The sequence below is a fragment of the Acartia tonsa genome, chromosome 12, assembly GCF_053477335.1.
Source record: "Acartia tonsa isolate MP-2025a chromosome 12, ASM5347733v1, whole genome shotgun sequence".
NCBI lineage: Eukaryota > Metazoa > Arthropoda > Copepoda > Calanoida > Acartiidae > Acartia > Acartia tonsa.
In genome coordinates, this window is record NC_137271.1 from 19,646,326 (window position 1) to 19,765,131 (window position 118,806).

Sequence of the window (118,806 nt, forward strand, 5' to 3'; positions counted from 1 at the left end):
TATATTTTGTATAATATATATATTTTATCTTCTAACCAATTATAATACACAAAAACAAAACAAAAAATTATAAAACATAAAATCTAAATCACAAATATAAGAACGCATTTACATATGCGTCCTTTTTTCAACTTTCAGTCTTTTATTCTCTCCATTTTGTAATTTAATTATATTAAATTTTAAGGATGGGGTGATGTGTTTGTAACGATTTGGTAAGTCAAGGTAAGATGATAAACAAAATTACCCCTTTTCTACATTAAAATTAATGATTGATATAAGTATAGACACTGCTAGTTGTTAATAAAATACCCAATGTTTTTAAGCCTATAGGGGATAAAACTTTGGGGACCTATTGGGCTGAATTTCATACCTTGACTTTAAAATCTTCTAAAAATCCCCCCAACCATACTTTAATAAATATTTCAATAATATGATTTAATTTAAACTATAATAATTTTCACTTTTATACATTTTTACTGTATAATTAAGAATTCATTATTAGTTGGGTAGCTTTAAAAAATATATTTTTCACATATAATAACAGAAAGTCTATTTTCAAAAATATTTTCTTTGTCATATTTAGCAAAGTCGGGTTTATACAATTTTTTGTGCTTTTTTTTTACATTTTTAAAACAAAAAAATTTTTAAGCAACAAAAATCTTAGATAAAATGCGACTAGAGCTAAAAAGACTTTTGAAAATATCTAGTGAGGTTCTTTGTGGTTGCAGTCTGGTCATTAATATTACCACTCGACACAAAAAAGGTTAACATCGATTTTTTTCCCCCAATGAAACAATTTTAAGATTAATTTTGCTTCCATTGTCCCTACCCTGAAAACAGGGATTCTAAGGGGTAAAACCCCAAATATGATAAACAAAACTACCTCTTCTGTGGACTAAAATTAGAAATGGAAAAATAGGATATTGCTTGATTGAAAAAACAACTAAGATTTACGAATTACGAATAAGAGATCGTGTCAATAAAAGTTTGGGTACCAATGCTTACAAGGAAATTAATTCTATGTTAACCTTTCCATGTCTGGGCAATATTAAGGGTTGTAGGCAGTTTTATTTTAACCAATAATCAACATATTCTAACATTTAAATTATAGAACAAAATGATATTGTATTTCTATTCAAGACAAGGACAATTATGGGCAAAGTAAATTCTGCACTGTAAATAAAATTTGATATCAGTCAATAACTAAGATTCCTCTAAAAGCCCTTGAGGAGGGGGTGGGGAGAGGAGCTAATCTATTTCTATGGGCAAAGATTATTGGGAGGGTGGTGGTACCCTCCCCAAATATAGCTATGAACTTCCAAATAATGAGAAGCTTCTTTATAAAGGAAAACCATATCGGTTCAGCGAGATCCTGTTACTATTATGTCAGTATTGTCCATCTCAAATAGAAATACTAAATCACAAGAAAAAATAAATCCACAAAACAAGAACGAAAAAGCACCAAAGAGGAGAAGTTTAAAGAAGGTATAATGTTGGTTATTGGTGAAAATAAACTGCTGAGGTATTTCTTTACGTCAATTGAGGCAACGAAAACAATCAGTAAAAATACACTAAAATCCAATAATGACAAAAGTACAACGAAAGCCCCTAAATTGTAAAATTAGCAGTTAAAACCTCACACCCTTCCTAATTATTAAGAGAGGGGAGGGGGAGGGTGACCTAATCTTACAAAATAAGGAATAAAAATGCAACTTAACCGTAAAAATTTACAAAATCAAGGCTATTAAAATGTATCTATTTGAAATATTCTATTTAAAGTATTAAAATTATTAAGTATCAGTCTTTACTTTTCATTAAATAGGTAACTATAATGGCAGCTATGAATAATAAGATCTATTTCATTTTTTGATTTTTGAGTAAAATAAGCAGAAATTAAATGAGGACCCTGTTTCTGTTAAAAATAATGCATTGCTTGAAAATTCAGTCTTTTAATTATATTATATATTAATTATTATATGACATTTTATATTAACTTAATGAGCTATATTAATTTGTAAAAACACACTGTAAACAGTTTTATCACATAAATACTACAAAAAAAACACAAAAAAAATATTTTCTCCAAAATGTTCTCTTTTTAAGAGGCATAAGACAACAATTTATAATTTTATAGTCATTTTTGCTTACACCTCTTAAATTTAATGTAAGAATATTTACAAAATCTAATATATAATATACCTTTATCTTAACTGTAAGAATATTTATATTTATAATTATAACATCAGAAACTAAGCTAAATTGAGATTATTGTATTGAATAAAAAAAATTAACTAGGTATTTTTAAATAAATTTTGAATTTCTGCAAGAGGACAAACAGCTAGGCACAGCTAAATTTTGCACATTATTTGCTATTAATCTATCAAAGATCAAAACAGACTTTCATTTACTAAAAAGCCTGAATTTTCAACAGATTTTATTAGATATTTTATGAATTAAGTTATGAAATGGCTTGCAATACAAGTTATATTTTTGCCCAAAATGATGTGCTGACAGCCGTTTTACCGTTTGCAATCTTTAAAAAAACCTTGCTTTAATATTTTAATGAATAATTTGTACTATTGATTAAAATCAGTCTTTAATTTGAGTTTTCAGTCTATTATTGTAATTGTAATTAAATAATAATAGGTATTCAATTGGCATGCATTTCTCAGTCTTATTGGATACATTCATAATACAATCAATCAATCAATCAACAAACAAGGACAATTATTTCAATAAGTAGCGCAGCAATAACAAGTTAACGACATTCTAGATGCTTTTTATAGGTATTTTTTAAAAACGGTAAGAATTTATATTGCTCTAAGCACTTTTCAATTTAAAAAATCCTTCCATTAACATTAAAAAATAGTCAATTTCAGACATTTACAAGGACATACGACGAACAGAACCTCCTAGTTCTAGAGAAGCATCGTTACTAAACGAACAGGCTAATTTCACAGGGTTTAAATGTGAGGTAGATATGTAACAAATCAATAATCAAATGTAAAAAAAATATTGCGCTTTTTTCAATTCTAAATTTTTTCAATTATTGGGAAATAATAAGTCATATTTTGGACGGGATTTTTTTAACTGTCGCCTCATATAAAAAGCTTAATGTTGGAATGTTTACCGAATAAACCTTTGAAGGTTTTATGAGGTCTGGTTTTAGGCTGCTTCCTGTCTTTGGGGCTCTACTAATAGTTTCTTTACTTCCGTCATATCCTGAAACAAATATTTTTTTAATAAAAAATCACGCAACCCAGAGAATTTGTTCTGAACCTAACTAACGTTAGATTCAAGTGGGACACCTGTCATACTTGGACCAGAGTAGAGTGAAGCAGGGATCTTAAGGGATAAGGCAATGGACGAAAAATTTATGTACATCCCCAATTCCTCTTCTGTAGATTACAATTGCTAGTGGAAACCATTCAATCAAGATGTAATAGAAATACCACAAACTGTTGAGACAACGAATAAGAAAACGTTAGGTATCATAAAACTTTGGGGACTAGTGTGATAAAGAGCCCAATGTCCACTGCCTCCCTGTAAAGACAAAGCAATCATAAATGCCATTTTATCTATAAAAAGAAATTTAACCTTTTGCGACTCCAAACTGCTTTCACTGGCGGACGACGACCGTTTTCGTTTGAGCGCCGAACCGGTTGACGTTATAACACTCGACATCCGCGTGGCGGAAACCGGCGAATTTGGTCCAGGCTTGTCGGCGGCAGCTGCAATATTACGCGGCATCAGCGTCACATTCGCCGCACCCGTGGTCGAGGTGCTGTTATTGAGCGCGGCCAGCGAGTTGAGGCTGACAAGATGGTTCAGGATTTGTTGGGCGGTGGAGGCGGCTGCAGTCGGCACCGGCTTGTCGGTCGGATCTTCGGCGATATCGTCATGGCTAAGTCCGCCGGTGTTGCCTTTCTCATCCTTGATAACGACTATGTCGCCGTTTTCTACTTCCTCTGAACTATGACCTACAATAGACAAATCTTTATATAAAACATAACAGGATGTCAGTAACGTATTTTTACCGAAGGATCTTTCTAACCGAGGGACTGGTGTAGTTCTTCTTTATAGTGAAGCTTCTCATAGAAACAGGGAAGATTTAAAAACTATTTTTGGATTGGTTACTTCCACCCTCCCAAGAGAAATCGCCCCAGGAAAATACCCTTAATTCTTTTTATTTTTTCTTCTAAAAATAAAATGAAAAGTGGTTTGTCGATTCCACACCCCTTCCATAAAATGACCCTAGAGGGCGCGCTTGATATCAAACAATAAAATAACAAGAATGCTGCGCTTCTTGAGGGCAAAGATATCTAGAAGATAGAAAAAGATAAATGTATACCTGAATCGCTGCCCTCGCTTCCAGCGCTGGATTTCTTCAACAGGCTTGACAAATTTTCTGGTAACACATTCTAAACAAAATATTTTTTATCAAAACTTGTATATTATAGGGGTGTTTTTCGGAGGGTTGGGGAGGGGGTCTTTAAAACCTTCTCTGGACCAGGTCTATGATAAGATTACCATATCGGTCTAGCGGTTCACGAGATCATGACCAACGCACAGTCAGAGAGATGACATCCTGCTACTTTTATATAAGGACATTCAGCTCGCCCTCTATAGATTTACTAAAAGGTTTCGTGATTTTTTTTATCATATTTTATTTAAAAGGTTGCGTGATTTTTAAAGTATTGAAATCTTATTTGAAGTATAAACAATGCATTTTCAACTACCGGATACACCCCTAGAGGCCTTTTGGGGGTGAAGGTGTTTTCTCCCTGAGGTCAGAATTATGGGGGAATATTGATTTATCTTCAAATGTCATATCCCCCCCCCCCCCAAAAAAAAAACTATACAACTCCTATCTTCACCGTAAAAGCCGGAATTTGGCGGAACTTTAATTTACCTTGTTAATAAGAGCGCCAGCCTTCAGCTTCTCCGACATCATGGACATGACAGACATCATGAGGGAGCTCGGGATGGCGGGGGTGGAGATACCGCTGATTGTGGCTGAATTGTTGGCGTCATGCCCGTTAACAACGGTAGGCAGGTTAGCTTGGGGTACTTGCAGGCCTAATTAAAGGGTAATTTTTTCAAAAAGGGTGTACAAAAATAACGCAACCATATGGAATTTTCCAACAATAAGTGTATAAGTTTTCTTTATAACATTGGATATACTTTAGTTAGAGTGGCTGTGCGCCAAAGAACAGAAGTATGACTATGCAAACTTTGGTAAATAATAGATAACTTTCCTTTATTTATTTTATATAGGTATAAAAGTTACTTTTTCAAAATATGTACCTAATGCATATAAAACAAGACTTTTTTATTTCATATTGTAAGAAATACTAACTTATTAAGTATATAATAGTTGTTGTTGTAGCTATGATTCTCTGAAGTTAAAACTCAGATGCACACGGAGACTGGAAGTCAGAATCCTTTGGCCAATCTTAGATTGGTAAGCTTCGCGCACAGCTGATTGTATTCTATGTTACATTACAAGCTGACCCGCAATTCTCGTGAAACATAATAGTCTATATATTATAAGTTTGTCCCATAACTTTCTATCTGAATCTCTGTGTCTATCTTAGAAGCAAACTACTCTGCATCTTTAAATGACCACCAGTAAAAAAAACATATTAAGCTGTTTTACTCACGTTGACCTATCCACAATTTTTTTTGTGCTTTGCTACTTATAGATGTTGTCATCCTTGTAATAATAATTTTTCATGACTTATCCTACCTAGAAAATTTATTTGTGGGGCGGGGGAGTTGTTAGCGCTGCTATTTGTGCCCCCATTGCTGTTACTATTTGTTGAGACAGGGGGGGTGGGTGCTCCCTTCTTCTGTTGGATTTGTTTCTGCATGTTGGCTGTCAGGATTCCCATCTTCTTCACCTTAAAACAGTAGTTTCATTAGGACTTTAAAGGAAAACTGGTTGCTTTGCTGCCCCTAGCATATAGGGAAGGGAGGGGGATGTCAATGTCGGGTGAAAAACAAACCATCCTTAGACATTTAAAAAGCTCCTCTAAAAAGTAAAACTCATTTAGACCAGCAATTTCAGAGATCTTGAGTTTCAGACAAAAAACTCACCAGGTACTTTATCTTATAGTACACAAAATTATCAAAATAAAAATGGTCTAAATATTTTTAATTAAAATGGACATAAAAACTTTTAGTAGCCACAATTTCAGTGTTCTTTCTTGCCTTAAAAATAATAATGGTAAAGGTTGATATAATGGAAACTTCTTTCCTCTAAACATCGATAAGAAGGATGAAAAATGGAAATTTACCTTATCATACAAAGTCCTGGAGGGGACGCCATACTTCCTGGATGCCTGGAGGGCGCTCATGCCCGCCTTCACCTCCTCGATGGCCGCCAGGATGTCGTCCTTGGTGTATTGTTTGTACCGTTTCCATTCCGCCTTTCCGTTGGCACCCATCACCCGGATCATTCCTGGTGCTGGAGGGGTGTCGTCTGAAATAAAAGAATTTCATTACACAAAATCCTTCCCTTAAATTAAAAAAAAAATTGAATTAAGGTTGGAGGGGGATTTTTTCCTTAGAGGTCTTTTCCTGCTATGCCCATACCCAATATAACCCAACCTAACCTGAATGACGTATAGTAAGTAATAGACAAACAAATAAAAATTTACCCAACCCACTTTTTAACAAAAAATAAGAGGTGAAATTGCCAAATATTAATTCCTTTTCCAACTTTTACTGATACTAGCTGAGGCTCAGAACCATTAAATTTTTATTTTCAATTAAGAATCTGAATAAGTATTCACATGGAGGGTGAATTGTTTCTTGAAACCCATTCATTCAACTTGACCTTCCTAGAAATGGAGAATTCAAACAGAAGAATTGACAGAGATAAGATTATTTCAACTTCCTCGTGCACAAAACTCACCTGAATTATAACCAGGATACTCGGGGCTGACCTCGATGGGGGTGACCGCTTGCCCGTTGCCGCTGGCCAGGGGACCCCCATTGCTGTGACCGTTGATCGAGGCATCAGACGAGTGCATGCTGTCATCTTCGTCAATAATAAGCTCATGTGCGTCATCATCCTTGTTTACAATTTGACTTTTTTACCAACACAAGGACAAGTATGTCAACAATTAGCGCAACAATAATTCTTGATAAAAAAGAACGGTAATGCATAAACAGAATACTTTGGCGTGATATAATAACTATAGGGAACATAAAGGATAAGACAATGGATGACAAATGGATAAACATCCCCAATGTTGATACAAAAAATTACCCTTCTATAGATTAAAATTATAAATTCATGCCTAAGTTTACCCATACTACATACCTATCAATTAAAATTCAATAAAAATACCAAAGTTTTTGAGCAAACGAATACGATAACTTAGTTCTAAATCTGTAGGTACTAGTTTAATATACAGTTCAATACCCACTCCCTCCCTGAATAAGCGTCAAGTATATTTTTAACTTATGGACAACGAACAAAATAGAGTAGACTTTGCGATATAAAAAATATAATTTGTATTCATAAAAAGTCATTTTGCCTTTGAAGGGGTCAATCCGAGTGGGTTGGGTTTGAGGCCATTTTCCAACAGGTTGTGATTGTTGATAACTATGTTCGGTGGGGATCTGAATTGATTGATTTTAGATATTAATACTATACAAATAAAGATATAGATAAAACAGATTCGATAGATAGTTGATGGATGGATAGATAGATTTTCTATGCATACGTTTTTTTTAATAGCTAATGTTATGTTTTAATAGCTACAAGATAGATGTAATGATAGATGATGTTTTTTGGAATTTTCGACGATCTTCTAGTAGATATTTAGATAGACAGACAGACAAACATTTAAATAGATGGATAATTACTTATAACCAGCAGCTGATGAAAGATCTTTCCTTACTCAATTTTGACAGTTAAGATGAAAGACAGACGGACAGACAAATAGGTACCTGTAACCAGCTGCCGAAAGATCTTTTCTAACTCCTAGTTTGTTAGGATTTTTTCTTAAGTTTGACAGATAAGTTAATAGACAGACAGACAGCCAGATAGTTACCTGTAACCAGCTGCTGAAAGATCTTCTCTAACTCCTAGTTTCTTGGATTATATTCTTCATTTTAACAGATAAAAACAGACAAATAGACAGCTAGACAGACAAATAGGTACCTGTAACCAGCTGCTGAAAGATCTTTTCTAACTCCTAGTTTCTCAGGATTTTTTCTTAAGTTTGACAGATAAGTTGATAGACAGACAGACAGACAGATAGTTACCTGTAACCAGCTGCTGAAAGATCTTTTCTAACTCCAAGTTTCTTAGGCTCTTTTTCTTTTGGTTTATCTTCCTCTATTTCGACCAAGCCTTTGATTTTTAAGGATTCGGCGATTTTTAATAATCCTAAATATGAAATAATTTAGTTTAAGTACCAAGCTAAGAAGAGATTGTTGCACGAAGTACATTTAAATATTTAAGGTTCTTGGAGTAGTGAACCCATTTAATTTTTTAGGTAAAGAATTTTATAATAAAGGGTTAGCAAAAACTAAGGCTGCAGCTCTAATAAAAATAAGTAAAAAAATTGGTTGGGTCATTTTTTTCTAAAGGCGATTTCTCTTGAGAGAGTGGTGGTACCCTTCCCCAAAATAATTATAACCCATTCCAGAAACTATGGGAAGATGCACTGTAAAGGAGAACATATCGGTTCAGCGGTTACAGAGATACACACACACACACACACACACACACACACAAAGATCATGTTACTTTATTTCAAGGCAGGGAATAACAATTGTATATACTCTGTCACTTAGTCAGTTTATTTAATTTCATCTACAACCCTTTATTTCACCAATATTCAAACATTTCAACTGGCAGAATTTCGCGCAATAAGCTGTGGTAGATAAACAAAGAGGAAGGTAGGTTATGCTTAAATTCCGTAAATGTGTGAATTTTAATATAAGAATGAAGTCGGAGGAAGGTTGTGCTAAAATTTCGTAAAGGTGTGAGTTTTAAGGCTTAAAAACAGTAGTTGAACGATAACATTCACTTAATATGTGTAAACCTTATTTAATAGAATCATAGACAAAAATTTTTATATAATATTTATATTTTGTGAATATTTGCGTTCTACTACTGTTTTTAAGTCTTAAAACTCACACCCATACGGAAATTTAGCACAACCTACCTCCGACTTTATTTTTATACATACCCCCCCCCCCCCCCCAATCCATGTTTTTAAGCTAAATAAAAAAGGGCGAATTTTACAAACTAGGAATTGGGCGTGAAGGGGGGGGGGGGTGATTAAATTACCTTGAAGTTCATCTTCAGGTACAGCAGCTTCTCCATAATAAATATATTCCACTAAGCTTCTTATATGGTTGTACTTCATATCCTTAAAAGAAAGGTAGGTAAGAATAATAATTAACCATTAACAGCCGGTTTTTTCCCTTGATAAAGGGCTATAACTTAGTGACTTTTTAAATAGGACTATCGTTTTAGATGTCCAAAGGGCCATACAAATGTCGAAAAAGATTTTTTTGCTTGTTATATTTTTTTATACATGTTCTTCACTACTTATGAAAATTGTCATCCTAGTTATTCTTTTGTTATAGCCACGCTCCTAATGAACATAATTACCCTTGTTATCTACAATAGTATACCTTTAAAAAGACTATGGGGTGTTTACAGGTGTTCTCCATGAAGATTCCCTGGAAATAAGGAGAGGAAGCAGCCAAAACCATCTAAATATAAAATTATTAACATGCATACTTTCCATGGATCTAAAAGGGATAAGACAATGGCCGAATTGATGTACATGCCCAATGATAATAGGTAAACAAAATTTCCCCGTTCTGAAGATCACAATTAGTAGTTAAAACGTTTGAACACTCTACTTTATGAAAACCTATCAAAATTCAATTAAAGTTCCAGTTGTTGAGCCAACGAATAAGTACCTAAACGATATTATAAATCTTTGGGGACTAGTGTAATAAACAGATATCCCCTCCTTCCCTACATACTTTATTTTTTAAACTAAAATATCTGTAGAGTTTCTAAGCGATTAGACTATGCTTCACCGGAAAGCCTTATAAACAGGGCAAGTTTCAGGCTATTTTACGAATTACGGTACAGGCTAAGATTTAAGTTACATAATTAAAGGGATATTATCAGAAAGGATATTTAACGAGTACACAGATAGTTTTTTAAATAAATTAAAAATTAGGGATGAGTAGTTTTTGGTTTGTTTGTTTGTTTATTACATAAGATCAGAATTATGATTAGCTTTCTTGGACTCAATCAGTTCAGTGGTTAGCGAGATATTAATGGACAATTTAAAGCAACATATCCTATTATATAAAGCTTTTTTGTTTGTAGCGAAGGATCTTGCTAACCGCCGGACCGATATGGTTCTCCTTTATAATGAAGTTTTTATAGGTCCAGGGAAGATATTTAACTAACAATAAAAAATTACCCCCCCCCCCCAAAAAAAAAACAATATTCAGTTTCTTACTTTTTCTTTTAAAAACTCTAATTAAAAGTGGGAGAAGGGGTCGGCTTTCCCCCCTACCACATTAATTGCCTCTAGAGGCTTCTAGGGGGCGTAGCCGCTAGTAGGATTATAACCTACAAAGGATACATAAAATACTGTTTTTCAAAACTACATGGTATAAATTGTTACTCGTACCTGGTGACATTTGACCGTTCTTCCATCAACAGCAAGAGTCACATCACAGAAAGCTTCATTCTATAATAATTTTTAAATAATTAATATTTAAAAAAACATTTGAATTCGGATTTTCACAAAACAAAACGTATTAACCCACGGATTGCGGATTCTTGTTCTTTTTTTGCGGATTTTGGAATTGTGGAATAGTTAACAATCCGCAATTTAAATTGCGGATTTGGATTTTGGATACAAAAATTGTCCAAAAATTAGGCGTATTACCAACCCTATCTGTGTGTACCGAAGTATCTCGCTGGCAACTTACAGGGTAGCTTCTCATAGGTCCTGAGCTGGATCTTTAAATCATTTTAGTGGTGAGCCAGATCGAGATGCGCCAAATTTCAGCCAATCACAGCGCGTCATTTCATACAATGCTTTGCTCTCATTGGTGGAAAATTGGATCGCCCCGATCTGGCGCACCACTAAAATGATTTAAAGATCTAGCTCTGGTAAGGTTTATAACTATTTTGGGGTAGGTTACCGCCAACCTCCCAAAAGAAATCGTCCCTAGAGTGTAGGGACCCTCACTTGTTATAGTTGAAAACCGTACCAAGCCCTATAGAAGATTCAATGTAGAGGGGATTCCTAACAGATCAGTAGTTAACGTATAGCTGTTACAAAAAGACAGACAGACAAAAGATTTTAAGTCAATTTAAAAAGATTTGTAAAGCGCATAAGGTACATAAAAATGTTTCTGTTTCTCATCCATCAATTTTTTTTGGCGCAATGCTGCAATTTTTGGAGTGGGCACTGCAGAAAAATGGTATACACAAAAATCTGCAATTTTCTCAGAAAAAAAGGAAATCTATTCATCTAGCTAACTTTCTAATTAACTGGGTAAAAATCTGTTTCTTAATAACTCTTTATCTTTCTAGCTAAATATTTAATTGTCTACAGGGAAGGAGGTAACATAGGGCAGTTAATTACGTAGGTACCCAAAGTTTTATAAACACGTTATCTTAATCGTAGACTTATATATTTTGGATACTATTCTAAATTATGATTGGTTGGTTCAAAACAATCCTGAACAAAGAAGGTGTATTTTTTTCATTGATTGGGTTTTATATTATTAATTTATCGTTCATTGTCTTATTCCTGGAATCTCCCGTGATTAATCATTACCTGTAGAAGTTGGTCAAATACAGAAACCAAATTAGATTGATGATTATTCCATCTGAATGAACAGGTCATGTTTTGTCTATGGCATATAGAATAGTCCTATTCAATTAAAACCTTTAACAAAAAAGGGGACCTTAAGTATATAAAGTAAGTTATAATATTATCAAAATTGAGATGTACAGTGATTTATTGGCATATATACTGAATGTTTATTTTCTTACTATATGGCCATTGTAACAAAAACATTCCTAAGGCAGAGTAGTTGTGGTTCGGTCATCTTGATGACCGGTCATATATAATGACCGCGGCCAAAATAGATCACAGTTAGTTAAACCTGCAAAAAAATACATCAGAATTTTTTTTTTGTTGGGTGGGTTGGATAGGGGCAGATTCGCGAGTATGGAAAATTACCCCCCTCCCCCCATGAGAAAATGAACAATTTTGCAAAATAAAATAATGAACAATATTTTACATAAATTTACTTGTAGAGGTTAGAAACATAAAAAACCTTAACAAACAACGCAAATATTCTAAAAAGTACCTACTAAAAAACCTCTCCCCTTCCCGAGAATTATTAAGTCTAAACTACCACTCCCCCCCCCCCCTTAATTTTCCCCTCTATAAAACACATTACACGCAAAACCTTTTAAAAAAATTTGCCTTTCACAAAAATCTAGCTGTATATCTCTCTCTCTTTCTCCCTTCATATACTCTCTCTCTCCCTCCCTCCCTCCTCCCTCACGCAATTCACGCAACTTTGGCCACCCTCACCACCCCTCTTTCTTTCCGCTCCTACCAAACTCTCACACACCACACAACTTCTGAAAAATTCACAAACACGCAGAAAATCTTCCAAATATTCACTACAATAAAAATCCACCAATTGAAACACCAGAAAAATGCGCAAAAATGTGCGCCAATTCACCGCGTAGAATGGAGTACTCGCCAAATTGACAGCTTTGCAAACCTGTTAGAGAATTGCACAGTTTAATGTTTCTGCAAATTTGTGTGTTCGCGTGTGTGTGTCTCTCTCCTCTGAACACTGCTGCTGCTTGCACACTACTAAACTGCACACACACACGCACCACACACACACACAGTAAAAAAATATTGCAGCCCTGTGTGTACTATCTATCTATCTATCGTTATCTTCTTGGCACGGCACAGTGAAACAGCAAAATTAAATAAACCTTCCATATTTCTCATTTACTTGATCCCGTCTCCCCTTTGTGCTAATAAAATACCCCATTCTCTTTAATTTTCTCCCCCTAATGTCTCCCTTTTTTGTTATTAGTCTAGATTGAGTATAGATTAATTCTATATTGTGTTGGATATGTTGAAACCGGTTTGTGGCCATTTCCCTCTCCCCCTTTATGGCCTGAAAATGGGGAACACTTTCGCTTTCATGAAAAATCTTAAAAATGGTTTCAATAAGTGGGCTCGTATTAACCCCTTAGCTGACGATAACGTGAACAGTCTTAAATAATTTATTTTAAAAATGTTTTTTTTATTTTCATTTGGGGTTTTTGGTTTTTAGTGTCGTTTTTTACGATTGTAATAAGTTTTTTTTGTATTCATGTGATATTAATGAAATTTCATACAGAGACTACCAACTACTTTAACTAGCTATGTTTAAAATTTCATCGATCTACATTGAAAGGCCAACGAGTTAACGACACTCAAAGACAATCAACATTTTTTATTTAAAAGACTTTTTTAAATGTAGTACCTACGGACAAAGATTGCAAAATTAAAGGGATTTAAACGTAAAAATCGATCATGAAGCATGAGAAAACTGCGATTGTCATTTGTCTAAAGAATCTACACAAAAAATTTCAGACTCCTATCTTTATTTTAAGTGTTTTTTTTTTGCATGAAAAGTTAACGTTAATTTTGTGAAAGGAAAAAAATAATTGATCCGAAATTTAAACGAAAAACCTACGGACAAAGATTACATAACTATAGGGGTTTAAACGTAAAAATCGGGCACAAAGCATAATAGAACTGCGATTCTTATTTGTCTAAGGAATCTACACAAAAAAATTCAGACTCCTTTCTTTAATTTTAGTGGTTTTTTTTTGCACGAAAAGTTAATGTAAATTTTGTTACAGGAAAAAAGTAATTGATCCGAAATTTAAACCTAGTAAATGAAAACTAGCATAAATCCTGCCATGTGGGTATACCCCTTACCCCTTACCAATAAATGAGGTCCATATTAGCAACCTAACTATACAACATGTTCTACCTTGTAAATATTTCCATAAATGAGGGATCTTTTATTTTTTCAGTACAGCTTTGCAACGGATAAATATCCGCTAGATTAAAATCAGTTCTCAATCATACTGAAAAGCATCATATTACAGGCAATTTTCTCTCTATTAATAAACCTATAATAAATAAGGCAAACAATATTAAATCAGGACTAATTGGTACCCAAACTTTTATAACCATTAGTAAAAATTGGTTTGTAAATTACATTTGGTACCCAAAGTTTTATAACCATTTGTAAACATTGGACTGTAAATTACACTCAGTACCCAAAGTTTCATAACCATTAGTAAACATTGGACTGTAAATTACATTTGGTACCCAAAGTTTTATAAACCTATATGGCTATATCCGCTAGATTATAATTGGTTCTCTGCCATACTGAAATGCATCATATTACAGACAATTTGGCACAAATATTGTAAGTAATTTAATGGCTTTAGAATCGTTTTACACGTTGTTTTTATGTTAAAAATCGTCCAATTTAACAATACTTTTCAACAAATATTATTAGTAATTTAATGGATATAGAATAATGTCTTTTTAATCCTTTTTTATATTGTCTTTACGTTAAAACCGTCCAATTTAACGATACTTTTTATAAAAATATTTTTAGTAATTTAATAACTATAGTATAACGGGTTTTTAAAATAGTTTTTTATATCATGTTTACGTTAAAACCGTCCAATTTAACAATACTTTTTAACAGATATTGTTAGCAATATAATGGCTTTAGAATAACCGTTATTTTAATGAATTTTTTACGTTGTTTTTACGTTACAAACCATCCAATTTAACGATACTTTTTAACAAATATTGTTAGTAATTTAATGGCTATAGAATAACGTTTTTCACTTTGTTTTTAAGTTTTTAACTCTTGTATTTCTATTTTAATATCTGCGGACAGCTGTCTATAATACGATGTGATAAATAACTATTCCAGTAAGGCTTCCAAACCGATTTATATCCGCTGGATAAGAACCTGTTCTAAGCCATATTGAAAAAGTCATGTATAGCATTGTATTACAGACATTTTCCCACAATTACTAAAATAAAAATCCTAAAGAATAATGTCAGTTTTTTTAGCACAGGCCTTCGGCCATTTGGAGCCCACAAAACTGGTTTTAATTGTATAATTTTCCATTTTAATATCCATGGACAGCTGTCTATAATACAATGCAATAAATAACTATTCCAGTATGACTTCCAAACCAATTTATTTCCGCTGGATAAGAACCGGTTCTAAGCCATACTGAAAAATCATGTATAGCTAAGTATTACAGTCAAATTTCCACATTTTCCCACAATTACTAAAATAAAAATCATAAATAATAATGTCAGTTTTTTTTATCACAGGCCTTTATTACAAAACTGGTTTTAATCTTATAATTTTCCATTTTAATATCCGCAGACAGCTGTCTATAATACAATGCAATAAATAACTATTCCAGTATGGCTTCAAACTGATTTATATCCAATGGATTAGAACTGGCTCTAAGCAATACTGAAAAATCATGTTTAGCTTCATATTACAGTCAAATTTCCACGATTATTAAAATAAAAATCATAAAATTAATGTTAATTTTTTTACCACGGGCCTTAGGCACATCAGGGCCCACAAAACTGGTTTTATTTGTATATTTTTTCATTATAAATAACTGTGAAAAGCTGTCTATAATACAATGCGATAAATATATATTCCAGTATAGCTTCAAACCGATTTATATCAGATGGATTAGAACTGGCTCTAAGCAATACTGAAAAATCATGTTTAGCTTCGTTTTACAGTCAAATTTCCAATTATTAAAATAGAAATCATAAAATAATGTTTAATTTTTTAGCATGGGTCTTAGGCACCTCAGGGCAAACAAAACTGGTTTTATTTGTATATTTTTTTATTCTAAATAACTGCGGAAAGCTGTCTATAATACCTATAAATACCTATTCCAGTATGGCTTCCAAATCGATTTATATCCGCTGGATTAGAACCGGCTCTATGCAATACTGAAAAATAATGTTTAGCTTGGTATTACAGTCAAATTTCCACAATTATTAAAATAAAAATCATAAAATTAATGTTAAATTTTTTAGCATGGGTCTTAGGCACCTCAGGGCCCACAAAACTGGTTTTATTTGTATATTTTTTCATTCTAAATTACCGCGGAAAGCTGTCTATAATACAATGCGATAAATACCTATTCCAGTATGGCTTCCAAACCAATTTATATCCGCTGGATTAGAACCAGCTCTATGCAATACTGAAAAATAATGTTTAGCTTGGTATAACAATCAAATTTCCACAATTATTAAAATAAAAATCATAAAATTAATGCTAATTTTTTTACCATGGGCCTTAGGCACCTCAGGGCTCACAAAACTGGTTTTATTTGTATATGTTTTCATTCTAAATAACCATGGAAAGCTGTCTATAATATGATGCGATAAATTGATTAATTTAAGCATGTTAGAATTGTCCTATAATTTTCAAACTATGGATTTCCAGCCAAAAAATTGTTGATCAACAGTGCAGTTACTCTTTAATTTATTTGCCTTGTGGCTTTTCTTGGATGTAATTAAATATATAGGTTTACAATTCAAATATTATGCTTATTTTATTCTAAAATCTTTTTATCATTTTTAGTTTTTTAAAATCGCTAGGATTTGTAGTTGCACTTAAAAAAAGAGCGAATAATGAGAATTTTCTTTTATTATTGTTATTATCATAAACCGGTTAGAAGATATATTTTTCATGTCAGATATACTTTATCTACAACCTTAGTCTACTATGCACCTGACTATCTCCTTCTCTTTCCAATTTTAAATTCAATCCCTTCCCCCCTCCATGTCCCATAAAACTTGCACTCTCTCCACACTAAAATCTTGCACTGTAAATTTTCAGGGGAAATCTAAACTAATGATAAATAAGAATAAAATTTATTTTAAAATCTTTGAAATCCAAAAACTTGAAAATGAAAATTAAAATTAAGTTCTAAGATATTTTACCCCTGTTTAAAACAGCTTAGCCGAAGGTTTGAAGATTGCAAGAGAGAGTGTATGTTACAAATGTCCCGGCCCGCCTTTTGTCCGTTCACTCTTTTAGTGTGTGTGTGTGTAGACTAGTTTTTGCGACCAGTCTGCTAGACAACGCAACATTATTACTCTGCCCGACCCCTCGGGCAAAAATGGCGTGCCGCGCCAAATAAACTCTCACCTCCGCACAATTTAAACACACACGCTTACTCAGACACACAAACACGACTCGCTAATTTTAAAATTGACCCGGCCCGACGTAGTTTGCAGTTATGTGGTGTGCGGTAGTGTTTTTTTGTGTGTGAAGGACTGAGTGGCAGGGAAAAATTGCATGCAAGTCGAGTTTGTGTGCCAACCATACAACTTTTCACTGTCCCCCCTCTCCTCATTTACTCTTAAATCTACTTCAAATTTTCCTCTCTCTTGCCCTCCTTGACACTTTAGAGTAGACTTTTAGAAAAGCAAAGACTCATTCCATATAGATTTTAAACTTGGTACGATTTCGCAAATTTAAAAATGTACAATAGATTTTTTTTATATTGCTGCGAAACTGTAGGATCATCTATAATACAAAGTAGCTTGATGTCTGTCCGTCTGACCGTCTGTCCGTCTGAAGCTTAAACTGTTTTTAAACTATTTTTGAATGGGGGGTCAAAAATATTCTAGGACACCTATAGAATCAGACTGCAGAGCCCAAATTTGAATTAAGTCCCTAATAAACTTTTTTTGGGGGATTTAAAAATTAATTTTTACTGTTGCTCTGGTCATTTTTACCAGATCAAAGGGTCTTTTTTTACTTCGTGTAATATTGTAACTTAGTGAACAATTTTATATAATTCACTTTATACTGATACAATAAAAAAAACATTACTCTGTTCAATGGAAATAATTTTTTTTCTAAAACAATTAATTTCATTGAAAAATCTGACATAATACAATAAAAAACATAATGCTGAATTTAAACCAATTAGAAATTAGAATTTCCGAAAGAGTGTTTTCACAAAGTGACTTATTTCAAACGTAGTTAAATAATTTTATTTAATAAAAATGAAAAGAATGAAAACCCTACTCATAAAAGATACATACTTTTTAAAAATATTTTTAAAAATATGTTTAAATAATCTTATTTCATATCATATTTGTATATGTGACAAAAATAAATTTGTTGTATTGCATAAACATTTGTTGTCATCTTAATTTATTTAACCCTTTACAGCCAATTTTTATGTGTTTTAATGTATAATAAACGTGAAACATTTTTATGTTAATTCATTGATATATTGTAAAGAATTAATTTTTAATTAGTATTGATAGATAAAATCAAAAGACCTAACTTTACTGTATACTAGCATACAATATTTACGAAGCAAGACACTCTAAAAGCTGAGTATTTTACCTACAAAGGGAAGAAACATCACGATTCAGTAAAAATTATTTAATCCATAGTAAAAAATAAACTTTAAAATCCTAATAAAAATTGATGTGCGCAATTGTTCTCATTTTTGGCTTTGCAGTATGATTCTACAGATGTCAAAGTATATTTTTAATATACCTTTTAAAAATAGTTTAAAAACAGTTTAAGATCTCAGTAACCGCTGAACCGATTGGGCTCTACTCTTCAGGGATTATACCTACTGATCCTGTGATGGTTTTAAGCTAATTTCCTGGGGGGTGGGACACCCCCAACCCCCCCAAAAACTAAAAAAAAAACCACACCCCTAATTTTTTTTTTTACATTTTTTGTAAAATCTCAGTAACTGCTAACCAAATTGGGCTCTACTCTTCTGGGAATATACCTACTGGTCCTCTGGTGGTTTTAGGCTATTTTCTAGGAGGGTGGGACACCCCAACCCCCCTAAAAATAAAAAAAATCCCTATTTCTAAATTTTTAATTTTTTTTTTATTTTTGTAAACAAAAACCAGTAATTGGGTTGTGGGAACCCCACTGCACCATGAGGCGAAGCCCCCATGAACCCCCCCCAAAAAAAAAAAAAAATTTCACCAAAAAAAATTTTTTGGGCTTTTTGTAACTTTTAAAAATTGACATTTTTAAAAAGTTGTTGCAATTATAGGTATTAAATAAAATTTACAGAGGAGAGTTTTTAATTTTTGTGTATATGTGGTCCAATCATTGGGACTATCAGAGCTTGTGCCGCATACAGGGTACTCGCTTATGCTCACCCCGTACGAGATATACGGTGAACTGAACAACCTGGGTTTAATTTTTACGATTTGAAATTTTTGTGCATACGGCGCACAACCTAGGTTTAATTTTACCAAAGAGTAATTCGGCAAAGAATAACTTTTTTGAAAATATAACTATAAAATTATTCTGGAGGGTTAACTTTCCATTACCTCATGGGGCAAAGCCCCTAGAGGCTAGGGGCGAAGCTTACTCTATTAGTAAAGCACTGTGTTTTTTTATAATGGAACAAAAGTAAATAGTAATTAGACCTGCATATACCTAACAATTTTGTAATAAACAAGTCGTCTTTTTTTCCTTCATGTAGGAAAGTCTTTTATTTAACATCAAAAACCATTATTTTTTAAATAATTTAACTGGTTATGTCTCTGCCACAAATTAGCTTTTGGGCATATTTTGTTAGGTCTAACCTCCCGCCATTTTCTAATTTCACCATTTTAAACCTTGTTATAGCTGAAGCACAGGATTTCCTAATCATGTCAGGGTGAATAGAATAGGAAAAATTTGCAACTAGGGACTTGAAAACCCCAAAGAAGGTTTTATTCACATCAGATATGCTGTGTTACATATACCCAAAAGTCAAGTGGATATAGGTCAGGAATGTTTAGAGACTTCTATGATTTCACACATCCATTATTTTTTTTAGAAGAAATTCAAGCTATTTGGAATTGATGTTGCAGGTTGCTCCATCTTGCTGGAACCACTACTGGTTTTTAGTTACCTTGCCACGTATAGTTGGTCAAATCTTATTTTTTAGTTTTTCTTTGTAGACTAAATTGTCCAACTTAATCTTCTGTTGGCTTCAAATTCAACATTAATATACAGGTTTACTGAAGCCTAGCCTTTTTATATTGACTTGCAAGGTCATTGCTTTTCAGACAAAATATTATAATCTGACCCTGTAACTTTGTTCTGGAAGAAATCAACATCATTGGTCAAAATCCACTCAGAATAATGGACTCTAACTTTCGTATTGTTTTCAGATAAACAAGTAGAAAGAAATGGCAGGTAAGCTTTCCATTTTAGTGAATGCCTTAATATTATTCACATCTTATACACAGAAAGCCTATATCCCAGCTTGTTTCTCTTAGGTGGGCTTCCTTGTTTGAGTTCTAATAATCTTTTAATAATAATCTTATAACATGATCTACAAGAATGCCAATTTCTGTTCTTTCTTATGTCTGAACATTAATTCCACTCTTCTTAAATCTGTCTAATCAGGTGATAAATTATTAAAGAGATAAAATATTTTCTATATTGACAATGTATTAAATTAATTTTTAAAAATCAGCAGAATCACTAATATTTGCAGCATATACTACTTGCAGCAGAGGAAAATTGTTGAAACCCAAGAAAACTCAAAGATATTTTTAACTCATCAGAAATGCTGTCAGTTCTATCCAATGGTGCAAGATGTATGCTTTTTTACCTTAGGAAAATGGACTTTTATATAATAGCGGAGCTATTATGCCTTTTATCCACTTTTCCCTCCCCCCAAAAATGTACATGTTAGAGGCCCAATGTAAACCTTGATCAGAAAAACCTGGCAACTTTGGTTCTATCTTTTAAGAACTCCATTCCTTTTCTTATTCATTTCCTTGAGGTATTGAAGTTTATTTTCTTTATAATCTGCCTAGAAATTTCTTTGGCTCTTACTGTACTTAGCTGTTAAATCTTATTCTGTATTTGTTTATTTTGAGTTTTAATCCATTTACTTTAATTACCACCCACTTGTCCACATTCCTTCTCTTTAAGATTCTATAATAAATGATAACAGGTTAGGTGTTTGGTTACAAAAACAACTGGTGAAGCAGAACCTCAAGACTTTATCTGAAGGAAGTGCAAAATATACTCCCTCAATATCAGCATATCTTTCAGGAATTTAGCTTGTCCTGCATTTGCACTGTTTTTAGACTTTCTATCTTTCCTCTGGCCTTCTCCTTTGAAGGGTAAATAATGCAATCTTTAAATTTTCTTATAAAGCCTTTTCATTGAACCTCTTAGCAGTTTTATCCTCTACTAGTGGCTACGTGGTTCAGCGAGATCTTTTGATACAAACAGACACACATCCTGTTACTTTCTTATAAGGATATGTATCACCTACTATTCCCAGTAACAGTTATCCCAATGTCATTTGATATATCTCCACAATTTGGTAGAAGACTGTTTATTGAATTGACAATGATACTGTCATACTGGGTTCATTACAGGTCTTCATTAAACTGTTTTTAACCTATTTTTGAAAGGTATATCAAAAATATACTCTGACACCTGTAGAATCATTCTGCAAAGCCAAAAATGAGAACAATTGCCCACATTGATTTTTATTAGGATTTTAAAGTTTATTTTTTACTATGGATTAAATAAATTTTACTGAATCGTGATGTTTCTTTTCTTTGTGGGTAACATACTCAGCTTTTAGAGTGTCTTGTTTCATAAATATTGTATGCTAGTATACAGTAAAGTTAGGTCTTTTGAAATAATTGCATGAAAATCTTCCAAGAAAAAATTTTAAATCTTCTAATTTTAATGATAAAAATCATTACTCTCAAACATTTTGTAATGAATGGTAATACTTTTATGAAATGGCAGAAACGGGGCTGAAACAAGCTGTTTTTACTATATCTAACAAGGAAAAGAGAATCCTAGAGGACAAAAATCGCTACCAGTACATGAAAATAAAATCCAATGCCAAAGGAGATATTACTTACTAGGTCTGCCATCAAAAGAAGGCTCAAAAATGTACAGCCATTGCAATAACAAAGAATTAAGTTGACTACTTAAAAAGTGTTAATGTAATCTGTAGATTGAAGCTGGAACCTACACAGATCCCAACCCTGGAAGGAAAGACAGGGCTCAGGCAAGGCTGGCCGAGATGAAAGAAGCCATGGCCAATTACAAGTGCACCTTCATCACTGAATTCATGTTTGGACTGAAGAGCCGGGGGGGGGGGGACAATTAAGATGCCAGTTTAGTACTATTTAGTACATTAAAATTATTTGTATGTATTTTATGTGCTTCTATTACTAAGTAAATAAATTGATTATGTTTTATGTTATTAATAAATTTGATGTTAATATAACAATATATATTTGTTGGTCTTTTGTAGATGTTGGTCTTTTGTAGTGTTGGTCTTTTGTAGTGTTGGTCTTTTGTAGAGTTGGTCTTTTGTATGTGTTGGTCAGTTGTAGCACCGCTGTTGACCTATCCTAAATCTCTTTGTTAAGATCTTAGTGAATAAATCATAACTATTGAAAGGTTGACTTTTGTTATTACAGTAATTCATTTTTTATGTGTAGCCAGTTATTTTTAGCCCTTTTTACCTAAAAATCCTATGAATTTTAGGGTGAAAAGCATTTTGTGACACACATTTACACTAACATTACTTTTCCTTTCCATTTGATGTTCTCCCCTAAATATACCATTAAATGGCAGACTTGGCCTTTATTTTGACTAAATCTTCATACATGACACTATTCACTACTTTGGGTAATAATCCTTGTCACTTACAAATTTTGGGCTGTTAAAAGGGATTAGGTGAAAACATATCTTCTATCTGGTTCAGCTGATCTCCAGCTTCATGTCTACTTTATGTCTTCTGAATATTAAACATATAATGTGAACCATACTCAATATGTCTGAACATATAATAATGATGTTAACTTTTCTGTGCCTTATTTATGGACATAATTGTCCTCAAATTAAGTATTGTAGTCTATGGTAATTGTTTAGATTATACTTTAACTCAAGGGGGAGAAATGTGAAGGTATAAGGGGAGGGGGGGGGGGAGTAAAACAGATACACCCGCAAAATATACTCTTTAGTCTTCCTTGCAATGAAGTGAAATTTTAAATGTTAAAAAAAGTGAATTTTTATTTTTAAACACTCTAAAAGCATTGTATCTCTAATAAAACAACCTCGAATAGTTTTAGACCATTTTCCTCAGTGCACCATCTCTATAACTAGCTCTTGTCCATATGCCGATTAATTTCACCTAAATTACTTTTTTTATTAACTGATGCTACAAAAAGATGTTTAGAAAACACATAAAAAAGACTTCAAACAGTTAGTTTTTGAACATACATGCAAAAAAAGTTATTCCTGCGATACCTAAGAAACAATTGTAATTTATTTTATATCTATTTTGCTAAAATTATTTTTGCTTTGTTTTGTATTTACACCTTTTAGTTGCGTTGCAATAAAGACCTTGCGAGGGTGGGGGGAAAGACTAGGAAAAAGGGGGGAGGAAGTCATAGTGTGCGTGAGAGTGTGTGCGTGTTTGCGTTAATAGCAATTTCAAAGTCCTCTTTATCTCTCTCTCTTTCTCTCTCTGTCTCTCTCTCTCTATCGCACGCATAAAATTTTGTATACAAAGCAAAATTGTACAAATACACATAATTACAGCTAAAATACTCTTTCTCTTTTGAGCTTAATTGAAGTCTAAAATGCATTTTAGAAATTTTTATATGTATCTTAACATGTAATAAATTTTTTGTTTATATTTTTTTTGGTTGCTTGATAGATCAAAGTCAAATTCTTTTAAGCGTCTGAGCGAGAATTTTTAATCATTGAATCTTTTTAAAAAAATATATTGTTCTATTCAGGGAAGCTACTTACACGTCCTGGGGACGTCCAAGCTTTTTCTTTTCGGAGGGTAAAAGGAGGAGACCAAATTCATGGACGTCTATTGAGGCTAAGTCACAATTAATCTAAAAATAAAAAATTTAAAATATAATAGCATAAAACCATCCCAGGACCTTAGTCAAGCTTCCCCTAAATGGACAATCAAGGTTTAGTAGAGATCGAATTATGAGACCAAAAGAACTTACAACTTTATATAATCGGTCCGAAATGGCATAAATCTGAACACAGTAATAGTGTCTGGCGGATTATGACGTAACAAAAATAATTAGCCAATGAGAGGCCGTTATTGACCAATGGTAAAATTTATAGTGGCCTCTCATTGGCTATTTTTTTTGTTACGTCATAATCAGTCAGACACTATTACTGTGTTCCATAAATCTTAATCATATCCGGCCTCCACGAAAATAATGGAATTTTTGTGATCGACGGTTTCTAAAATCTTAAGGGACAACACACAGTAAAAAACTATATAATAAACACCAAGCTTTTCTATGATTATGGGTATATAGCTAGATACACTTTCGAAAGAGTAGCAGCTCTAGAATCATAGCTTTATTTTATTTATAAATTAATTTATTTCAATATAATTACAAATAACATGAAATAAACTATAATATTTATGGATTTTTTTATAATAAAAATACAGTAAAATATTTCGCATTAATGAAACCTTTTGTATAATATTTTGTTTGTATTAATAGTTAAAATTTTATTTCATTGGAAAAAAAACATTTTTAGGTTTGAAAGTAAGTAATATTATCTTTATATTGTAAAAGAAAATTCAAAAATTCAGATGCAATGTTGCTATATGAAGAAGTTTTTTCTAAAATTTTTATGGAAAATTGGGCAACAAAAAGAGTTTGAGAGTAGCAATTATTAACAGTCCATTTTTTTATAGCTTCTTGCTAGATTTCAATGCTCTGTCTTTGGCTACTAAAATGATTGTTGAAATTTGAAGAAAATCTTTATCATTGAATTGAGGATAAATGATGTTAAAAAGGAAAAAGTTTTCTTTAAAAAAATGAATTCTGGATTCCCATCATTATATTTTTGGTCTAGAAATAGTGCCAATGCATAAATAAAGTACTTAGCAAAATAGCAATAAAAAATCCCATGTTCGGTTGTTGAATCTACATTGCATTTAGGACAAATTGCATTGTCAAGTAAGCCAAAATGCATTAACTTTTTTTCTGCTTACAAGAGTTCTATTAAGCTGTTCTACTAAGAAAGATTTATAATGCAAAATTAAAGGTAATGACATTACTTTTTTAAAACTGTTTTCAAAACTTTCAATATCTGGAAAATAAAGACCATCTCTTTTCCTTGTTTTAATACTTGGGGCATGTTGATCGTACTTTTCTCTCTGCAACCATTTAAAATGCAATGATAAAATGGAAGGCTTAAAATCATTAACATTTATAAGAGGTAATGTCAGAACGAATAGTCGGTAAAAGCATAATTCTATCTCCTATTATTCTGTGTTCAAGTAAATCTAACAAAGTTACAAGTGAGTTATCTGCTAAAATTTGTATCTGATTTTTTGTAAACCTCTTTGCCCAAAAAGAAGAAACAAAGCTCTAGAATCATAGCTAAAAAGTCTGTACATACATTTAAAAATGAAAACGTTTTAAAGCCTTTTTACAGGACTTGTTTAAATAAATCACAATATTATTATCCTATTGAACTAATTTTTGGAGTGGGGATTAATATAGGACATTAAAAAAACACAATAAGCCAAGCATCTTTATAATCAAGTTTATATTGTAAACATGTTAGTATGTCCAATTCCAAATCATCCATTTTCAAATTTCATCTAGAATCAGACTTCTAGATGATATAATGTTTCTTCATTATAAAAACAACGCTGATGCTCTATATATGTTACAATTTCGATGTCTGATTTGCTGTGCTTAGCTACGACAGGGGCTGATTCATGCTACAACAAGGTACAACAATAAAGGCGAAGCATCTCGATAATCAAGTTCTAAAAATGTAAGCATGTACTTGAACAGTATCCTTTATTTAAGCAGTTTTGCAACAAATTTAAATATAATATGGTTTAGACTTAAACAATTATATTCTGTTCATTCTGTTCTGACACTCTGCAAGTGTTAATGTCCGTTTGAACTACAATTTCAGAGTTTCGCTTTTTTTTAGTTGTCATCTTTGTTATACTTAAATTTATAGGACAGCAGTAGCAATTGCCATTAAAATTGCAACCAAAACAACATACTTAAAATCCACTTCTATAGTCTTTTATTTTAGTGATATCACAGAACTTTATGAGGCTAAATGAGGGTTAAAACCTACTGTTACATTATAAAAGCTAGCTACTCTAAAACTCACTATTTGGTAAGTTAATGCTATACCTTGAAGATAAATGGATAGTTAAATAAAATGAAAACATTATTAAACAGTTTAAACGGATTTAACAAGAACAATGATATCCACAATTAGCGCAGCAATTACAAGATGAAAAATTTTATATGAAAAATATTATAAAGTTTTTTGCTTTATACATTTGTTTGATACAAAATATAAATGCCAAATTTTCTTTATTTTAAGGGGGCTTGAAATTAACTTCTTTTTAGGAGAATGCTTGACAACCGTCTATAAGTGTAGATTTGTTATGTAGTTTTTACTAAAAGAAAGCTTCATATTGGTCCTTTAAGATATCGGATTTAAAACTGCTCAAACGCAGTACTTATAATGTTGTGCATTTTAGTATACTCAAAAACAGTTATGGTAAAGTTTAAAGCTATTCTGTGTTAGATAACTGGTCAAGAAAATTATTTTCGCTCATTTGACTTCACTTTACCCTAGATTAACCTGCTACCATTTGGGGAAAGATAATGGTAAAGCTAGTGGGGAGGCTAATCTAAGCAATACAGGATGTTTTGTGAAAAAAAAGAAGATTTTCCCCCAGGGATCAAAGGAATAAGACAATGGACGATAAATTGATGTGCATCTCCAATGATGATACTCAAAATTACCCCTTCTGTAGATTATAATTAGTGTTTTTGAAACGTTTAGATACTCAACTCAATGAACCAACCAATCAAATGCAATAAAAGTCCCCAAAGTTGTTAAGCCAATGAATAAGAAAACATTATTATAAAAATTTTGGGGACTGGTGTAATAAATAGCCTAATGTCCCCTCCCTCCGTGATTTTTGCTTCAACTTAGGTTTCTAATTATCTGGGATAGCGATGCGAGTTCTCAACTATACGTTACCAACCAAGGGATAAGACAATGGATGATAACTTGATGCACATTCCCAATGATAATAAAACAAAATTACCCTTTTTTAGTTTAAATTTTATCTTCTGCCAGTTTAAAGCAACCAATTTAGATTTAAAGTAACTAAAGTTTTTAAGTTAACTTACTTTATTATACGGACAGACGGCCGGACGGTCGAACGGACACACTAAATAAGGGCAAACAAAGATTTAATTGGAAATAGACATAATTACGCTTTAAAAATGAATTAATTTTCTCGTATTCATTCGAATCTGTTGAATAAGAACCGATTCTCATCCATACGAAAAAACTATGTTTAGCATCGTATTATATCCAGCTTTCACGAATGGTTCCTATCCACCGTATTCGAATGAATACGAGAAATATAATTATTTGAATCGATTTATTAGCTTTTTTTTTTAATTTTTTATTTGATTATAATTTTATTTATGTCCTTTTTATGCCTTTTTAAAAAGGCATAATGTTTTCTTTTCTTATACAAATTCAAAAACATTTTTAGTGCTTTCTGGTCATGTAAAGGAAACAAAGTTGTGGGTTTCCTTTTATTTTCACAGTAGCTTTTGAAAGGTTAGTTTCGGTTAGGTAAGGTAATTATTAATGATTACCCCGCAGGGTTAGAGCACACCACAGGGGCTAGAAGAAGGAAAAAAAAGCTTCTGTGAAAAAATGACAAAACCCGCAACTTCGTTTCCTTTAAATGAACCGTGCTTTCTCGTCATTTGTCGATGGTCTCCAAAAAGTATGTCTGTCTTTCCGTCCTTCCTTTCTTCTTTCTTTGTGATTAAATGTTCCCCTCTTTCGTCACTTATATATCATTAAAGTGTGTGTGTGTGTGTGTGAGTGTTTGTGTGTGTGTTTGCGTGAGTGTTTGTGTGTGTGTGTAATTTTGTCCATTTTTTCACGGTTTTTTAATCTTTAGTGATTTATCAACGTCTCCTAATATATATTTTTTGGGAAATTTTGTTGATCCTTTAAATGTTTATTTCAAAACTATGTATATGGCTGGTACCTTACCAAGTCGTGTATATGAATTACTATTACCTCCCCCCCCCCTCACCCTTAATTTCAAATTTTGGCCGGGATTTTAAAAATGTTTGAATAAATTGCAATCTGTTTAGTAAATTAACAGCATCAATTAAAATCAATATAACAAGGATAAAAACTTCCATTAGACCGAAATCTAAAATCTAATGGTAGGACAAACGAACATTAACACTTGTGATTGTCAGAACTGGATAAGCAGAATATCATTTTTAAATTTGTTGCAAATTGCTTAAATACATGATACTGTTTGAGGACATACTTCCATTTTTTGGACTTATTACAGAGATGCTTCGCATAAAATATTTGACGTTGTTGTCCTAGGAATCATAATATCAAATAAACAGGATAATCATGTAATAAAATTCAAAATCTGCATGTTCTAAATGGACGTACAGAACCTAATTAAAGAAAAACTTCTCTTAAATAAAACAAGTGTTCGTTTATAATAGTTTTGACACTTGTTCCAATCATAATTGAATACAAAAAAAAATATGCATATTTTTATTGACCTAACTATCCTATAATATACGGCAGTACTCGGTAGCCGCGCATAAGACTTAAATTCCGAAAAAATGGATTGTCTGTTAAGGAACAGGTTTGGACATTCATTTTTAAGGATAAAATATGACGATTTCAATGAGGATTTCACACGGCTGCCGAACCCAGATATAAAGTAACTGCTTGTCCCAATGATAAATGTCATTGTGTTGTTTTAGGCTGTTTAAAAGCGTAGCTGTTCTATAATTAGGGTCGGTCCGTACGTCCATCCGTCCGTGATGGATAGCTTTTTTCGTTAATTTAGGCAATTTTTCAACAAATTTACTTACAATTTTGCTTCGACTATTATACATTTATGTATATTCTGATTATTCAGAGATATTACAAGTGTTAAAGCCCTTTTGTCCTACAGTTTCAGAGCTTTGCTTTTATGGATGTTGTCATCCTTGTTTAGATATCCCTTGCCCTCTCCTGAGAGGCTAGGGGCAAGGCAACAAGTACTTTACAAAGGTGCAGATTGTGTGTATCTTCTTTTTTAATGTTATATTTAATGTCAAATTTCTGATGTGATAGCTGGAAAATATTTGAAGATTAATATTATCAAGTCTTTAGTTAGATGCTTATAAAGTTATAACTTTTTGATATTGAAGCTCGAGGCTTCAAATTTGGGGCATTGGGTTTACTTGCGCAGTCTTTCAGCAGTTAGAGCGATGTATTTCTTGAAAACCAACTTTAAGCTTCGCTTTTATGGATGCAACCTAAACACAACTTTCAGAATAGCTTTGCATCCTAAAATTGCAATTTATAAAAAAAAATTTCTTTTGAAATGGTTCATTAATTTTATACCTACACAATTATTACCAGGGAGGAAGGGGACAATGGATTGTAAATTATACTGGTACCTACAATTTTTTAAACACGTAATCCCATTTATTAGCTTTTAATCTTTGAGTACGTTTTGGTTGAAATGTTTAGACACTGTAGTTTGAAATTTAAATGCTTTAAGTTTTTAAGACAACTGACAATATTAAGAAATTCCAAAACTTTGGGTACCAAAGTTATTGTAATTGTCAGTCCAATGTCCCCTCCCTCCCTGGCTAAAACTACATATAATTACAAATGGATAGGTGGATACACATCCAATTTTCTCCAAAATTACTTGCAGCTTATTTTCTTCACTTATTTTAGACCAGTTTATAAAATAATTAAACAGGGCAGCCAAAACAATCGTATTATAAAAAGTAGTTTTAAAGTATTTTTGTGTGTGAAACTTAAGATTTCAATAGCTACTGAACCAATTGAGTTCTTCATATTTTAGGAAAGCGTTACATAGGTTCCTGAACGGTTTTACGCTGTTTTAATTTTTAAATTTATGCCTTGAGATTGTTTTTAGCTTTTTATTCAATCTTTTAATACAGAGCCCCTGATGTTATAGAGGCGCAGCCTTAGTGTATGTATGAATATAAAATAATTTGTGGTGGATTATCTTCAACAAACCCCCCTTTAATTGAAATGAAAATATTGGAGGGGATAGTTTTTCCGTTTGTTTGTTTATAACTCTAGGTCGGGTAAGGTTAGGTTATATTGGTTACTGGGTAGCCATGCAGGTAAAGAGCCTACGGGGTTAGGGTCCACCACAGAGGTGAGGCAAACCCCTTCCTTCTTTCTTTTCTATTAATTTAAAAATAAGGAGAGAGGGTTTTCATTACCCAATAGGCACTTTGTATGAAAGCACCAAATGTTAAACATAACATCTTATTTGTGTGTATGTGTGTCCTGTAAAATCTCGGTAATCGCCAAATTAGTAATTATACATACAAGGAAGACTTGTAGTTTTTTGCAGGTTTCAGGCTATTTTGCAAGAATAACAGCACGTACCTTGAACTTTTTAATAACTTAGATACCAAGATGTGATTTATTAATGGATTTGTACTATACGTGAATATAGTGAAAGGGAAAAGTTGTTGTCAATTTATTATGCTAACATGGACATCATTTATTGGTCAATTCGTGCATGCAGTAGAAAGGGAGGGAATGGGATAAAGAGGGTGAATGGAGGGGGGGGGGGTTAGCGTGTGTGTGTTATTTTATGACTATTTTATTTGATAACCAGTACCCCCACCCCACCCCACCTACCGCACGCCCATGTTCTCCAGTTCAGCTAAAAATGTCAACCATGCTTTAAAAATATTTCACCATGATTTTTAAGTCCATTAATGCCAATAGTGCCACAGCAGACCTAAGTGCTTGTCAAAGTAGTAAATTTAATGTAATATTGCATTTGGAATAATTCTAGGATCTAAGATTAGAAAGCTATGGTCATAAACGATGACAGGCAAATTCGGGGTCCGATATTGTACAATGCATAATCATATTGGTTACTTAGGGACAAGACAATGGATGATAAATCTTTGTACATACCCATTGATAATAAACAAAATAACAATTTCTGGTTGAAGCATATATTGTCTCAAAAAAAGTGGACAAATTTTAAAATTCTTGGTCGAACTATCCTGATTGACGTCATATTTTATTATGTCTTTTGTCTTAATACTTTATAAACTTACACTAGCGGCTACGCCCCTAGAGGCCTCTAGTGGCACTTTGAATGTTTTTTTTTTATTTAAAATATCTAATTACAGAAATAATTGGTTTATGTTTCGTTGGAGTCTCTTTTTCGAGAGGGGTAATTTTTTTCTAGGGGCGATTTCTCCTGATAGGGTGGTGGTACCCTCCCCCAAAATAGTTATAAACCTTCCCGGGACTTATGAGAAGCTACCCTGTTAAGGAGAACCCGATCGGTTCAGCGATAAGCGAGATCCTTCGGTACAAACACACAGACATCCTGTTACTTTAGTATAAGGACTAGCGGCTACGCCCCTAGAGGCCTCTAGTGGCACTTTGAATGTTTTTTTTATTTAAAATATCTAATTACAGAAATAATTGGTTTATGTTTCGTTGGAGTCTCTTTTTCGGGAGGGGTAATTTTTTTCTAGGGGCGATTTCTCCTGATAGGGTGGTGGTACCCTCCCCCAAAATAGTTATAAACCTTCCCGGGACTTATGAGAAGCTACCCTGTTAAGGAGAACCCGATCGGTTCAGCGATAAGCGAGATCCTTCGGTACAAACACACAGACATCCTGTTACTTTAGTATAAGGACTAGCGGCTACGCCCCTAGAGGCCTCTAGTGGCACTTTGAATGTTTTTTTTATTTAAAATATCTAATTACAGAAATAATTGGTTTATGTTTCGTTGGAGTCTCTTTTTCGGGAGGGGTAATTTTTTTCTAGGGGCGATTTCTCCTGATAGGGTGGTGGTACCCTCCCCCAAAATAGTTATAAACCTTCCCGGGACTTATGAGAAGCTACCCTGTTAAGGAGAACCCGATCGGTTCAGCGGTAAGCGAGATCCTTCGGTACACACAGACAGACAGACACACAGACAGACAAACATCCTGTTACTTTAGTATAAGACAAACACACAGACATCCTGTTACTTTAGTATAAGGATTTCCTGATTACTAGGTGTCTCTTACCGTCATATAAACACCATATAGGCAGAGACAGACGAGACGACTGACATTAGTGTAGCGCAGCTACTCTATAATTCATTTGTTTGTTTCTAGGGACAGGACAACGGAGAAGAAATTATTATGCCAGTTATATCAGTTATACTAATGTCTGATATAATACAAACTATATTGTTCTTTAAATAACTTTCTCGTATTCATTCGAATCCGGCGGATAGGAACCGGTTCTCATCCATACGAAAAAACTATGTCTAGCATCGTATTATATCCAGCTTTCTATGAATATAAAAATGTACAATCATAAGATTCAAACCAGTTTTTTAGCCGGTGCCTTCGGCACCTCGGGGCTTAAAAACTAATTTTAATCTTATAATTGTACATTCTATATCCGCGGAAAACTGTTTATAATACTTTATGTTTGACAACGGCTGCTGCCATACGCCTGTTTTCTTAAAGGATAAGACAATGAGTGATAAATTGGTGTAAACTCAAAATTCTGTAGATAAAATATTTTAATAAAATTTTGGGCACTGCTAGTATATGCAACCCTATCAAGTTTTATTGAATGGCCCCAACGTTTTTAAGCCAACAAATGAAAAATATTGAGTCTAATGTTCCATCCCTCCCATAATTTTATTAAATGATAATTCATATCTCAATTTTCTCCATAGTTATGGATTGTTGACATCCTTCTTTTATTAATTTTATATTAGACATTACATTTTTTCATGGTTTGATAACTAATATACATTTACTAATATCTAAGGCAAAAGCAAAGTTAGAATTCATTCCCCCAAAAAATTGCAGACAACCTACACTAGGATTGAATGTTTTTGGTGGACAGGAACGTCCAAGCTTTTGTTTTAAGTGAGATAAAATAAGGGGTTTCAAAGGTTTGAAGGGATTAAGAGAATGTATTTCATTTTTAATTTGAGGGGGTAAAATGAGAGTTTTCAAGTCTTAGGGGCGTGGGGGGGGGGGGGGTAAACACCCCTTTATCCCCACCCTTGGACATATGGATTGATTAATGATGTCTTTGCTTCGCTACTTATGATTGTTATCATCCTTGTTAAATTCCAAAACGTTCCAACAAAAAACCAGTCCGGCCACAGACTTGCAATAAAATGACTCTCAAATTTTGTAAGAAGATGAAGAGAGATAGAGAGATAGTAAGAGAAAGGGAGGAAGATATATAGATAGATAGATAGAGGAAGCAAAAAATTCAGGAAAAACCAAATCAAACAAAATGAGAATTTAAAACAAATAAAACACGTTCGTTTAAGCAGCTGTTTTAGATATCTTAACTATTTGTAACCATTTCTTTTTAATAAAAATAAATAAATAAAAAGATTGACAGAAGATCGCAGATACGATACCGGCAGTCATCTGGCTACACGGCAATTCTTAGCCGAAATCAGCCGTCATCAAGTCAACAATTTGTAATATCATCACCGACGACGCATTAAAATCCATTAATTAAAGTAATATTTTTTTTTGTTTATCTATTTAAGTTCTCGCCTACAACATTTTTTTGTTTAAAAATCCATTCTTTGAGATGGTTTTAGGCTGTTTTTTTTTTATAAATTTATTCTTTGAGATATTTTTACGCGGTTTTGTTTATAGATTTAGGCTTTATGATGGTTTTAGGCTATTTTGTTTCTAAATTTAGGCTTTGATTTTTTTAAGCTTTTATGTTTACAAATATAGGATTTGTGATGGTTTTAGGCTATTTTGTTTATAAATTCATGCTATTCTATTGCACAGACAAACACATAGACTTCCTACCATTTATGTAAAAAGATAGGGTTGAAATTTTAGAGATTTTTATTCTTTTACCAGACAAGCAATATATACACATTTTTACAAAGAAAAAAACAAGGATGAAAAAAACCATGAAATATTGTACCTGAATTTCAAAGGAATAGCAATTCAAGAATTAAGTTAAAGAATAATTATTTCTCGCATCGTATTATAAACAGCTTTCCGCGGATATAGAAAGTACAATTATGAGATTAAAACTATTTTTTTAGCCCCGAGGTGCCGAAGGCACCGGATATAATACGATGCTAGACATAGTTTTTTGTATGGATGAGAACCGGTTCCTATCCACCGGATTCGAATGAATACAAGAAATTTAATTACACCAATATTTTAAGCCAACACGTTAAAATGTACGTACGGACTTTTTGGTAATAACTCAAGGGTTGCTACGCTTCTTATTTAATTTTTACCTCATGTGCAAGGTTTGAAATAAATAGAACGATTCAACCATGTCACTGTCTAAAGTAACATATTCGGACGTACGTACGGTCGGACTTACCCTAAATGTATAACAGCTTCGCTCCTACAAAGAGGAGGGAGATTTAACTGCGCAGATCTGGAGTGCAAAAGTTCAGCAAACTCTTTTCAGACACAGCTAGAGGGTCAATGAATTGCAACAGACATCCGCTTTCACTCCCTCCCCCCCCCCTCTCTCTCTCCCCCTCTCTCTCTCTCTCTCTCTCTCTCTCTCTCTCTCTCTCTCTCTCTCTCTCTCTCTCTCTCTCTCTCTCTCTCTCTCTCTCTCTCTCTCTCTCTCTCTCTCTCTCTCTCTCTCTCTCTCTCTCTCTCTCTCTCTCTCTCTCTCTCTCTCTCTCTCTCTCTCTCTCTCTCTCTCTCTCTCTCTCTCTCTCTCTCTTTCTCTCTCTTTCTGTCTGACTGTGTCTAGAGATTTTTGCAGCTGTTATTTTGCGACGCCGTTTTACACACACAGAGAACATTTACTACGAAACAAGTTTTTTTTACTAGGAAAAAACGTATTTTGATGATATTATTAAAAATTAAGTAAAATGTGTTAATAAATTTCTTTGTGTGTATAGCCTTTAAATTAAACTTTAGCATTTGATATTATCTGAATTGAATATCATTATTTCAACTATAAATACTTCTGTAGTAGCTTTATTATTTGTATTAGTCATAGAAAATCGACGAAATTACCAGTTTTGCAATTTTAGTAATACAATGAAATAAATTAAAAGTCTGCTATTACCACTTTTTATTACGTGCTATATAGCCGGGGAAAAAATCTCCGAAAAAATGTCTCATCCGTGAACAGACAAACAGACAAGAATTTGCGTTGCACGGGTATACAGACAGAGAGACACACAGACATACAGACAGACAGACAGACAGATAGAAAGATAGTTAATTGGATAGCTAGCCCCACTGCTAGAAGGGCTTTTGCTGTGCAAAGCTGGCGAATTGCCGGGCCGGGTTTGTTTTGCTTGCAATAAAACTGAGGGGCACAGGAAAGGGGTTGAAATAAAAAGGGATTTAGAAAAATGTTCATCTAAAGTAACAAATTTTTACATTATAGAATACTGATTAATATTATTAATAGGTTATATGGTTAGTGAGATCTTAGAGGACAAACACATAATCTTTTTTACTTGATACAAATAGAACTTGTTGCTTCAACCGAAGCCTCTGGGGGAAAGCTGGAAAGGTCTAGAAAATAGCCCAAAACCACCGTAAGGCGTTTTTTATCAGCTTATACCAATAACGAAATTAATTTGGGAAAAAAACACGAAACTTATACGTGTTTTTCAGCTGTCGTTGGGGGGCAACACATCGTAAAATTGACGACCTCTCCATTTGCCCCCTAAATATTGATTTATTTCTCTTGTTGGTTATACCTTATTCCTGTTTTTTTTACAGTATCTGTAAAAATTTCAACCCCCTTGAACAATTTCTGAGATCATTAATTTTATACAAAAAATCCAAGTTTTATATAAATAAGATTAAAAATTTGCTGTAAATTCCTTAAATATTTGGCTGTATTCTAAAATACCTCTTCTTAAAAAGAGTTGAATCACTGAAGGGAAAGGTTTACAATCCAAAAAAAAGGGTTTCAAATTGTTCAAAAGAGAAAAAGGGGGTGGGGGTATTTTCGCAGCTGTGATGCGGTGAATTTGCTGTGCAATTTTACTGGCACGGCAAAATCTTTGCGGGTACTGGGGGGGGGGGGGGGGGGGGTTATGTCTAGACGAGGGAATATGAAGGGACTTAAATCTTGAGAAATAGAGAGAAAGAGTTAGATAAATAGAGAGGGAGAGAATTGCAATTTTTCCTCAAATATTTGGAGGATTTTAATTTTACTACAAGAGAAAAAATTTAGGTATAAGTATTGATTTTTATAAGTACTAGCGGCTGCGACCCTAGCATCTAGGGGTTCTGTATTCAAAGGGCAGAAAAATTGCCAAAAACCATACCCAGACTTATTTTTAAAAAGATAGCCTAAAACTATCTCAAAGCCTATAAGAGGCTTTATTGTATCGGTTCAGCGGTTGGCGAGATCCTTCGCCACTGACAAACAAGTTTATTACTTTATACTATAGGATATAGACAGCTTATTATTACTGCGCTACTAATGAATATAATTGTATCTGTTCTACCATAAAAGCTCTAAAAGCTGTGCGTTTTTTATAATGTGCAAAACTGGATTTACTTTTAGACGTCTGAAAATTTTGAGCCGTTTCTATGGAATATTTTATAAGAGGGTAACAATAAAATTGTGATCAGGCCAAGTTTCCAAATTTGCTGTTAAAATACTGTGTTTTTTTTAGGAATTTGTTTGAAAAAGAGTAAAATAAAAAGAATATGTGATTAAAACAACCAATTTTTCTTTAACATTATTAAAAATACATAGAAATCTTTAAAAAAACAGATAGTTATCCAGTCTAATAGACCATATTTAAGACTAAATATCTTGTGCAGAAAATAAATATAACAATCTGTGAGATACCCCTCTTAAATTCAAGCTTGGCATGAAAGAATGGACCTCTCCATTTTAAACTTTACTGTGATATTACAATAGAAATAGGGTTCAATTTAGAATGTTTGATAATTCTAAAATTATTGAACATGTTGATTTTTGGGTTATTTCTAAACCAACTATTAGCATGCCATAATTAATTATTTTAGGCTAACAAATTGATATTTAAATTGTGATTACTAAGACGATTTATGTCTTACAGTCTTCGCTTTTATGGATATTGTCATCCTTGTTTTAGTCTTGATTTATTAGATAATTTTATCCGTTTTGAAGGACAACTATTCTGGTAAGCCGAGCGTTCTCGGCCCACAGGGTAACGAGTTCGAGTTCAACGAGCCCTAGCCTTTAATTATTCTACCAAAACAAACAAGCAGGATTCAATCATACAGAAATTATATATTTAAAAACTGAATAATATTTACAAGCAATGTTTACTATATATATACAACAGATTATAACAATGGTTAGGTTTGAAGGGGGTGGGGCGCTAGGGCTTAGCTCCCGGCGGTAGACAGGCTGTGGGGGCAGCGGTGGTCAAAGGGGAGGCAGCGCCTCCCGGTTATATAAGCGCGTGAGGGACGCGTGATAGTTGCATGTTTGAGTCCCCTCCCCACATTTAGGCAGGCCAGTTTGACCGCTGGGTTGCGGGGTCAACAGCGGTCATGAGATAGATGGTGATATAATAAGATTAGTGCAGGGGGTTTGTTATCATAAGTCACAGCGAAGCAACTCTGTAAACTGCCTCTCCGTCTGGGTGTCGTATTACCACAACCTCCCCTTCAAGGGTTGCGTGGCTCCCGAGCCACCAGGCCTTGAACCTGGGGATACGACAGCCTATGCCTGCGCAGGACAGGCTCTTCTTGGGGCACGGCTCGATGGAGGACAGCTCGGGCTACACAGGCTCCCCGGGACACTCGTTGCTCGGTCTGGCTGTGGTTGGATATCAGCATTGTCAGCTCCTGGTTGGCTTCTAGGCGTGGGTTGGCGACGGCCAAGCCCCGCCGCTGGAAATTTTGCCTCGTCTGCAGGATTAGCTCGGCCTCAGCTGGTAATTGGACACGGAGGCCTAGGCTGACTCTGGTGGTTCCTAAGGGGGGAATGACGATGGCAGAGGGCGCATAGAACTCCATGGGGGCGCCTGCTTGATTCAGGTTGCTTGGTCTCCTAGCTCCTACCCGGATGGGGATGGCTGTCATCAACAGGGGGCACATGGCTTCAGCTTCGTCTTCTGGGGCGGCCTCTTCCATCGCAGTGGCTGGTTCTTCCCCTACAGGCTCGCTGCTGGCTGGCAGGTTCTCCATGTCCGCGTCAGGATTCCAGATGGCATCTCTGGGTGGCTCTGGAGCGGGCGGCGGCGGCGGTGGTTCGTTGGGCTGCTCCTGCAGGTTCTCCTCTACTGGGTCACGATCCTGGCCGCTAGGCTGTGGGGCGGCTGCGGCTGGCTGGTGCACTGGGAGCTGTCCTGGGTTGCTAGCTGCGGGCGCCGCCGCTCCAACTGGCAGCTCGGTGGCATCCTCGTCGCCGTCCACATCAACTTGGATGTCTGCTGGGATCTGGTGGGCAGTCACATCTCCAGTGTATTAGCGCAGTCGGCCTACATGTGCGGTAACTTCTGAGATCCTGGCTACTGGAGAGGCAGGTTTGATGACATAATGTACTTCGGTAGCTTGCCTCACTACTTTCCAGGGGCCAGTCCATCTCTTGGTAATCTTGGCTGCCTTCCCTGGCACCAGGCGGGGGGCCAGGTACCAGACCAAGTCTCCAACCTCATACTTGGCCGTGCCTTCGTAAGCTGCCGCGCTCCTCCGGATGGCTCCCTCCTCCTTCTGCTGGATGGCATCATACACTGCATAGTAGCGCTGCAAGAGAGCTTGGACGTTGGCTGGAACTGAAGCATATTCGGTCTCTGGCAGCCGTAGTACCATGTCCACCGGAAGTTTGGCCTCTCTCCCAAAGAAGGCCAGGAACGGGGTCACGCCAGTGGATCTGCAGGCCTTGGTGTTGTAGGCAAAGGCAATGGCAGGCAAGTGGGGCTCCCAGTTGTTATCGTCTCTGTCTAGGAACAGACGCATGCCTGTATTGAGCGTCCGATGGAACCGCTCCACTCGGTTGGACTGCGGGTTGTAGGGTGGTGGATGTGTCAGGCCAATCTCAAGCCTGGAGGCCAGTTCCTGGAATACCTGGCCAGTAAACTCCATTCCATTGTCGGAATGGATCTTCAGGGGGCATCCGAACGTGGCCAGGTGGCGGTGCAGCAGGGTCTCGGCCACCGTGAGGGTGCGCTTGTTGGGGATGGCGTAGAGGCTGACAAACCGGCTGAACCCATCTTGGCAGGTGAGGATATAGCGGTTCCCAGCTGGGGTCTCTGGCAGTGGCCCCACCAGGTCGATAAATAGGACTTGCTGTGGATACCCCTGGCGGGAGGGCACGTGTATCCCTTGCTTCAGTCTCTCCTTGGTAACCTTCTGGACACACTCAGGGCAAGTCTGAACCATCAGGCGGAGGTCACGGGCCAGGTTGGGCCACCAGAAGTGCATGGCCACGCGGGCGATGGTCGCGTCCATCCCAAAGTGCCCAGCCATGGGGGTCCCATGGGCTAGAAAGAACGCGTCCTGCTGGAGGGCCGAAGGCAGCAGGTATCTTGTCCTCTCCCCTGTCAGGGTCTGGTCAGTGGTGGTGAGGCAGCCATGCTCGTCAAGCCCCAAGGCTGGGAAGCGGCTGGCGTACTGCTGCTCGTCTCGTTCCTTGCCACGCAGCTCAGCCTTGGTTGGGGCTTTGCCATCAGCCACCCATTGGCGGACACGGAGCAGGAGGGGGTCCTGTGTCTGGGCCTCCAATACTCTAGCTGGGTCCAATCGGGCGGCAGGGGGCCGGCTAGCTGTGGACTCCCCTAGCTGGCAAAGGTTGTGGATATACTCAGCCTGCTCTGCTAATTCTTCGGCGCTAGCCGTTGGCATGTTGGCGTCTTCCCGGCGGCTGAGGGCGTCGGCGTTGGTATTCTGGGTGCCAGGCCGGTGGCAGACAGTAAAATCTAGGGCCGCTAGCTCCTCCTGCCAGCGGGCCACCATCCCTGTTGATGTGTTCAGTGATTTCATTTGCAGCAAGGCTGAGGAATCAGTGTTTATCTGGAAGCTGCGGTAGGACAAGATGCCGTGGAATTTTCGGATCCCATACATAATGGCGGCCATCTCTCCTTTCCAGGACGGGTAGCGCGTCTCAGGGTCGGTTGTCTTGCGCCCCACGGCGGCAATCAGCCTCTCCTTGCCATCCTGGCATTGACTCAGTATGGCAGAGATGGCGCGGCTGCTGAAATCTGTGGTGAGCTGGAATACCGCTGGCAAATCAAACCTGGGCGGCGCTCGGATGGGGGCCTTGCGGAACTTGTCCTTGAGTTGCAGCAGCTGGGCTTCCATCTCAGGCGTCCAGGTTAGGGTCTTGGCCGTCTTCTGCCGATTCATCTCGTAGGTGAGGTCTGCATACTCTGGGATGAACAAGCGGTAGTATCCAAAGAACCCCAGCAGCGCCAGCAAATCCTTGGGGGTGCTGGGGGCTGGCCAGTCCAGGATACGGTCAATATAGTCCTCCTGCATGGCTATCCCCTCGCGGCTGAGGGTGTGGCCCAGATAATCTACCTTGGATCGAAACAGCTTGGTCTTGGCTGGCTTGAGGCGGATTCCTCCCCTGCGGTGGGCTTCCAAGACCTCTCGGAGCCTGGCCAGGTGGGCCTAGGTATCCTGGTGGAAGGTCAGGACGTCGTCAAGGTATGACTGGAGGTTGGCTGTGCCTAGTGGATTTAGGACCCCTGCAATAAACCTGGAATAGACAGACGGCGCCGTAGCCAGGCCAAAGGGCATCCTTTTCCATTGATACAAGCCCCTGGGGGTGGTGAAGGCGGTGCAGGGCCGGCTGTCCTCGGACACACGGATGGTGTAGTATGCGGCTACCGCGTCTAAGGCACTGTAGACACGGTGCCCTCCAGCTCGTTCTACCAACTGCTGGATCCTAGGCAGGGGGTAGCTGTCCAGCTCCAGGCACTTGTTGAGGGCTCTGTAGTCGACGGCCCAGCGGGTGCTCCCGTCCTTCTTCTTGATGGGCACCAGGGGGCTGCTCCAGGCGGAGTCTGACGGCTCTATAACTCCCTCCTGTAGCCAGGTGTCCAGTTGCTTCTCCAGTTCAGCCTCTTGCCGCGGGTTCAGATCCCTAAATCTCTGGCGGATCGGCTGGGTCCCTGGCTTGAGGCGCAGCTGTAACTCAACCACATCTGTGCAGCCGGGGGTAGAATTGGAGAAGACGTCTCTGTATTCTGACAACATAGTCCAGACCTCCTTCTTGAGCAAGGGGTCCTTGCGTAGGAACTCATTGTCTTCCATCTCCAGAGCCTCCCACAACTCCTGCATTTCTGGGGGCTCAGCAGGCTCTTGGAACGAGTGGAGGCGTGGGGGAGGCGTATCAGAAACCTCTAGTATGTCAGGCTTGACCAGCTCCCCAGCCACTGGGAGGCCAGCGTCCAGCAGGAGGGGCACCTCCCCTTCATTTACCACCAATACTCGGAACACAGTGGCGGAACCAGGCCTGTGGGCATACAGGCCTTCTGGGATGACAAGATCCTCCCCAAACCTCTGTTCTGGGGCAGCTAGTTGGATGGCATCCTTGGTGCGATGGCCTACTAGCTCAACAGGGACTGCCATGACCCCACGGCCAGGCAGGACCACCCGCTTGGCTGTGCGGAGCTGGGGTGGCTGGCCATCAGTTGGAGTGACAGCGCTTAGCCTATACGTGGCTGGTGCGGGGTCAGCTTTGGCTCCGGGGCCCACCGGCCGCGACTTGACGGGCTCGGCTTCTGGAGGGGCTGACGTGTCGGAGCCAGGGGTGGCTCCGAGGGCGTCTGGCCACGACTTGACGGGCTCGGTACTGGGAGAGGCCGAGGTGCTGGGTCCAGCCTTGGCTCCGTGGGCGTCCGGCCGCGACTTGACGGGCTCGGCGCCGGGAGAGGCTGAGGTGCTGGGTCCAGCCTTGGCTCCGTGGGCGTCCGGCCGCGACTTGACGGGCTCGGCGCCGGGAGAGGCTGATGCCTGGGGGTTGAGTGTGGCTCCGGGTGCCGCAGACCGCGATTTGACGGGTCTGGGCTCAGGCTGGGCTGGCTGACTGGCCGGGGGCCCCAGGTAGAGGGGGCCAGGTGGACACGGCTGGCCGTTGATAAAAGTGTCGGCGGAGAAGATGGGCTCTGGAGGGCTGGCTCTCCCTCGGCACCTTGGGCACTGGAGGCAACCCCATGGCTAGCAGGTTGGCCCCCTTGTGTGCGTTGAGCTCAGCGTCCACCCAGTGCGTGCCTTTCTCAACCACACGCGGCTGCTCTGGCAGGGGGCCTGGCAGAGGCCCCTCATAACTTAGCTCTCTCTCGGCTGTCTCCCGGTCAATGGGGACGCCACGGAGTGGGATAAACTCCCCACGCTCCCACAAGCAAGGTGGTTGCATGTCGAAACAGAGCCTAGTTCCGAACTCCTTGAGAAAATACCCTCCTAGGTTCAGAGGGTGTGAGAGGTTCCGGACCACAGTCACGTTGTAGAGATGGAGTATAAGGGTGTGTGAGACTGCCATATATAACTCTTTTAATTTTCCTATTACCTGGAGGGGCTGGCCTTCCTCGTTAGCAGTCAGGATTTGGGTGTTGTCCGGAATCAACATGCGTTGCACGCCCATCGCGTGCATGAGGTGTTCAGAAATTACAGCAGACCCTGGTACACGGTTGCCCGAATCGATCATGGCATCAACCTGTACATGCTGGGCAGGGTCAGGAGTAGGAAACCTCACCCTGACATGGCAGGGGAAGTGGAGGTCCTGCCCTTGAGACAAGGGGGCCTCTCGTTCGGCTGGGGTTGGCAGAAACTTCGGTGGTGGCCGAACCGCAGCTATGGTGGTATCGCTTACCATGGTGGCTTAGACTGTAGCTTCGAATCACTAGAGCTTATTAATTATCACTGGGTCAACAATTTTATATTTATTTTTTATCACTTGGTTGACATTTATACACACTTATGTGTTGTTATCACTAGGAGCTCTAGGTGTGATTCTGGAAGCACTGGCAGCAGGGAATGTCCGTCCTGCAAGGTTCAGAGGGGTGACGGCGGTAGGGAATGACCCGTCCTACAGCGCCGCTGGTTCGAATCCCGAAAATGGCGGCAGGGAATGGCCCGTCCTGCAGCGCCTCGGGTTCGAATCCTGGGAGGCAGCGGCAGGGAATGTCCCGTCCTGCCGTGCCTGTGGCTCAAAATCTGCTATCCGTCGCAGTGGTAGGGCTTACTTGTGTGCTGAAGCTTCGCAGCCACACATTGCCTTCTTAGGGAGACCAGCACCCAGCTGTCTGTCTCGTAGGTTTGGCCTGGGTGTCCTGGGGCTTGTCCCAGCTACACTTGCCAATTTAGACTCAGTTCTGTAGCCGTCTGAGCTAAATTATCCGATTGCCGTGGCTGCGCACCTAGCGCTACTCCTACACGGCACGGAAAAAGCGTCTTAACTGGCGCTTTTAGCAGGCTAAATCTGCTTGCCGTAGGCCAGAGGCCCACATATTGCGTTCAAAATGATGGAAATTCGACCTAAAAAGGCCGTCTCACGGGTCAGTTGGCTTCTCAGTTGGCGGCTGATTGTCCCCTTACTTGCCAAAGGGTCCAATCAGAGGTAGAATAGGCTAGTTCTGTAAGGCTCGATTGAAACACGCTGACACCAAGTTCTGGTAAGCCGAGCGTTCTCGGCCCACAGGGTAACGAGTTCGAGTTCAACGAGCCCTAGCCTTTAATTATTCTACCAAAACAAACAAGCAGGATTCAATCATACAGAAATTATATATTTAAAAACTGAATAATATTTACAAGCAATGTTTACTATATATATACAACAGATTATAACAATGGTTAGGTTTGAAGGGGGTGTGGGGCGCTAGGGCTTAGCTCCCGGCGGTAGACAGGCTGTGGGGGCAGCGGTGGTCAAAGGGGAGGCAGCGCCTCCCGGTTATATAAGCGCGTGAGGGACGCGTGATAGTTGCATGTTTGAGTCCCCTCCCCACATTTAGGCAGGCCAGTTTGACCGCTGGGTTGCGGGGTCAACAGCGGTCATGAGATAGATGGTGATATAATAAGATTAGTGCAGGGGGTTTGTTATCATAAGTCACAGCGAAGCAACTCTGTAAACTGCCTGTCCGTCTGGGTGTCGTATTACCACACTATCAGAGGGGATTTTTTTATTATTGCAAGATTTTTAGAGGGGATGTGTTTTGCGATTTATGTACATAAACATACCATTTTACACACTTTTAAGCTGCTTGATATAAGGAGGGTGTTTTCTCCCCATTTTTTAAACATGGGAGGGGGGGGGGGGGTGGCCATTCTTACATTTAAAAATAAAGGTCATAATTTCATTATTAGAATAGGGTTAGATATAGAATTGGACAGGGATGGATTGTTGGATTTCGGCCTATCAGTCGACAATTTGTCCGTTATTTAAGTTTAATTTTTAGAAGCGAAGCTTTTCTAAAATTAGGTTCGGTCCGTCCGTCCGAGATAGATAGCTTTTTTTCGTTAATTTAGGCATGTTAGAATTGTCATATCGATTTCAAACTTTGCATGGTCATTCCTGTAGTAGTTTGGTACGATTTAGAAAGCGTAGCAACTCTATAAACATTACCAGAATGTCAGTACGTCCATTTTAAACATGTTGATTTTTCTACTTTTTTAACAACAAATTTTTATGTGATCTAGAATCCGTTTGATCTGATTTTTGGTATATATATTCCTGTGGGACAACAAAGTACAATATCATAAGCGAAGCAACTCTAAAAATCAAGTCCTAAAAATGTAAGTATGTCCATAAACATTATCCTGTATTAAGCGTTTTTTTAATAAATTTACAGTTTTGCTTTGACTCTTATACTTTTATATTCTGATTATTCAGTTCTGACACTATACAAGTTAATGTCCGTTTGTCCTACCGTTTCAGTGCTTCGCTTTTATGGATGTTGTCATCCTTGTTATGCTGTAAGTTTTAAATCCTTCACAAATTACAGACAGACTAACGGTCTAGGAAAATTATAAAGTAGATGCTTAATGGTTAGTAGAATCTTTACAATCTTTAAAATTACTAGGGTATTTTGTCTGATGCTTAATATTTCAATAACTACTATAAATGTTGAGTTCTCCTTTATAGGGAAGCTTAACAAAGGTCACGGATAGATTTTAGGATATTTTTATTAAAGATTTAATCCTCAGGCTGGTTTTAGGCTAATTCTATGCCCCCCTATCTACCATTTTGAATGCAGAGACCAGTAATTGCGTATTGCTAAAAGTTACAGACTGACGTACGGACAGACAAAGTCATTAGCTTTACATAAAATCATAAGGAATAATCAAATTTATTTATCATTTAACTAAACTGACAAAAATGACTACAATATATTATAGATAATTTTTTTACATTATCAAAATTTATCACAAATCTTATTTCTTAATGATAAATAACTCTTTTAATAATTTTAAGACTAAAATTCAGTTAAAATAAATAAAGTACTAAAAACATTGAAATACGATTAAAATTACATGTACTATCTTTTTAAAAAGATTTTATCTCTTACTTTACAAAATATCTTTGTGGAATATATTTAAATGTTCTATTGGTAAATATATTCTATAAAAGTCTATCTAAGTTGATTTAAGATTGTATTATTAAATTTGTTTCTGTGAATTGTTTAGCTGATAACTCCCGCCTCCTTTTTTTGTACTTTAGCTTAGGTTAAGTTGTGTATTGAGTAGCCCGCAGGGTTATGGTTCCGCTGGTTTAAGGCCCTACAAGGTTGGAGTCTCACGCACCGTTTAGGTATATTAAAAACTAACCGCCGTTATTTTCAATTTATTTTAAAAATAAAGAGAGTGGGGAGTTATCAGCACTCAACAAGGCACTTTTGAGTGAAAGCTACTTAAGCTTCTGTAATTTCATTTCCAGTATGGCTTCGAAACCGATTGACATACACTGAATTAGAACCGGTTATCAGTTATACTAAAAATCATGTACAGGGTGCGGCACATAAATCCGGACATTTTTTAAACGGCCATAGCGTCAAAACTACTTGACCAATCAGGACGTTTGACCCCACTATAAAAAGCTTAGGTAATGACCTTTTAGCACAAAAAAATCTTTGGACGAAGATGGACGTGTACACCGAGCTGGCCGCGCATATGTTCAACAAGGCAGATTCCAAATGCGCCGTTGGTTTATTGCGCAAAATCACAAAACGTAGGATCCGACAGGGAAGGAGTTGGAATCTTGACCCCAAATTTTGTGGGTGTCTTAGGCTCATTGAGACACACATTTTGCCGTGTTTAAATCCATTTTAGCTCAATACTAGCCGAAATGAGGTCGATTTTTCAAGATTTTGAGCCTTAAGAAATCACAAACAGTAGGGCCCGACAGGGAAGGAGTTGGAAATTTGACCCAAAATTTTTTTGTTTGTCTTAAGCTCATTGAGACACGCATTTTGAGTACTTAAAGTCTACTGTAGCAAAATCCTAGCCCAAATAAGAGCAAAAACATGGATTTTGTCAATTTAGCGGTTATTCATGTTCCTAAGGAAATGTGGCCTCCCAGCAGCCCGATCTTAATTCAATGGACTTTTGGGCCTAGGGCTACTTTGAAGCATGCACCAATAGACGTGCCCATACCACAAAGACCTCCCTCATTGCCATTATCAATGAGAACTACGCCAGCTTGGACAGGTACATTTTGACCTGCACCTGCCGGCGGTTGAGGAGGCCGGTAGAGGCGGTGATTGAGGCTGGCGGCGATTTTTTTGAATAATCTACTAGTCATATACCTATTTTGCTTCCCAATTTTTAAAATTCAATAAAATCTTTAAAATTGACGATTTTATGTTCATTTGTTTAAAAATTAGAATTTGTCCGGATTTATGTGCCGCACCCTGTATAGCATCGTATTACAGACAGTATATCACAAACACTAAAATAAAAAGCATAGAATTTATACCAGTTTTGCTAGCCTGGGCCTACAGCCTCATTTTGATATCCGCGAAAATCTGTCTATAATACGATAAGATGAATAACTATTAATCTATTCTATTTGTATAATATTTGTGGTCATAACTTCTTTTTCAAAAGAATGGCTGGATTATGTTCTGATTTTGCTACCATGTTGTATCCATAAACAGCTGGAATAACTTCGCCTAAAAATACAAAAATTACAGAAAAGTTTTAGAATTTAAACTAACCAATTAAGATTTGATAAAAAGTTTATAGTCATTGAATGGGAGAACGCGTCCATAAAACTTTTGATATAAAATAATTTACAGTCCAATAATCTAGAGTAGCGCAGCAACTCTAAATTGGGTATGTCAGTACGTCGTACTGTCTTTGGGATAATAACCCAATGATTGCGATATAAAGGTTTTTTGTCCCAAGCTAAAGAACTCGGAAATTGTTGGTCCGAATTGATTGTATTTTTCAGGAAAGCAGGATACGTGTCTTCAACTGGTGTAAGGATGTTCTGACCTCGCTTGTCCCCCTAACATCTCGCGGGACTAAGCGGTAGGGAGGTAGGGTTAAAAAATCTTAAAAGATACAGAATAATCATTTATCCCATGGAATTACAATCAGAATTCCGCGGATAGTGAAATGAAAAGTTAAATTTTTTGTTGACCCTGAGAGGCCAAAGGCCCAGGATAACAAAACTACCATTAATATTGTAGTTTTTATTTATTATTCGGGGAAAGTTGATAACAATACGATTCATGATTTTTCAGTATGAATCACAAAGGTTCCAATCTAATCCTTTGAAAAATAATTAAAAATACCTGGCAATGGCATAAAACTGATGGGGCGGTTTTATCACAGCATCTGGTTCAGATTAAATATTCAAATTATGGAGAGAAAAAAAAATTTCCAACCGTTCTAGTGGTCCTAAGGCTTACAAACTTACACTCAGGAGCGGACAATGGAAATGATTAAGCATCTTTCTCATAATTCTGCTTTAAAAAGATGAATATAGAATTGTAGATTAAATTTAAACTCCCTCACATATCTCAAAATAGCCTAATTTGCTACACGTTATGCAAGGGGAGGGGCAATCGACTCTTAACTTTACCTTTCTTTTGAAATAATACTTTTTTTGGGTGAATTATTTTTTCCAGAGGGGAAAGGTAGAGCTAACTTTTTCCAAAATAGTTATAAACCTTTACCTTGAAGCTTGAATGTAAAGAAGAAGATCCATGTCGGTCAGACATACATCCTCTTACATTCATACAACATAATTTATTGACATTATAATAATAATTTTATCCTTCAAATTTAGAATAATTTCCTAAAGCTTTCAAGAAGTCAGGATAAACTTTCATAGCCTCAAAAAATTCCTGAAAAAATACAAAATTTATAATGTAACTTAAGATCTTATGGGCGGTAGTGCTTTGTTACAGGTTGGTCAGGGTCTAAGCTATATTTTAAAAAAAAGATACCAAAAAAATTAAAAATCAAACCACCTACATTTTGTAAATTTAGCGTTGACCCCTTTATGACCCCTATTGAGATGCTTGACTGTCCTTGGTTTAGGTGGTGTCTTCCTTTCCAAAAAAAAATTATGAAAGGGGGGAGGGGATTTTTCCATCCCAACAAAAATAAAATTAACTTTCCAACTTTTGCAGCTTCTATGTAAAAGAATATCGGTAGTAAAAACATTCCCTTTGTTATATATCTTTTTTAAGTGATCGGCCATCAATAGCGACCGCCAACACCAAGGTCGTGCACCAGCCTAGAGGGCTACGCTTGTACCTGGCCATGACACCTGCCATAATATGTAAATTTAAATAAATGTGTTTTATCTATTAAATGTTGCTAATAGATGTGGTAGTAATAAAATAAAAAAAACGCCAATGATAAGATATTAAAATGATCATTAATATGTAAATTGTTATCAAAAATGCATAGAAAATATTAACTCGATGGCGAAGTGTCCAAGATCGAGAGGTAGTTGATCTTATGGTTAAATAAATGATTTTGATTTTTGAAGAAACCAAAAAAAACCATACCAAGAAAATTTAAGAACACTTATGAAAAATGAAAATTCCTACCTCGTTTTGTTGATGTTTATGAATTTGAGCTCCTAATTTTTGTATTCTTTCTACATATTCTTTTAATTTCAACATTTCCTTAAAATAGATAAATAGATATGGTTAAAAGCGAAGCTTTTCTATAATTATTGTCGGTTCGTCCGTCCGTCCTGAACGGTGATCCCTGTAGTAGTTGGGTACAATTTAGAAAGCATAGCAACTCTATAATCGTACGTCCATTTTAAACATGTTGATTTTTTCACTTTTTTAAAAGCAAATTTTTATGTGATCTAAATATCCGGCTGATCTGATTCTTGTTACACTGATTCCCAGGACAACAAAGTACAATATTATAAGCGAAACAACTCTATAAACAAGTCGTAAAAATGTAAGTATGTCTCTCTCGTTCTCTGTTTTTCCTTATCTGAGTACCTAATCTATCTTTTTGTTTGATGACCAAAATAAGAATAATCAAATTATTGGTTGAAAAGATTAGACACAACTAAATCCGAGTCAAACAATGAAAATTGAATAAAAGTACCCAAAGTGTTGTAGCCAATAAATAAAACTTTGGGTAGCATTCCCTTCCCTCACTGATAGCTACACAAAGCCAAAATAATCTCCAACTACCCCTTCATTAATTTATTTACCTGTTGTTTAATCTTCAATTGATCTGGACTCAAATCATTAAAACCCCTAAAAAAAATAAAACAAGGATGACAACAACCATGAGTAGTGAAATATAACAAAATCATGGATGGCGTTTTAGAACAGATGTTCAGTTGTTATAAAAAAAAGATAACATGGGCTAAAAATGGAAAAAAATGTATTTAAGGCTGTTGGATCATCACCAACAGAAAATAAAAATAAATTTAGCTTTCCTTAAGATGCTTTGCATAGAGGTCTTTAATTTGGTTAAATGTTTTTAAAAATAATTCTGGTAACCCCATTTAAACAATCAACCATTAGATTGCACAACATTTGTTTACAAGTCTAAAGTTATGCCTGTTTAATTGCCAAGAAACTATAAATTGAAAATTGAATTTTTAACATCTTTTGTATGGCAAAATGTGAGACTTAACACAGGCTCGTTTGCTAACTGCAACGATAAGTTAGACAGAAATATAGAGATTGGTTATCGAGATGCAATGATTTAATAGATAAAGGGTGTTAAAGAAAAAAACAATTGCTTCAAGTATTTGAATATAAACACTACAGTTTTGGTCAGGATAAATTCTGCACAAGGGCTGAGTATCGAACTGCAGTACTCTGGAGAGATGAGTAGATTCAAAATTCAATATTGTTTTCTCATTGTCATTGCTTGAACATTATTTTGGGTTATTTTTGATTAGTTTTTGACCAAAATTTTAGGGTTTATATTGAAAAAAAGTGACTTACTTGGGTAGGTTTTGGAAGATGTCCCAATCTTCTTGACAAGCCGGGCAAACACAAGTGAACTTGTACTTGTTCTTAAATACTGGTGATCTGAATAGATAGATAATTAGGTTAGATAGCTCTAGTAGCACATATATATTGCTTAATTAAACCCATTTAACATGGACAGAAATTAATAATCTATATCTTAATTTCTTTATTGGGTTGGTAAAAAAGTATAAGAAAACAATATTTTTCAGCAAATTATGCCTAAAAAACCTGTTTTTTCCTATAGTATATGATTTTGGGAATAATAATGAACCAACGGCAAATTCCAAGGTTATTGTTTTAACTAAATCTAAATGCTCCTTAAGTCATAGCTCTCAAACGGCAGGAAGCAGAGTCGGAAAAATATATCATTAGAACCGAAAATAAATTTGTAACAAATTTTGGGAATAGTCCCTTTCGTGGCATCTCCTCATAAGGTGCGATTCGTCGTATTTTTAAAATGGCTTTTTATAGGTTATTTTAGGTTAGGTTAGGTTATATTGTGTCAGGTGATTGCCCCACAGGGTTAGGCAATTGGCTGTTCAGAATTAGCGCTCCCCGCAGGGGCTAGAAATAGGAGAAAAGCTACTGTAAAAAATGTGAATAATCGCCTCTTAAGGTGCGTTGCCACGAAAGGGACTATACTCAAAATTTGTAACACACATTTTTCAGAAAATGCACAGCACACAAAAACGCGAGAAAATTTTTGGAGTAACATCATAAGAAAAATTATAGCTGTCAGTTATTGATAGATAGGTGGATAAATAGATTGATAGATTAATAGATAGATGGATAGATGATTTACCTTTTAATTTTTGGAGTAACGTCATAAGAGAAAGTATAACTGTCTGTTATTTCTTCTCCCTTAACAAATAAAAAAATATATCATGGAGAAAAAATTGTAGAGATACTGTCTGTAAATTGAATAATTATTTATCCTTATAATAAAGTAACAGGATGTTTGTGTGTTTGTATGTTTGTACCGAAGGATCTCGCTAACCGCTGAACCGATCGGGTTTATAACTATTTTCTTGGGGGGTGGGAGACCCCCCAACCCCCCCAAAAAAATGAAAAATCCCCCCCCCCCAAAAAAGGGTCGGTTTCTCTTGAGATGGTGGTGGTATCCTCTCCCAAAATAGTTATAACCCTTCCCGGGACCTATGAGAAGCTACCCTGTTAAGGAGAACCCTATCGGTTCAGCGGTTAGCGAGATCCTTCGTTACAAACAGAGAGAAAGAAAGACATCGTTCTACTTTGTATTATAGATAATAATAATTTGAAAAAATCGGGAATCCTTAGGGTTTAAACAATGAACGATAAACTGAAATAAATTTCTATTTAGTGATTACAAACCAAATTAATCCTTTTGTATATTAAAGCTATTGGTTGAAAAATTAGGACACTATTAGCCTGGAACCACCCAATCTAATTTGGGTACCAGTATAATTTACAGTCTAATGTCCCCTCCCTAACTGATTTTACCTTTTTAATGTGTCTTGATGCATAACAATAAGTTTCTGTACCATTATTCACCCTGAAAACAAGAATGACAAGATACATAAGTAGCAAAGCATAAAAAATTATAAACTGACAAAATGATTTTAAGTACAGATATAGTTATAAATTTTGTTACATGGCCGATAGACTGACGGACCAAGTAAATTGATTATGAACCCTTTTTGGCAGTGTTGCGGAGCCGGAGCCGAGAGCCGCCATATTTTGCTGGAGCCGTAATTTTTATTAAAAAACGGCTTCTGCTCCGGACTAGATAAACATGATCCGAGATTTTTTTTTATAAATTATAATTTAGTAACTCTGTTTGTGCAAATGCCCCTTTTAAGTTTTTCAAGTCCATTTTTTAAAAAAAAATTGAACTTCTAAAACCTTCAAAAGTCAAAAATAGACGTGGGGAAAAAATATGTCGAGTTTTTCTTGATTTTAGGACGGAGCAGGAGCTGGAGCCTAAGCCGCCATCATCACAGACGGCTCCGCGGAGCCGGAACCGGAGCCGCACCAAAGTCAAACGGCTCCGCAACGCTGCTTAATCTGTCTTAAAATAATAGTCAACAAGAACACATTTTTTCCCAAAACGTTACATACGGACAGATGATAAAGTTAATTATAGAGTAGCTTTGATAGAAAATCCCACCAATTGAAAATTGACTATTCAATGCCCCTCAATCCCTCTCTAATATCTCAATACTGAGTGACAAATTAACGTTTCCATCAATTATTTATGATAAACAAAATTACCATTTTGTAAAATAATATTAGTGTTGGAAGGAAGCTTTATATTCCCACCCAATTTATAGCTAACTAATGTCAAAACGAGTTTATGAAACCAGATACCCCCATTTCCAGAATAACTTTTTATCGCATCGTATTATAGACAGCTTTCCGCGGATATTAAAATGAAAAATTATAATATTAAAACCAGTTTTGTCAGACACGAGGGACCAAAGGCCCAGGCTAACAAAATGGTAACAATTTTATGATTTTGTTTTATTATACGAGGAAAGTTGTCTGAAATTCGATATGATACATGATTTTTAGTATGGCTCGAAGCCGCGGTTTTAATCCATTAATCCAGCGGATATTAATCGGTATGGAAGTCATACTGAGCTGGATCTTTAAATCATTTTAGTGGTGAACCAGATCGGGGTGCGCCGAATTTCAGCCAATCACAGTGCGGCATTTTATAAAATGCTGTGCTCTCATTGGTGGAAAGTTGGCTCACCCCGATCTGGCTCACCACTAAACTGATGTAAAGATCCAGCTCAGGAAAATATTATACCTGACTAAAGTGGGTGTACAAGAATGGTTCAGAAGCACCAATGTTGGTTCTGAAATGGAAAATAAAAATAAATATGATGTCCGTAGGTCTTTATGTAAACGCAGGGAGGGAGGGGACATTGGACTGTTTATTACACAAGTCTCCAAAGTTTTATAATAATGTTTTACTATTCGTTGGCTCAACTACTTTTGGGACATTTATTGAATTTGTTTGGTTGGTTCATTAAGTTGAGAGTCCAAACGTTTCAACCACTAATTTTAATCTACAGAATGGGTAACTATTGAGTACGTACATCAATTTATCCGCCATTGTCTTATCCGTTTATATCTCTAATGAAACAACTAGCTATATCTTTTATTTGCTACTTCCAGAGAAGCTTAACATAGGTCCAGTGTTTTGCATTGATTTGTCTCGTAAAACATTAAATTTTAGAGGTCACCTTAATCCAGGGTTGCTAGGGGTCCAAGGTGGCTATAGAGTTGATTAACCCCCCAACAGTTCAAGGTGAACACCCAAGTTTAGTCTAATAGGTCAATAGATTCCCCCCCCCCCCAAAAAAAAAAGTCATCATACCTAGAGCACAACCCACGGGGGTAGCCTGTCCAAGGAGCCATGATTTTCCACTTTCAGCCTAAACATTTGTACCAATTAAAATACTTATCAAAGTAACATGATGCCTGTCTGTCTGTTTGTGTGTTTGTATCAAATGATCTCGTTAACCGCTGGGCCGATAAGGCGAAGCTTACCATATAGTACCTGGGGAAGGTTTAAAACTATTTTTGGAGAGAATACCTATATCCTCTCAAAAGAAATCACCTCCGGAAGAAAATCCCACCCACCCCTCAAATGTTTTACGTTACTTTAAGGATAAAAGGATAGGCAAATGAAAGATTAATTTGCATGAATATTCTTCTATTGATCTCTAAACCCTACTAAAACTCACAGTTTGAATGTCAGCCATTGTTTGTGGTCCGTCCAGACGGACACGGCTGCTGTATGGCTGAATATATAAAACAAATTTTTATCATATTTTTGTATATCAATGGATTTATTACTACGTAGATCTTACAACAGATTATCATGAATTCTAATAAGTGAAACTTGAAGCGGTTTAAAATATCTAATTTCCCCTTCCACCCCTTTATTCCATCACCCCCTTCTACTGGATGAACGAAATTACCAATAGATGATGTCCATATTATCAACCTAAATTGACAAAAAATTTCATACAAAGATCAATGAAAACCAACTTCCTTGTTAAGAAAATTGAAATTAAGGGGGTAATTAGTATATCGTTTGTTTGTTATCAGATCAGGTTAGGTTAGGTTAAATTGAATACTTGGAAGACCCCACAGGGTCAGGGCCTGGCAACCTATCTATCTATCTGTGTATACCTCTAGTTGTCCAATCTCATGAGCATTCATAGTAGCAACCTCCATCAGATGGATTAATATTTTTCCAATCATTATTTCCTCAGCACCTGAAACATGACAATAAATAAATGTTCCAAGCTGGTGTCCATGACACTCTAACGTCAGGTCCAATAACCAAGGCTAACTATGAGCGCCAAATCTCTCTTTTCTGTCCAAACACCCAGGGTATCAGGTTAAGTAGCACACAACAGCCAACCAACTCTTTGAATGCACGATATTTGTCTGAGTGGAAGTCCATTCTGTGTATGGTAATGAGTTGCGCCTGTTTTGGCATTTCCCCTACTCTAACAATTAAAATTCCGCGACTGACATAGCAGCAGTAGGAACCTTTCTTAATATGTCTTAAATATGATGTAGAGTAACCCGCAACTTCGTTTTCTTTCCATGATCCTTCATAACCTATTACATGATGTAATTTTTTTTGTCGGTGGACAAAATTTCTAAACTGATGGTGTTCTTGATTTAACGGAAGCTTCACGTAGGCATAGACGTCCAAGGGGGGGGGGGGGGTAATCGCTTGCGGCACCCCCAAAATTTTTATTTTCAAATTTTTACCTCCCCCAAATGAAAAAGCTTGGACGCCCCTGCACGTAGGTCCCAGATTTGTGTTATGTTAATTCATTTCAAGATTTGCTATGGTTTATGTTTATGTAAGAAAAATCTGCAACCACCTGTAACCCCATGTATCATCATGTCGGGTAGGGAAATTGGCCCCGCAGGGTTAGAGCAACACACAGGGGCTAGAAATAGGAGAAAAGCTACTGTGAAAATACAACAAAACCCGCTACTTTTTTTTAATGATCCTAAAATTTAGATTTTATAGTTAACTAACCTAAAGATCTATCTTTGCTTTGATATTCTCCAAAATAGTTGGACTTCTGTAGGCAGCGTATAAAAAACAGTGCAAAATAAGCCTAAAATAAAAAAAGTAATAAACAATCAAAATAGAAAGACATTGTCAATAAATCATTCGATATGACATGCTTATTAGATAGCTCTTAAAATCTTAAGATTTTCTATTTTAAAAAAAATGAAATAAATTAGCAAATACATGATGATTTACTAAACTAACTAACGGACATACATACCCTAGTTATAGGGAAAACTAGCTTTGATAATGTAACCTACCTTATAAGCGTGTTCTTTAAAATCCCAGGAATCGTGATGACTAAAATAAGATTTATTAGATAATTTAAAAATATTTAAAAATAGTAGATTTATTATTACTTTTATTTAACACCAAATTATCATGTATTCTAATTAAGTAAAACTTGTGGTGGCCGAAAATAACGATCCCCTCACCCTCTCTCCTCCAACTTGATGAACGAATAGGCTAATAAATGATGTCCATGTTAGCATCCTTAATTGACGAGTGACGACAATTTTTTCCCTGTCATAATGTCCACGTTTATTCTATATCCATTGCTGTTTCTTGTTTTGATTTGAAAGGTTGCGTGAATATTTGAAACATAAAGGTTTCGTGATTTTATTCACAAATGAGATTGAGTGACTTTAAGTGGTAAAATAATTTTTTTTTCTCAGGAATCTTAAGGGATTAGGCAATGGACGATTAATCAATGTGCTGTACACCTCCAATGATGATGAACACAATTACTACTTCTGTGTATTACAACTATTATTGGTACACCAAGCATTTATAAATTATAAGAGTCCTCAATGTTTTTAAGCGAATGGATGAAATAAAGTGTTCTTAATATATGGGTACTGGTAAATTTTTTTTGTCCAATGTCATCTCCCTCACATGTAAAATCTAAATATTAAAAAAAATTTTAATTTCTCACCTGACCAAGTTATATAAAGTCATAAAGTCGTCCGAGTCATAAACTTCTCCGTTTTCATCTAAAATAAACATTTCGAAACATATTTTTATTTTATGAAATGACCTATGAATTTATAAAATGAAATATTAGTTATTTATCACAACGTATTATAGACAGCTTTCCGTCGATATTAAAATAAAAAAAATAAGATTAAATCCGCGGAAAGCTGTCTATAATACGATTACGATGTGATAAATAACTAATATCAAACTGACAAACTACTGACAAAAAATAGTCATGCAGATTAATTCCTGAATATAAATTGCATTAGATGATATGCAAAAAATACGTAAGCATGCAAAAAAAATCATTACAAGGTGTAAATTTAGATGATGTTTTTGTTATGAGTATGTTTTATAAGAAGATGATTAAAGTACCTCCATAGATTATGACGTCATACGACAAAATAACCAATGAGATAAATTTTACCATTAGACAATTACAGTGTATACTGATCTCTCATTAGCTATTCTATCGTATGACGTCATAATCTGTGGATGGACTTTGATCATTTTCTTTTATAATAAATAAACAATATAAATAATAAATATGTATAACAACCAGGATAATTATATCCATAAGTAGTGAAGCAACAATAAGCAAATAAAATCTTAATTTTAAAATATAATGTAAATAACTCATGTTTTAAGATTAAAAATAACTCAATAATACGTGGTTTTTTTAGTTTACTTAATGATTTAGGGACGGACAAACGGAAAGAACCTAATTATAGAGCAACTTCGCTACTAAAATATAAAAAATAAACTGAAAATAATAAATTAAATATAATGTTTAATTGAATAATATTCGATCCTAGCACATATTTAAAACATTTGGGGGAAGGGTTATAATTATTGCTGGGTGGGTTGAACCACCCTTCCAATGAATAGACAAAAACCTGTCCGGGATATGAAAATATTACATAAAAAGTTAAACTAACGAATCCTGCAGTTATCGAGATATCTTGGTACAGACAGACACAACATCATGTCTCTTTTATATTTTGATATAGAAGTAACTGGATGTTTGTACTTCTGTCTGTATCAATAGATCTCGATATCTCAAGGATCTCGCTTAATTTCGCACAGCCGATATGGTTCTTCTTTACAGTGAAGCTTCTTAGAAGTCTAGGGAAGGTTTATAACTATTGTCTTGGCGGGTATCACAACCCCCTAAATAGAAATCGCACATTAAATATAAATAACCCCTCCCTTATCTCAAGTGCCCCTAGAGGCCTTTATGGACGTATCCGCTAATATATAAATATATTATATAAAAATAAAAACTAAATAAAAACTAAAAATTGATGAAGGTGAACCTCTAATAAACCTAAACCTAAACCAAAAGGGTTCTGTAACATAAAATAAGGAAGAATACATCCATAACACGCAAACAAATAATTCAAATTAAATGCAATGATTTTTTTTTCTAGACGATAGAAATTAAGGGTAAGGGTAAACTACAGCATTCGTTCAAAATCAAAGAAACTATCATTAATAACAATACCTTTATTTACTGTTTCACTTTCTATTGGCGAAGATACTCTTTAATTCACTTTGTCTTTCTGTCCGCCTGTAAGTTCGTAACACAATTGCGTACAAGTGATTTTCTCGGCTGATTTCTAAGATAGACAGCTGATTTCTTTCGGTAAAGGTTAACTATACCAATTGACATCCAGTATAAAATTTACTTTGTCTGTTGTCTCTCAGTTATGCTACAAAAAACACATCATTATAGCCTATATTAAACATCTAAAAGGTTTCGTGATTTTCAAAATTTTTATTTTTAATTAATGATCATGTCACTGACCAAATATTTCTTATGTAACTTTGTCCGTTTGGACATCATTATATTTTTGTGCTTTGCTATTTATGGGTGTTGTTATCCTTGTTTTTTAAAAGCGAAGCTTTTCTATAATTAGGGTCGGTCCGTCCGTACGTCCGTCCGTCAGTAACAGATAGCTTTTTTCGTTCATTTAGGCATGTTAGCATTGTCCTATCGATTTCAAACTTTGCATGGTGATTCCTTTAGTAGTTAGGTACGATTTAGAAAGCGTAGCAACTCTATAATCATTACCAGAATGTCCGTACGTCCATTTAAAACATGTCAATTTTTTTACTTTTTTAACAACAAATTTTCATGTGATCTAATCATCCGATTGATCTGATTTTTGGTACATTAATTCCTGGGACAACAAAGTATAATGTTATAAGCGAAGCAACTCTATTATCAAGTCCAAAAAATGCAAGTATGTTCATAAACATTATTCTGTATCCAGCAGTTTTTTAACAAATTTACTTACAATTTTGGTTCGACTCTTACACATTTATATTTTGATTATTCAGTTCTGACACTATACAAATGTTAATGTCTGTTTCTCCTAATGTTTCAGTGCTTCGCTTTTATGGATGTTGTCATCTTTGTTCTTGATTGAAACTAAGGCTTACATAAAACGCGTAGCATCTAAAAAACTTACCATTCTGTCAGACAAATACACGGCTAGACCTCTATCTACGCTAAAGAAATAAGACTATTTGTGTTAGGTAATTACAGCGATCTTAAGTGATAAGACTATGGACCATAATAGACGAAGATCCCCATTGATGATAAACATAATCAACCCTTATGCAGATTAAAAGTTTTTCTATAAAAAATTTGGACTTAATTTAACAAAAGTCCCCAAAGTCTTTTAGTCGACGAATAATAACGTTTATTTATCTCTGGGTATCTGAATAATTTGCAGTCCATTGTCCCTTCCTCCCTGTATAATATTCCTTTATAAACTAAATCTAAAACTATACTATACATATGAATTACTTTCTCGTATTCATTCGAATCCGGTGGATAGGAACCGGTTCTCATCCATACGAAAAAAACTATGTATTAAAACCAGTTTTTTTAGTCCGTGCCTTCGGCACCTCGGATAATTTTACATTCTATATCCGCGGAAAGCTGTTTATATTACGATGCGAGAAATAACTATTCTATATCTGAAAAAAGATTATAATATTATCAAGTATAAAGCTGCAATTTCTACAATTTTGTCAGAAGTGGCTGTGTTTTTGTCACTGACAAAATTACAACTTTAACACTGACATAAACACAGCTACATTGTCATTTTCACACATATTTATTTAATTGCAACTGTCAAATACACATTTTTCATGACAAAAATAAACCTTTTTTTCATGTTAAGATTTAGAACTTTAACCAAACGTATATAATACAAGAGTGTTAATATCCAAAATTCCAAAACCCATGTATGTCTGTCTGTCTGTATGTCTGTTGGCAATGCAATTAATTTTATACAGTTCGATAAGTTCGATATTGTCTAATTGGATAAGTATTGTATCATAATTATATAGTCTTGAAAATTTTTAACAATTAGTAATGCTAGGCAATATTGAAAAAATTTGAAATAAATAAATTCAAATTTACTTCGTACGGACAAAATTAAAATAAAGAGGGCCATTTTTTCATGTAATTCCAAAAAGTTGGGTGTTGGGTATTAGTCAAAGGCTCTTGTTAAGTCAAAGTGTTCATAATTATAACCTAATGTATTTATATGAAACTGCTCATAATTAAGAACAATTTGACTTAATAAGAGCATTTGACTACAACCTATAACCTAAATTTACGGAATTACGCGAAAAAAATGACACTCTTTGTTATTATATGTATATTTATTTATGTACTTAAAATCTGTTCATGCCATTGTCCATAAAAAATAAAACACAGAAAACAAAAGTTAGAGCACAGTCTCCAAGTGCTACGATATTTTTGCTTTGTCCAAAGAAGCATTTGGTGCTCTCCCCCATAGTGCATAGCGAGTACCTATAGAAACCAAACCAATTAATTTAAGTTTTATCTGAATGCAGGGCTAAGGTAAAACACACGAAAAATTAATTCCCACCCACCCTCAGCCCCCCAATGGATAAAATGCTACACCGGATTTTCATTTTCTCTAATAAGTAAAACTCGCAGCGGGCTAAAATAATAACACCCTCCATCCAACCCCTTTAGTAAACTAAATTGATGACAATTTTCCCCCTGTAAAAATATCGGCCACGACCAAGACCAAATTGTGTTCAAAATGATCCATGCGACGTCATAAAAATGAGGGATTTAGGGGTTTTCTTTCCCACTTCTCTTCTCATCTCCCTCAGTTTTATGACGTCACATGGATCATTTTTGACACAATTTGGCCTTTGTCTCGGCCTCATATATTCTATTCAATATATTTGAAAATAGTACCCCCCCCCTCACATGCTCGGCTAGGCACTCTGAGGGAAACCGTCCCATTTAATTTCACAAATACTTTTCCATATCATTCTAACAAAACAATAGCAGTAATTGTTAGATGGTACACAACAAGAACAATCATGTCCATATGTAGAGCACAACAATATTTTAAACATGGCTCGGCAGCCGCGCCCCTGCTATATGTAAACCTCAGAAAATCAACCTTTAGAAATTTTAAAAATCAGCTAAAATATGACAATCCCACTTTCCAAAAAAAAAAAAAAAAAACAGGTTTAAATTTGAAACATTGTCGCGGCTGACGCGCGTCTGCTGAGCACTGAAAAAACCTAGCTAAAATATGTCAATCCCTCTTTCAAAAAAAATTAAAAACAACAGGTTTAAATTTGAGACTTAGAGCACTGATTTTAAATATGTATAAAAGAACTGAATTACAAAAAAGAGAGGGGTAGGTTTCTGGTAAAATCCGTAAAGGTTATGTGTTATAAGTAGAAAACAGTAGTAGAACGATAAAAAATTTATGTTAACTTTAAAAAAAAAAATTGTCTATAGTTCTTTTCAATAAGAAATACACATATTTAGTGAATATTATCGTTCTACTACTATTTTTAAGCCTTAAAACACACACCTTTACGGATTCTACCAGAAACCTACCACTCTCTTTATTATTGAATATTAAGTACAAGTAATGTTCGATCAACAATTATTCCAATGTTTTTGTGTGTCTGTTGAATGACAATACAGCAGTTGACCTAATTTTCTTTGAATGACGTATACAGAAGGAATGATAGACGTACGCATTTACGGATATAACCTTGTTGCTACGCCTCTTATCAAAAAGGTATTACAAAATGCCAATATAGATTAGTGGACAAAAAAAGTAAAAGAAAAAACCATAGAAATATTTACATATTAAATTATAAATTAATTATAACATCCTATAGACAACCAACCATTTAGCTCATTGATGTATCCCTTTAATACTTATTGTAATAAACCAAAGTACTCCTTATGAAGAATAAATTAATTGGTAGAAAAGTTAGGACACTGCTAGTTTATACAACCCAATCAAGGGTTTATTTCAACCACCATAATTTGCAAAAGCAAGAGGAATTAATGAATTTTGGGGGTCAGATCAAGTTATATTTTCCAATAATCACTCCCTCCTTAGAGTTCAACTGTTTAAAGTTCAAACGTAAATATTTTAAAATTAATTACCTTTTGTATCGGTTCCCATCAATGGATTGTGCCCTTCGAAATTTTATCATATTTTCAGGGATAGTATAATTCAGATGAGAAATTGATATCTCTAAAATTGTGTATTTTCGTATTGTTTAACTTTAATTATTAAAGTAAAAAAATAGAGGTGGCAGGGGTTAAATAACTTTATGTTTACGGGGGGGGGGGGGGGGAGGAGGACAATGTGCCGACTCTCAATTGAGTCTTTGAATATCAGACAATGGCGTCGGAAATATTAACACAGCCAAGTCGCTACAAAAGAGAAGAAAGCGATTTGCTTGCTAGCAGAAGAAAAGGGTCCTTACAACTTGAACCAGATATACATATATACTAAGCTATAAAAATTGGAAAGAATTTTAATGAATATAATAGATTTGAAATCTGCATAAAATTTTAAGGATTTTTTTTATAAAATTCGTTTTTTATATAATTCATTATTTAAAAGCGCAAATCCAATTTAAGTTAATAAATTTTGACCAATAGGATAGGTGGATTGGAAACTACCTGCGCTCTAATTGGTTGAATGATGTACGTCACTTAAGCTTCTCCAATCAGGGCGCAGATAGTTTTCATCCACCAATCACAGATGTCAAAATTATTTAACTTAATTTGGATTTGTGCTTATAGATAAAGAATTATACAAAAAACGAATTTTATAAAAATTCCTTAAAGTTTTATGCAGATTTAAAATCTATTATATTCATTAAAATTCTTTCCAATTTTTATAGCTTAATATATACTTATTTATTTATTCTTAAACTAAACTATACCAAATGTGCTATACTATTGATGAAAAATAAGTTTTTTTTTATGTATATCTTAATATCTAATTGGTGTACTTTAGACTTTAACAACGCGTTTAATTGCGATATATACTTGAATTTAATTTTACCCAGGGAAAAGGGAATGTGATTCTGTTTTGCGGCAATTTCAGTTGGAATTAATTGGTTGAATAGCAGCCCCTGAATTTTGCCACCTCTCAGTTCTTAGGAAAGCTTAGAAAGAATTTAATAAGGGTATAAGAATTTTTAATTGAACTGTGATAAATTTCCTAGTTTATTTTGAATTTCCAGGAAGAATTGTAAAGGTCGTCTTGTCACAGATCTTAACGCAAGGAAATATTCTGAAAAAAAATTGTTATCAAATATCCATCTAATTATCTAGTTAAGTATTATCTGTTATTGGTTAAATATTAATAGATAGAATAATTGGATCAACTGCAGTTCAAGGTAAAATATTCCTGGTAACAATTATTTCCAAAAATCTCTGAATTTTAAAGGCTGCTAGCTGCCAAACGGCTGAACGTACAGATCCTGCCAGCACACTGTTTTATGCGGCATAAGAAGGCATAGAAATAATCTGGAATAGCCATAAATCAATTATGCATAATTATCTTGCAGTGCAGAGAAATGCCGAAAAATACCTATTTTACACATTTTTTCTTCAGTGAAACTTTTCCTGTGCATCATTGGATCTTAGCTATTCCAGATTAATTGTATGCCTTCTTATGCCACCTAAAATAGTGTTCGGTTATGATCTGTACGTTCAGCCGTTTGGCAGCTAGCAGTCTTTAAAATTCATAGATTTTTGGAAATATTCGTTATCAGGAATATTTTACCGTGAACTGCAGTTGATCCAATTATTCTATCCATTAATATTTAACCAATAACAGATAATACTTAGTGACAACAATTAAAATAAATTGTGCACAGTTATCAAACCCCTACCAACATGGATGGTTGGGGCAAGTTTAGAATTTTAGTTTATATAGCTTCATTTATCATGTTCTGCATTCAATGCAGAACAGCTTTCCTGAACCTGGTTGATCCACCTCAAGTTGACAATACTTACTACAAGAATATTGAAGATGTTGAATTGCCTATTGTCACAATTTGCCCAACCTCACAGGCTAATGATGATAACCTTAAGTTTATGAGGTATTGGTATGAACGAAACATTCTCACTGGAGAAACAAGACAAGAAACATCTTGGGGTCGCTCTAACTTCATTACGTATGAAAAACTGTTGTACAAAGTCTTTAACATAACCGCTGCCAATGACATTAAGGTATTTTATAAATATTCAATGCAAAAGGAATATGATGAACAAGTTGTCTATTTGCCAAGATATGGATTTTGTAAGGAAATATCAAATTTCCGTGATGATATGGAATTAAGTATATTTCCATCTTTCAACTACCAAGATGTAAGAATTTTTATAACGGACAGAAACTTTAGAACTCATTTTTCCTTGGACTATACTTCTCACAAAGGCGAACCAATTATTGTTGAAAGCGGTGTTCACATGTATGATGTTGACATTGACATTAACTCAGAGTGCAAAGTCAAAGAAAATGAAGACATGGCCAAGGATGACTTTGGAAAATGTGTTGATGATATGTTACAAGATGTTTTTGTCCCAGTGCTAGGGTGTATACCTCCTTGGATGTCCTTGAACAACCAATGTAATGGAACGTATGAAAACAAGTTTGCATTTAAAGTTGAAGATTTTGACCAAAAATATGTAGATGTGCCTTTCACACTCAGAAATATGGAAATTGAAAGAATATGCAGAAAATTTTGCGCATCTACTAAAGCTACTGTTTTTGTAAGAGAAAGGCTTTTAAAAGGCCCACCAAAGATCTACATTACTTTTAATAAAAATGTGAAGGTAACTGAAAAGATTTTCAGCTATGGCCCCTTTCAGTTCATCATTGATGTTGGAAGTTCTGTGGGTCTCTGGCTTGGGTTATCAGTTCTGGGATTTTATGATCTTTCAGTTCAAATGGCCAACTATGTACAATATTTCAAATTAAATAAGATGGCCAAGTAAACAAACCTATCAAACATCTCATACAATGTTAAAACTATGAATGAGATAAACATTTTTATGGCATAGGCCATGTAAATTTAATGTAACCATTGAAAAAGTTGAGAATAATTAATTGTTTTTAGCATGTTACATTTTGTTAAACTTAATCTTAAGGTATCTAGTAATGTAAATGAGTAATATCTATGTTTTTAGCCGTATTTTACATAGTTTGAAATATTCAATGATATGTCATGTAAATCAATGTTATCATTATAAGAGGTTGAGAATATAATAATTGTGATTTTAGCATGTAAGAGAATCTTAAGGGTTCTAGAATATAAGTTTATTAAATGTAAGTTATTTAAAAAGTTGAGAGTAAATAAATGTTTTATTGTTATAAATAGTTTTTAATGGATAGGTAACAATTACTAATAGTAAGTTATTTAGTTGTATATCTGTTGTTTCTAAAAGTTTTAAACATCAAAACTGAGGATTTTTAAAAGTTTTTTATTATGTATATAAAATTTTTTATAACTCAAGGTTAAAAATTTCCAACAACTAACCAAATTGACAAGGATCATTAAATTTCCAATACAACAAGTTGAATATTGGGTTATTGGTTTTACTTAATCACAGTTATATTTATTTCGTCCAATATAATAAAAGGGTTATTACATAGAAGGGTAAATTTATAAAATGCTGGAAACTGTATAGAAACTTTTTAAAGAACTTTCCAAGTTGTGTCAAAATAACAAAACACATATCTTTTTTAAAATCAAAAATACAGAAAATGAAATAGAAATACAAAAAAGTAAAATAGATAACAATGAAAGGAAAAAAATACTTACAACATTAAAACATCTGAATGTGTGTGTGAAACAAATTTTCCTTTTTTTAGTACTAGAAAAAAAAGTTCAACCCAAAAAAAAGGAGGAACAAATTTTTTGTATAGTTTAAAATAATCAGAAATATTTGAAGTGAATACTTAGTCATAAATAATCTGCAACCGTGCCTAAACATGATACATTCGCTTGGCATTCCCCCCAAACAATTTACGCTTTATTACTTCCACTTTCAAGATTTTTTACCACTGCCCAAAATTAAAAGACTATATAGTACCATCAGATTAAAACAGTTCTGAACAATTATAAAAAATACTTGTTATAGTTTGCAATGACCCTTTAATTAAACAATGCACTGGGTGTGTCTAAACAATGTCTATTCAAAGAGCTAACATTTTCCCAATTATTAAGAAAAAAATATTAAAATCAAAATTAATTGTCTAGCTTCCATAAAAGAGATCAATCAAACATGTCAGTAATTATCAAAATATCAAATCTTTTTTTCAAGGGGCAATATATCTTGGCATGCTGGCCAGGGTGGTGGAACCCTCCCCAAAACTAGTTGAAAACCTTACCAGGACGTATTTGAAGCTACACTTTAAAGGAGAATCATATTGGTTCATCAGATTTGTGAGTTGATTATTGTGTTTTCATGTATTATAGGAATGAGATACTACTAATTATTTTATAGCACTATTATTTGGTAAGTACTTTTTTACATTAATAAATTACCCAGTGGTCAATTTTTTAGGGAATTTCAGGGGGGTAATTACCAATTCCCCTAAGGAAATTTTTACCCCCCCCCCCCTAAATAAAAAAGCTTAGGCGCCCCTGGTAACAAGTAAATGTTTCTTTGAAAGTATTTCCAGTGAGGCCACTGTATGTGGCAGATTGTACTGCATTGATGATCTCCGCATTTGTAGACCAAAGAAGACTTCAAGCACTATGTATATTAAGAGATATAAGTTTTCCGGGGAGGAGATTTGAAATCTGCATCAAATTTTAAGGATTTTTTATAAAATTCGTTTTTTGTATAATTCTTTATCTAAAAGCGGAAATACAAATTAAGTTAATTAATTTTGGCATCCGTGATTGGTGGATTTAAAAAATCAGCGCTCTGATTGGATGTCGTACATCATTCAACCAATTAGAGCGCAGGTAGTTTAAAATCCACCTATCCTATTGGTCAAAATTAATTAACTTAATATGTATTTCCGCTTTTAGATAAAGAATTATACAAAAAACGAATTTTATAAAAAATCCTTAAAATTTGATGCAGATTTCAAATCTCCTCCCTACATTAAAATTCCGGAAAACTTATACCTCTTAATGTATATACACTAGCGGATACGCAACCTAGAGGCCTCTAGGGACACTTCTATCTAAATATCTGTATATCTGTCTATTTTTTTAAATGCCTACCTAAATATCTATTTAACTTTCTATCTATCCATCTATCTATAAATTTACCTTTCTTTTGAAGTCCATTTTGAAATAGAACATCCATAAACTAAACAATAATAGTTATTTATAGCATCGTATTAGAAACAGCTTTCCGTGGATATTAAAATGAAGTATTATTAAACTAATACAATTGGAATAAACTTTATTACTTTTTTTAAACTCTAAAATTCGTGGAAAATTGTCTATAATTGAATGCAATACATAATTTTTCTGCATTGCTTAGAACCGGTTTTAATCCACTAGATATTAATCAGTTTCTAAGCCTTACTGGAAAATATTTTTTTCTTCAAGTTTTTATTACATAATAGTTATTTCTCGCATCGTATTATAAACGGCTTTCCGCGGATATAGAATGTACAATTATGAGATTAAAACTAGTTTTTTTAGCCACGAGGTGACGAAGTCACCGGCTAAAAAAACTAGTTTTAATCTTATGATTGTACATTTCTATATTCGTAGAAAGCTGGATATAATACGATGCGAGACATAGTTTTTTCGTATGGATGAGAACCGGTTCCTATCCACCGGATTCGAATGAAAACGAGAAAACATATTATTCAGAGAAAAATCAAGAAATTGAAAAAGAACTATAATAAAAAAACTTAAACTGCTAATCTATAAAAGATTTTACTTGTTACGAGAAATCTTCACATAAAATTTTACAGACCTTCGATTCAACGAAGTGGTAATGTTTCATTCCTTCTCTTTGACAATCCTAAATAATTAAAGATGGTTTTTAAGAACGAAGCTTTTCTATAATTAGGTTCTGTACACAACGGAAATCTCATATTGTTAATTTAGATATGTTAAAATTGTCCTATCGGTTATAAACTTTGCATGATGGGGTGATTCGAGGTACCCTAACCCAATATAGTTATAATCCATAAACATATAAGAAGCTTTATTGTAAAGGAGAACCATAACGGTCCACCGATAAGCGAGATATTGAGATATACATGAACAGACAGACAGAAATCCTGTTACTTTTATGTAAGTTTAGGCAGATTTGATTTCATTAAGAAAATATGGTAAAAAAGGACCTAGAGGCAAAAGACATAAGGCCCAATGGAAAAAAGACCTAATATGACAAAAAGACCTAATATTGCAAAAAGGTCTCTTGTCATATTAGGTCTTTTGTACCTATACATAAAATATTACTTACAGTTGAGCAAAATATATTCTGGGTGCACAAAGGGCTTGGAACTGCGCATAAACTTTTTCTAAATAGATAAGATAAATAGATATATAGAAATAGAGATAAAAAGAAAATGATAGATGAATAATAAAATGATAGATTTATAGCAAAATAGATAAATAAGTAAATAAACATTTATATAGATAGACATTCATTCAGATAAATAGATAGTATAATATGAATAGGTAGATGGATAAATATAAGTTAGACCTATATATTTACCTAAAGCAATTAGAGCAATAAATCCAGTAGTTTAACCCTTACAGATCGGGGGGGGGGGGGCTCAAAGAGCCCCCCCTCTAGTTTTTTCAATCTCATTTTTTTTGTAGGTAAGATGGAGAGCTGTAACTTCATGACTTTTTAAGTTTAGTAATTATACGTCGGCAAGAGTTGATTTTATTAGGATATCTGGTCTGTGTCGGTCGTGGTGTCCGGTCAAAGTCGGTTGGGTAGCAAAAAAAATTAGAAAAAATTCTAAATAAATCTTAATTTCTACATTATGACTTTTGTGTATAAGGTAGAAACCTAAAATTTTTTTGGTGAATACTTAGATATCAATGACCATCTGAGAAAAGTGGTGTTATGACCGTTTGACCGCTCTCTGACCGACTTTATGACCGATTTTTGTCCGGCTTTTACTACAGGCATATATCATGAATATCGTGGCTTCTATTACAGCTAGAGACCTATAATTTTTTTTGGTAAATCCTTGAGCAATAATAAACAGATAAAAATATTAATTTGCGCCGCCAATCGCCGTTTTACCGCCGTAACCGCCGAAAATGGCGGTTTCCGTTATTTGCCGTTTTTCGGCGATGATCAGAAAAAGTACTTTTTTTGTTATGAAAAATAAAAGTTCGTCCTAAAATTTGGTCATCCTAGCTGCAAAATTGGCCGCTCTACAGCTGTTTTAAAATTTAGCAGCTGGCCGCTAAAAAGCGGCTAAGGAGCGGTCTGACTGCTATGACTAGAAAAAGTAATTTTCTCTAAAAATACACATGAACCACCAGAAAAAAATTTTACGTCTTTATCTGTACCAGGAGCCGAGATAGAGGGGGGGGGGGGGGCTCTTTGAGCCCCCCCCCCCCCCCCCCCCGATCTATTAAGGTGGGAATTGGGGCCCGATCTGTAAGGGTTAATCAAATAATTAGAAGCTCTTAGTAGATAAGTAGATAGATCTTTAGAGATGTAGTTAGATAGATAGAGATATATTTACCTAAAACAATTAGAGCAATTCAAACCACTAGTTTCCTCATGTAAAAAGAAGCCTTTAGTAGATAGATAGATAGATCTTTAGAGATGTAGTTAGATACATAGAGATAGATTTACCTAAAGCAATTAGAACAATTTAAACCAGTAGTTTCATCAAGTAAAAAAAACACTTAGTAGATAGATAGATTGATATTTAGAGATATAGTTAGATACATAGAGCTATATTTACCTAAAGCAATTAGAGCAATTCAAACTAGTAGTTTCCTCATGTAAAAAGAAGAAGCTCTTAGTAGATAGATAGATAGATATTTAGATAGATAAATAGAGATATATTTACCTAAAACAATTAGAGCAATTCAAACCACTAGTTTCCTCATGTAAAAAGAAGCTCCTAGTAGATAGATAGATAGATATTTAGATAGATAAATAAATAGTTTCCTCATGTAAAAAGAAACACTTAGTAGATAGATAGATAGATCTTTAGAGATATAGTTAGATACATAGAGATATATTTACCTAAAACAATTAGAGCAATTTAAACCAGTAGTTTCCTCATGTAAAAAGAAGCTCTTAGTAGATAGATAGATATATAGTTAGATACATAGAGATGATAAATTTACCTAAAGCAATTAGAACAATTTAAACCAGTAGTTTCCTCATGTAAAAAGAAACACTTAGTAGATAAATAGATAGATATTTAGAGATATAGTTAGATATATAGAGATAAATTTACCTAAAGCAATTAGAACAATTCAAACCAGTAGTTTCATCAAGTAAAAAGAAGCTCTTAGTAGATAGATAGATAGATATTTAGAAATATAGTTAGATACATAGAGAAGATTTACCTAAAACAATTAGAACAATTCAAACCAGTAGTTTCCTCATGTAAAAAGAAGCTCTTAGTAGATAAATAGATAGATATTTGTAGATATAGTAAGATAGATTTACCTAAAACAATTAGAACAATTAAAACCAGTAGTTTCATCAAGTAAAAAGAAGCTCTTAGTAGATAAATAGATAGATATTTAGAGATATAGTTAGATACATAGAGAAGATTTACCTAAAACAATTAGAACAATTCAAACCAGTAGTTTCCTCATGTAAAAAGAAACACTTAGTAAATAGATAGATAGATATTTAGAAATATATTTAGATACATAGAGAAGATTTACCTAAAACAATTAGAACAATTCAAACCAGTAGTTTCCTCATGTAATTAGAAGCTCTTAGTAGATAAATAGATAGATATTTAGAGATATAGTAAGATACATAGATATATAGTTAGATACATAGAGCTATATTTACCTAAAACAATTCAAACCAGTAGTTTCCTCATGTAGAAAGAAATACTTAGTAGATATATAGATAGATAAATAGATCATAGTTTCCTCATGTAAAAAGAAGCTCTTAGTAAATAGATAGATAGATATTTAGAGATATAGTTAGATACATAGAGATATATTTACCTAAAACAATTAGAACAATTCAAACCAGTAGTTTCCTCATGTAAAAAGAAACACTCAGTAGATAAATAGATAGGTATTTAGATAGATAAATAGATAGTTTCCTCATGTAAAAAGAAACACTTAGTAGATAGATAGATAGATATTTAGACAGATAAAAGATACATAGAGATATATTTACCTAAAACAATTAGAACAATTCAAACCAGTAGTTTCCTCATGTAAAAAGAAGCTCTTAGTAGATAGATAGATAGATATTTAGAGATATAGTTAGATATATAGAGATGATAGATTTACCTAAAGCAATTAGAACAATTTAAACCAGTAGTTTCCTCATGTAAAAAGAAGCTCTTAGTAGATAGATAGATAGATATTAAGATATATAGTTAGATACATAGAGATGATAAATTTACCTAAAGCAATTAGAACAATTTAAACCAGTAGTTTCCTCATGTAGAAAGAAACAAGTAGGCGCTTCAACACATAATAATTCTCCTATTTACAGTAATTAACAAAAACCTGTTTTGACCATTGAAATCTTCAATAGCAGCCAAGGAATAGCCTAGATGCCAATTCGTCATGGGAATCTTCATAACAATTGTATATTGATAGCAATAGTCTCCCTCCCGCCAAATAAAAATACATACTTGTATACATTTGTAATTATAGATTATAAAAAGATCACGCAACCTTTACTTGTAACTATAACGTCCCTCATTCCTGAATTAAGTAAATTTGGTGATTTTACTCAGAGTACCCTATTGAGATTTAAACCCCCAACACTTGTATTTGAATTAGCTTTAAAAATAAGGAGGGGGGAGTTTCTTTTTACTTTAGGTTAGGTTTTATTCATTATTGGATACTGGGTAGCTAGCTACTTAGTGTTAGGCATCGCAAGTATAGGCCCCATAGGGCTAGGGCCCTCCACAAAGGTTAGGCAAAGGTTATTCAATAGGCACTTTGTATGAGAGCAGTAGCACGGTACATTTTTCCTATTTATTTTTTATTTTAAGTACTATATTGATTTAAAGTTAATATCCACAAAAATAATGTCATACAATAAAATGATCAATGATAGGCAAGTATACATTGTAATTGACCAATGGTAAAATTTATACTGGCCTCTCATTGGTCATTTAATTGAATGACGTATTTTTTTTGGCGGCACTTATTTAGATTATCTATTTTTGTTAATTTCCTAATGGTATATCTCTTGAAGCAATTCCGTATCTAAAATTACACAAATTCAATGGCGATTAAGATGGTTACTTTTTTCATATTTTCCATAAAGTTGTGTGTTAGTGTTTAGCAAAATGCGCTTATTAAGTCAAATTATTCTCAATGTATATATATGCAGTTTTCATGATTAACCCTTACAGATCGGGCCCTAATTCCCACCTTAATAGATCGGGGTGGGAGGGGGGGGGGGGGGCTCTTGGAGCCCCCCCCTTCTATCTCGGCTCCTGATACAGATAAAGACGTAAAATTTTTTTTTCTGGTGGTTCCTGTGTATTTTTAGAGAATATTACTTTTTCTAGTCATAGCAGTCAGACCGCTCCTTAGCCTCTTTTTAGCGGCCAGCCTCTAAATTTTAAAACAGCTGTAGAGCGGCCAATTTTGCAGCTAGGATGACCAAATAATAGGACGAACTATTATTTTTCATAACAAAAACATTACTTTTTCTGATCATCGCCGAAAAACGGCAAATAACGGAAACGCAATTTTCGGCGGTTACGGCGGTAAAACGGCGGTTGGCGGCGCAAATTAATATTTTTATCTGTTTATTATTGCTCAAGGATTTACCAAAAAAAATTATAGGTCTCTAGCTGTAATAGAAGCCACGATATTCATGATATATGTCTGTAGTAAAAGCCGGACAAAAATCGGTCATAAAGTCGGTCAGTGAGCGGTCAAACGGTCATAACACCACTTTTCTCAGAAGGTTATTGATATCTAAGTATTCACCACAAAAATTTTAGGTTTCTACCTTATACACAAAAGTCATAATGTAGAAATCAAGATTTATTTCGAATTTTTTCTAATTTTTTTTGCTACCCAACCGACTTTGACCGGACACCACGACCGACACAGACCAGATATCTTAATAAAATCAACTCTTGCCGACGTAGAATTACTAAACTTAAAAAGTCATGAAGTTACAGCTCTCCATCTTACCTACAAAAAAAATGAGATTGAAAAAACTAGAGGGGGGCCTCTTGGAGCCCCCCCCCCCCCCCCCCCGATCTGTAAGGGTTAAATACAATTTGACTTAATGGGAGCATTTGACTAAACGCTAACACACAACTTTACGGAAAATATGCAAAAATTTACCTTCTTAATATACATCACCTAAATTATCCATCTATAGATTAAAGCATTGGTTGAGAAGTTTGGACACTACTAGTTTGGAATCAACCAATCACAAACCAATACTAGCTTTTTAATAAGATAAAACTTTGAGTACTAGTGTAATCTACAGTCGAATTAAAAAATAAAATAAAACAGATTAAAAGCTTGTTTATTATAATCAAAAACTTTTATAAAAAAAAATTAAAGAAAATAGAATTTAGATTAGATACGTACGGACAATCATTCATAGTTCATACGGATTTGGAATGTTTGTTTGACAAAAAAGTCAAGTAAAAGTAGATAATTGTTCATTCATTAAAAAAATATAACTAACCTTCCCCTATCTTTAGAATATTGGATCTTGACGGCTGATGAAAATGCAGGAAATTTTTTATTTGTTTCCTTGATGATTGGCCGTGGAGGAATGGTGAGGCTGTCCAAGATTTCATGCTCTGTCTTCCCATTTTCTAGATTTATTTTAGTTAAGTTTTCTACTGTCTGTCTGTCTGTTTGTCTGTCTATTTGTCTGTCTGTCTGTCTGTTTGTCTGTCTGTTTGTCTGTCTGTTTGTCTGTCTGTCTGTCTGTCTGTCTGTCTGTTTGTCTGTCTGTTTGTCTGTCTGTCTGTCTGTCTGTTTGTCTGTCTGTTTGTCTGTCTGTTTGTCTGTCTGTCTGTCTGTCTGTCTGTTTGTCTGTCTGTTTGTCTGTCTGTCTGTCTGTCTGTCTGTTTGTCTGTCTGTTTGTCTGTCTGTTTGTCTGTCTGTTTGTCTGTCTGTTTGTCTGTCAGTTTGTCTGTCAGTTTGTCTGTCTGTTTGTCTATCTGTTTGTCTGTCTGTTTTTCTGTCTGTCTGTTTGTCTGTCTGTTTGTCTGTCTGTTTGTCTGTCTGTTTGTCTATCTGTTTGTTTGTCTTTTTGTCTGTCTGTCTGTTTGTCTGTCTGTTTGTCTGTCTGTATGTCTGTCTGTTTGTCTGTCTGTTTGTCTGTCTGTTTGTCTGTCTGTTTGTCTGTCTGTTTGTCTGTCTGTTTGTCTGTCTTTTTGTCTGTCTGTTTGTCTGTCTGTTTGTCTGTCTGTTTGTCTGTCTGTTTGTCTGTCTGTTTGTCTGTCTGTTTGTCTGTCTGTTTGTCTGTCTGTTTGTCTGTCTGTTTGTCTGTCTGTTTGTCTGTCTGTTTGTCTGTCTGTTTGTCTTTCTGTTTGTCTGTCTGTTTGTCTGTTTGTTTGTTTTTCAGCAAGTCTGTTTGTCTTGGTATGGTCTGTCTGAATTTAAAATGTCTATTTTTTATATCTGTCTGCCTATTTATATGTTTTATCTTTTTAAAGGCCGACATTAAATAAAAGTCTACCTGTTGAATTTAAAGAGTTGATTTTATTATTAACATCTGAGATAATTTTCTCCTTTTTCGCTTCATCTAGTTTTGTACATCTAAAAAGATTATATTAGTTTGTTCAAGGACGTCTAAGCTTTTTTTTTGTAAAATTTAATTGATTCCTACTGCTGCTCTGTCTGGAGCGTAATATTATGAGTAAGTGTAGGTGGAATGCCTTGTCCTATAATCAGGCGCAACTCATTACCATACACATAAAGGACCTCCAAACAAAGCTCGTTCAATTAAAAGCTAGGTTTTCTTTTGGATGTTATTTTAATTAACTGCTGCTATTCTACTAACCTACCGCATTCCATCCCATGCCTGGACCTATGAAATGATTACTTATGATAGAGAACCCAATCGGTTCATTAGTTATTAAGATCTTAAGCTTCATTCAAAACAAATTTACTACTTTATCTAATAGGATGTAGATAGATATATAATTATTACCTATTCAATGACTCTAGACATTGATTATAGGAATGTTTTGCTTCTTCATTCTTCCAAAGTAAGCTAAGACACTTTCCTTTCCTAAAAATATTTTTTAAACTATAAATATCGTTTCGAAGCTCTAAAAATCTGACTAATGACAAGGGACCAGGATTCTTACAAACAATGAAAGTGAAAATTTTTCAAATTTTTACATTGGTTACAGCAAAAACAAGTTTTACGACAACCCTACTTCACAAAAATATCCTAATTTGCAGCAATTTTAAATAGAATTAATTTGCTTAATTGCGGCCATTGTGCTAAATAAACTATTGTCAGGGGAATCTTCATGAAAAAATTCAGATCCTCATTTGAAATAGCTGCACAATAAATAACATTTTCTAATATAAATCAAACTTACCCTTTTACAGATTGACAACCAACAAATTTATAGACGTACAGACAGATAAAGATAGTTGTAGAGTAGCTTCGCTACAAAAAAATACCTCTCAAGCAGCTTATACTCTAAATCCTATTTTATTAAAAAATCATTATCCTCATATTAAAGCGTGAGGATGTATGTCTGTACATGTATTTAATTACAAAAATATTTTAAAACTATGATTTAAGATCTTTCCAGATAGGGGGGACATTGGGCTGTTTACTACACTGGTGCCCAAAGTCTTATAATAACGTTTTCTTATTCGTTAGCTTAACAACCTTCGGAATTTTTACTAAATCTTGATTAGTTGGTTCATTTAGTTGAGTGTCCAAACTCATCGACCATTGTCACATTAGATCCCTGCAATTTTTCTTTAAATGCTCCCAGAGCCTATACTATATGGGGTAACAATTATTTTCAATAATCGTATGATTTGATAGAGAGTTTTCCGCGTGTAATAAATAATATCAATTTCAGTTGACTTGGCCCTGAGATGCCCAAGGCCCGGGCCAACAAAACCGGGATTATCAATATAACCGGCCTTGCTTTAATTTTCGTTAAAAATTCTACGATACAACAGAGCTGGATCTTTAAATCCACCAATGAGAGCACAGCATTTTATGAAATGCCGCGCTGTGATTGGCTGAAATTCGGCTCACCCCGATCAAGCTCAACACTAAAATGATTTAAAGATCCAGCTCAGATGATTTTCGGTATAGATCAGAATAGATAGACATAGATTTCGGTTAATGTTATAATTCAGCGAATATTATTTAGTTTGGAGGCCATATTGAAATAATGATTAATATTCCTGTGGATATCCTGCGACAAATGCAAGGCTGATGTCTGACAAAGCTGCTCGATTTTCACACATCTCAACTAGAAATATACAAATATATGTGTGAGAAAAAAAACAATTGAAATATTAGATCATTTTGATTTTAGAGGGTAAAAATCAAGCGAAAAATGTTACAATGTTAAAATGAAGTCAGTTGGTATAGTTCGGCCAAACGTTGGTACATTTGTCCCTTTTATTAAAGACACTATAAGCTGCTACAACAGATTCAATAGCCCTCAATGTCCTTAGATTTAGAAAAAGAATGACTTATTCATCGGATTTTCTATCCATATCACTAAATTCTAAGAACAGTTGCAAAAATAAGTATGTAGACCTTGGGAGTGAGGGAGGGGACAATGGATCGAATATAAAATTTTTAGGAGTCTCCTATATTTTGGGTACTGGCATAAAGGGAATGTGCAAGAATTTAGCAGGTTATGACTGACTTAGGGTACTAGCGCATCATTGCCAATAACTCGCTGGTTTTGAAAATAGCAGACAGAAAAAATTGTTATGAGATGGCTGGTTTTAACAATATTTTCTCCAAAAAATATCGTTTCATAGATAAAAACTTTATTGTGATATTTGTGTAATAACCAACTAACAACCTAAATTTAATTCTTGTATATAGTGGCATTTTAAAATAAAGGAACATGGGGTAAACGAGTTCCTTCGACGATTCTAGAAATTAATTACAGAATGGTTATGTCAGTCTGATGTTCTGGTAATCTAATTTTCAAATAAAGGCTTTTTTCTTATTTTATAGTTTTCTAAATTTGATTAACACACCCTTTACAATTTTGTTCAAATTTTCTGGATAAATCAGGATTTCATGGCCTTTCAGCAAAAACTTTGAAATTGATTTAATTGCCCATTGTCCTATCCCTTACTCCCTGAGGTTGACCTATCTCTCAACATAGGGTAACCTTTTTTGTAAACATATGGTATAAAGTAAGTAGTAAGGTTTTTTGTCTGTTATTTAAGATTTCCATAAATACTTAACCGATCTTGTTCTCCATTTTAGGGAGACTTCACAAAAGTAACGGTAAAGTTTTGGGCTATCATATTTTGAAATTCAAGTCTTAGGATGGTTTTAAGCTATTTTTCTGTCATTTTTCTGTTTAAATACAGAGGCCTTAGATATACTAGGGGCACAGGCGCACTTTATAACTAACGGAGAGAGGGGACATGGGACATTTACAAACCTGTTCTTTCATTTGTTGGCATGAAAACTTGGGGGTATGTGTTGGTTAATAATTTACATTTGCATTGGCAAAGTTGGTAACAAACATTTATGTTTATAATGATTAATCTATTGTCTATTGTATTATCCCCTAAAATCCCTTGATTTACCCTAAAGTTTACCTAGAACAGCAGATCTGTTGGCATAAGCCAGGGCAAGTTCCTCTCCCATACCAGCAGGGGACTCATCTGTACTTATAGTGTAGGGGGCGAATCTATTTCATTATTCTGTTATTTATTAAACACATATTTTTAGCAGAAACGTAAAGGGATAAGACAATGGCCGATTAATTAATGTACATTCCCAATGATTATAAACAAAATTACCCTTTCTGTAGATTAAAATTAGTGGATATAACGTTTGTACTTGCCTTCATGGACCAACCAATTAAAATTCACAAATTAAAAGTCCCCAAATTTGTTAAGCCAGCGAATATGAAAACGCTATCATAAACGTTGGGGACTAGTGTAATAAACAGCCCATTGTCCCCACTTTCTGCAATCTTGGGCTAAAAATATTTGGAGACTTTTAATTAATTTTGATTAGGTAGTACAAACTAGTGATTTTGACTGTACAATGTACATCAATTTAACTAATTCTTTAATCAAATTAGCAAGTAACTTCGATCCTAGACTCTAGGGCCATTACAAAATTGTCCATATTGCAGGTTTAATGCTATTTTATAAAGTTTAGTTAATAAAAGAATTCCTTATTGCATCGGTGTAGAATTTTAAAGCCTCTTCGTTTCTATGGAATTATATAAAATCTACATGTCAAAAAAATTATGATTAAAGAACTTTCCTTGTATTCATTCGAAACCGATTAATAGTGGATTAGAACCGATTCTCATCCATATGCAAAATTATGTCTAGCACCGTAACATATCCAGTTTTCTACGAATATAAGATTAAATCCAGTTTTTAGCTCATTCCTCCGGATCTCAGGAATAAAAAAACTAGTAATAATAAAATATTATAATTGTACATTTTATATCCGCGGAAAGCTGTTTATAGTACGATGCCAGAAATAACTATTCTATAACTCACTTTGTAAGAGATGTTTATCATATTTTTTAGTTAAAATTCCCCTGTTCAAGGAGCAAATGAAAATATCTTTATATTGTTATACTTGCAGGTTAACATTAAAATGTAGATTTTTATAATTTTCCTTCGTTTAGAATAAGCTTTGTTTCCCTGTTCTCTTAACTTGTTAGATCTAAATCATAAATATTGTTAGAATATGCATGGTAGTATTATATCTGTCTGTCTCTTTGCTTATTTGTCTATAAGAAGTTATTCCAGGCAATCAGGGAGGGATGGAACATTAAACTATAAATAATACTGGTTCTATAAGATTTATAAACTCGTTCTCCCTTGTTAGCTTAAAGAAATTGGTAACTTTTAAAAATTCTTTAATAGTTGGTTCAACCTGAAGTGTCATAACTGTCTATCTTTCTGCCTGCCTGCCTGCCTGTCTGTCTGTATGGCTGTATGTCTGTCTGTCCGTATATTTCTCTGTCTGTCTGTCTGTCTGTATTCTGTTTGTCTGTCTGTTTGTCTGTCTGTTTGTCCGTCTGTTTGTCTGTCTGTTTGTCTGTCTGTCTGTTTGTCTGTCTGTTTGTCTGTCTGTTTTTTTTGTCTCTTTGTCTGTCTGTTTGCCTGTCTGTTTGTCTGTCTGTTTGTCTGTCTGTTTGTCTGTCTGTCTGTTTGTCTGTCTGTTTGTCTGTCTGTTTGTCTTTCTGTTTGTCTGTTTATCTTTATGTCTGTTTGTCTGTTTGTCTGTTTGTCTGTCTGTCTTTCTGTATGTATGTCTGTCTGTCTATCTATCTGCCTGTCTGTCTGCCTGCCTGTCTGTCTGTTTTTCTGTATGTTTATTTGTCCGTCTGTCTATCTACCTAACTTTTTACCTATCTTTACTCTTGCGCAGAACGCCAGCCTCAGCATTTAGATAAGGTTTGAAATCTGTTTCTGAGAATTCAGCAAAAACACTGAAAAAATTTTAAGGATTTAAAAATAGTAAAAAAATTTGGAGCAGATTATTCTATTATTATAAGAATTATGGCTAGATAGATATATTTTTAATTGAAAAAGAGAGAGATGGATGCATAATTAGTAGTATGCAGTTATTGACATTAAATGCTCAAATCAAATAGCCCGACTTTTTCAACGATTATGAATATTCCCCTGTCTTTTCTCCCCTGAATTTTGGAAATTTATTTTTTTGCGAAAATAATACCATGAATCATACATTTTTATCCTATTATATAAAGTAGTAAGTTTTTTTTTCATAAACTTAAGATTTCATTAATTACTGATCCGATTGATTTATCTATTTTAGAGAAGCTTCATAAAGGTCCTAGAATGGTTTGAGGTTTTTTATTATTCAAATCTTCAGATAGGTTATGCTATTATTCTGCCCTAAATGTTATGGGTGAAGTTGCTTGTGAATGATGAATTAAAGAAAAAACCTTAATAATTGCTCGCTATCTGTAACATTGTCCTGGTGTAGCTTCAACATTTGTTCCATGTGGTTGGCGAATATTTCCCTGTAGGCCACCTCCAGAAAACCAGTTCCATTCCCCAACTCATCACTAGATAGATAGATAGATAATTAGGTTGTATAGATAGGTAGATAAATAGCTAGATAAGTTCCATGTGGTTGGCGAATATTTCTCTGTAGGCCACCTCCAGAAAACCAGTTCCATCCCCCAACTCATAACTAGGTAGATAGACAGTAAGGTTAGGTAGATAGATAGATAATTAGGTTAGGTAGATAGATAGCTAGATTAGTTTCATGTAAATATTTCCCTGTAGGCCACCTCCAGAAAACCAGTTCCATCACCCAACTCATCACTAGATAGATAGATAGATAATTAGGTTGTATAGATAGGTAGATAGATAGCTAGATTAGTTCCATGTGGTTGGTGAATATTTCCCTGTAGGCCACCTCCAGAAAACCAGTTCCATCCCCTAACTCATCACTAGATAGATAGATAGATAGATAATTAGGTTGTATAGATAGGTAGATAGATAGCTAGATAAGTTCCATGTGGTTAGTGAATATTTCCCTGTAGGCCACCTCCAGAAAACCAGTTCCATCACCCAACTCATCACTAGATAGATAGATAGATAATTAGGTTGTATTAATAGGTAGATATATAGCTAGATTAGTTCCATGTGGTTGGCGAATATTTCCCTGTAGGCCACCTCCAGAAAACCAGTTCCATCACCCAACTCATCACTAGATAGATAGATAGATAATTAGGTTGTATAGATAGGTAGATATATAGCTAGATTAGTTCCATGTGGTTGGTGAATATTTCCCTGTAGGCCACCTCCAGAAAACCAGTTCCATCCCCCAACTCATTACTAGATAGATAGATAGAAAATTAGGTTGTGTAGATAGATAGATAATTAGGTTAGGTAGATAGATAGCTAGATAAGTTCCATGTGGTTAGCGAATATTTCCCTGTATGCCACCTCCAGAAAACCAGTTCCATCCCCCAACTCATCACTAGATAGATAGATATTAAGTTTAGGTAGATAATTAAAGTGAAATAATAGAGGGGGCACGAGCTACATGTAACTTACCCACGAGTTAGGGACCAAGAACCGACTTTCACTTGGGTCTTTGAATATCAGCCGAAAGCATCGGAAATACAAATACAGAAAGTCGCTACAAAAGAGCAGAAAACATTTGCTAGCAGACGAAAAAGTTCTCCACCATTAGAGACTTGTAGGTAATTGTCTGGTTTATACATCTATACTAATACATTTATTGGTAGATAGATAGCTAGAGTATTTCATGGTGAAATAGAAAGATAGATTTAGTGTTTAGATTTTCAAAACACTTTTTTTTTATTAATTGACAAACTAATTTGTATTGAAAACTTTTAGAGTAGCTTTGAATGGCTTGTAAGTCCATCTTTTAAGTTTTAACTTACTTTAAAATGGCCTGACTGTCGGATGGTTTTCCGTTCATTTTTTACCTAAAATTTTCCTGACAAAAATTAAATGATAATTTATTGACTGTACGTTTTAAATGAAATTAATATTCAAATACTATACATACAGCCTTGTTATAGTAGCGCATTTATGATGTTCCTTCCTCAAAGAGTTCTGAATAGAATTCTGCTGCTATATTTGATTAAGCTTACCATCTAATTATTACATTTACTTGTCCCATACGCCCCTAGAGGCCTCTCATTATCAGTTTAGTTTTAAAAAGAATTTTTTTAAAAATTAAAAGTTACTCATCCCCAAAACTAGTTATAAACCTTAGGACCTATGCAAATCTCACAGTATCGGTTCAGTGGTTAGCGAGATCCTTCGGTACAGACAGACATACCTATTACAAAATACAAAAGTCCATTATTGATATAAATCAGGGATTTTTAAGGGATAAGACAATTATAAATAAATGCACATACATCCCTAATGATAATTGGTTAAAAATTGAACACTGCTTGTATAAAACCAATTAATCAAGATCTATTAAAAGTCTCAAAAGTTGTTTGTTCAACTAATGAAAGAGCATGTTTTTATTATTCTAAAGGGGAGGAGGGGTGGATCCAGCCGTTATAATTTACAGTCAAGAGTCCCGACCGATAGTCATCCTGTTTTCTTACCTAAGATAAAATCAAATGAAATAAATCAACAAACGCAATTTCAAAATGCACGCGAAATTTTCCAAATTTTTTGTTGTTTATTAGTGCTTGGCGAATTTGTCTAATGTTTTGTTATGAAAGACTCTTTTGTAATATTTTGTTAAGCGAAGCTTTTCTATAATTTAGGTAAGTACGTCTGTTTTAAACAAGTGATATATCTGAATTACTCGCGCCTACTATTTATTTTATGGATGTTATCATCCTTGATATTTTTAAAATTAACAAAATTTGTCATATTAGATGACATAATATGATATATTTTAAGATTATTACATGATATTATGTAACATTTGGGCTAGGTACATTATTTTGACAGCGGAACATTTATAACCCCACCCCCATTTTTTTTATATTTGTGGCATCCTTATACTAAAGTAACTTGATGTCTGTGTGTTTGTCTGTGTGTTTGTGTGTTTGTATGTTTGTTCGGGTTCTCCTTAACAGGGTAGCTTCTCATAAGTCCCGGGAAGGTTTATCATATAACTATTTTGGGGGAGGATACCACCACCCTATCAGGAGAAATCGACCCTAGAAAAAAATTACCCCTCCCGAAAAAGAGACTCCAACGAAACATAAACCAATTATTTCTGTAATTAGATATTTTAAATAAAAAAAAAACATTCAAAGTGCCACTAGAGGCCTCTAGGGGCGTAGCCGCTAGTATATACATACACTATCTATCTTTACCAGGTAGGGAGAAGACATTGGATCATAAATTATACTGGTACCAAATTTTTATAACCACTCTATAAGTTGGCTCAAAAAGCTTATGGTACTTTTATTGAATTTTGATTGGTTGGTTACAACTTTTAAGCGTGTAGAGTTCAATCTTTTCAAATATGAGTTAAGGGTGATTTTGCTTATAGTAAATAGGGGTGTACATCAATTTATCTTCAGCTAGGTTATTTTCTATTCAGATCCGAGTCTTCGGAAGGTTTTAAGCTATTTTTAAAGCCCTTCTCTGCTTCTTCGAATACAAAGCCCCAAGATGCTACGGTCGTAGCCGCTAGTGTCATATAAAGTATATTTATTATACATGTACAAATGTTTTCTTGTTTTATATTTTACTGTAGGTCTAGTATTATTACTACACTTTTCGTGGACATACTTGTTCTTGGATAGCAAGAATTAAGCTCCGCAGGGTTTAAGATCCCCACAGGGGCTTGGAACAAGACTTATTTTACAAATAGTGACAGTGGGTGGGGGGGTGTGGGGGGCGGGGGTTTTGCTAAGGCACACTACTTGAAAAAAAAAGAATTTTACCAAGATTTGTTTTGAATATATTAATTACGAGTTAATTTAGATTTTTAAAATCATTATTAAGCAAGGACAATTATTTTCATAACAAGGTAAGCAGCAAAAACAAAGCTTTTCAATCTTTCTGTTGGAAATCACGGAGGGAGAGGACATTGGAGTACCTGGCTTAGAAACTTTAGGTAAATTAAGTCTTGATTGATTGGTTCAAAGTTAACACTTTTCCAGTAATACAGATCGAAGGGATAATTTTGTTTAGCATAATTTGGAATGCATAAAATGTATCGTCTATTTTCTTATCCACTAAGATTCCTGTTAAAAATAGATCATTATCAACCTATATTATTGTCAAGACTAGATTATTTTAGCAGGTAAGCATGACATATTATAAAGAAGCTACTCTATAACTATTAACTAGGGTTTAAATGTGAGCCGTCCGTCTTAGTAAAATGCGTTAATTGACTTTTCCTGGCCAATTTTTAAAAAATTTCCAAAAATATATGAATTTTAAAGGCTGCTAGCTGCCAAACTGCTGAACGTACAGATCATACCCGCACACCATTTTAAGCGGCATAAGAAGGCCTACAAATAATCTGGAATAGCCAAGATCCAATGATTCACAGGGAAAGCTTCACTGAAGAAAAAACGCGTAAAATCGGTCTTTTTCGCGCATTTCTCTGCACTGCGAGATAATTATGCATTATTGATTAAAGGCTATTCTAGATTACTTGTAGGCCTTCTTATGCCGCTTAAAACAAGGTGCGGGCATGATCTGTACGTTCAGCCGTTTGGCAGCTAGCAGCCTTTAAAATTCATAGATTTTTGAAAATATTCGTTACCAGGAATATTTTACCGTAAACTGCCGTTGATTCGACAATTGAAATTGATGTACAAAACATACCCTATGATGATAAATAAAATGACCCATGCAATTGGTTAAAACTGTGTGTTTAGAATTTTGATCACTGCTATTTTGATCTAACCAATCAAGATTCAATAGAAATAACCAAAGTTTCTAAGCCAACAAACGGCCGAGTGTTCTTATAAAACTTTGGGTACCAGCATAATTTGCAGTCATGCAAAAATCTAATTTTAAACACCTTTTTGTTATTTTTAGGATAACATTTTCAAATAGGCTTAATAGAATTATTAGATTATTATTTATCTCTATTATAGGATTTAATATTTTTCTCTCTCTAATACAAGGTCTACACTTCTAAAGATATGGCTAGGTAGGTGGACAAAGTTTCTTTAAAAATCAGCCATGTGACGTCATAAAAATGAGGGATTTTTAGGGTTTTTCTTTCCCATTTCTCCTCTCATCTCTCTCACTTTTAAGACGTCACATGGCTGATTTTTAAGACACTTTGTCCCCATACATGGCTAGCTTATTATTGCTGCACTACCTATGAACTAATTTTAATTATTATACATCAAAATCACTAAATTTTAACTTTAAATAAAAACTGTGACTTTCGAAGCTTTTAGTTAGCAACTATGATTGCACTGCACATTAGAAATTACATATTCACTTCAAAATTTTGGTGGATTTTAGGGACTTTTATGTCCCAGTCAAGAAAACGATTTTGTCCATATTAATCCTGGCAATAAAAACTTAAAAGATCTTAAAAGTAGCAGGATGACTTTTCTTTGTCTTTGTGTGTAGCGAAAGATCTCAATTTAACTGTTATGGTTCTCTTTTACAGTGAAGCTTCTTATTTGTCCAGGGAAGGATTTTGACTATTTTGGTTGAGGGTACCATCACCCCACCCTCCCAAGAGAAAGACTTCATCCCCTTTCACTAAAGTGCCCCTAGAGACCTATTGGGCCGCAACCGCTTATTTGAAAATAAAACAGTTATACACTTAGTATAGAAAATTTAAAATCTTTTATGATATATGAATTATTTTACAGTAAAAGTGTTTTAAAATTCTTAATTAATGCTTCTATCATGTTTTGAAGAAGCAGTAATCGAGTGACATACAGACTGTCGATAGTCATAGAGTAGCTTCACTTTTAAAAGATAATCTAAAAGTCTAATTAAAAAATTTTATGTTATTAATTAAATTCGAAGACTATAGAACTGAATATTCACATGTATATTTAGATTTATTTTTTGATGAACACACACTTCTTCTATACTATATACTATAAATTTAAAGTGTGTGTGTGAGTGATGTGTGTGTGTGTGTGTGTGTGTGTGTTTGTGTGTGTGTATGTGTGTGTGTGTGTGTGTGTGTGTGTTAACATCGTAAGATAGAAAGCACATACATATACTTAAATTAGGGTTGACAGAACATTTATTTGAAAGATTTATATCTTAAAATAATAATGTGTAGATTAAGATCTCAAAAATGACAAAATGAGACGAACGTTACCGCTTGATAACTAAAAAAATCCCCACAAAAAAAATCAATTTATTAAACTAACTTTAGTTAGGACTTGAAGAAAATTTTTTTTAAAAATATGCAATTAAATGTTTTTTTTGTCAAGGGGGTTGGTTTTGCTAAGGGTTGCATAATTGAACATTGTGCATCGGAGGGGGGGGGGGGGGTTGAGGGGGGTTGTGATTAATATTTTTTTTCCATACAAAAAAACTATGTCTAGCATCGTATTATATCCAGTTTTCTACGAATATAGAAATGTACAATCATAAGATTAAAACTAGTTTTTTTAGCCGGTGCCTTCGGCACCACGGGGCTAAAAAAACTAGTTTTAATCTTATAATTGTACATTCTATATCCGCGGAAAGCCGTTTGTAATACGATACGAGAAATAACTATTAAATCAACTAAGCAAATATTTCCAAAAAATGGTACGGCAAGACAAAAATATAAAGCTTTCCTGAAAAATCTGTAGTTTCTGAGAACTTACTGGACATCTTATAATTTTATAATTGTACATTTTATATCCGCAGAAAGTTGTTTATAATACGATGCGAGAAATAACTATTAAGCTATTTAAAGTATTTTAACTCTTTTCATAAAGATGTTTGACAACACTGATGTTAAATTGAAAGTATCTAAATGTAGGTGTATGTTTGTGTATGTATGTATGTGTTAGAATATGTGTGTGGGTGTGTGTCTGTTTCGCATTAGCTTCGCTTAGCGGTCAACCCGTTAATCCCCTTAACGTAAGTGAATAGGGATAATATAGAGATACACTCTCTAAATCAGCCAATAGGAAAACAGAGGAGGACCAACCCGATCATACTATTGGTTAGAAACTGTACAGGTTTTAGTGAGAAAAGGGTGTATTTTTTAAATTTCATTGGCACACTGAGTTCGCTATAAGTCGCATTTCTTAGTATAAAGCTTTGCTACACTAAAATATATCGCGTAAAAATTTCTCCGCTCATGTAATGTGAAGCATATGTCAAAACATTTATTATAAGTCAGCTATGAATAGTTGAATTTCTTAGGTTGGATCGAGCTAGCTGTCGGGAAATCAAATACTCGAAAATTGTTTGCCAGTCCAGGAAACTTTTATGCTAATGAATAAAGATTTTTGGTCAAGTGATTATTACACAATTCCTGGATCTAGCATTACAAAAAAGTACTTCTGGAGAAGTTTAACTCTTCTGGTTGCCGGCAACTTATTCATAATCCTGGCCACTGCCAGTCTTGAAATGATCCTGTTAATAAGCAATATTTCCCTTCTTAATTCACATTTCCACTTTTATTATACTTACCCCACAAATGAAGGTTGATGAAATTAGCTGTACTCAAAGCGACCATTTTTGCAGGTTTGTCTGTAGGGGTTGCCTCATTCACAGTATTTTTGCCATTCTTCTCCATGGATAAGAATATTTAGAACAGACGATGAGCTGAATTAGAATTTCCGAATGTGTACACAGTTTCCTCATCCTATCTCAAAATTTACTAATAGCTAAAAAACTTAAAATCTTGAATGTATAAACGATTTTACTTTATACATTCAAAATTTTAATTTTTCAAATTTTGATTTTTTGTTGGAAGTTTGAAGCTTTTTTAACTAGTAGTAAGTATTGAGATAGGGTGAGGAAACTGTGTACACATTCGGAAATTCAAATTCAGCTCATCGAACAGACTTCATCAACTTTGCTACAAAACAAAGATGACAACATAAATAAAAGCAAAGGTCTAAAATCAGAAGGATGGACAAACACTGACTCTTGCAGAGTGTCTGAATATACAGAACATTAATTTGTAAGTCTATACATAATTAAGCATAAATTTGTTGCAAATATTGCGTGAATACAAGACGGACGAAATTTGAAAAAAATATATTTAAAAATTATACTTTTATTTATTTTAACATTACAGATCTATAAAAACAATTCATAAATTTTATTTTAAATTTTAAAAGATATAATCATAAGTAAATCTCTAATTTTAGAAAAATAAACAACAGAATTTTGGCACTAAAATTTAAAATCCTAGGTAAATTTTTAATTTCTATCTAAAAAAATATTAATTAATTTTCAAAATATCTTTGATTTAGGGGAAGACATAAAAAAATATCTCATAAAGTCATAATATCTTTGATGCTAATAAAATTTTATAATATAATAACATTCATAAAAATATAATAGTATTTTATGAAAAATAATTAGGTATAATTATCTATGTATAAAGATAAGTTTACTTAATGAATGTGATATCTATAATTTATTAACAAATCAAATAAAAAAATTTAAAGAAAGATTTATTAATTTTAACTTATTTTGAGAAAATTTGGCATTACATAAGTAAAGTATTAATAAACCCCATTGTAATTTTCAAACATTTGATTATGGGGTTGAGGGTGTAAACAATTACATTACCCAACTTAAAAACTAATGAATCAATTAACAACAATTTTTTTTAAAAAATATTAAATAAAACTAACATTTTATTTAAATTAATGCCCTTACTTGTTAATTATTGCTTTGGTAAACAGATCAAAAACATTTATAAAAAAACATTTGACATAAAAATATGAATTCTCACACAAACAAATGATAACAAAATAGATTCAAATCCGATTAATATCTGCTGGATTGGAACCGATTCTCAGCTATCATGAAAAATCATGTATATCATCGCAGTACAGACAATTTTGTACGAATATTAAATAGAAATCATAAAATTAACACCAGTTTTGTTGTCCTGGGCCTTTGGCCCCTCCGAGCTAACAAAACTAGTTATGGTCGCAAAATTTTTGTTTTAATATCCGCGGAAAATTGTCTATAATACGATCCGGTAATAATAAATATTTATTTATATTTTGCAACATTTAGATTTGATTTTAATTACTCTATCCTTATGCTGTTGAAATAAAAGTTATTTCTCGCATCGTATTATAAACCGCTTTCCGCGGATATGGAACTGGTTTTAATCTTATGATTGTACATTTTTATATTCGTAGAAAGCTGGATGTAATACGATGCTAGACATAGTTTTTTTCGTATGGATGAGAACCGGTTCCTATCCACCGGATTCGAATGAATACGAGAATTAGTTTTATCTGCCCGGAGGGGCCGAGGGCTCAGGCTAACAAAATTGGTATTAATTTTATATTTTTTTAAATTTTTGTATAAAATTGTCTGTAATAAGATGTAATACATGATTTTTCAGTATTCCTGTAAACCGATTCTAATCCAGCTGATATTAATCGGTTTCCAAGTCACCTGGAAAAGAATTTCTCTTTAATATTAGATTGGGCATAGCAAGCATCTTGGATCCACTTGGATTTGATTAGTGCTATAATTCTACACACTGTCTTGTCCTGTCAAAACCATAGGGATAAAATATTTGATGCTGGTTTTTACATAATTTGCATTTTAGAAGTAGGAAGGTTTTCTATTATAGTTGAGGCTTCGCATACTTTGGTGATAGTTTGTCTCGTTCTAAAATTAATCATTTTTATATTGATTATCATTTTACAAAAAAACATCAAAGTAAAAGTATAGAGGGGGCACGAGCTATATGTAACTCTACCAACTTGTTGTTAACCTTTTGTCGACTTTTAGATGGGTCTTTGAATACCAACCAATAGCTGAGAAAAAAAAACACAGTAAAAACCGCTACCAAAGAACTAAAAGCAATTTTATAGCAGGCGAAAAAGGTCCTCAGCACTTGGGCCACATAGTTGTCGGGATAACACATTTGTCCTTATACAATTGTTGTTAACTCTTACTGTTAAGTAGCAAAGCTACTCTATAATTCGATGCGTCGTCCATCCGAAAATCTGTATGCCTGTCCGTCTAGAATGTATGTCTAAAATATTTTTTAGAAAATGTGAATTATAGTATTATTTAAATATTTTTTTGCTTGCTAGTTATACATGTTATCACCCTTGTTAATACTTTATTACAACACTAGCGGCTTCGCCCCTAGTTACAATATACAGACCAGTCAACCAGTCCTTTAATCGCATGACCTTTTTCCCTCCATCTCCCCCCCCCCCCTCTTTACAGCTATAATTAATCTTTCAAAAAGTTAAACAATATAAAAGTATGAAGTTTTATACATAAAGTATTAAAAATGTAAATATAATTATGCACATTTATATTCATTATTTTAACTTATAGGACTTCAAATGCAAAGAGACAATTTTACTTAAACTTTTGTCTGACACGAAATAATATTCTTACTTGTCTGTCCGTCTGTCTGTCATTAGAGGGATATGTAATAAATACCCCCTTCCATCGACCCCCCATTCACCCTTAAATAAATTAAATATAAGGAGGGGAGAGGGGGTTTGGTTAGGTTATATTGGTGTGTCCCCGAAGGGTTAGGGTATCGCATGTATAGACCCCGGAGGGGTTAGGATTTCTAGTGGAATGGGTTTTATACTTTTTACCACCCAATCAAGATTTGTTAACTCTCCCTAAAGTTATTAATCCAACGAAAATGGGAGAAAATATTTAGAGGTGGATTCTTTATTTTTAAAGTGAGGCAAAATTATTTTTGTAAGAAATCCTTTAAAGTCACATAAAAATCTACAAAAATTAAATAAAATCTTATGTTAATAACCCTTTTATGATTTTATTTTATTTTTGTAGATTTTATATGCGATTTTGGAGGATTTAATAATTTTGCCTCACTAAGCGACACTAATTTTTTAAAGAATCCACCTCAGAATTCTTTGAAGACTAATATTATTTAGATCGAGTCTAATGTCCCCTCTCACCCAGAATAAAACTTACAGAAACAAAGATCCATGGGTAGGCCTCATCCGTCTCTTCGCTCTCATCTAAAAAACATAATACAGACTATTAATTGGAGTTAGTCCCCAATGATGATAAACAAAATCACCCCCTTTTGTCGATCAAAATTATTATTTTAAAAGTTTGAACACAACTATTTTGGATGCAACCATTCAAAATTCAACAAGAGTAAAAGTTTTTGAGCCAACGAATAAGATACCATTGTTACAAGACCTTGGCTATCAATGTAATTAACAGTCCAATGTTCCACCCCTCCCTGTAATTTTAGGAGAGTTAACTTTTTCTCTAAAGAACTTAATATTAAGATGCTGTGAGTATTGGTGCAAAAAATATGACGTAACAAAAAAATTAGCCAATGAGAGGCCGTTATTGACCAATGGTAAAATTTATAGTGGACTCTCATTGGCTAATTTTTTTTGTTACGTCATATTTTTTGCACCAATACTCACAGCATCTAATATTAATATCTTTTCATAAAATCAACAAAGCAGTAATTAAAAATATAGAAATTATACTTTTTAATCTTTTGTTTGAAATAATATTAATTATATATATTTCTAGTTTAATCGACAATTGTCAGGGGATACGAATATACAAAATTATATCATTACTTCATTGCCAAAAAAAGATGAATTCTATGATTTCAATTTTGTAATTTGGGATTTTAAAAAAGTGTTACCTCTTTGCTTGGAGCAGTCTATTAATGTGTGTCTGCTGTGGTTACTAAACATTAATTACAATTAGGACAACAAGGACAGTAAGGTTATTAGAAAGCACAGTAAAAACAAGCTCATAATATGTTGGTGCTATCACACAAAGTGCCTATTGGGCACAAGCCTAACCCCTTAACCCATGTGGCTAAATTAATAAACAAACAAAAACTAACCCCACTGACTCTCAATTTAAAAAAAATGTGTAAATAAAAGGGGAAAGGAAACAATGTTCACGAGGGTATTTTGAGATGAAGCACCAAACAATCTGATAAATAATCAGTTCAATAACGACAAAAACTTTCCTTTAATAGCGTCGCTGAAAACTTTGTAAAAAATAAAGAACTTGATTTTAAAATTGTAAAATTCATTTCACATAAGTCTCCTTGAATTCTCCTCCAATTTTTGATGGATATATCCTACCCCCCACCCCATTTTTTTCTTAATTTGTTTTTTACGCCTGTATTAAGCCCCCCAACCACCACCATATAAAAAAAGTATAATAAAAAACATACTTGTCCCTAAATAGTGAGAAAATAATCAGTATATGTCTGAAAACCAGTTTCAATCCAGCATAAATGAATTGAATCCGGAGCCATACTGGAAAATATGTAGTTGATGTACCTGTGTGTTGGTGATTTGAAATGAACTGGCATTGTTTGATGGTATCCTGAGGACATATAGCTCAGAGCATGCAGGGAGGGGGCTCTTGATACCATTCTAGATAGATAGATAGATAGATAATATCATAGTTTGATGGTATCCTGAGGACATATAGCTCAGGGCATGCAGGGAGGGGGCTCTTGATACCATTCTAGATAGATAGATAGATAGATAGATATTGAGATATTTAGATAGATACTGAGATAGATAGATAATGGATGGATGGATAAATTGTTGGATGAATAGATTGGTAAATAAATGGATGGATAAATAAGCAAATGGATGGATAAATGGATAAACAAATGGATGAATGGACAAATAAATGGATAGATGGATGGATGGATAAATTGATATATAAAGACAAATGGACGTACGGACGGAAAGACAAACATATAACCTAATTGTAGAGAAGCTTCGCTATTACTAACCTAGAAGGATTTCTGGACAAGTATGGAGTCATTGGTGGTGGCGTAGCTGACATTCTTCTAAATAAGTAATAAATATTTGTAAAGTTGGATGTAGGTATGTCTGTTTGTTGAATAAGATCTTTAATACGGAAGAAAGAATTTAGTTCTGTTAGTTTTAGTAAAATTTTTTAACCCTTAAATTCTTTTCTTAATTTTAAAAAATTTGGTTCTTTCACACAAAATGCTTGTTGAGCACTGGTAACCCCCCCCCCCATATATTCTTAAATTGAAAAAAAGGAGAGTGTAGTTTTAATTCCCCCCAATGCCTAACCTTTAACAAACACAAACTCTCCCATATTATTTTCAATTTATTTTAATCTATAGGAGGGGGGGGGGGGGGCTTGACATTAACGAGGTAATTTTTGTGAAAGCGAAGATTAAAAGTCCTGCGCTTGGCTTAATTTTAAGAGGAACAACTCAGTACAATAAAAAGCTCAAAAATTATGGATGGATATCCGAAAAAAAGAACTATGGAGCAGTTTCGTAAAAAAATTATAAAAGTATGTAGAATATTAGAGTATTCAATCCCTGAATAGGAGTTGAGAAAATATGATAACTTAAAGATGTAGCAATCGATCTAGCACCCCAACCAATTGACGAATCTTAATGAAACTTGGTGAAATTATGAAGAATGTTAACATAATTAATCCCTAAAATTTTCAGCTCTCTATCTTTTATAGGAGCCGAAAAAATCACGTTTCTCCCTCTCTGTCTCTCACAGACGTACGGACATTTCGAATTATAAAGTAGCTTCGCTACTAAAGATATACCTAGACATATATGAACCCAATACACAGGATAAAAAAACTAAACATCCTAGAAAATAATCAGTAATAAGAATTAGGCAAGTTAAAATTATCCTATTTGTTTCAAACTTTTTAGATGATTCCAGTAAGGTATGATTTACCTAGAAAGTTTAGTAACAATATTTCCCAATAATGACAAATAAAATTACCCTGCCTTTTTATTAACACAAGCAAGCAACCAGTATTTGAGTCAACACATAGGATGACGTGGCTATAAAACTTTGGATACCAGTGTAATTAAAATTGCATGCCCCCTCCCTCCCAGTACTGACCTGAAATCACAGCTAGCCAGAAGTACACACTAGCTTTTCTAAAAATTAAATTACAATTAGATTTAGTTCTATACAAGGCTCAGCAGCCGCACGTAAACCACCAATTGAAATGTGGGTGCTTTCCCTCAAAGTCCCTATTGAGCACAAAATTTTAACCCCTCCAGAGGCCCTAACCCGGAGGGGCTACCCATCAGAACCAGATGTAACCTAACCTGACCCAAAATAATTTTTCAAAAAATGAAAACTAAGCCAACAACCCTCCCCCTTAATTTTGATCATCTTAAAATATAGGGAATAACATACATCCTACTATTATGTAGTATAAAGGGGGGAGGCGGTTGTGACACTTTGTGAAACCAAAAACTAAAAGTCAAAGGAACTCAACCAAAAAAAGAGTTACAGCACTGAAATTTGGTATGGCAGTTGCTTTAAAGAGGTACAATGTGGAACTGTGAAGAAACGGCGGCAGAACCGCCGCTATCGCTTTTTGGCGGGAAACGGCAGTAGCGGCGGTTTCGCCAACTTTTCTTCAGAGTTCCACATTGTATCTTTTTAAAGAGACTGTTATTCCAAATTTCAGTGCTGTAACTCGTTTTTAAGTTGAATTCCTGTAGTTTTGGTTTTAACAAGTGTCACAACCGCCCCCTCCCTTTAAATTGTGGCTGAACTTCTGGCACTAAGTGAGTGGGTTTAAAAACCACCCAATCATAAGTTTTAGTTTCAAAACTGATCGCTCCACAATTTCCATGTAAATTAAAAAAAAGGTCCCAGCACTGCAGAGTCCTAGGCCTACAGAGTCAAAGCCCTACAGAGTCCTAGCCCTACGGGGTCCTAACCCTACAGAGTCATTGCCTTACAGAGACTTAGCCCTAAAGAGACCTAGCCCTACAGAATCCTAACCCTATAGAGTCCTAGCCCTACAGAGTCCTAGTCCTAAAGAGTCCTAGCCCTAAAGAGTCCTAGCCCTACAGATTCCTAGCCCTTCAGAGTCTTAACCCTACAGAGTCCTAGCCCTAAAGAGTCCTAGCTCTACAGGGTCCTAGCCAGTATACTTACTGCCAATGTGAAAGGATTATCACTAGCACCACAAGGGGATCAAATGCCATTAGAATTTCTGGCAAGCACAAAACTTCATTTGATTCGTTGTGGCTACATTGTGTTACATTTTTGTTATATTCTGAAAAAATAACAATAACTTATAGCAAAAGAGAAAGGGTAGTGGTTTCACTTATACATCATTTAAACCATCTGGACCCCATACGACATTTTAATTATAATATAAAAATTAGGGTGGAGGTGTTTTGATATTCAAGAACAAAGCATAAAAAAGTTTCATATGATCGAGTTGTACAAAATAACAGTATTGGCATTTTGTGTTACATGTTGTTATCTAATATATACACTAAAATACTTTAACAGCTTTGCCACTAAGGGCACTCTAGTCATATATACATTCATTGTTTAATTTATTACTTTGTGTTTTGCGTTGGATCCTGCCTTTTTAGGCTACATATATTTAATTTTAACATATAACATTAAAAATTTATGTATATAAACAATATCTATGTGTAAGTATTCTGATCTTATCATTGTGATTTAATATGTTGACTGAAATAAATATTTTGATATTAAAATCTATTATATAGTATACAACATTTCTGTTGGAATATGTCAGCCAGGGAGTCAGTCAGAGAGGAAAAAGGATACTTATAATAGAGAGAGTACACATCTAAAAATTGATGTACAATAAATAATTCAAAACAAGAAATCAAAACAAGAAACAGGGGCTGTGACTCAGCCAATTAATTCCATTTGAAATTGTTGAATATTAAATATTTTGTTGCTGTAAAACTTGTTTGTTTTTCATGTAACTGATGGGAAGTGGGTAAGAAGGGTACAAATAACGGATGAGGGTTGTGGGGAAAATTTTAACTTGTAATTTTTTGTAAGAATCACTTTCCCTTGTCCCTCACAATAAACAGCAATTGAATATTTTATTTTCACCAGATGAAGACATCAAATTTAAATAAATTTATATTTTTTAATATTTAATATCTGTTAATGAAAAAATAAACTATATTCTTTATTTTATTAGTATAATATAAAGTTTAAAAGGAATGCTTTAGTCACTGCTTTACTATATATATATTTGCAAAACTTTAACTAAAAAAGTAAATGTATCTATCTATTCTGCATGCTTGTCTATTTATTTCTGTGTTTATATAATCAGCTGTTTTGCTAGATTTCCAAACATATTATGTTAAAAGTAATAACATCATACTTACAAGCTTTCTAGCCCTTATTCTTATTGTTACAGCTATAAATATTAAACTACAGAAATCAGCTACTTCTCCCAATTGGTGTTTATACAAAATTAATGTAAACTTTTATAGAAAATACAAAATTAATGTAAACTTTTATAGAAAAAGCCAGTCCTTCTGTTTTTCTATATTTGTCTAATCTGTCAAGGGGTTTACGAGATCTTAACATACATAGTAAAATTATCATAAAATTAACATATAACTCTCTTAACCAGTCATTTATATATATTCTAGCGGCTACGCCCCTAGAGGCCTCTAGTGGCACTCTAAACCTTTCCTAGACCTATAGGAAGCTTTTGAGTGAAGATGAACCATAATGGTTCAGCGATTAGCGAGATTCTTTACTGCAATAAGTTTAACAGACGACATCGTGTTACCTTTATATATAGAATACTAGCGGCTACGCCCCTAGAGGCCTCTAGGGGGCACTTGAGGAGGAGAGAGTCGAATTTAATAACCCAATTTCTTATTTTTTTTGGGGGGGGGGGCGAAATTTTTTTTATTTTTTTTTTGAGGTGGGTGCCCCCCCTCATTTTTAATTTTAAAATTTTAAAAATTTTTTTCGGAGGGGGTTTTTTCATTTTTTTTGGGGGGGGGGTTGGGTGTGTTACACCCCCCAAGAAAATAGTTATAAACTTTCACGGGACCTATGAGAAGCTACCCTGTTAAGGAGAACCCGATCGGTTCAGCGGTTAGCGAGACACACAAACACAAAGACAAACAGACATCCTGTTACTTTAGAAAAAGGATTGTTTTTTTTTTACAGTTTTGTAAAGCTTACCCTTCCTTTCCCTTTCATTTTCCTCTTTCCCCCCCCCCCCCCGAGACTTTATACCCCCCTTCTCGCCTTCCACCAGAGACTACTTTATTTCTCCTCAGCCTTCACTTTTCCTTTTTATTTATTTGAGTCAGTCAGCAGTCTCTCTCATGTCACATGTGTGTGTATGACTTATGACTTATTAAGGTTTTATATTATTACTATTGTCTATAATACAAAGTAGAACGATGTCTGTCTGTCCGTCTGTATGTCTGTCCGTCCATCTGTCTGTCTGTCCGTCCATCTGTCTGTCTGTCCGTCCGTCCGTCCCTTAAGATCTCGGTAACCACTGAACCGATCGGATTCTACTCTTCAGGGAATATACCTACTGGTCCTTTTTTTTTGTTTTTTTTGTAGAAGATTTCCTTGGTCCTTATACGTGTTTCGCCAAGTTTTTTTATCACCTCTTGGGGCAAAGTCCCTAGAGGCTAGGGACGAAGCCGCTGGTTACCTTATAACTTACCAGATGCTACGCCCCTAGGAGCATCTGGGGGCACTTAAATGAATGGGGGCTCTACTCATCATTTTTTATTTTTGTTTTCAAAGGAAAAAAAATTGAAGGAGGGTGGAGGTACCCCCATAAAAAGTTAACTGTTAAGGAGAAACAGCAGTTAGCAAGATTTTATGCTACAGACACACAGACAGACATGTTATTTTTGTATAAGGATATCTTTTTTTGGTATACAGTCATAAAATTAACAAGAATGACAACATCCATAAGTAGCGAAGCACAAAATCTATAATAAAATAGGCAAAGTAATTTATAGAGCTGATTAACTGTTTCCATAACAAAGAAAAGAAAGATATGCAAAAACTTAAAATCATGAAACTTTGAAAAAATAAGGTTCTTATCTGAATGTTTTAAAAAGAAAAGCAGCTTAAAAGCAATCAGACTACCTAAGATTTTTCATACCTAAGTATGGGGTATAAAGTCAGTAATATTGGCAAGTTTCAGTAGTGTATTTTTTGTAGGAGCCGAGAAAATCTGTTGCAAAATTAAAAGCGGTCAAAGAGCTGTTTAGAAGCAGTCTGGCCGCTATTGATGATGAATACTTAATTATGCTTCATATTGTTGGGAATGTTGACAGGAAGTTTCAGCCTTATATCCTTTACAGGAGCCGAGCAAATCAGTTTTGAAAAATAAAAGCGGCTAAAAAGCTGCTGAAAAGCAGTCTGACCGCTATTGATGTTTTATACTTATCAATACTTCATTTCAATAAGCTTGTTGATAAGAAGTTTCACCATTCTCTCTATTACAGGTGCCGACCAAATCAGTTTTGAAAAATAAAAGCGGCCAAAAAGCTGCTAAAAAGCAGTCCGACCGCTATTGATGTTTTATACATAATTATGCTCCATATTGATGGAAATGTTGAGAAGAAGTTTCAGCCGTCTCTCATTTAAAGGAGCCAAGAAAATCAGTTTTGAAAATTAAAAGCGGTTAAAAAGCTGCTTAAAAGCAGTCCGACCGCTAACGATGTTTTATACTTAATTGTGCTCCATAATAATGGGAATGTTGACAAAAAATTTCAGCCTTCTATCTTTTGTAGGAGCTGAGAAAATCACGTTTCCCCCAATACGTTTCAGACATACAGACATACAGACAGACATACAGACGGACATTTCAAATTATAGAGTAGCTTCGCTACTAAAAAGACCATTGCTTTTAGCAAACCGTCGTGCTTATCTTAGGCAGTATTCTCTATAGTAAGCTTTAGCCGTCAGTAGTTAAATTTTATTAAAATACATTCCTTGATTGTTGTTAACATCCCTCCCCTTCACCCTCTCACACCTACTTATTTTTCGTTCCCTACCCTGTTCTTGTACCCCTTAATCTATATGGTTGGATAAGGCCTTGCAAAGATACATTTTCTACAGGGATTAAAAGAAATTAGAAATGGACATTTAATTGGTATACAATTCCTTTGATGAAAAACAATATCACTCCTTATGATTTTTTAAATTAAGAAATATTAGAAAAACAGATATACATACAACCCCTATCACTTTAGAGGTCAGCTGCTGACCTCCAGTTTAATGGATGTAGCCTAATACATGTTAAAAATAAAATTACCCTGAAAAGTATAAAAAATGCTTTTTAATGTGTTAAAAAAAAACATTTTAAAATCTTGATTTTGAGGATGATGTCCTTTCAGATGCTCCTATTGGTGATGATTGTGAGCCAAATGTTATCTAAGTACATGCCCATTACAACAACTTGTCTATCAACATATGTACCATTTTTTGTAGTCATAGCAATCTCCAATGGAGCCTGATGACAAGAAATATAAACATCTTCTATAAACGACAGTATTTACCTTATGCATTGGAGTAATTAAAATAGCAATTTTTTTTTAATACTGCTTGTTTGGAGGCTGCTATGAATACAAAAATTGGACCATAGTTCAATATATAAGTTGTCATCATGGTCATGCACTTTGATAACATTTGGCTCACCATCACTACCCATAGGAGCATCTTAAAGGCCATCATCCTCAAAATCAAGATTTTACAATGGATTTTTTTAACACATTAAAAATCATTTTTGTATACTTTTGGGAGTAATTATTATATTTAATATGTATTTAGCTTCATCCATAAGACTGGAGGTCAGCAACTGTCCTCTAAAGTGATAGGGGTCAAATTTATTTTTTTTCTAATATTTCTTATTTTAAAAATCATTAATTTCTACCTTATACTACATTTCATAATAATTAATGCATTAATCCCTTAAAAAATTGTTAATTTATCAGAATCAATCTTTAAAAGAGGAGAAAAGTGCAAAAAAATCGTTTTTCCATCAATTTGTTTTAGATTTGAATATCTTTTTGGTTCACCAGTTTTTAACCAAAATGCTGTTTTTGAGATCTTGTGCTGCATTGGTGCTGATTTTTTAAAAATTAATGGTGGAAACTTGTAACCAAAAGATGCATCTACATTTCATATTTACAGTAATCATCCTAAATGAATATTAAAGCTGCTATTCTGCAAATTCAGATTTGCTTATTTTTTTGGTTCGCAGTTTAGTAATTTTTCCCGATATCCATTCAAAATTTTTGAGCTTCGCTACTTATGGAGGTTGTCATCCTTGTTGATATTATAATCCACACAAAAAATTTATCGTACCATAAAAACCAAAGATTTAAAGAACTATGTTAAAAATAAAAAAAATTATATGTCCTTTCATCTACAGATATAAAAATCTCTTGGATTATAAATATGGAAAACTTTGGGGTATAGTCTCTTTCGTGGCAACCCCTCTTAAGGGGCATTTCGTCGTATTTTTACAGTAGCTTTTAATAGGTTATTCTAGGTTAAGGTGATTTCCCCGCAGGGTTAGGCAATTGGCCCCACAGGAGCTATAAATTACCTGGTTTGTTATGTTCAGTGAAAAGACATTATAACCTAATTTCTACACTAATTAAAAAATTTGGTAAGGTTAAATGAATAGTAACTATCTGTTTTTTTTGTTTAGTATTTCTTGATCTTTTTTTTTGGAAACTGGGATAGTTTTGCTTTTTGTATGGTAGGGGGCAAAAAGGGGTGATTTAAGTGAGGTATTAAAAACTATCTAGCTCCAAAAAATGAAACTTTTAGAGAAAAAAAAAATTAGTTCAGCAGTTTTGGTGACTTAATTTTTAAATTGATTTGTGAGCAAGGAAAATTTTTTAAAAAAGCATACTTTTTTTATCTTCTGGCAATTTAATGGTATAAATTTATTCACAAATCTATTATCTACAGTTTACATAAATTTTCAGTTTTTTTTTTTTGCTTTGAGGCCTTATTGGATATGCGAAGCCTTGGATGAAATCTCAAAAGTAATCATTTTAAAATTTAAATTTTTTGTTGAAATGAAATCAAAATTTATTTATAATACTCAAAATTAGAAAATAAATTAACAAACGGGCTGTATTTCTAGATTTAGGGGGATGGATACACCCCCTAGCAGTCAACCCACAAACTAAAACGTCAATTAAGTGTCTCTGAATCAGTAAATAGAAACGCGAAGCGTGCAAATGTTTTTTTTTTACACCTATCTCAAATTTTTTGAGGTTGGCTTTTTTACCTCGGCTATAATGTGGGAGTGTAGATCCTTGTCAACACCTATTTTGAAGGGGGGAGGGGGGCGTATCCAATCCTCTAGCAGATCTTCAGATATAAGGATAATAATTTTGCTAGGGGATTGTGCCAAGCATACCCAAGAAAATTTTGACACCCCCTAAAATGAAAATCGAGGGGATTGTAAGCCTAAGAGAGGTGTATTACAGCAAATCAACTCAAATCAAGAACGTTTCCCTGAGTTGGTAAATATACTTGTGAAGCTCCAAAATGATATTAATACCCCTCGTAAATTAATGGGGTTTTGGCTATTTTCCTTAACTGTATTAGGGGGGGAGTATATATCCTTGTCAAGGGTGGTTTAGGGGGTTGAACACCTAGATTTTTTTTTTTTTTTTGGGGGGGGGGCGTATCCAGCTCTCTTAATTTGCCATAGGTGGTTATACCCCCCTTCTGCTCGCCTCTGATTTGATACAAAATTTTGCGCCCAAACGTCGTCGCAAACAGTTGACAACCGCAAAAATTTTTCCTAACTTTTTAGCGGTTATCAAACCTTTACATTTAATTTAATGTCCTAGACTTTTTGTTTGCGTTTTTTTATCTTTCATCAATAGTTACTCTTCATATAGCAGAGTCAATTAGAGTATAGAAAGCTCGCAATCCTTGACGAAAAGAGGTTGGGTGTCTGAGGTACTGAGAAGTTTTTATGCTATTCTATTTTTATAAATAAGTCTTGCGTATGGTTTTAGGCTATTTTTCTGCCCTTCCATATCCCATCGAATATAGAGCTCCTAGATGCTATGGGCGCAGCTGATAGTATAGTTATATAGTAGTTTCTCAGTCGGCTTTAACGTACAGATAAACAGACTGATAGACATTTAAGATTAAAAAGAAGATTTTCAAAAACTAAAAAATCATTTAAAATTACACATAAACGTAAAAATTTTTTTTAGATGTAAGGCTTTCTATTATTAATCTAGTTAGGTTACCTAATTTAAAGTTAAAGAGCACACCTTGTATTGGATCGATCCTTAAATATTGAGATTTCCTCAAAATCGATTAATTTCCGCTGGATTAGAACCGGTTCTCAGCCTTACTAAAAAATCATGTAAAAGCATTGTATTACAGACAATTTTCCACGAATATTAAAATAAAAATCGTGATCAATACCGGTCTGGTTAGCCCAGAGGGGCCAAAGGCCCGGGTTTTAATCTTATAATTTTTAGTAGCGAAGCTACTTTATAATTCACTTTGTCCGTCAGTCTGTCCGTCAGTCAGTCCGTAACGCTATGTGGGAAATGGGATTTACTCAGCTCCTATAAAAGATAGGATGCTGAATTTTTTTTGACAACATTCCCATCATTAAGGAGCACAATTAAGTATATAACATCGATGATGGTAGGACTGCTTTTAAGCAGGTTTTAGGCTATTTTTGTATTTTTCACATTTTTCTCCATATCTTCAGTGTTTATGGTCTGATTTTCAAAATTATTTCAGTTATAGATATCAAAATTAAATTTCCTGTCCTTTAAAGAAAACAACTATGACGGTCAGACTGCCTTTAAGCAGGTTTTAGTCTATTTTTGTATTTTTCACATTTTTCTCCATATCTTTGGTGTTTATGGTCCGATTTCCAAACTTTTTTCAGTTATACATATCAAAATTAAATTTTCTGTCCTTTAAAGAACACAACTATAAAGGTCAGACTGGCTTTTAGCAGGTTTTAGGCTATTTTTGTATTTTCTCCATATCTTTTTTCAGTTATACATATCAAACTCAATTTTCCCTGTTGTTTAGAGAAAACAACCATGATGGTCAGACTGCTTTTTTACAGGTTTTTGGCTATTTTTAAGTTTTTCCCTTATTTTCCATATCTCTGATGCATTTTGGGATATCAGTATCAAAATAGTTTTTCCCATTGTTTGAGCATCTTTTATGTAATTTACTTTCACCGACATCGTTATACAAAATAAAACAAGGTTTTGTGTTTATTTTCTCCAATAAATCTATTCTTGATTTTAATAAATTCACTTTAAATCTACTTTTACGTATTCCCATCCATGATTTTTTGTGCTTCGCTACTTATGGATGTTGTCATCCTTGTTTTCTTTATTATAAGGATTAAGTAAAACTGTAACATTTTTGTCCTCCAATCTTCATTGGAAACTTATAAGAAATGTATTAATTGTTACAAAATTAAATTAAACAAGGATGACAGCATCCATAAGTAGCAAAGCTCAGAAATTATGAATGTATATTATGAATATATTTACCATATACCAGTGTCATCCTATATATTTGATGAAATAGGGAAATGGCGAAAACTTCAAAATCACGCAACCTTTAAATCACAAAAAATTAAAAATCTAGGAATCGATCTAGCACCACAATATATAAACAAATCTTAATGAAACTTGATGGAAATATGTAGACTATTAGCATATTCAATCCCTGATAATTTCAGCCGTAAATTTTGAATAGGAATTGAGAAAACAATAGAAAACCTAAAAATCTAGGAATTGATCTAGCACCCCTATTAATAAAAAAATCGTAATAAAACTTAAGGAAAATATGTAAAATGTAAATTTAAGCAATCCCTGAAAATTTCAACCCATTATCTTAAAAAGGAGTTGAGAAAATCAGAAAAACATGAAAATGTAGGAATCGATCTAGCACTCCAAATGACAGACGGTTGGACAAAACAATGTATAGAATAGATGGGCATATGTTATAAGAATCTTCATCAAAAATTTCAGCTGTCTATCTTTTATAGGAGCCGAGAAAATCGCATTTCCCCCACTTTGTCTCAGACGGACGGACAGACATTTCGAATTATAGAGTAGCTTCGCTACTAATTACGGGTTAAAATTAAAATTGTTGGATTTGTACTATTGCTATAAAAGGGATAAGACAATGGCCGATACATTGTTTTACATTCCCAACGATTTTACACAAAATTACCCCTTCCGTAGATTAAAATTAGTGATTAAAACGTTTGAACACTCAACTTAATGAAACAGCAATCATAATTAATTTAAGTCCCTTAAGTTTTTTAGCAAACAAATAAGAATTCTTTATGATGAAACTTTAGGGAACACGTGTAATTAATAGGGTTGGGCTGGATACTTTTTTGACCGGATACCGGATATCCGGCTGATTTCAAATGCCGAATATCCGGTAACCGGCCGGATATCCGGCCAACGCCGGATATCCGGCAAATATCCGGTTATCCGGCCAAATTACCAGATATTAAGGTAGTAAAAAAAAATTTCTTCAGAAATCTTATCCGGCCCAACCCTAGAAATTAACAGCTCGCATGGTCCCCTCACTCTCTCTCTCTCTCTTGATTAAAATTATCAAAACCCAGTTATTTTTAATACTCACAATTTTATTTAAGGAATAGCCTAAAGCAAGTTTGAGTTAGAATACAATTATGTTTTGCTTTCATTTTGGGCCAATTAAAGAACATATTTAAAAGACGCATCCTTACGTGATAATAGTTATTTCTCGCATCGTATTATAAACGGCTTTCCGCGGATATAGAATGTACAATTATAACATTAAAATTAGTTTTTTTAGCCCCGAAATGCCGAAGGCACGGGCTAAAAAAAACTAGTTTTAATCTTATGATTGTACATTTTTATATTCGTAGAAAGCTGGCTATAATACGATGCTAGACATAGTTTTTTCGTATGGATGAGAACCGGTTCCTATCCACCGGATTCGAATGAATACGAGAAATCTCATTAATGTATGATAAATTTACTACTTTTATTCTATTTAATGTTACATATTTTTATACAAGAATAGTTATTTATCGCATCGTAATGTAGACATCTCTCTGCAGATATAAAAACGAAGAATTATAAGATTAAAACCAATTTTGTTATACCCGAGTGGCTGGAGGTCCTGGCTAAAAAAAACTAAATCCAGCAGATATTAATTGGTTTCGAAGCCACACTGAAAAAATTGTGACTAATAGTACCGCAGCAAATAACAAATATATAATATTTTAAAACTGGGTTCCTTCGCTCAAAGTGAAGTGACTATGAAGCACTGAAACTCCTGCTCGACCCTCTTATCCTATCATAAAAAGTAGTAAGGGTTTTTGTCTAAATTATAAGAAATCAATAACTACTGACTCTTTTTTTTTTAGATAAGCTTCACATAGGTAAGTTTATGGTATTAGGCTATTTCTTTGTCAGATTTGAGTCTTGAGGTGGTTTTAAACTATTACTTCAGCTTCTTGGAATTCAGGTTCCCTAGAAGCTAGGGGGGTTGCCGCTTGTTTTAAAAATAAAGGAGGGTAGGTTTATGTTATTAACTAGGTAGTTTAAGGGAAACCGCCTATAAATTCTAGACATAAATAAAAGAGCGGTTAGTGAATCTTGATTTATATTTGTATTGCCCTTTTCCTTATTTGTAAATTGAATTAGTAAGAACTAAATTTTCAAAAACATTGGTTACAATTAAAAGTGTTGTTTTATGAGGTGAATAGTTTATATGCAAATGCATCCAGTTTTAAAAGCGAGGCTTTTATATAATATCTCTTCCGCAAGTGCCCTAGAGGCCTCTAGGGGCGTAGCTGCTAGTATAAAAAGTAACTGGATTAAATTAATTAAATAAAGAAACACGAATGAAGATAACTTTTTATACTCAAAACATTGTTGTCAGCAAAAAGTTGATTTACAAGTATTACGTATTTAGATTCTAAGATTTCCTAAGGCAAATTTCTAAAGGGTTTTTCAAATACTTGCCAAATGTACATAAGTAGCGCAGCAATAAATAAGTTAGCTGTGGATTGTTGAATTCCTTAATATAAAGTTAGCTTTCTAAAAATTATATACTCGAAAAATGTTAGGGTGTTTTGTCAGCTGGAGGAGTTACGGGGTTCACACTAAAGTTCTTCTCTTATAATTCTATTGTTACAGTAAAGCTTCTCAAAGGCCCAGAGAAGGTTTATAACTTTTTAGTTGGAGGGTACCAAACTCAAATGTAAAGTGGAGGATTGACTCCGTCTCTAGGGGCGTTGCCGCTAGTGTTATATATAGAAAGAACTAGAGTTGGCTCAATATAACTATATCGCTATTGGCTAGTTTTCTATAAGTACATATCTATTTATCTATTTCTCAATAAATCAATTTTCCTCCCCTGCCATTACTATCTAAAAGAAAGAAGTAAATATTTATTAATTTAAATGATTTTAAAAAGATTTTTTTCAATTATTTTTTTTCACATTACCATCACCAAAGGGTTAATATGATTAAAATTTTAGTTTTAATATTTTAACACAAAGGAAATGTCGCCACAATCAATTCTTTTAAAATACAGTTTTCTTAGATTTACTCTATTATGAACGTATATTTTTTATTTATGAAAAAGGATTAAATACTTCAATGTAATTAAAATATCTACATGAAGTGAACAAACTTAATTCATTCCATAAACAAATAGAATAAAGGTCTTATCGCTTTGGTCAACGAGAGTTTAATGAGGATTATTGGAGCACTATGAGTTTTAAACACTTTACCATTGGAAGACTCGAGCTCATTTATAGACGTTTATTTCCTATATAGATCTGTCATGGATCTTGATGCAATAAAGCAGGCCGTTTTGTAAATGTTAAAAATTGGAAGATTTCATTAAATAAAAGTAATTGCAAATATACTTATATAGAAAGAATAATATAGTGTCCGAAAGTAGCACAGCAATTACAACTGAAACATAGGTATATGAGGAAGGGGGGATAGGTTAAAAAAAATTCAAATTAGGAAAAAAACGTAAGGAAACGCTGAAACAAATTATATTTTAAAAAAATCATTTTACTCACTTTATGTTTGTGAATACATAAATCTGTCAAAAAAATTATAGTTATTTTACATATTTTGAATTAGAATTACGAGTTGACGTTGAGACTTACAGACCCAAATTATAGAAATTATTTGCTTTTGAAAAAACATCAAAAGATTATGTAATTGGCGTTCAGCAAGTTCTAGAATATAATTTATATATATGATAATTCTTATAGTTAACTTTCAATCTAGTTATTAAAAGCAAAGCTTTACAATTTGGTAAAGACTTTTTTTGCGTTTATCTTAAATTAGAATCATTCTATCGATTTAAAACTTGATGATTCTTGTAATTGCTTTGTAAAATTTAAAAAGCGTAGCAACTCTATAGGTTTCCAGTTATTTTGATGACAGATTTTTATGTATTTTATACTTATTCTAATTACTAAATATCTTAAAAGCGAAGTTTTTCTATGATATGGTGGGTCTGTCCGTACGTCTTATTAAGTTCTGACACTCTACAAGACTTATTGTTCGTTTGTCTTTCCTTCTGGTTTTAGAGTTTCACTATTATGGATGTTATCATCCTTGTTAGAATACATGGAAGACAATTGTTTAGTTTGGAAGATTTAGTTAATACAGTGTGTTTTTTTTATGAGAACTTATTTGAAAGCAATTTTATCCCACTTATAGTTATCAGAATTTATTGATCAATGGGTTATTTTCTTCGTTTTTTAAGGCAATTAATAGAACATTAAAAAAATATTTCAGTTTTTTAATTAAAAAGTACAGTAAAATCTAAAATTCAAACTTAGGTGACAACATCCAAAAATGGTTTTAGCGCATTTTTCTTATGTTTAAATCTTATACCCTTTGCAAGAAATTTTATTTTGATTTTCAGTAGTTGACTTTGGAGGGCCAGTACTCCCTCCCTGATTGAGATATGGCCTTCAAACTTTGATATATTTTAGTACATGTCCCCAATAGTATCTGTATCAATTTTTAGCTCTATATCTCTTGAAGCGTTTTGCAGCCATTCTTGCAAAAGGTAGAACATAAGAAAAATGCGCTAAAACCATTTTTAGATGTTGACACCTAAGTTTTAAATTTTACATTTTATTGTACTTTTTAGACTAAAACTATAATATTTGTTTGTTGTTTTATAAATTGCCTTAAAAAACGAAGAAAATAAGCCATTAATCATTAAATTCTGATAACTATAAGTGGGGTAAAATTGCTTTTAAAAAATTCTCATGAAAAAAAACACACTGTATAATTGATTACATAATATAGTTGTTACTTGTAAAGTGATTATTACCACAGCTTATTAAAATCATATTTAATTTAATCAACTACCATTTTTGTCCGTTTTCCCTTTTATTCTTTTTAAAAGCGAAGCTTTTCTATAATTAGGGTTGGTCCGTACGTCCGTCCGTACGTCCGTCCGAGATAGATAGCTTTGATTCGTTAATTTAGGCATGTTAGAATTGTCCTATCGATTTCAAACTTTGCATGATGATTCCTGTAGTAGTTAGGTACGATTTAGAAAGCGTAGCAACTCTATAATCATTACCAGAATGTCCATATGTCCATTTTAAACATGTTGATTTTTCTACTTTTTTCAAATTTTTATGTGATCTAATTATCCGTTTGATCTGATTTTTGGTATATTGATTCCTGGGACAACAAAGAACAATAGTATAAGCAAAGCAACTCTATAATCAAGTCCTAAAAATGTAAGTATGTCCAAAACATTATCCTGTATCAAGCAGTTTTTCAACAAATTTACTTAAATTTTGATTCGACTCTTTCGATACTTATATATTCTGATTATTCAGTTCAGACACTAGACAAGTGTTAATGTCCGTTTGTCCTACCGTTTCAGTGCTTCGCTTTTATGGATGTTGTCATCCTTGTTTAGGAAGGAAACTCATGGATCTAAAGGCCGATAAATTGATGTATACAATATACATCCCAAATGATGATACAGTAAATTACCTCTTCTGTAGATTACAATTAGTGGTTGAAACGTTTGGACAATCAACTATATGAACTAACCAATCAAAATTCAATGAAAGTCCCCAAGGTTGTTGAGCCAACAAATAAAAAATGTCATTTAAAGACTTTGGGGACTAGTGTAATAAACAGTTCAATATCCCTCCCTCCCTGAACAAAACTACTCTACATCAGTTTGTCAAAAACGTATAGTGGGCAACGTGATTTTCTCAGTTGGTATGTAAGACAGACAGATGAAATTTTTGCAAATATTCCAATTAGTCCAATGAGTGTCTTGTCTACTCTATGACTCACTTGGTCAGTTGGTCTTTCTGGCTGCTAAATTTTAGCACAGTGCATGCAAGGGGATTAACTTCAGAGATCTAATGGGACAATGGCAGATAAATTGATGTACATCCCCAATGGTAATACACTAAATATCTCCTCATGTAGATTACGTTTCGACACTCAATTTAATGAACCAACCAATCAAAATTCAATATAAGTCTCTAAAGTTTTGATCCAATGAATAAGAAAATGTTGATTAAAACTATGAGGACTGGTATAGTAAGAATTCCATGGTCCCCTCTCTTCCTGCGTACCCTTATCCTCGTTAAGGTTTCCGAGAGTAAATCACATATGCTGTTGCCATTCAAAAGTATCTTTACAAAAACACACACAAATATAAAAAGCCAAAAGTGATTTTTCAACTATTTTTTTTTTTTTTGGGGGGGGGATTTTTTTCTAAGGGCGATTTATCTTGATGGATGGTACCCTCAACCAAAACATTCCCGGTCCTTTGATAAAGCTACCCTGTTAAGGAGAACCCGATCGGTTCAGCGGTTAGCATGATCATAGGATAGTTGTGTATATGTTTGTTATGTAAGATCTTTTCCAGAACGGCTTCGAAACCGATTAATATCAGCTGGATTAGAACCAGTTCTTAGCCATACTAAAAAATCTTGTATAACATAGTTTACAAACAATTTTCCACAAATATTAAAATCAAAATCATAAAATTAATAAGCAAAACTAGTTTTAATCTTATGATATTACATTTTAATATCTGCAGAAAGCTGTCTACAATACTATGCAATAAATAACTTTTAGACGAATATACTAATAGCTACACAATTTTGAGGTAGATTTAAGTCAACATTGACATTTTTTGCTATTCTATTTTTTTGCTCTCATTGTTGTGAGAAATATGACAATCAAACAAGTAAAGTGTTTAATTTTCGGCTAATTTATAATTTTTGTTGTTTTACATAAACAAATTTGACCACAATATCTCCTTCTCTGATTAAGCCCTCCTCCTTCCCCCTTTTTCTCTTGCGTGTAAACAGGGTTGTCAACATATGTTTTAATAAAAATGCTTTGTTAGATTTTTGTTCTGTCAAAAACTCCGTAGTTATTATACATTTCATTTCCTCCACCCCCCCCCCCACCCCCTATCTTTGATCTTCTAGCAAATTGTTGCTCAGTATTCGAAGACCCTAAAACTATCCTAGTACCTATCTAAAGCTTTCCTAAATTTTAGTTCAGAAGTTTTTTGGAAATATTAACCTTCAAAAAAAAAACCTTACTTTTCTATATAATGCTAGCGGCTACGGTTCTAGAGGCCTCTAGTGGCACTTAAAATGTTTTTTTTTATAAAAAATAATACGTAACTTTTATATGACACTATGGAAACTGTCCCAATTTTGTATAACTTTTGCGGAACATGTTCCAGTTACGTTATATTTTTCTTTCCCGAAAAAGGGAAGAGGGAAAGAAAAAAAGGGAAGGGGGGAAGAAAAAAGAGATGGGAGAAAAGGGGGTTTTCCCCATCTCTTTTGAAGAGATTTTCTTACCCCTTCTCTTTTTCGGGAATGAAAAATATGACATAACTGGAACATGTTCCGCAAAAGTTATACAAAATTGGGACAGTTTCCATGGTGTCCTTTTATATGTTGCGCTCAAGTCTCTAGGATACTTATCTATGTTGCGTTTAAGTCTCTGCGTAAATAAATAGATTTTTTGTAATTTATCTTGTGAGAGTGGTGGTACCCCATGGGCGTCCAAGCTTTTTATTTTGGGGGGGGTAAAATTTTTTAAAGGGGGGGGTAATTTGGTTTTGGGGGGGGGGGTAAAATGGCGTGCGAAGCGCGCCGCAAATTTTTTTTACCCCCCCCAAAATTTTTACCCCGGGGGTAAAATTTGCTTGGGGGGGGGGTAATTACCCCCCCTGAAATCTGTTGGCAGGGGTAAAATTTGTTTACCCCCCCCAAAATTTACCTCTGGGGTAAAATTTTTGGGGGGGGTAATTGAAATTTTATCAAAAATTTAGTATTAAAAATGCGCGCGAAGCGCGCAAAAATTATTTTTGTTAGAGATTTTCTATTACCCCCCCAAAATAGTTTGGGGGGGGTAAATACCCCCTCCTAAATGGTTGTGGGTGCCTACGGCACCCCCAGGGTAGGGGTAAATTTTAAATGGGGGGGGTAATCGCCCCATTACCCCCCCCCTTGGACGCCTATGTGGTACCCTCTCTCAAAATAGTAATAAACATTCCCGGGACCTTGAGAAGGTACCTTGTTAAGGAGAACCCGATCGGTTCAGCGGTTAGCGAGATCCTTCGAAACAGCAGACAGACAAACACACATCCTGTTATATGTTATAAGGATGATAACTTACTGGGACTTGTTTAAAATCGACAACTTAGATAAGCCCACAATAACTTGAACTATCAAATTAAAATGAACGAATCAACTCTAAATATAATAATTTTTAAAAAAATATGCATTAAACTTCTATATGCGGCGACCATGTTTCTCGGTGTTGCGACTCTAGTAAAGTAAAGTATGGTTTTGACTTTAGTTGTGATTATATAGTTAAGCGTTAAACATTTCAGCCATACAGACACACACACACACACACACACACACACACACACAAATTGTGTTTCAGACAAAACTGTTATTTTTATATTAGCAAAAGTGATTGTTCTTAAAGATTATGTATAATGATATTTATTCATATGGTAGGAATTTTTTATCTAAAGAAAAAATATTTTACTTAAGAAACCTACTATAAGTCCTTAAATTATGTTTTAATTGAATTATTTAATTTAAGGTTAAAAAATCATTAGCTTTAAGTTAAATTTTATGTTATATAACAAACGACTAAAAGTACTATATTTACTAATAAATTTTGAATACTTTATGAAGATTGTATCCATTGGTCAATGTTTTAAGAAAATTCTTGTTGTTTTCACCCCTAATTATTATAGGAAAAGCCCCTAGAGGCTTAGGACAAAGCCTTCAGTCTGTACCATTAATAAGTAAGGGTTTTTGTCTGTTGTAAATTTAGGTTGCTATCTACTCTGTCATTTATTGTTCAGTTTGTTTATTCAGTAGGAGGCGAGGGGATGGGTAAATCGGGTGGGGTGATGAGGGGATCGTTATTTTAGCCTGCTTCAAGTGTCACTTTACTAAAGTACATGATAATCTGGTGAAAGATCCAAGTAATAATAAATCCTTTACTATTTAACATTAGATAAAAATGGTAATTTCTGCAATATTATCGTTATAGTGATATTCTAAATGACATTATAACGTAGCTTCATATTTATGTTTATTTAAAGGTCGTTTTAATTAATCGTACTAGGAATCATTATATTGTGAAATGCTATCCAGTTATATTAGAGTAAAACAGTAGAGGGGGAAGGGGTTAAATAACTGTATGTCCCTACCCTACTTTCAATTGAGTCTTTGAAAATCAACCAATAGCGTTGTGAATATTAGCACAGCCAAGCAGCTACAAAGAGCAGAAAGTAGGTTGCTAGGAGACAAAAAAAGTTCCCAACAGGGGGATCCAGGTAGTTGTCTGATATTTATCTATGTTTATAGATCTATTCTAGTTGTAATGAAGGAACGCTGAGTAATGTATGGATTATCATTTCAATGCTTTATTGACCGTGACATTGAATCAGCGGTGTCCATACATTTCATAGTTATTTACTACATCGTATTATAAACAGCTTTTCGCGGATATCAAACTGAAAAATCATAAGATTAAAACTAGTTTTGTTAGCCCTGAGGGACTAGTATTAGTTTTATGACTTTTTCATTTTAATAATCGTAGATAATTGTCTGTATTACGATGTTATACATGATCTTTCTGTATGGATGAGAACCTGTTCTAATCCAGCGGATATTAATCGGTTTCGAAGCAATACTCGAAAAGTTTTTCTACGTATATTGACACTCGTATGCGATTACGGGGAATGCCTTGGTCTAAAAAAGGCAACACAGTTAGGGCATCCAGACAAAGGTTGTGAGATCAAATTTTATCTGTAATGCTACATTTGAGACACTTCAATGTTATCTAGTTATTTCTGCGCTGCCGTTGATATATTAGTGTATTTTTTTTTAAAATTATGCTAAAGTTAATTTCGAACATTTTTTGAAAGGACACCGCAAAGCCCTTCGGTTACAAAAATCCAAGTTAATATAGATTTATATAAAAAGTGATTATGTGATCATGTTTTGTTTTAAGTGATTTTTTATTGCTTAATATCGTCATTTATTTGATAAAATTTAGAAAAGCTAAAATTAAATTTCTGGACAATGTTACTTTATTAGGTACCCAAAGTTTTTAAAATTCCTGTTCTCTCACTGGGTCAACTAGAAACTTTGGGGACTTTTAAAAATCTGGAATTGTTGACTTTTTATATATCTACACAATTGTCAGGGGTATTTTTCTTATCATCATTGTCGATGTACACCAATTAATAAATAGTCCAATGTTTGTGCTTGATAGGGCTGTTGGCATCATAGAGCCGCGTTTATTAACTAATAATTTTCCATTTACGTATCCTCGGTAAACTGTGCCAAAAAAACCTTACATAAAAAATGTAATATAATTTGCAGCTTTCCTAAATAGCAAAATACACTCATTGATGCTGTTTTATAGATCATAAGCGACAACCAACTTTATAATGCAGAAAAAAAACTATAGCTTTTGTACAACATTTAAATTGTAACAATTAGCCAAAACCTCAAAAAAAAATTCCTTGAAAAACATTTTCCCATTAAAGTAGCTTCGGGGTAGTTTTTTTTCGCATTCTTTCGCGAAGTTTTTTTTGTGACATTGAAATTTTTGCTGTTGTATTTTTTGTAATGTTGCAGGGATGAAGGGGACATTGAGATGTTTATTACACTAGTCCTTAAAGTTTTATAATTACGTTATCTTATTTGTTTGCTTAAAAACCTCGTGGACTTTAGTAAATTTTGATTGGGTGGTTAATTAAGTTGAGTGTCCAAACGTTTAAACCACTAATTTGTAATCTACAGAAGGGGAATTATCATGGGGGATGTACATTAATTCATAATCTATAATACAAAGTAGAATGATGTCTGTCCGTCTGTCTGTCCGTCTGTCCGTCCGTCCGTCCGTCCGTCCGTCTGAAGCTTAAGATCTCGGTAACCAATGAACCGATCGGATTCTACTCTTTAGGGTATATACCTATTGGTACTGTGGTGGTTTCAAGCTATTTTCTCGGGGGGTGGGACACCCCCAACCCTTCATAAACAAAAAAATCCCCCCCCATTTTTTTTTTTTTTTTTTTTATTTTGTAGAAGAATTCTTTTGTAGAAGATTTCTTTTGTAGAAAATTTCTTTTGTAGAAGATTTCTTTAGTTCTTCTTATTTTTGTTTTTGAATTTTTTTTGTTGTCATCTCTTGGGGCAAAGCCCCTAGAGGCTAGGGGCGAAGCCGCTAGTATCTTATAATGTGGGATAAACTCTTTTATTTATAATTGTCCTATCGCTTTTGCTGCAAAAGATCACTGAAACTGCTGCACTGATTTGTTTGATCTTGGAATGGGGAATATTCCTACAGGTCCCGTTGTTATATTATTAGAGGGGATAAGGGAGTGAAAAGTTATTTATCGCATCGTATTATAGACATTTTTCCGCGGATATAAAAATGTACAAATATATGAGCAAAACTAGTTTTGTTAGCCCAAAGATGCTGATGGCCATATTCGTTGAAAACTGGATATAATACGATACGATAAATAAATTTTCAGTCGGGCTTAGAACCAGTTTTAATCCAGCGGATATTAATCGGTTTCGAAGCCATACTGGAAAGACAATTTCATACCCTTCTATAAAAACCAACCGCTCAAAAAAAGCTTCCAGCTGTTATATTAATGTTAAGAACTTCATAAAAAGTAAAAAAAGGTTTACTTTACTCTTTATTATCTAACTAAGTTATGGGGTAAGATGTTTCTTAACATCCGCAAATTATCAAATTCGCATATTTCAGGGATCTAAATGGATAAGACAATGGTTGATAAATTGATTTGCATCCCAAATGATGATCAACAAAATTACCCCTTCTTTAGATTACAATTAGGGGTTGAAATGGACACTAAACTAAATTAGCCAACCAATCAAAATTCATATAAAGTAGTCAAGCAAACGAATAAGGAAATGATATTATAAGACTTTGGGGACTAGTGTATTAAACAACCCAATGTCCCCTCCCTGATTAACAAACTTGCATAAAGACATTATAGCAAAATGTTAAAAAGATTTGTTTAATTATGAGCGTGGACTAATTGTTATTTTGGTAGAGGGACAAAGAGACTCGATCAAAAATCAGCCATGTGACGTCATAAAAATGAGTGATTATCCATCTTTTTTTTAGGGATTTTCTTTCCCACGTCTCCTCTCATCTCCATCATTTTTATGACGTTACATGGCTGATTTTTTAGTGACTTTGTCCCCTAACTTATTTTGTGCTGCTGAAAAAATTAGCTTTTCTGAATGTTTGTATATTATGCGCAATCAAATTTACACCATGGGATGAACCCTTACTTAAGCAATTCAAAAAACCCTTTTTCTGACCTTTCTACCAATTTGTTAAAATTGCTCTTTTTCTTGGCAACAATCCTATGCTAGTATAGCTGCTACTCTACAATACGTCAAATAAAGCTGTACGTATGTCCATAACTTCTATAAACGTCGACTTCTATTTATGTTTTAATGATTTTTAAAACGAAGTTTTTTTTTGTGTAACAGAATGTTTTTATCGTTAATTTAGACATATTGATGATTCCTGTGACAGATAGGTACACTTTAAACATTACTAGATAAAACGTACGTGTTAACATTTTTTTAATGTCAGATAATTACCTTATTAAAAGCAAAGCTTTTCTATAATTAGGGTCGGTACGTCCGTCCGTCCGTCCATAACGGATAGCTTTTTTCGTTAATTGGGCATGTTAGAACTGTCCTATCGATTTCAAATTTTGCATGGTGATTCCTTTAGTAGTTAGGTACGATTTAGAAACTCTATAATCATCACCAAAATGTCCGTACGTCAATTTTAAACATGTAGATTTTTTTCTTTTTTAACAACAAATTTTTATGAGATCTAATTATCCGATTGATCTGATTTTCAGTATATTGATTCCTGGGACAACAAAGTATGCTGTCATAAGTGAAGCAACTCTATAATCAAGTCCTAAAAATGTAAGTATGTCCTTAAACATTATCCTGTATAAAGCAGATTTTCTACAAATTTACTTAAGATTTTGCTTCAACTCTTATACATTTATATTCTGATTATTCAGTTCTGACACTATATAAGTGTTAATGTCCGTTTGTTCTACCGTTTCAGTGCTTCGCTTTTATGGATGTTGTCATCCTTGTTAATATAATTTTGGAGTATTTATTTTTAGGACGATTAGCAATGTGTGTAATAAGCGAAGCATCTCTCTAAGTTTTAAAGTCTTAAAATGTAACCTATAAGTAATTTCTTATCAAGAATCCTTAATTAATATTATTTTAACATACACATAAATACATTTTAACTCTAGATAAGATAACTAAAATATGAAATAATAACTTTGGTTTTAACATGGTTGTCCTTGTTAAAACAAATTTTAAATAGATTCAATTCAAAAGGAGGAAAAAATTTGTTTCTGTGTGTGTGTGTGTGTGTGTGTGTGTGAGTGTGTGCGTGTTCTAAGTGCGTGTGGTCATCAGGGAGGGAGAGGACATTGGACTGTAAATTACACTGGTACCCAAACGTATACAAATTTGTTAAATTTGCTTTGGGTAATTTGACTAAATCTGTAATGATAGCATCTAAACTTTTCAACCAATAATGTTTATCATCATTGGGGATGTATTTCAATTTTATCTTCCATTGCACATAGGGGCAACAAGGGGCAACAATTCACCACCCCCAAATCAAGTTTTAAACATTCTATGAGTATTATCATACCCAATGTACATCAGATTTCAAAGGAATCGTAAAAATACGCTTTTTAAGTAAGCATTCTAATGCATGGAAGTCAAGAAATGCAAAAATTTTCTTACAGAAAAAGGCATACTTTTTGTGTTTCACAAACAATTTTAAAAGTATTATAAAATCTCTTAGAATTAACGTAATTAGACAAAATAACTTCTGACGAGTCATGTATTACATATATTTTGACAGTATTAAAGAAAAAAACACAAATTGAAGAAATTAGTCCTAAATAATTCTAGTTGAAGTCAAGATTTTAGTTTTTATTTGTTTGTTTTTTAATCAACATTTTAGAAGACAGTAAGAGGAAACATGTTTTCGCCGGGTGTCGCCGGCTAAAAAAACGATATTTGATTACCTAAAGACATATTTTAATCGCCAGTACTGGTTTCATTTACCCCCCCGCGCCCCCGTAGGGGTTTTTTGCCCGTTTTCTGAACGTGGGTGCACGAAAAGCTTGTAAGAAAAGGCGTTTAAATGCGCTTTTAAAGTCAAAACTTAAGATATAATTCAATTAAATAAAAGACACAAAAACATAGACATATTGGGAAATATTTATTCTGACTTAGAATTAAAGGTAATAATAAATATTTTCAAGTTCTATTGCACTAAATGATGGGGGGGAGAGGGGGGGGGGGCTAAACCTAAATCTAAACCTCTTTATGTTTGATGTTTTAATGTAACTAAATAATCGTTTCTATAGATTATTACAAATATCAGGGATCTAAAGGGATAAGACAAAGGTTAATAAATTGTTGTACATCCCCAATGATAATACACAAAACTACCCCTTGTGTAGATTAAAGTTAGTAGTTAAAACGTTTGAACACACAACTGTAAAACTTTGGGGACTAGTGTTATAAACAGCCCGATGTCCCCTACCTCACTGCGGAAAGGTAAAAATAATATGCAAATAACGTGAGGTTCTTATAATCATTCTAAATTGGAATTAGCAAGTAGTCTTCTGTCTGTCTATTGGTAATGCTTTGTTTTTAAATTATGTAGTTACAGGGTATTCATGTTTAAAGTCAGCAGTTTTATTTAGAAAGGGAGGGTACTGTTAATTACACTAGTCCCCAAACTTCAAAGTTTTATAATAACGTTTTTATATTCGTTAGCATAAGAACTTCAGGAAATTTAATTAATTTTTTATTGGTTGGTTCATTAAGATGAGTGTCAAAACTTTTCAATCACTAATTGTCATCTACAGACAAATAATTTTGTAATATAATTTATTAAATATGTATCAATATTGGGGATTTGCATATTAATCGGTTATTGTTTTGTTCCTTAGATCCCTAGGTGTTAATATATAATACAAAGTATCTTGATGTCTGTTTGTCTGTTCGCCCATCTCTTAAGATCTCGCTAACCACTAAACTGATTAGATTATACTCTTCAGGGAATATATCTACTGGTCCTGTGGTTGTTTAAAGATTATTTTCAAAAATAAAAATCCCCCTTAATTTTTTCATATTTCTATAATTAGGGTCGGTCCGTCCGTTCGTCTGGTACAGTTAGCTATTTTACTTAACTTAAACAGGCTAGAATTGTCCTATCGATCTCAAACTTTTCATGCTGATTTCTACAACAGTTAGGTACGACTTAGAAAGCACAGCA

General features: G+C 34.3%; 3 protein-coding genes across 9 annotated transcripts; all 3 read right to left on the minus strand.

Annotated features, from left to right (window-relative positions):
* LOC145334563 (uncharacterized) lies at nucleotides 1-13,026 on the minus strand. 2 transcript variants are annotated; one of them, XR_013884859.1, is made up of 16 exons: nucleotides 12,814-13,026; nucleotides 12,095-12,180; nucleotides 11,850-11,901; nucleotides 10,689-10,748; nucleotides 9,664-9,744; nucleotides 9,314-9,395; nucleotides 8,281-8,404; nucleotides 7,548-7,632; nucleotides 6,920-7,079; nucleotides 6,300-6,484; nucleotides 5,750-5,903; nucleotides 4,913-5,079; nucleotides 4,352-4,421; nucleotides 3,598-3,980; nucleotides 1,029-3,222; nucleotides 1-748 (listed from the first exon to the last, which is right to left on the minus strand). XR_013884859.1 is itself a non-coding variant. In XM_080180051.1 (15 exons), exons 2-15 carry the CDS (start codon nucleotides 12,121-12,123, stop codon nucleotides 3,166-3,168), a joined length of 1,689 nt encoding a protein of 562 aa, XP_080036177.1. In that variant the 5' UTR covers nucleotides 12,124-12,180; nucleotides 12,814-13,026; the 3' UTR covers nucleotides 759-3,165. The 2 variants fall into 2 exon arrangements, 1 of the variants encoding a protein (XP_080036177.1); XM_080180051.1 differs by lacking the exon at nucleotides 1-748 and having other exon boundaries at nucleotides 759-3,222.
* A 33,069-nt stretch (nucleotides 13,027-46,095) lies between these two features.
* Nucleotides 46,096-81,970, minus strand: LOC145334564 (protein-lysine N-methyltransferase SMYD4-like). Of its 6 annotated transcripts, none has more exons than XM_080180056.1 (34): nucleotides 81,818-81,875; nucleotides 80,693-80,726; nucleotides 80,342-80,430; nucleotides 79,781-79,861; nucleotides 79,042-79,089; nucleotides 78,583-78,621; nucleotides 77,997-78,088; nucleotides 76,603-76,672; nucleotides 75,858-75,881; nucleotides 75,373-75,453; nucleotides 74,899-74,978; nucleotides 73,894-74,026; nucleotides 72,407-72,440; nucleotides 71,624-71,703; nucleotides 68,503-68,560; nucleotides 68,008-68,055; nucleotides 67,347-67,386; nucleotides 63,274-63,346; nucleotides 62,203-62,234; nucleotides 56,686-56,743; nucleotides 56,012-56,051; nucleotides 55,716-55,797; nucleotides 54,845-54,930; nucleotides 54,394-54,450; nucleotides 54,024-54,081; nucleotides 53,451-53,499; nucleotides 52,139-52,190; nucleotides 51,462-51,520; nucleotides 50,633-50,719; nucleotides 49,885-49,930; nucleotides 49,256-49,333; nucleotides 48,493-48,541; nucleotides 47,987-48,029; nucleotides 46,096-47,359 (listed from the first exon to the last, which is right to left on the minus strand). In XM_080180056.1, exons 1-34 carry the CDS (start codon nucleotides 81,853-81,855, stop codon nucleotides 47,305-47,307), a joined length of 2,073 nt encoding a protein of 690 aa, XP_080036182.1. In that variant the 5' UTR covers nucleotides 81,856-81,875; the 3' UTR covers nucleotides 46,096-47,304. The 6 variants fall into 6 exon arrangements, with proteins under 6 accessions (XP_080036182.1, XP_080036183.1, XP_080036179.1 ...); XM_080180057.1 differs by lacking the exon at nucleotides 80,693-80,726 and adding an exon at nucleotides 80,953-80,986; XM_080180053.1 differs by lacking the exon at nucleotides 80,693-80,726 and adding an exon at nucleotides 81,081-81,114.
* A 7,279-nt stretch (nucleotides 81,971-89,249) lies between these two features.
* Nucleotides 89,250-95,077, minus strand: LOC145333644 (uncharacterized). The gene is made up of 8 exons (XM_080178815.1): nucleotides 94,961-95,077; nucleotides 93,905-93,942; nucleotides 93,597-93,642; nucleotides 92,788-92,844; nucleotides 92,321-92,416; nucleotides 91,666-91,709; nucleotides 90,966-91,012; nucleotides 89,250-89,663 (listed from the first exon to the last, which is right to left on the minus strand). Exons 1-8 carry the CDS (start codon nucleotides 95,008-95,010, stop codon nucleotides 89,598-89,600), a joined length of 444 nt encoding a protein of 147 aa, XP_080034941.1. The 5' UTR covers nucleotides 95,011-95,077; the 3' UTR covers nucleotides 89,250-89,597.
* Between the last annotated feature and the right edge of the window lie 23,729 nt (nucleotides 95,078-118,806).

What these genes read in the sequence shown, in the direction of transcription:
- LOC145333644 (XM_080178815.1), bottom strand. Translation starts at nt 95,010, where the DNA reads ATGGCATTTGATCCCCTTGTGGTGCTAGTGATAATCCTTTCACATTGG. An exon ending in TTGGGTTCATATATGTCTAG is followed by an intron (nt 92,845 to 93,596) that starts GTATATCTTTAG and finishes TTACTTATTTAG; the next exon opens with AAGAATGTCAGCTACGCCAC. An exon ending in TTCAAATCACCAACACACAG is followed by an intron (nt 91,710 to 92,320) that starts GTACATCAACTA and finishes ATTAATGTTTAG; the next exon opens with TAACCACAGCAGACACACAT.
- LOC145334564 (XM_080180052.1), bottom strand. Translation starts at nt 81,855, where the DNA reads ATGAACGGAAAACCATCCGACAGTCAGGCCATTTTAAA. An exon ending in CAACAGATCTGCTGTTCTAG is followed by an intron (nt 76,673 to 77,996) that starts GTAAACTTTAGG and finishes GTATATTTCTAG; the next exon opens with TTGAGATGTGTGAAAATCGA. An exon ending in GTCGCAGGATATCCACAGGA is followed by an intron (nt 75,882 to 76,602) that starts ATATTAATCATT and finishes AATAAAATAGGA; the next exon opens with TTTAGAGTATAAGCTGCTTG.
- LOC145334563 (XM_080180051.1), bottom strand. Translation starts at nt 12,123, where the DNA reads ATGACCGAACCACAACTACTCTGCCTTAG. An exon ending in CTTTCAGCAGCTGGTTACAG is followed by an intron (nt 7,633 to 8,280) that starts GTAACTATCTGT and finishes CAATCAATTCAG; the next exon opens with ATCCCCACCGAACATAGTTA. An exon ending in AAGCGAGGGCAGCGATTCAG is followed by an intron (nt 3,981 to 4,351) that starts GTATACATTTAT and finishes TGTCTATTGTAG; the next exon opens with GTCATAGTTCAGAGGAAGTA.